Source organism: Melozone crissalis, unplaced genomic scaffold, assembly GCF_028551555.1.
Source record: "Melozone crissalis strain CALT ecotype California unplaced genomic scaffold, PUWL_Pcris_2 ptg000236l_1, whole genome shotgun sequence".
NCBI lineage: Eukaryota > Metazoa > Chordata > Aves > Passeriformes > Passerellidae > Melozone > Melozone crissalis.
Window position 1 is genome coordinate 37,035 of NW_026535997.1, and position 121,896 is coordinate 158,930.

At 48.6% G+C, this 121,896-nt stretch overlaps 1 protein-coding gene and 1 long non-coding RNA gene across 2 annotated transcripts; both read left to right on the forward strand.

The window, feature by feature from the left end:
- The first annotated feature begins 25,050 nt into the window (after nt 1-25,050).
- Nucleotides 25,051-25,455, forward strand: LOC128949459 (uncharacterized). Its single transcript, XR_008484206.1, has 3 exons — nt 25,051-25,085; nt 25,264-25,317; nt 25,417-25,455. It is a non-coding gene; the product is annotated as an uncharacterized LOC128949459 (long non-coding RNA).
- An 89-nt stretch (nt 25,456-25,544) lies between these two features.
- LOC128949460 (collagen alpha-2(IX) chain-like) lies at nt 25,545-112,588 on the forward strand. The gene is made up of 14 exons (XM_054294319.1): nt 25,545-25,562; nt 26,074-26,132; nt 26,281-26,334; nt 26,572-26,625; nt 26,696-26,749; nt 28,115-28,186; nt 28,268-28,286; nt 108,793-108,837; nt 108,970-109,002; nt 109,975-110,121; nt 110,528-110,582; nt 111,301-111,489; nt 111,614-111,691; nt 112,383-112,588. Exons 1-14 carry the CDS (start codon nt 25,545-25,547, stop codon nt 112,586-112,588), a joined length of 1,083 nt encoding a protein of 360 aa, XP_054150294.1.
- The last annotated feature ends 9,308 nt before the right edge of the window (nt 112,589-121,896 follow it).

Below are 121,896 nucleotides of genomic sequence, written 5' to 3' on the forward strand. Positions count from 1 at the left end.
AAAATAATGGGAAAAAAGGGAAAACATGGGAATAAATGGGAAAAAATGGGAAAAAACTGGGAAAAAATTGGAAAAAATGTGAAAAAAATGGGAAAAGAATAGGGAAAATAATGGGAAAAAAGGGAAAAAATGGGGGAAAAATGGGAAAAAATGGGAAAAAACTGGGAAAAATTGGAAAAATGGGAAAAAATGGGAAAAAATGGGGAAAATGGGGAAAAAATGTGGAAAAATGGGGGAAAAATGGGAAAAAAGGGAAAACATGGGAAAAAATGGGAAAAAATTGGGGACAATAATGGGAAAATAATGGGAAAAAAATGGGAAAACATGGAAAAAATGGGAAAAACTGGGAAAAAATTGGAAAAAATGGGAAAAAAATGGGAAAAAATGAAAAAAATTGGGGAAAATAATGGGAAAACATGGGGAAAATGGGAAAACATGGGAAAAAATGGGAAAAAATGGGAAAAAACTGGGAAAAAATGGGAAAAATGGGAAAAAATGGGGAGAAATGGGAAAAAATGGGAAAAACTGGGAAAAAATGGGAAAAAATGGGGAAAAATGGGAAAAAATGGGAAAAAAATGGGAAAATAATGGGAAAAAAAGGGAAAACATGGGAAAAAATGGTGGAAAAATGGGAAAAAACTGGGAAAAAATTGGAAAAATGGGAAAAAATGGGGAAAAAATGGGAAAAAAAGGGGAAAATGGGGAAAATGGGGAAAAAATGTGGTAAAATGGGGGAAAAATGGGGGAAAATGGGAAAAAAGGGAAAACATGGGAAAAAATGGGAAAAAACTGGGAAAAAATTGGAAAAAATGGGAAAAAAATGGGAAAAAATGAAAAAAATTGGGGAAAATAATGGGAAAACATGGGGAAAATGGGAAAACATGGGAAAAAACTGGGAAAAAATGGGAAAAATGGGAAAAAATGGGGAAAAATGGGAAAAAATGGGAAAAACTGGGAAAAAATGGGAAAAAATGGGGAAAAATGGGAAAAAATGGGAAAAAAATGGGAAAATAATGGGAAAAAAAGGGAAAACATGGGAAAAAATGGTGGAAAAATGGAAAAAATGGGAAAAAACTGGGAAAAAATTGGAAAAATGGGAAAAAATGGGGAAAAAATGGGAAAAAAGGGGAAAATGGGGAAAATGGGGAAAAAATGTTGTAAAATGGGGGAAAATGGGATAAAAGGGAAAACATGGGAAAAAATGGGAAAAAACTGGGAAAAAATTGGAAAAAATGGGAAAAAAATGGGAAAAAATGGAAAAAATTGGGGAAAATAATGGGAAAACATGGGGAAAATGGGAAAACATGGGAAAAAATGGGAAAAAATGGGAAAAAATTAGAAAAAAATGGGGAAAAATTGGAAAAAATGGGAAAAAACTGGGAAAAAATTGGAAAAAATGGGAAAAAAATGGGAAAAAACTGGGAAAAAATGGGAAAAATGGGGAAAAATGGGAAAATAATGGGAAAAAATTAGAAAAAAATGGGGAAAAATTGGAAAAAATGGGAAAAAACTGGGAAAAAATTGGAAAAAATGGGAAAAAAATGGGAAAAAACTGGGAAAAAATGGGAAAAATGGGAAAATAATGGGAAAAAATTAGAAAAAAATGGGAAAAAAATGGGAAAAAATTAGAAAAAATGGGGAAAAATGGGGAAAAATGGGAAAATAATGGAAAAAAATGGGAAAAAATGGGAAAATAATGGGAAAAAAGGGAAAACATGGGAAAAAATTAGAAAAAATGGGAAAAAAAAGGGAAAAAAGGGAAAAAATGGGAAAAATGGGGGAAAAATGGGAAAATAATGGGAAAAAAGGGAAAACATGGGAATAAATGGGAAAAAATGGGAAAAAACTGGGAAAAAATTGGAAAAAATGTGAAAAAAATGGGAAAAGAATAGGGAAAATAATGGGAAAAAAGGGAAAAAATGGGGGAAAAATGGGAAAAAATGGGAAAAAACTGGGAAAAATTGGAAAAATGGGAAAAAATGGGAAAAAATGGGGAAAATGGGGAAAAAATGTGGAAAAATGGGGGAAAAAATGGGAAAAAAGGGAAAACATGGGAAAAAATGGGAAAAAATGGGGAAAAATTGGGGACAATAATGGGAAAAAAATGGGAAAACATGGAAAAAATGGGAAAACATGGGAAAAAATGGGAAAAACTGGGAAAAAATTGGAAAAAATGGGAAAAATGGGAAAAAAAAGGGAAAAAAGGGAAAATAATGGGAAAAATGGGAAAAAAATGGGAAAAAATGGGGAAAATAATGGGGAAAAAAAGGGAAAATAATGGGAAAAAAGGGAAAAAATGGGAAAATAATGGGAAAAATGGGGGAAAATGGGAAAAAAGGGAAAAAATGGGAAAAAAATGGGAAAAAAATGGGAAAAAAATGGGAAAAATGGGAAAAAAATGGGGAAAAATGGGAAAATAATGGGAAAAAATTGGAAAAAATGGGAAAAAACTGGGAAAAAATTGGAAAAAATGGGAAAAAACTGGGAAAAAACTGGGAAAAAATGGGAAAAATGGGGAAAAAATGGGGAAAAATCGGGAAAAAATGGGAAAATATTGGGAAAATATTGGGATAAAAGGGAAAACATGGGAAAAAATGGGGAAAAATTGGGAAGAAATGGGAAAAAACTGGGAAAAAATTGGAAAAAATGGGGAAAAATGGGGAAAAATGGGAAGAAATGGGGAAAAATGGGAAAAATGGGAAAAAATGGGAAAAAACTGGGAAAAAATTGGAAAAATGGGAAAAAAATGGGAAAAAAATGGGAAAAAATGGGGAAAAAATGGGAAAAAAAGGGGAAAATGGGGAAAATGGGGAAAAAATGTGGTAAAATGGGGGAAAAATGGGGGAAAATGGGAAAAAAGGGAAAACATGGGAAAAAATGGGAAAAAACTGGGAAAAAATTGGAAAAAATGGGAAAAAAATGGGAAAAAATGGAAAAAATTGGGGAAAATAATGGGAAAACATGGGGAAAATGGGAAAACATGGGAAAAAATGGGAAAAAATGGGAAAAAACTGGGAAAAAATGGGAAAAAATGGGAAAAAATGGGGAAAAATGGGAAAAAAATGGGAAAATAATGGGAAAAAAAGGGAAAACATGGGAAAAAATGGTGGAAAAATGGGAAAAATGGGAAAAAACTGGGAAAAAATGGGAAAAAAAGGGAAAATAATGGGAAAATAATGGGAAAAAAGGGAAAACATGGGAAAAAATGGGGAAAAATGGGAAAAATGGGAAAAAATGGGAAAAAATGGGGAAAAAAGGGAATTTAGGAAGGAAATCTGGGAATTGTGGGGTTGATGGGAACGGATGCCAGAATTCCCAAAATTTCCATTTTTTTCCAAAAGTTGGGAATTTTTACTCCCAGAGAATTTTTCCCATTTTTCTCTCTTTTTTATTTCCTTTTTCCCCCCATTTTTTCCATATTTTTCCCATTTTTTTCCACTTTATTCCCAAATTCTTCCCCATTTTTTCCCTATATTTTCCCCATTTCTGCCACATTTTTTCCCATTAATTCCCAGATCTTTTCCCATTTATTCCCAGATTTCTTTTCATTTCTTCCCGGATTTTTTTCTGGGAATAAACAGGGGAAAAATGGGAATTATTTCCCTGTATTTTTTCCCATTTATTCCCAGATTTTTTCCCATTTTTTCCCTGCACTTTTCCCATTTATTCCCAGATTTTTTTCCATTTCTTCTCAGATTTTTTCTGGGAATAAAGGGGAAAAAATTCGGAATTTTTTCCCTGGATTTTTCCCCTTTATTCCCTCATTTATTCTCAGATTTATTCCCAGATTTTTCCATTTATCCCCATTTTTTCCCATTTATTCCCAGATTTATTCCCACTTATTCCCAGATTTTTTCTCATTTATTCCCAGATTTATTCCCATTTATTCCCTGCATTTTTCCCATTTATTCCCAGATGTATTCCCATTTTTTCCCTGTACTTTTCCCATTCATTCCCAATTTGTTTTCCATTTTTTTTCCATTTTTTCCCATTTATTCCCAGATTTTTTCTGGGAATAAATGAGAATAAATAGGGAAAAAATGGGAATTTTTTTCCCCATTTTTTCCCTTTTTTTCTATTTTATTCCCAGATTTTTCTGCTGATTTTTCCCATTTTTTCAGGATTTTAGGAACATTCAGTCCCACACGTTGAGCTGCCGGACGAAGCCGATTCCCAGAAATTCCCATTTTTTCACTGATTTTTTCCCATTTATTCCCAGATTTATTCCCATTTTTTCCCTGCACTTTTCCCATTTATTCCCAGATTTTTTCCCATTTATTCCTGGATTTTTTCTGGGAATAAATGGGAAAGAAAGGGAATTTTTTCCTGTATTTTTCTCATTTACTCCCAGATTTCCCCCATTTTTCCTGGATTTTTTCCCATTTTTTCCTGGATTTTCTCCCATTTATTTCCATATTTTTCCTCATTTATTCCCAGGTTTTCTCCCTGATTTTTTCCCATTTATTCCCAAATTCTTGCCCCTTTTTTCCTGCATTTTTCCCATTTTTACACTGATTTTTCCCGGATTTTTTGCATTTTTCCCTCCCAAATTTTTCCCTACCTGCCAAAATTAATTCCCAAATTCCCATTTTTTAGGATTTTAGGAATTTTGACTCACACATGTTGAGCTGCCGTACGAAGCTGGCCATGTTGTTGTGCTTGAAGTACTTGGGCAGAACCTCCTTGGAGAACTGGCCCTGGTCAAAGACGTGGAAGCTGCTGCCGCTCTGGGGGGAAAATCAGAAATTTGGGGAAAAATTAGGAAAAATATCGGAATTTTTGGGAAAAATTAGGAAAAAAATCGGAATTTTTGGAAAAAATTAGGAAAATCAGGAAAAATCAGAATCCATGGGATCCTGGAGAGGGATCCTGGGATTGGGATCCTGGGCTTGGGATCCTGGAGAGGGATCCTGGAGAGGGATCCTGTCCATGGAATCCTGACTGAGGGATCGTGTCCATGGAATTCTGTCCATGGGATCCTGTCCATGGGATCCTGGAGAGGGATCCTGTCCATGGAATCCTGACTGAGGGATCGTGTCCATGGAATTCTGTCCATGGGATCCTGTCCATGGGATCCTGGAGAGGGATCCTGTCCATGGAATCCTGACTGAGGGATCCTGGCCATGGAATTCTGTCCATGGGATCCTGTCCATGGGATCCTGGAGAGGGATCCTGTCCATGCAATCCTGACTGAGGGATCGTGTCCATGGAATTCTGTCCATGGGATCCTGTCCATGGGATCCTGGAGAGGGATCCTGTCCATGGAATCCTGACTGAGGGATCCTGGCCATGGAATTCTGCCCATGGGATCCTGTCCATGGGATCCTGGAGAGGGATCCTGTCCATGCAATCCTGACTGAGGGATCGTGTCCATGGAATTCTGTCCATGGGATCCTGTCCATGGGATCCTGGAGAGGGATCCTGTCCATGGAATCCTGACTGAGGGATCCTGGCCATGGAATTCTGTCCATGGGATCCTGCCCATGGGATCCTGGAGAGGGATCCTGTCCATGGAATCCTGACTGAGGGATCGTGTCCATGGAATTCTGCCCATGGGATCCTGTCCATGGGATCCTGGAGAGGGATCCTGTCCATGGAATCCTGACTGAGGGATCCTGGCCATGGAATTCTGCCCATGGGATCCTGCCCATGGGATCCTGGAGAGGGATCCTGTCCATGGAATCCTGACTGAGGGATCCTGGCCATGGAATTCTGTCCATGGGATCCTGCCCATGGGATCCTGGAGAGGGATCCTGTCCATGGAATCCTGACTGAGGGATCGTGTCCATGGAATTCTGTCCATGGGATCCTGCCCATGGGATCCTGGAGAGGGATCCTGTCCATGGAATCCTGACTGAGGGATCCTGGCCATGGAATTCTGCCCATGGGATCCTGCCCATGGGATCCTGGCCTTGGAATCCTGACTGAGGGATCCTGGAGAGGGATCGTGTCCATGGAATTCTGCCCATGGGATCCTGGCCTTGGAATCCTGACTGAGGACCCAGCCCTGTCCTGGTTCTGAGGGGACACCCCGATAATTGGGGGGGGTCTGGCCTTGTCCTGAGTGGGGGGCCCAGCATTTGGGGAGGGTCCAATGTGGTTTTTAGGGGGAACCCAGTAACTGGGGGGGTCAGTTTGGGTCTGAGAGGGGACCCAGTAACTGGGGGGGTCAGTTTGGGTCTGAGAGGGGACCCAGTAACTGGGGGGGTCAGTTTGGGTCTAAAGGGGACCCAGTAACTGGGGGGGTCAGTTTGGGTCTGAGATGGGACCCAGTAACTGGGGGGGTCAGTTTGGGTCTGAGAGGGGACCCAGTAACTGGGGGGGTCAGTTTGGGTCTAAAGGGGACCCAGTAACTGGGGGGGTCAGTTTGGGTCTAAAGGGGACCCAGTAACTGGGGGGGTCAGTTTGGGTCTAAAGGGGACCCAGTAACTGGGGGGGTCAGTTTGGTTCTGAGAGGGGACCCAGTAACTGGGGGGGTCAGTTCGGGTCTAAAGGGGACCCAGTAACTGGGGGGGTCAGTTTGGGTCTGAGATGGGACCCAGTAACTGGGGGGGTCAGTTTGGGTCTAAAGGGGACCCAGTAACTGGGGGGGTCAGTTTGGGTCTGAGAGGGGACCCAGTAACTGGGGGGGTCAGTTTGGGTCTGAGAGGGGACCCAGTAACTGGGGGGGTCAGTTTGGGTCTGAGAGGGGACCCAGTAACTGGGGGGGTCAGTTTGGGTCTAAAGGGGACCCAGTAACTGGGGGGGTCAGTTTGGGTCTAAAGGGGACCCAGTAACTGGGGGGGTCAGTTTGGGTCTAAAGGGGACCCAGTAACTGGGGGGGTCAGTTTGGGTCTAAAGGGGACCCAGTAACTGGGGGGGTCAGTTTGGGTCTGAGAGGGGACCCAGTAACTGGGGGGGTCAGTTTGGGTCTGAGATGGGACCCAGTAACTGGGGGGGTCAGTTTGGGTCTAAAGGGGACCCAGTAACTGGGGGGGTCAGTTTGGTTCTGAGAGGGGACCCAGTAACTGGGGGGGTCAGTTTGGGTCTGAGAGGGGACCCAGTAACTGGGGGGGTCAGTTTGGGTCTGAGATGGGACCCAGTAACTGGGGGGGTCAGTTTGGTTCTGAGAGGGGACCCAGTAACTGGGGGGGTCAGTTTGGGTCTAAAGGGGACCCAGTAACTGGGGGGGTCAGTTTGGGTCTAAAGGGGACCCAGTAACTGGGGGGGTCAGTTTGGTTCTGAGATGGGACCCAGTAACTGGGGGGGTCAGTTTGGGTCTAAAGGGGACCCAGTAACTGGGGGGGTCAGTTTGGGTCTAAAGGGGACCCAGTAACTGGGGGGGTCAGTTTGGGTCTGAGAGGGGACCCAGTAACTGGGGGGGTCAGTTTGGGTCTGAGAGGGGACCCAGTAACTGGGGGGGTCAGTTTGGGTCTGAGAGGGGACCCAGTAACTGGGGGGGTCAGTTTGGGTGTGAGAGGGGACCCAGTAACTGGGGGGGTCAGTTTGGGTCTAAAGGGGACCCAGTAACTGGGGGGGTCAGTTTGGGTCTAAAGGGGACCCAGTAACTGGGGGGGTCAGTTTGGGTCTAAAGGGGACCCAGTAACTGGGGGGGTCAGTTTGGGTCTGAGAGGGGACCCAGTAACTGGGGGGGTCAGTTTGGGTCTGAGAGGGGACCCAGTAACTGGGGGGGTCAGTTTGGGTCTAAAGGGGACCCAGTAACTGGGGGGGTCAGTTTGGGTCTGAGATGGGACCCAGTAACTGGGGGGGTCAGTTTGGGTCTGAGAGGGGACCCAGTAACTGGGGGGGTCAGTTTGGGTCTAAAGGGGACCCAGTAACTGGGGGGGTCAGTTTGGGTCTAAAGGGGACCCAGTAACTGGGGGGGTCAGTATGGGTCTGAGAGGGGACCCAGTAACTGGGGGGGTCAGTTTGGGTCTGAGATGGGACCCAGTAACTGGGGGGGTCAGTTTGGGTCTGAGAGGGGACCCAGTAACTGGGGGGGTCAGTTTGGGTCTAAAGGGGACCCAGTAACTGGGGGGGTCAGTTTGGGTCTAAAGGGGACCCAGTAACTGGGGGGGTCAGTTTGGGTCTGAGAGGGGACCCAGTAACTGGGGGGGTCAGTTTGGGTCTGAGAGGGGACCCAGTAACTGGGGGGGGTCAGTTTGGGTGTGAGATGGGACCCAGTAACTGGGGGGGTCAGTTTGGGTCTGAGAGGGGACCCAGTAACTGGGGGGGTCAGTTTGGGTCTAAAGGGGACCCAGTAACTGGGGGGGTCAGTTTGGGTCTAAAGGGGACCCAGTAACTGGGGGGGTCAGTTTGGGTCTGAGAGGGGACCCAGTAACTGGGGGGGTCAGTTTGGGTCTGAGAGGGGACCCAGTAACTGGGGGGGTCAGTTTGGGTCTAAAGGGGACCCAGTAACTGGGGGGGGTCAGTTTGGGTCTGAGAGGGGACCCAGTAACTGGGGGGGTCAGTTTGGGTCTGAGAGGGGACCCAGTAACTGGGGGGGTCAGTTTGGGTGTGAGAGGGGACCCAGTAACTGGGGGGGTCAGTTTGGGTCTAAAGGGGACCCAGTAACTGGGGGGGTCAGTTTGGGTCTAAAGGGGACCCAGTAACTGGGGGGGTCAGTTTGGGTCTAAAGGGGACCCAGTAACTGGGGGGGGTCAGTTTGGGTCTGAGAGGGGACCCAGTAACTGGGGGGGGTCAGTTTGGGTCTGAGAGGGGACCCAGTAACTGGGGGGGGTCAGTTTGAGTCTGAGAGGGGACCCAGTAACTGGGGGGGTCAGTTTGGGTCTGAGAGGGGACCCAGTAACTGGGGGGGTCAGTTTGGGTCTAAAGGGGACCCAGTAACTGGGGGGGTCAGTTTGGGTCTAAAGGGGACCCAGTAACTGGGGGGGTCAGTTTGGGTCTGAGAGGGGACCCAGTAACTGGGGGGGGTCAGTTTGGGTCTGAGAGGGGACCCAGTAACTGGGGGGGTCAGTTTGGGTCTAAAGGGGACCCAGTAACTGGGGGGGTCAGTTTGGGTCTAAAGGGGACCCAGTAACTGGGGGGGGTCAGTTTGGGTCTAAAGGGGACCCAGTAACTGGGGGGGTCAGTTTGGGTCTGAGAGGGGGACCCAGTAACTGGGGGGGTCAGTTTGGGTCTAAAGGGGACCCAGTAACTGGGGGGGTCAGTTTGGGTCTGAGAGGGGACCCAGTAACTGGGGGGGGTCAGTTTGGGTCTAAAGGGGACCCAGTAACTGGGGGGGTCAGTATGGGTCTGAGAGGGGACCCAGTAACTGGGGGGGTCAGTTTGGGTCTAAAGGGGACCCAGTAACTGGGGGGGGTCAGTTTGGGTCTGAGAGGGGACCCAGTAACTGGGGGGGTCAGTTTGGGTCTGAGAGGGGACCCAGTAACTGGGGGGGTCAGTTTGGGTCTGAGAGGGGACCCAGTAACTGGGGGGGGTCAGTTTGGGTCTAAAGGGGACCCAGTAACTGGGGGGGTCAGTTTGGGTCTAAAGGGGACCCAGTAACTGGGGGGGTCAGTTTGGGTCTGAGATGGGACCCAGTAACTGGGGGGGTCAGTTTGGGTCTGAGAGGGGACCCAGTAACTGGGGGGGTCAGTTTGGGTCTAAAGGGGACCCAGTAACTGGGGGGGGGCTATGACCCATTCCTGAGTGGGACACAGGAATTTTGGGGGCTCTGATTTTATCCTGAGGGGGGATCCAGTAACTGGGGGGGGGTCTGACCCATTCCTGAGGGTGACACAGGAATTTGGGGGGCTCCGATTTTGTCCTGAAGCGCGACCCCACAACTGGTGGAGTCCGGGCTGGTGCTGAGGGGCCCCCCAAAAACTGGGGAGGGAGTTATCCAGCAGTGTGGGGGTGTCCCCCTGTGTCCCCGTTGTGACCCTGCCCTGCTGTCCCTTGCAGCCCAGCCCCTCTGGAGGCAGCGAGGAGCTGTCAGAGAGCGAGGAGAGCGTTTATTCTGGCCTCGAGGATTCGGGAAGCGACAGCGAATCCTCCGGGAATGAGGAGGAGGAGCAGGGGGAGGAGGAGGAGGAGGAGGATGAGGAAGAAGCTCCTGGAGGCCCCTCAGCTCCTCAGACACAGGTAAGGGCTTGACTGTGATCCTGCCCTGGATTTGGGGGGCTCCAATCCCATTCTTGAACATTCCTGGGGTGCTCTGCTTCCCAAAATCTGGGAATGGATTGGTCCTGATCCATTTTTCCAGGGGAAATTGGAATCAGTGTGATGAAGGATTCATGGCTAGGGATGAGGTTGTCCTGGAGAAAACTGTGGGGAAAAGGGAAATTAAATCCCCAGAGTTTTTTATAGGGGTTTTTCTGGGAGAGCTGCTGAGGGGTTTGGGATGGGAAACAGGGAATGGCTGCCCATGGAAAATTGGGATTTGGGGATGCAATTCCCAGGGAATCCGTGGCTGCCGCAGGATCCCTGGAACATCCCAGGATAGTGGAGCTGTCCCTTCCATCCCAAACCATTCCAGAATTCCAGGATATTCCCATTCCATGTCCTGTCTCCAGCTCAATCCCAGTTTTCACCTTTCCTGCAGCTTCTCCCAGCCCATCCCTCTGAGCCCAGCTGGGTTTTCCAGGGATCTTCCCAGAGCTCCCAAACTTCTCCAGGGTCATTCCCAGAGCTCCCAAACTTCTCCAGGTTATTCCCATAACTCCCAAACTTCTCCAGGGTTATTTCCATAACTCCCAAACTTCTCCAGGGTTATTCCCAGAGCTCCCAAACTTCTCCAGGTTATTCCCATAACTCCCAAACTTCTCCAGGGTTATTTCCATAACTCCCAAACTTCTCCAGGGTTATTCCATAACTCCCAAACTTCTCCAGGGTTATTTCCATAACTCCCAAACTTCTCCAGGTTATTCCCATAACTCCCAAACTTCTCCAGGGTTATTTCCATAACTCCCAAACTTCTCCAGGGTTATTCCATAACTCCCAAACTTCTCCACGGTTATTCCCAGAGCTCCCAAACTTCTCCAGGGTTATTCCCAGAGCTCCCAAACTTCTCCAGGGTTATTCCATAACTCCCAAACTTCTCCAGGGTTATTTCCATAACTCCCAAACTTCTCCAGGGTTATTCCATAACTCCCAGACTTCTCCAGGGTTATTCCCAGAGCTCCCAAACTTCTCCAGGGTTATTCCATAACTCCCAAACTTCTCCAGGGTTATTCCCAGAGCTCCCAAACTTCTCCAGGGTTATTCCATAACTCCCAAACTTCTCCAGGGTTATTCCCAGAGCTCCCAAACTTCTCCAGGGTTATTCCATAACTCCCAAACTTCTCCAGGGTTATTTCCATAACTCCCAAACTTCTCCAGGGTTATTCCATAACTCCCAAACTTCTCCAGGGTTATTCCCAGAGCTCCCAAACTTCTCCAGGGTTATTCCATAACTCCCAAACTTCTCCAGGGTTATTCCCAGAGCTCCCAAACTTCTCCAGGGTTATTCCATAATTCCCAAACTTCTCCAGGGTTATTCCCAGAATTCTCAAACTTTTCCAGGTTATTCCATAACTCCCAAACTTCTCCAGGGTTATTCCCAGAGCTCCCAAACTTCTCCAGGGTTATTCCCAGAATTCTCAAACTTCTCCAGGGTTATTCCATAACTCCCAGACTTCTCCAGGGTTATTTCCATAATTCCCAAACTTCTCCAGGGTCATTCCCAGAGCTCCCAAACTTCTCCAGGGTTATTCCATAATTCCCAAACTTCTCCAGGGTTATTTCCATAATTCCCAAACTTCTCCAGGGTTATTCCATAACTCCCAGACTTCTCCAGGGTTATTTCCATAATTCCCAAACTTCTCCAGGGTCATTCCCAGAGCTCCCAAACTTCTCCAGGGTTATTCCATAATTCCCAAACTTCTCCAGGGTTATTTCCATAATTCCCAAACTTCTCCACGGTTATTCCCAGAATTCTCAAACTTTTCCAGGTTATTCCATAACTCCCAAACTTCTCCAGGGTTATTCCATAATTCCCAAACTTCTCCAGGGTTATTTCCATAATTCCCAAACTTCTCCACGGTTATTCCCAGAATTCTCAAACTTTTCCAGGTTATTCCATAACTCCCAGATTTCTCCAGGGTTATTCCATAATTGCCAAACTTCTCCAGGGTTATTCCATAACTCCCAAACTTCTCCTGGGTCATTCCCAGAATTCTCAAACTTTTCCAGGGTTATTCCATAACTCCCAAACTTCTCCAGGGTCATTCCCAGAGCTCCCAAACCTCTCCAGGCCCTTCCCAAACCACTCCAGGGCTCTTCCTACAGCTCCCACTTTTATCCAGGGTTTCTCCCAAAGCTCCCAAACCTTTCCAGGGTTGCTCCCAGAGCTCCCAAACTTTTCCAGGGCTCTTCCTACTCCACTCAAACGTTTTCCCTTAATCCCAAACTGCTCCAGGGCTCTTCCCAAAGCTCCCAAACCTTTCCAGGGATGTTCCTAAACCACTCCAGGGCTCTTCCCAGAGCTCCCACTTTTCTCCAGGGCTCTTCCCAGAGCTCCCACACTGCTCCAGGATTTTTCCTAATGATTCCAAATTGCTTCAGCTGCTTTCCACAGCTCCCAAACCTCTCCAGGCTCTTCCCAGAGCTCCCAAACCTTTCCAGGGTTGCTCTCAGAGCTCCCAAACCTTTCCAGCGCTCTTCCTACTCCACTCCAAGGTTTTCCCTTAATCCCAAATTGCTCCCAGAGCTCCCAAACCTTTTCAGGATGTTCCTAAAACCACTCCAGGGTTTTTCCCAGAGCTCCCAAACCACTCCAGGGCTGTTCCTACTGCACTCCAAGACTTTTTCTTAATCCCAAATTAAGGAGCTTTTCCCAGAGCTCGCAAACCTTTCCAGGGATGTTCCCAAACCCCTCCAGAGTTTTTCCCAAAGCTCCCAAACCACTCCAGGGTTATTTCCAGAGTTCCCAAATTGCTCCAGGGCTCTTCCCAGACCTCCCAGACTTTTCCAGGCTGTTCCCAAACCACTCCAGGGCTCTTCCCAGAGTTCCCATTTTTATCCAGGGCTCTTCCCAAAGCTCCCAAACCTTTCCAGGGTTGCTCCCAGAGCTCCCAAACTTTTCCAGGGCTGCTCCCACAGTGCTCCAGCGCTGTTCAGGTTTTTAATGGAAAAGCAGGGGGACTTTGTGGAGAAGTGGGGTTTTTATGGAATTTGGGAAACACTGGGATGAACTGGGACAGACTGGGAGGCACTGGGACAGACCAGGACAGTCTGGGATTGAGATTGGGGCTGACTGGAACAGACTGGGACGGACTGGGAGGCACCGGGACAGACCAGGACAGACCGGGATGGACTGGGACAGACCGGGACAGACAGGGACAGACCAGGACAGACCGGGACAGACAGGGACAGACCGGGACAGACTGGGACAGACTGGGATGGACTGGGATGGACTGAGACAGACTGGGACAGACTGGGACAGACCAGGACAGACCGGGACAGACTGGGATGGACTGGGATGGACTGAGACAGACCGGGACAGACAGGGACAGACCGGGACAGACTGGGACAGACTGGGACAGACTGGGATGGACTGGGACAGACCGGGACAGACTGGGACAGACCAGGACAGACTGGGACAGACAGGGACAGACCGGGACAGACTGGGACAGACTGGGATGGACTGGGATGGACTGAGACAGACTGGGACAGACTGGGACAGACCAGGACAGACCGGGACAGACTGGGATGGACTGGGATGGACTGAGACAGACCGGGACAGACTGGGACAGACCAGGACAGACCGGGACAGACAGGGACAGACCGGGACAGACTGGGACAGACTGGGACAGACTGGGATGGACTGGGACAGACCGGGACAGACTGGGACAGACCAGGACAGACCGGGACAGACTGGGATGGACTGGGATGGACTGAGACAGACCGGGACAGACAGGGACAGACCGGGACAGACTGGGACAGACTGGGACAGACTGGGATGGACTGGGACAGACCGGGACAGACTGGGACAGACCAGGACAGACCGGGACAGACTGGGATGGACTGGGACAGACCGGGACAGACTGGGACAGACTGGGATGGACTGGGACAGACCGGGACAGACTGGGACAGACCAGGACAGACTGGGACAGACTGGGATGGACCGAGACAGACTGGGACAGAGCAGGACAGACTGGGACAGACTGGGATGGACCGAGACAGACTGGGACAGAGCAGGACACACTGGGATTGACTGGGACAGACTGGGATGGACTGGGACAGACGAGTAGGGACTGGGACAGACCAAGGCAGACAGGGACAGACTGGGATGAACGGGGACAGACAGCGACGGACTGGGATGAACTGGGACAGAGCAGGACAGACTGGGACAGACTGGGATGGACTGAGACAGACTGGGACGGACTGGGATGGACTGGGACAGACGAGGAGGGACTGGGACAGACCAGGACGGACCGGGACAGACTGGGATGGACTGGGACGGACCAGGACGGACCGGGACAGACTGGGATGAACTGGGACAGCCCGGGCCAGGCCGGTCACACCGGGGTTTTCCGGGATTTTCCGTCTCCGGCTGCAGGCGAGGTGGGTGGGGGCAGCCGGGGAAGGTGAAACCCAACTCCAGCCCCATCCCAGCGCCAAAAACCTGGGAAAAGCGTTATCCCGGCTCCCCGCGGGGCTCCTGCGGCCCTTAAAGCCGCCTTTGTTTTCCCGGTAATCCCATCCCTGCTCCGGCCGTGCCCCCGGATCCGCCCGGGACAGCGCGGGTTTTACAGCTCCCGCCGGGAGCGCCCCGGGGCTGCTTTAGCCCTCGGCCTGGTTCTCCAGCAATTCCCTGGATCATGATCCTGATTTTCCAACCAGTCCCTGAATCCTGACCCTGCTTTTCCAGTTGTTCCCTGGATCCTGACCCCGATTTTCCAACCATTCCCTGGATCCCGACACAAATCCTGGTTTTCCAGCCATTCCCTGGATCCTGACCCCAATTTTCCAATCATTCCCTGAATCCTGATCCTGACCCTGCTTTTCCAATCATTCCTGGAATCCTGACCCTGCTTTTCCAATCATTCCCTGAATCCCAAATCCCAACCCCAATTTTCCAACCATTCCCTGAATCCTGACCTTGCTTTTCCAACCATTCTCTGAATCCCGATCCTGCTTTTCCAATCATTCCCTGAATCCTGACCCTGCTTTTCCAATCATCACTGAATCCTGACCCCGATTTTCCAATTATTCCCTGGATCCCGACACAAATCCTGCTTTTCCAACCGTTCCCTGAATCCTGATCCTGCTTTTGCAATCATTGTCTTAATCCTGACCTCAGTCTTCAAGTAATTTCCTGAATCCCAATCCCACTTTTCCAGTCATTCCCTGAATCCCAACACAAATCCTGCTTTTCCAATCATTCCGTCAATGCCTGAATGCCTGAATCCTGACACAAATCCCGCTTTTCCAACCATTCCCTGAATCCTGATCCCGCTTTTCCAATCATTCCCTGAATCCTGACCCCAATCCCACTTTTCCAATCATTCCCTGAATCCCAATCCCCCTTAGGCAGCCCCGGATTCTCTGGGAATTCCATCCCCAAATCCCAATTTTCCATGGGCAGCCATTCCCTGCTTCCCATCCCAATCCCCTCTGCAGCTCTCCCAGCAATCCCCTGGAAAAGGCTCTGGAATTCTCCTCTGGAATTTCCCTTTTCTTCCCAGAAATTGGGGCAAAACGAGGGGATTTGGGCAAGTTTGGGCTCCCAGGAATGGGGAGGATTCTCCTCAATCCCAAGCCTTGGGAATGCCGGGATGAGAGGGGAAAATCCGGGATAAGGGGGGTGGGAATGGGGTGGGATTCCCTGGGAATTCCCTCCTGCAAAGGGCAGGAATCTTGGGAATGGGGTGGGAATGGAGGGGATTTCAGGGGTGATCCCATTCCCTGCTATTCCAGGGCTGGAGCAACCCCAGATTCTCTGGGAATTCCATCCCCAAATCCCACTATTCCATGGGCAGCCATTCCCTGTTTCCCACCCCAAACCCCTCTGCAGCTCTCCCAGCAATCCCCTGGAAAAGGCTCTGGAATTCTCCTGCAATTCCCAGCTCCCCCTGCACATTCCCAGCTCATTCCCAAACTGAGTGGGACAGAATTCCCACTTTTCCCTGGCATTCCACAGCCCCTTTTCCATGGATCCATGCCTGGTCTGTTTCCTGGCTCCTCATCCCGAGGAATTTCCCATTCCCATCCCAATCCCTTCCAGGCTGGGATTAACAAGCTCCTTTCCTTCTCTGGCACAAAAAATTCCAGGAATTTCGTGTTGGGATTTCACAGAGCTGCTTTTTCCCAGTTTTCCAGGCCAAAGGGGCTCCTGGGAAGAGGAAAGCCTTGGAAGACGATTCCCCCTTGGAAGGGAAGCAGGATTTGGTTGTCCACGATGAGTACGAGGAGGACAGCTCGGATGAGGAGGTAGGACCCCAAAAATTCATGGAATTTGTGGAATTTTATCTTGGATCTGAGATGGAACTGATGGATTTGGGGTGTGATGGAAGTGATGGATTCGGTGTCTGGGAGAATGATGGATTTGGGGAAAAGTCTGGAGCAGCTGTTGGAGCTCATCCCAGAGAACAGTGGGATTGGAGGGATCCAGGGTGGGATCTGCTCCCAGGGAATGGGACAGGACCCAGGGAACGGCCTCAGGTTGGGATTTTAGGGAATATTCCAAAAATATTCCAGCCTTCCTGGGATCCCCATTCCCATCTGGAATTCCCATCCCTGTGGGTGTGGGATGTGGCCAGGCTGGAATTGCCATTCCCAGCTGGAATTCCTGGCTGGAATCCCATTCCCAGGATTTCCCATCCCTGTGGATGTGCGATGGGGACATGGCAGGGCTGGGATCCCCATTCCCAGCTGGAATTCTGGGCTGGGATCCCCATTCCCAGCTGGAATTCTGGGTTGGAATCCTCATTCCCAGCTGGAATTCTGGGTTGGAATCCTCATTCCCAGCTGGAATTCGGGGCTGGGATCCCCATTCCCAGCTGGAATTCTGGGTTGGAATCCTCATTCCCAGCTGGAATTCTGGGTTGGGATCCTCATTCCCAGCTGGAATTCTGGGTTGGGATCCCCATTCCCAGCTGGAATTCGGGGGTGGGATCCCCATTCCCAGCTGGAATTCTGGGTTGGAATCCTCATTCCCAGCTGGAATTCGGGGCTGGGATCCTCATTCCCAGCTGGAATTCTGGGTTGGAATCCTCATTCCCAGCTGGAATTCTGGGCTGGGATCCTCATTCCCAGCTGGAATTCTGGGTTGGAATCCTCATTCCCAGCTGGAATTCGGGGCTGGGATCCCCATTCCCAGCTGGAATTCTGGGTTGGAATCCTCATTCCCAGCTGGAATTCTGGGCTGGGATCCTCATTCCCAGCTGGAATTCTGGGTTGGAATCCTCATTCCCAGCTGGAATTCGGGGCTGGGATCCCCATTCCCAGCTGGAATTCTGGGTTGGAATCCTCATTCCCAGCTGGAATTCGGGGCTGGGATCCCCATTCCCAGCTGGAATTCGGGGCTGGGATCCCCATTCCCAGCTGGAATTCTGGGTTGGAATCCTCATTCCCAGCTGGAATTCTGGGCTGGGATCCCCATTCCCAGCTGGAATTCTGGGTTGGAATCCTCATTCCCAGCTGGAATTCTGGGCTGGGATCCTCATTCCCAGCTGGAATTCTGGGTTGGAATCCTCATTCCCAGCTGGAATTCTGGGTTGGAATCCTCATTCCCAGCTGGAATTCTGGGCTGGGATCCTCATTCCCAGCTGGAATTCTGGGTTGGAATCCTCATTCCCAGCTGGAATTCGGGGCTGGGATCCCCATTCCCAGCTGGAATTCTGGGCTGGGATCCTCATTCCCAGCTGGAATTCTGGGTTGGAATCCTCATTCCCAGCTGGAATTCGGGGCTGGGATCCCCATTCCCAGCTGGAATTCTGGGTTGGAATCCTCATTCCCAGCTGGAATTCGGGGCTGGGATCCCCATTCCCAGCTGGAATTCTGGGTTGGAATCCTCATTCCCAGCTGGAATTCTGGGCTGGGATCCTCATTCCCAGCTGGAATTCTGGGTTGGAATCCTCATTCCCAGCTGGAATTCGGGGCTGGGATCCCCATTCCCAGCTGGAATTCTGGGTTGGAATCCTCATTCCCAGCTGGAATTCGGGGCTGGGATCCACATTCCCAGCTGGAATTCTGGGCTGGGATCCCCATTCCCAGCTGGAATTCTGGGTTGGAATCCTCATTCCCAGCTGGAATTCTGGGTTGGAATCCTCATTCCCAGCTGGAATTCTGGGCTGGGATCCACATTCCCAGCTGGAATTCTGGGTTGGGATCCCCATTCCCAGCTGGAATTCGGGGCTGGGATCCCCATTCCCAGCTGGAATTCTGGGTTGGAATCCTCATTCCCAGCTGGAATTCTGGGCTGGGATCCTCATTCCAGCTGGAATTCTGGGTTGGAATCCTCATTCCCAGCTGGAATTCGGGGCTGGGATCCTCATTCCCAGCTGGAATTCTGGGTTGGAATCCTCATTCCCAGCTGGAATTCGGGGCTGGGATCCCCATTCCCAGCTGGAATTCTGGGTTGGAATCCTCATTCCCAGCTGGAATTCTGGGTTGGAATCCTCATTCCCAGCTGGAATTCGGGGCTGGGATCCACATTCCCAGCTGGAATTCTGGGCTGGGATCCCCATTCCCAGCTGGAATTCTGGGTTGGAATCCTCATTCCCAGCTGGAATTCGGGGCTGGGATCCCCATTCCCAGCTGGAATTCGGGGCTGGGATCCCCATTCCCAGCTGGAATTCTGGGTTGGAATCCTCATTCCCAGCTGGAATTCTGGGCTGGGATCCTCATTCCCAGCTGGAATTCTGGGTTGGAATCCTCATTCCCAGCTGGAATTCGGGGCTGGGATCCTCATTCCCAGCTGGAATTCTGGGCTGGGATCCTCATTCCCAGCTGGAATTCTGGGCTGGGATCCCCATTCCCAGCTGGAATTCTGGGCTGGGATCCTCATTCCCAGCTGGAATTCGGGGCTGGGATCCCCATTCCCAGCTGGAATTCGGGGCTGGGATCCCCATTCCCAGCTGGAATTCTGGGTTGGAATCCTCATTCCCAGCTGGAATTCGGGGCTGGGATCCCCATTCCCAGCTGGAATTCGGGGCTGGGATCCCCATTCCCAGCTGGAATTCTGGGTTGGAATCCTCATTCCCAGCTGGAATTCTGGGCTGGGATCCCCATTCCCAGCTGGAATTCTGGGTTGGAATCCCCATTCCCAGCTGGAATTCTGGGCTGGGATCCTCATTCCCAGCTGGAATTCTGGGTTGGAATCCTCATTCCCAGCTGGAATTCGGGGCTGGGATCCCCATTCCCAGCTGGAATTCTGGGTTGGAATCCTCATTCCCAGCTGGAATTCGGGGCTGGGATCCCCATTCCCAGCTGGAATTCTGGGTTGGAATCCTCATTCCCAGCTGGAATTCTGGGCTGGGATCCTCATTCCCAGCTGGAATTCTGGGTTGGAATCCTCATTCCCAGCTGGAATTCGGGGCTGGGATCCCCATTCCCAGCTGGAATTCCCATCCCTTTCGATGTGGGATGGAGACAAGACCGAGGTTGGCCTTTTCCAATCTCTTAATTCCCTGATTTCCGTCTCCATGTGGGCTCTGGGAGGGGAGAGAATTTCGGGAACGCTGCGAATTCCATGTGGGATCACTCCCGGCGCTCCTGCTCTGGAATTCCAGAGCTCCCTGAGCTTTTCCGGCCTCGGAGAAACCTCAGGAAGAGCTCTGGAATGTCCGCAGGGCTGGGCCCGTCCCCGATCCCTGCTCAATCCATTACCGGCCCTGGCAATTCCCGGCGCTCCGGGGGCGGCCGGAGCCCGGAATTCTCCTGGAAAAGGCCCCGAGAGCCGCAGCCCTGAGCGGGACAGAACCTCGGAGAGGGGGAGAAATCCGGAATTACGGCTGGAAAAACGGCCTGGGAAGGGCTGGGGTACACCGGGAATGGGATAATGGGGTCGGGAATGGGATAATGGGGCTGGGGATGGGATAATGGGGTCGGGGATGGGATAATGGGATCAGGAATGGGATCAGGATGGCACCGCCAAATTCCAGGGAGATCCCAAAACCCCCCAGGGAAATCCTGGAGATTTTTCCAGGAGCTCCTCCTGAGCCAAGGCTGCCTCCGGAGCGGGGTTCAATGGGATTTCTCTGGAATAACAATTTTGGGAATGTGAGGAAGAGCTCGGGAACGCATCCCCGGAGCTGCCAGAGGGGGGAGCGCTGATCCTGGCCCTGAGCCGTTCCAGAGCCTTTGTTCCCAAAAAAACCCTGGAAAAACTCGGGAAAACTCCGGGGTTCGGGTTTGGTGCTCCTTGTCCTGGAATTTTGGGAATGGCTCCATCGTATCCCCATCCTAATTAATTCCCGACCCTGCCCTAAGGAAAGTTTTCCCTGGATTTCACCTTGTGAACACAGGGATTAACCAAGGGAGGGAATTTTGGGAATTGTGCTCAGATAAAGTTTTTTATACAGGAAAATCAGAGAAATTAGGAAAATGTGAGCGTTTTTTTCTGGATTTCAGTAAAATTGTGGAAATTTTGGGATATCAGAATCCTCACAATCTTTTGGAACTGAGGGAATGGCCTCAGGCAGTGCCTTGGAGGGGGGGTTATGTGGGATTTTTGGGAATATTCCCCCTGGAAAGGTCTGTCAAGGGTTTTGGGATTCCATGGTTTATAGGATTCCATGGTTTGGGATTCCATGGTTTATGGGATTCCATGGTTTATAGGATTCCGTGGTTTTGGGATTCCATGGTTTATACCATTCCATGGTTTGGGATTCCATGGTTTGGGATTCCATGCTTTATAGGATTCCATGGTTTATATGATTCCATGTTTTGGGATTCCATGGTTTATAGGATTCCATGGTTTTAGGATTCCAGTTAAATCCCAATTCCCAATCCATCCGTGTTCGCTCCGTCAGATTTTCCAGGTCTGGATTTGGGATCAGTCCCGGAGCCCTTGGGGCACGCAGGGATCAGCAGCAGGAGCTGGGATTGCTGGAAAATGTGAATTCCAGGAGATCCCAGAACCTTCTCCAGGGGTTTTTCTGGGAGAGCTGGGGAGGCATTTGGTGTAAAAGCTGAAGGGATGAAAAACAGGGAATGGCTTCCTATGGAATATTGGGATTTTTGGGGTGGAATTCTCAGAGAATCTGGGGCTGCTCCATGCCTGGAGCATCCCGGGATAGCAGGAGCTGCCCCACAGGAATGGGATCATCCCTAAAATCCCTTCCATCCTAAACCCTCTTCCATGATTCCATGGCTTTGGGATTCCATGGTTTTGGGATTCCATGGTTTTGGGATTCCTTGGTTTGGGATTCCATGGTTTATAGGATTCCATGGATTTGGGATTCCATGTGGGAGGAATGACATCACCCAAAACATTGGAAATGACCCGGAGCGAGCGGAAACTTTCCCTGATTTTTTTATATTCTTACTTTTTTGTTGGTTTTTTTTTTATATATATTCCACCTTTTTTTAATATTCCTGCTTTTTTATACTCCATTTTTTTTTGTATTCCTGCTTTTAGTTATATTCCACCTTTTTTTAATTCCCGCTTTTCGTTGTATTCTTGATTTTTTTTGAAATATTCCTGGTTTTTTTTTATATTTCACCTTACTTTATATTCCTGCTCTTTTGTGTTCCTTTTTGTTATAGTCCTGCTTTTTTAATATTCCTGCTCTTTTAATGTTCCTGCTATCTTTGTATTCCTGCTTTGTTATATTTTTGCTTTTTTAATATTCCAACTTTTTCTTTTTATTCCTGCTTTTTTTTTTTATTCCGCCTTTTTTTAATTCCTGATTTTTTGGTATATACCTGCTTATTTTAATATTACTGGTTTTTTAAAATATTCCTTTTTTTAATATTCCCACTTCTTTTAATTCCACCTTTTTTTAATTCCTGATTTTTTTGTTATATACCTGCTTATTTTAATATTACTGTTTTTTAAAAATATTCCTTTTTTTAATATTCCCACTTCTTTTTATTCCAACATTTTTATTTCTGCTGTTTTGTGTTCTTTCTTTTTTGTTCTATCCTGCTTTTTTATTATATTTCTGCTTTTTGTTACAGTCCTGCTTTTTTTGTTCTATTCCGGCTTTTCTTTATTCCTGCTTCTTTTATATATTCTACCTTTTTTTAAATTTTCCACCTGTTTTTAATTCCTGCTTTTTGTTATATTTCTGCTTCTTTTCCTATTCCTCTGGTCTTTTTTATTCCTGTTTTTTAATATTCCTGCTTTTTTCATATTATTTCCTTTTTCGTGTTCCTGCTTTTTTTCATACTTTTGGGGTTTTTTAAATATTCCTGCTCTTTTCCCCTGGTTTTTTTTTTTTTTATATTCCTACTTTTTAAATATTTCTGGTTATTCTACTATTCCTGATTTTTTTTATATTCATGCTTCTTGTCATATTCCTGCTTTTATTTCATTTTCCTAGGGTTTTTTTTTTTAATATTCCTGCTTTTTTTGTATATTCCTGCTTTTTCCTATTTCTGCAGTTTTCTATATTCCTGCTTTTTTTTTTTTATTCATGCGTTTTTTGACATTCTTATTTTTTGTTCTATTCCTGCTTTTTTTTATATTCCTGCTTTTTTCTCTCCCTCCTGGGGATTTTTCCGCTCGGTGCTGCCGGCCGGGTTTGGAATGTCTTCCCAAAAATCCCGGGGTGAGGGAGGACAATTATCAGAAATCCTGCATCTGAAATTCGGGAATAAAGAGCTGGAGTTTGGGAAAAAATGGGCTGAAGGTTGGGAAAACCAAGGCTGAAAAGTGGGATAAAAGGCTGGAATTTGGGAAAAATGGGGCTGAAATTTGGGGGAAAAGATGGGAAAACTGAGGCTGAAAGTTGGGAAAGCTGGGGCTGAAATTCCCCATTCCCCATTCCCATTCCCCATTCCCATTATCCCATTCCCCATTCCCATCCCCCATTCCCCATTCCCCATTCCCATTCCCCATTCCCATTCCATTCCCATTATCCCATTCCCCATTCCCATCCCCCATTCCCCATTCCCCATCCCCATTCCCATCCCCATTCCCATTCCATTCCCATTATCCCATTCCCATTCCCCATTCCCCATCCCCCATTCCCATCCCCATTCCCATTATCCCATTCCCATTCCCATCCCCATTCCCCCATCCCCATTCCCATCCCCCATTCCCCCATTCCCATTCCCCCATTCCCCATTCCCCATCCCCATTCCCCATTATCCCATTCCCCATTCCCATTCCCCATTCCCATTCCCCATTATCCCATTCCCCATCCCCCATCCCCATCCCCATTCTCCATTCTCCATTCCCCATCCCCCATCCCCCATCCCCATTCCCATTCCCCATTCCCATTCCCATTCCCACCCCATCCCAAACTCCACGCTCCCAGGATTTTCACCCCATTCCCACCCCAATTTAAGGGGAAAATTCTTGGGATTTTCATCCCATTCCCACCCCATCCCGAACTCCCCATTCCCAGGATTTTCACCCCATCCCAAACTCCCCATATCCCACCCCAATCCGGGGGGCCCTGGAGCCACTCCCGGCCGGAATCCCTGGCTGCTTTTCCAAGCTCCCACCTCATCAGGCTCCGGATTCTGGGAATGTGCGGGGGCAGCCGGAGCCTGTTCCGCTCCTCGGGATCGTTCCCCACAAACTCCGGGATTTGCTGCCCCGATTCCCGAGAATATTCCCAGCCAGAAAACTTTGGGGGAAATCTCTTTTCCACTCCTGGATCCCGAATTTCCTCCTGCTGCCCGGCAGGGAGCATCCAGAGGGGAAACTTTGGGATGGCTTTGGCTCGGATGATCCCGCAGATATTTTGAGAAGGTTCCTGGTTTTGCTGTGGCGACGGCCGAGGCCGGATTTAGACTTTGGGAAGGAGGGGCAGGGGGGGTTCCTCTGTTTGGGTGGATTTTTATGGATTTTTTTTTAATGGATTTTGATGGAATTTTTTAGCGCTGCCTTGACTGGAATCCATGTGGAGAGCTCCTGGCCAGGGGTATTCCGGTGCCAGGCCCGGAGTGACACCAGCCTGTCCCTGCTGAAGCAAAGCCTCCATCCCATCCCTGTCCCAGCCATGGATGCCACCAGTTCTCCTTCTGCAGAGCTCCATGGGCACCTGGGCTGTTCCCAGGGATAATTTGGGATAAATCCCTGCTGTCCCCTGAGTCCCCCTTGCCCCGGGGGGAATTAAAGCCACAGGAATTCTCAGAGCACTTTGAAGATGAAAAACAATTACTGGGCTGAGCCCTGCAGGCCAGGAAAGGGCAAAACTGCTTTGAAGCCAAGAGCTGTGGCCCGGAGAAGTGGCTGCAGTTTGGAGTTATGGAATTGACAGCTGGAAAAGCACCTGCTGGGGGCTCTGGAATTAGGAGGGACTGGAATTCCTCGTGTTTGGATTCCCGGTGTTGGGTTTTGCTGTAATTGCTGCTCCCCCCTGGGTTGGTTTTTTTTCCCGGCTGAATTTGCTTTGTTTCCTTCCCTGCAGGGACCTCAGGGCCTCAGGGGGTACCCTGGCATGGCAGGACTCAAAGGGGAGACGGTGAGTGCGAGTGGCATCCCCTGGCTCAGATGCCACTGAGATCATTCCCAGCATCATCATCATCATCATCATCATCATCCTCCCTCCATGGTGGGCCATCTCAGGGGTGCAGGGATGGGTTGGGATGGGAATTGACCTTTCCTTGCTCTCTTTCCAGGGTGCTGCTGGATACAAGGGCATGGTTGGGAGCATTGGAGCCGCTGGGAGGCCGGTGGGTGTCCCCTCCTCGGCCCTGCCTGCTCTGGGGTCCCACTTTGCCGTGCTCAATCCTTGTGTTCCTCTCTCCTCCAGGGCAGGGAAGGCCCCAAGGGACCGCCTGGGAGCCCTGGTGACAAGGGAGAGCTGGTACGTGACACCCCCAGTGGCAGTGTCCCCTTTTCCCCAGCTTGGCACTGTTCCCTCGGTGCCCTCGAGGGCATCTCCAGCTCCCAGCTCTGTCCCCTGCACCAGCAGGACACTGACACTTGTCCCCTCCTGCTCTAGGGTGGCCGTGGCATTAGGGGACCCCAGGGTGACATCGGCCCCAAGGGGGAGAATGTGAGTACAGCTGGTGGCACCTGTGCCCTGCCCGTCCCTGGCTGTGCCATCGTGTGTCCTTGTCCCCTCCAGCACACACACCTGGAATGTTCCTTTCCCTCCTCATGTTTTTTTGTCCCCACCGTGAGCCTTTGAGTCCCTTTGAGGTGTCCCACGTGTGGCTCTTGTCCCTTTTCAGGGCCTCCCTGGCATCGATGGCAAGGATGGCACCCCAGGGATCCCAGGAGTGAAGGTGAGGGAATGCCACCCATGGGAAAAACGGGAATGGCAAAGGGAACAATGTCCCTTGTGGGCACCCCAATCCTGGTGACACCCCCTCTGTCCCTCGCAGGGTGGCACAGGACAGGCCGGACGGCCGGGAACGCCGGGAAACCGGGGACAAGCTGTGAGTGAGGGACCCGCCAGGCTGTGCCCTGAGGGGTGACAGCCCTCTGCCAGGGGTGCCAGGGACAGCACGCCATGGGGACACTGAGCTGTGCCAGGGGTGACACCCTGAGGGGACACTGAGCTGTGCCAGGGGTGACAGCCCGAGGGGACACTGAGCTGTGCCAGGGGTGACACCCTGAGGGGACACTGAGCTGTGCCAGGGGTGACAGCCCGAGGGGACACTGAGCTGTGCCAGGGGTGACACCCTGAGGGGACACTGAGCTGTGCCCAGGGGTGACACCCTGAGGGGACACTGAGCTGTGCCAGGGGTGACAGCCCGAGGGGACACTGAGCTGTGCCAGGGGTGACACCCTGAGGGGACACTGAGCTGTGCCAGAGGTGACACCCTGAGGGGACACTGAGCTGTGCCCAGGGGTGACACCCTGAGGGGACACTGAGCTGTGCCAGGGGTGACACCCTGAGGGGACACTGAGCTGTGCCAGGGGTGACACCCTGAGGGGACACTGAGCTGTGCCAGGGGTGACAGCCCGAGGGGACACTGAGCTGTGCCAGAGGTGACACCCTGAGGGGACACTGAGCTGTGCCCAGGGGTTGATCCCAGATTTGTTCCCTTAGGGATTGCCAGGCCAGCCAGGAAGCAAAGGTGGCCCAGGTGACAAGGTAGGTGACACCTCTGAGCATCCACCCCGTGGCTCTTGTCCCCTCCCTGTCCCCACTGTCCCTTCCAGTCCCCATTGTCCCTCTCTGTCCCTGCTGTTCCCACTGTCCCCCCCTGTCCCCTCTGACTCCCGTCGCTCTCCCTTCACAGGGTTAATCGGGTCCTCGGGGCCACCCCGGTGCCACCGGTGCCCCAGGGCAGCTTGTAAGTACCGAGATGTCGCCGTGTCCCTCCCGGGGACAGCCTCGGGGCTCAGCTCTCTCTTTTTCCCTTTTTTCCTCGTTTCCTGCGAGCTCAAAGCGGAATCGGGCACTTCATTGCCACCCTGCTCCTGTCACTACCCCGGTGACGAGGACAGGGCCACCCCTGCCTGGGGGAAGGACAAGGAGCACACCCCGCCCGTCAATCCCATTTCTGTGGGATTTTCTCCCCCGTTTTTAGGGCGAGCCCGGACCTCGGGGTGAGCAGGGCCCGCAGGGTGTCCCCGGGCCGAAGGTGAGTTGGGGACACCGCGGGGGTGTGGCAGTGCCAGGAGGGGTGGCCCTGACTCCGCTCCTTCCCGCAGGGTGACAGGGGCGAGCGTGGCCTCGTGGGACCTCCGGGAGAGCAGGGCAGAGCGGTGAGTTGTCCCCAAAGCCGGTGAGTTGTCCCCAAAGCTGGGCTGGGACACAGGGAATGCTCTGAGTTGTCCCCAGGGGTGGTGAATTGTCCCCAGAGCCGGATTGGGACACAGGGAATGCTCTGAGTTGTCCTCAAAGCCGGTAAATTGTCCCCAAAGTTGGACTGGGACATGGGGGATGCTCTGAATTGTCCCAAAAGCCGGTGAATTGTCCCCAAAGCAAGGCTGGGGCATGGGAGATGCTCTGAGATGTCCCCGTGGAGGAGCTGGAGTTGTGGGACAGGCTCTGAGTTGTCCCCAAAGCCACTCTGGGACACGAGGGATGCTCTGAGTTGTCCCCAAATCCAGTGAATTGTCCCCAAAGCCAATCTGGGACATGGGAGATGCTCTGAATTTTTCCCAAAGCCACTCTGGGACACAGGGAATGCTCTGAGATGTCCCCAAATCCAGTGAATTGTCCCCAAAGCCAATCTGGGACATGGGAGATGCTCTGAAATTTTCCCAAAGCCACTCTGGGACACAGGGAATGCTCTGAGATGTCCCCAGAGAGGGGCTGGGACATGGGACGGGCTCTCAGTTGTCCCCAAATCCAGGCTGGCACACAGGACATGCTCTGAATTGTCCCCAAAGCCACTCTGGGACACGGGGAATGCTCTGAATTGTCCCCAAAGCTGAGCTGGGACACAGGGAATGCTCTAAATTGTCCCCAAAGCCACTCTTGGACACGAGGGATGCTCTGAGATGTCCCCAGAGAGGGGCTGGGACATGGGACAGGTTCTCAGTTGTCCCCAAAGCCACTCTGGGACACGGGGAATGCTCTGAATTGTCCTCAAATCCACTCTGGGACACGAGGGAATGCTCTGAGTTGTCCCCAAATCCAGGCTGGCACACGGGGACACTCAGCCTGGGATGTGGGATTCCAAGCCTGGCTTTGGGATCAGTGGGGCACAGCCAGACCTCCCCCTTTGATCTGGGGTCAGTCCCATGCCTGCCCTGCTGCTGGGGGATTAGGGAATAGCTCAGGGATTAATGGCACCCCAGCTGGGACAGGAATTTCCTCCCATCCCAGGAGAGCCCAGCCCCTCTCCAGAGCTTTCCTGCACTGGAACAACAGCCAAAACTCTGATTTTTAGTGCTTTTCCTGTGGACAGGAATCCATCCATGGAAAAATCACTGCTCTGGGCATGGATTCTCCACGGTTTTGTGCCCTGTGTACCCTCAGAGCTGGGATTTAGGGAAGGTTGGGAGGCTGGGATCAGCTGGAGGATGGGGAGCTGCACCTCAATGCCTTGGGGATGATTCCCTGATAGGTAAGCTTTCAATTTTCTCCTCTCAATCATTTCCCCATATTCCTTGGATTTCCAGGGCCCAAAGGGTGAGCAGGGCCCACCTGGCATCCCAGGACCACAAGGCTTGCCTGGAGTCAAAGGAGACAAGGTGACAGCTCTGGGGACAGCAGGGTGGCTTTGAGGGGACACTGCTCTGAGCTGGGCTGATCCCACTTTTTCCTTTTCCCAGGGCTCTCCAGAGAAAAACGGCCCCAAAGGCAGCACTGTGAGTTCATCCCAGCTGGGATTAACAGAGCTGGGTTTAGCAGAGCTGGGTTAACAGAGCTGGGATTAACAGAGCTGGGATTAACAGCTGGGATTAACAGAGTTGGGATTAACAGGGCTGGGATTGACAGAGCTGGAATTTATAAAGCTGGGATTAACAGAGCTGGGATTAACAAAGCTGGGATTAACAGAGCTGGGATTAACAGAGCTGGGATTAACAGCTGGGATTAACAGAGCTGGGCTTAACAGAGCTGGAATTCATAAAGCTGGGATTAACAGAGCTGGGATTAACAGAGCTGGGATTGACAAAGCTGGGCTTAACAGAGCTGGGATTAACAGAGCTGGGATTGACAGAGCTGGGATTGACAAAGCTGGGATTAACAGAGCTGGGATTGACAAAGCTGGGATTAACAAAGCTGGGATTAACAGAGCTAGGATTAACAGAGCTGGGATTAACAGAGCTGGGATTGACAAAGCTGGGATTAACAAAGCTTGGATTAACAGAGCTGGGATTAACAGAGCTGGGATTAACAGCTGGGATTAACAGAGCTGGGATTAACAGGGCTGGGATTAACAGAGCTGGGATTAACAGAGCTGGGATTAACGGGGCTGGGATTGACAGAGCCGGGATTAACAGAGCCGGGATTGACAGAGCCGGGATTGACAGAGCTGGGATTGACAGAGCTGGGATTAACAGGGCTGGGATTGACAGAGCTGGGATTGACAGAGCTGGGATTAACAGAGCTGGGATTAACAGAGCTGGGATTAACAGAGCTGGGATTGACAGAGCTGGGATTAACGGAGCTGGGATTGACAAAGCTGGGATTAACAGAGCTGGGATTAACAGAGCTGGGATTAACAGAGCTGGGATTAACAGCTGGGATTAACAGAGCTGGGCTTAACAGAGCTGGAATTTATAAAGCTGGGATTAACAGAGCTGGGATTAACAGAGCTGGGATTAACAGAGCTGGGATTGACAGAGCTGGGATTAACAGAGCTGGGATTAACAGAGCTTGGATTGACAGAGCTGGGATTAACAGAGCTGGGATTGACAGAGCTGGGATTGACAGAGCTGGGATTAACAGAGCTGGGGTTAACAGAGCTGGGATTGACAGAGCTGGGATTAACAGAGCTGGGATTGACAGAGCTGGGATTAACAGAGCTGGGATTAACAGAGCTGGGATTGACAGAGCTGGGATTGACAGAGCTGGGATTAACAGAGCTGGGATTGACAGAGCTGGGATTGACAGAGCTGGGATTAACAGAGCTGGGATTGACAAAGCTGGGATTAACAGAGCTGGGATTAACAGAGCTGGGATTAACAGGGCTGGGATTGACAGCTGGGATTAACAGAGCTGGGCTTAACAGAGCTGGAATTTATAAAGCTGGGATTAACAGAGCTGGGATTAACAGAGCTGGGATTAACAGGGCTGGGATTAACAGAGCTGGGATTAACAGAGCTGGGATTGACAGAGCTGGGATTAACAGAGCTGGGATTAACAGAGCTGGGATTAACAGAGCTGGGATTGACAAAGCTGGGATTAACAGAGCTGGGATTAACAGAGCTGGGATTGACAAAGCTGGGATTAACAGAGCTGGGATTGACAGAGCTGGGATTAACAGAGCTGGGATTAACAGAGCTGGGATTGACAGAGCTGGGATTAACAGAGCTGGGATTGACAGACCCGGGGTTAACAGAGCTGGGATTAACAGAGCTGGGATTGACAGAGCCGGGATTAACAGAGCTGGGATTAACAGAGCTGGGATTGACAGAGCTTGGATTGACAGAGCTGGGATTAACGGAGCTGGGACTGACAAAGCTGGGATTAACAGAGCTGGGATTAACAGAGCTGGGATTAACAGAGCTGGAATTTATAAAGCTGGGATTAACAGAGCTGGGATTAACAGCTGGGATTAACAGAGCTGGGATTGACAGAGCTGGGATTAACAGAGCTGGGATTAACAGAGCTGGGATTAACAGAGCTGGGATTAAGGGAGCTGGGATTGACAGAGCTGGGCTTAACAGAGCTGGAATTTATAAAGCTGGGATTAACAGATCTGGGATTAACAGAGCTGGGATTAACAGGGCTGGGATTGACAGCTGGGATTAACAGAGCTGGGCTTAACAGAGCTGGAATTTATAAAGCTGGGAATAACAGAGCTGGGATTAACAGAGCTGGGATTGACAGAGCTGGGATTAACAGAGCTGGGATTAACAAAGCTGGGATTAACAGAGCTAGGATTAACAGAGCTGGGATTAACAGAGCTGGGATTGACAGAGCTGGGATTAACAGAGCTGGGCTTAACAGAGCTGGAATTTATAAAGCTGGGATTAACAGAGCTAGGATTAACAGAGCTGGGATTAACAGAACTGGGATTAAGAGAGCTGGGATTAACAGAGCTGGGATTAACAGGGCTGGGATTAACAGAGCTGGGATTGACAAAGCTGGGATTAACAGAGCTGGGATTAACAGAGCTGGGATTGACAAAGCTGGGATTAACAGAGCTGGGATTAACAGGGCTGGGATTAACAGCTGGGATTAACAGAGTTGGGATTAACAGAGCTGGAATTTATAAAGCTGGGATTAACAGAGCTGGGATTAACAGAGCTGGGATTAACAGCTGAGATTGACAAAGCTGGGATTAACAGAGCTGGGATTAACAGGGCTGGGATTAACAGCTGGGATTAACAGAGTTGGGATTAACAGAGCTGGAATTTATAAAGCTGGGATTAACAGAGCTGGGATTAACAGAGCTGGGATTAACAGAGCTGGGATTGACAGAGCTGGGATTAACAAAGCTTGGATTAACAGAGCTGGGATTAACAGAGCTGGGATTAACAGAGCTGGGATTAACAGAGCTGGGATTAACAGAGCTGGGATTGACAGAGCTGGGATTAACAGAGCTGGGATTGACAAAGCTGGGATTAACAGAGCTGGGATTAACAGAGCTGGGATTAACAGAGCTGGGATTAACAAAGCTGGGATTAACAGAGCTGGGATTGACAAAGCTGGGATTAACAGAGCTGGGATTAACAGAGCTGGGATTGACAAAGCTGGGATTAACAGAGCTGGGATTAACAGAGCTGGATTTTATAAAGCTGGGATTAACAGATCTGGGATTGACAGAGCTGGGATTAACAAAGCTGAGATTAACAGAGCTGGGATTGACAAAGCTGGGATTAACAGAGCTGGGATTAACAGAGCTGGGATTAACAGAGCTGGGATTGACAGAGCTGGGATTAACAGAGCTGGGATTGACAAAGCTGGGATTAACAGAGCTGGGATTGACAGAGCTGGGATTAACAGAGCTGGGATTGACAAAGCTGGGATTGACAGAGCTGGGATTAACAGAGCTGGGATTGACAGAGCTGGGATTGACAGGGCTGGGATTAACAGAGCCGTGATTAACAGAGCCGGGATTAACAGAGCTGGGATTAACAGAGCTGGGATTGACAGAGCCGGGATTAACAGAGCTGGGATTAACAGAGCTGGGATTAACAAAGCTGGGATTAACAGAGCTGGGATTGACAGAGCTGGGATTAACAGAGCTGGGATTGACAGAGCTGGGATTGACAGAGCTGGGATTAACGGAGCTGGGATTTACAAAGCTGGGATTAACAGAGCTGGGATTAACAGAGCTGGGATTAACAGCTGGGATTAACAGAGCTGGGCTTAACAGAGCTGGAATTTATAAAGCTGGGATTAACAGAGCTGGGATTAACAGAGCTGGGATTAACAGAGCTGGGATTGACAGAGCTGGGATTAACAGGGCTGGGATTAACAGAGCTGGGATTAACAGAGCTGGGATTAACAGCTGGGATTAATAGAGCTGGGATTAACGGGGCTGGGATTGACAGAGCTGGGATTAACAGCTGGGATTGACAGAGCTGGGATTGACAGGGCTGGGATTAACAGAGCTGGGATTAACAGAGCCGGGATTAACAGGGCTGGGATTGACAGAGCTGGGATTAACAGGGCTGGGATTGACAGAGCTGGGATTAACAGGGCTGGGATTGACAGAGGTGGGATTGACAGAGCTGGTATTGACAGAGCTGGGATTGACAGAGCTGGGATTGACAGAGCTGGGATTAACGGAGCTGGGATTGACAAAGCTGGGATTAACAGAGCTGGGATTAACAGAGCTGGGATTAACAGAGCTGGGATTGACAGAGCTGGGATTAACAGAGCTGGGATTGACAGAGCTGGGATTGACAAAGCTGGGATTGACAGAGCTGGGATTAACAGAGCTGGGATTAACAGAGCTGGGCTTAACAGAGCTGGAATTTATAAAGCTGGGATTAACAGATCTGGGATTAACAGAGCTGGGATTAACAGAGCTGGGATTGACAGCTGGGATTAACAGAGCTGGGATTAACAAAGCTTGGATTAACAGAGCTGGGATTAACAGCTGTGATTAACAGGGCTGGGCTTAACAGAGCTGGATTTTATAAAGCTGGGATTAACAGATCTGGGATTGACAGAGCTGTGATTAAGGGAGCTGGGATTGACAGAGCTGGGATTAACAGAGCTGGGATTAACAGAGCTGGGATTGACAAAGCTGGGATTAACAGAGCTGGGATTAACAGAGCTGGGATTAACAGAGCTGGGATTGACAGAGCTGGGATTAACAGAGCTGGGATTAACAAAGCTTGGATTAACAGAGCTGGGATTAACAGCTGTGATTAACAGGGCTGGGCTTAACAGAGCTGGATTTTATAAAGCTGGGATTAACAGAGCTGGGATTAACAGAGCTGGGATTAACGGGGCTGGGATTGACAGAGCTGGGATTAACAGAGCTGGGATTGACAGAGCTGGGATTAACAGAGCTGGGATTGACAGAGCTGGGATTAACAGAGCTGGGATTGACAGGGCTGGGATTAACAGAGCCGTGATTAACAGAGCCGGGATTAACAGAGCTGGGATTAACAGAGCTGGGATTGACAGAGCCGGGATTAACAGAGCTGGGATTGACAGAGCTGGGATTGACAGAGCTGGGATTGACAGAGCTGGGATTAACGGAGCTGGGATTTACAAAGCTGGGATTAACAGAGCTGGGATTAACAGAGCTGGGCTTAACAGAGCTGGAATTTATAAAGCTGGGATTAACAGAGCTGGGCTTAACAGAGCTGGGATTAACAGAGCTGGGATTGACAGAGCTGGGATTAACAGATCTGGGATTAACAGAGCTGGGATTAACAGAGCTGGGATTGACAGAGCTGGGATTAACAGATCTGGGATTAACAGAGCTGGGATTAACAGAGCTGGGATTAACAGCTGGGCTTAACAGGGCTGGGATTAACAGAGCTGGGATTGACAGAGCTGGGATTGACAGAGCTGGGATTAACAGAGCTGGGATTAACAGAGCTGGGATTAACAGCTGGGATTAACAGAGCTGGGATTAACAGAGCTGGGATTAACAGAGCTGGGATTAACAGCTGGGATTAACAGAGCTTGGCTTAACAGAGCTGGAATTTATAACGCTGGGATTAACAGAGCTGGGATTAACAGAGCTGGGATTGACAGAGCTGGGATTGACAGAGCTGGGATTGACAGAGCTGGGATTAACAGAGCTGGGATTAACAGAGCTCGGATTGACAGAGCTGGGCTTAACAGAGCTGGGATTAACAGAGCTGGGATTAACAGAGCTGGGATTGACAGAGCTGGGATTAACAGAGCTGGGATTAACAGAGCTGGGATTGACAGAGCTGGGATTAACAGAGCTGGGATTAACTGAGCTGGGATTAACAGAGCTGGGATTGACAGAGCTGGGATTAACAGAGCTGGGATTAACAGAGCTGGGATTGACAAAGCTGGGATTGACAGAGCTGGGATTGACAAAGCTGGGATTAACAGAGCTGGGATTGACAGAGCTGGGATTAACAGAGCTGGGATTGACAAAGCTGGGATTAACAAAGCTGGGATTAACAGAGCTGGGATTAACAGAGCTGGGATTAACAGCTGGGATTAACAGAGCTGGGATTAACAGGGCTGGGATTAACAGAGCTGGGATTGACAGAGCTGGGATTAACAGAGCTGGGATTAACAGAGCTGGGATTAACAGAGCTGGGATTAACAGAGCTGGGATTGACAAAGCTGGGATTAACAGAGCTGGGATTGACAAAGCTGGGATTAACAGAGCTGGGATTAACAGAGCTGGGATTGACAGAGCTGGGATTAACAGAGCTGGGATTGACAAAGCTGGGATTAACAGAGCTGGGATTAACAGAGCTGGGATTGACAAAGCTGGGATTAACAGAGCTGGGATTCACAGAGCTGGGATTGACAAAGCTGGGATTAACAGAGCTGGGATTGACAGAACTGGGATTAACAGCTGGGATTAACAGAGCTGGGATTAACAGGGCTGGGATTAACAGAGCTGGGATTGACAGAGCTGGGATTAACAAAGCTTGGATTAACAGAGCTGGGATTAACAGCTGGGATTAACAGAGCTGGGATTAACGGGGCTGGGATTGACAGAGCTGGGATTGACAGAGCTGGGATTAACGGCGCTGGGATTGACAAAGCTGGGATTAACAGAGCTGGGATTAACAGAGCTGGGATTAACAGAGCTGGGATTAACAGCTGGGATTAACAGAGCTGGGCTTAACAGAGCTGGAATTTATAAAGCTGGGATTAACAGAGCTGGGATTAACAGAGCTGGGATTAACAGAGCTCGGATTGACAGAGCTGGGCTTAACAGAGCTGGGATTAACAGAGCCTGGATTAACAGAGCTGGGATTAACAGAGCTGGGATTAACAGAGCTGGGATTAACAGGGCTGGGATTGACAGCTGGGATTAACAGAGCTGGGCTTAACAGAGCTGGAATTTATAAAGCTGGGATTAACAGATCTGGGATTAACAGAGCTGGGATTAACAGGGCTGGGATTGACAGCTGGGATTAACAGAGCTGGGCTTAACAGAGCTGGAATTTATAAAGCTGGGATTAACAGAGCTGGGCTTAACAGAGCTGGGATTGACAGAGCTGGGATTGACAGAGCTGGAATTTATAAAGCTGGGATTAACAGAGCTGGGCTTAACAGAGCTGGAATTTATAAAGCTGGGATTAACAGAGCTGGGATTAACAGAGCTGGGATTAACAGAGCTGGGATTAACAGGGCTGGGATTAACAGGGCTGGGATTGACAGAGCTGGGATTAACAGAGCTGGGATTAACAGAGCTGGGATTGACAGAGCTGGGATTAACAGGGCTGGGATTAACAGAGCTGGGATTGACAAAGCTGGGATTAACAGAGCTGGGATTAACAGAGCTGGGATTGACAAAGCTGGGATTAACAGCTGGGATTAACAGAGCTGGGCTTAACAGAGCTGGAATTTATAAAGCTGGGATTAACAGAGCTGGGATTAACAGAGCTGGGATTGACAAAGCTGGGCTTAACAGAGCTGGGATTAACAGAGCTGGGATTGATAGAGCTGGGATTAACAGAGCTGGGATTGACAAAGCTGGGATTGACAGAGCTGGGATTAACAGAGCTGGGATTAACAGAGCTGGGATTAACAGCTGGGATTAACAGAGCTGGGATTAACAGGGCTGGGATTAACAGAGCTGGGATTGACAGAGCTGGGATTAACAAAGCTTGGATTAACAGAGCTGGGATTGACAAAGCTGGGCTTAACAGAGCTGGGATTAACAGAGCTGGGATTGATAGAGCTGGGATTAACAGAGCTGGGATTGACAAAGCTGGGATTGACAGAGCTGGGATTGACAGAGCTGGGATTAACAGAGCTGGGATTGACAGGGCTGGGATTAACAGAGCTGGGATTAACAGAGCCGGGATTAACAGAGCTGGGATTGACAGAGCCGGGATTGACAGAGCCGGGATTAACAGAGCTGGGATTGACAGAGCTGGGATTAACAGAGCTGGGATTAACAGAGCCGGGATTAACAGAGCTGGGATTGACAGAGCCGGGATTAACAAAGCTGGGATTAACAGAGCTGGGATTGACAGAGCTGGGATTAACGGAGCTGGGATTTAAAAAGCTGGGATTAACAGAGCTGGGATTGACAGAGCTGGGATTAACAGAGCTGGGATTAACAGAGCTGGGATTGACAAAGCTGGGATTAACAAAGCTTGGATTAACAGAGCTGGGATTAACAGAGCTGGGATTAACAGCTGGGATTAACAGAGCTGGGATTAACAGGGCTGGGATTAACAGAGCTGGGATTAACAGAGCCGGGATTAACAGAGCTGGGATTAACAGAGCTGGGATTGACAGAGCCGGGATTAACAGAGCTGGGATTAACAGAGCTGGGATTAACAGAGCTGGGATTGACAGAGCTGGGATTAACAGAGCTGGGATTGACAAAGCTGGGATTGACAGAGCTGGGATTAACAGAGCTGGGATTGACAGAGCTGAGATTAACAGAGCTAGGATTAACAGAGCTCGGATTGACAGAGCTGGGATTAACAGGGCTGGGATTGACAGCTGGGATTAACAGAGCTGGGATTAACAGAGCTGGGATTCACAGAGCTGGGATTGACAAAGCTGGGATTGACAGAGCTGGGATTAACAGAGCTGGGATTAACAGAGCTGGGATTAACAGCTGGGATTAACAGGGCTGGGCTTAACAGAGCTGGATTTTATAAAGCTGGGATTAACAGATCTGGGATTGACAGAGCTGGGATTAACAGAGCTGGGATTAACAGAGCTGGGATTAACTGAGCTGGGATTAACAGATCTGAGATTAACAAAGCTGGGATTGACAGAGCTGGGATTAACAGAGCTGGGATTGACAAAGCTGGGATTAACAGAGCTGGGATTGACAAAGCTGGGATTAACAGAGCTGGGATTAACAGAGCTGGGATTGACAAAGCTGGGATTAACAGAGCTGGGATTGACAAAGCTGGGATTAACAGAGCTGGGATTAACAGAGCTGGGATTGACAGAGCTGGGATTGACAAAGCTGGGATTAACAAAGCTTGGATTAACAGCTGGGATTAACAGAGCTGGGATTAACAGACCCGGGATTAACAGAGCTGGGATTAACAGAGCTGGGATTAACAGCTGGGATTAACAGAGCTGGGATTAACAGAGCTGGGATTAACAGAGCTGGGATTAACAGAGCTGGGATTAACAGCTGGGATTAACAGAGCTGGGCTTAACAGAGCTGGGATTAACAGAGCTGGGATTAACAGGGCTGGGATTAACAGAGCTGGGATTGACAAAGCTGGGATTAACAGAGCTGGGATTAACAGAGCTGGGATTAAGAGAGCTGGGATTGACAGAGCTGGGATTAACAGAGCTGGGATTAACAGAGCTGGGATTAACAGCTGGGATTAACAGAGCTGGGCTTAACAGAGCTGGGATTAACAGAGCTGGGATTGACAGAGCTGGGATTAACAGAGCTGGGATTAACAGGGCTGGGATTAACAGAGCTGGGATTAATAGAGCTGGGATTGACAGAGCTGGGATTAACAGAGCTGGGATTGACAAAGCTGGGATTAACAGAGCTGGGATTAACAGAGCTGGGATTAACAGAGCTGGGATTAACAGAGCTGGGATTAACAGGGCTGGGATTAACAGAGCTGGGATTAATAGAGCTGGGATTGACAGAGCTGGGATTAACAGAGCTGGGATTGACAAAGCTGGGATTAACAGAGCTGGGATTAACAGAGCTGGGATTAACAGAGCTGGGATTGACAAAGCTGGGATTAACAGAGCTGGGATTAACAGAGCTGGGATTGACAAAGCTGGGATTAACAGAGCTGGGATTAACAGAGCTGGGATTAACAGAGCTGGGATTAACAAAGCTTGGATTAACAGAGCTGGGATTTACAGAGCTGGGATTAACAGAGCTGGGATTGACAGAGCTGGGATTAACAGAGCTGGGATTGACAAAGCTGGGATTAACAAAGCTTGGATTAACAGAGCTGGGATTAACAGAGCTGGGATTAACAGAGCTGGGATTGACAGAGCTGGGATTAACAGAGCTGGGATTAACAGAGCTGGGATTGACAGAGCTGGGATTAACAGAGCTGGGATTAACAGAGCTGGGATTGACAGAGCTGGGATTAACAGAGCTGGGATTAACAGAGCTGGGATTGACAAAGCTGGGATTTACAGGGCTCGGATTAACAGGGCTGGGATTAACAGAGCTGGGATTGACAAAGCTGGGATTAACAGAGCTGGAATTGACAAAGCTGGGATTAACAGAGCTGGGATTAACAGAGCTGGGATTGACAAAGCTGGGATTAACAGAGCTGGGATTGACAAAGCTGGGATTAACAAAGCTTGGATTAACAGAGCTGGGATTAAGAGAGCTGGGATTAACAGAGCTGGGATTGACAGAGCTGGGATTAACAGAGCTGGGATTAACAGCTGGGATTAACAGAGCTGGGATTAACAGAGCTGGGCTTAACAGAGCTGGGATTGACAGAGCTGGGATTGACAGAGCTGGGATTGACAAAGCTGGGATTAACAGAGCTGGGATTAACAGAGCTGGGATTAACAGAGCTGGGATTGACAAAGCTGGGATTAACAAAGCTTGGATTAACAGAGCTGGGATTAACAGAGCTGGGATTAACAGAGCTGGGATTGACAGAGCTGGGATTAACAGAGCTGGGATTGACAGAGCTGGGATTGACAAAGCTGGGATTAACAGAGCTGGGCTTAACAGAGCTGGGATTAACAGCTGGGATTAACAGAGCTGGGATTGACAGAGCTGGGATTAACAGAGCTGGGATTAACAGAGCTGGGATTAACAGCTGGGATTAACAGAGCTGGGCTTAACAGAGCTTGGATTAACAGAGCTGGGATTAACAGAGCTGGGATTGACAAAGCTGGGATTTACAGGGCTCGGATTAACAGGGCTGGGATTAACAGAGCTGGGATTGACAAAGCTGGGATTAACAGAGCTGGGATTGACAAAGCTGGGATTAACAGAGCTGGGATTGACAAAGCTGGGATTAACAGAGCTGGGATTAACAGAGCTGGGATTAACAGAGCTGGGATTGACAAAGCTGGGATTAACAGAGCTGGGATTAACAGGGCTGGGATTAACAGAGCTGGGATTAACAGAGCTGGGATTGACAGAGCTGGGATTAACAGAGCTGGGATTAACAGAGCTGGGATTGACAGAGCTGGATTAACAGAGCTGGGATTAACAGAGCTGGGATTGACAGAGCTGGGATTAACAGAGCTGGGATTAACAGAGCTGGGATTGACAAAGCTGAGATTAACAGAGCTGGGATTGACAAAGCTGGGATTAACAGAGCTGGGATTAACAGAGCTGGGATTGACAAAGCTGGGATTAACAGAGCTGGGATTGACAGAGCTGGGATTGACAAAGCTGGGATTTACAGGGCTCGGATTAACAGGGCTGGGATTAACAGAGCTGGGATTGACAAAGCTGGGATTAACAGAGCTGGGATTAACAGCTGGGATTAACAGAGCTGGGCTTAACAGAGCTGGGATTAACAGAGCTGGGATTGACAGAGCTGGGATTGACAAAGCTGGGATTAACAGAGCTGGGATTAACAGAGCTGGGATTAACAGAGCTGGGATTAACAGAGCTGGGATTAACAGGGCTGGGCTTAACAGAGCTGGGATTAATAGAGCTGGGATTAACAGAGCTGGGATTGACAAAGCTGGGATTAACAGAGCTGGGATTAACAGAGCTGGGATTAACAGAGCTGGGATTGACAAAGCTGGGATTAACAGAGCTGGGATTAACAGAGCTGGGATTGACAAAGCTGGGATTAACAGAGCTGGGATTAACAGAGCTGGGATTAACAGAGCTGGGATTGACAGAGCTGGGATTAACAGAGCTGGGATTAACAGAGCTGGGATTGACAAAGCTGGGATTTACAGGGCTCGGATTAACAGGGCTGGGATTAACAGAGCTGGGATTGACAGAGCTGGGATTAACAGAGCTGGGATTAACAGAGCTGGGATTAACAGCTGGGATTAACAGAGCTGGGCTTAACAGAGCTTGGATTAACAGAGCTGGGATTAACAGAGCTGGGATTGACAAAGCTGGGATTTACAGGGCTCGGATTAACAGAGCTGGGATTAACAGAGCTGGGATTGACAAAGCTGAGATTAACAGAGCTGGGATTGACAAAGCTGGGATTAACAAAGCTTGGATTAACAGAGCTGGGATTAAGAGAGCTGGGATTAACAGAGCTGGGATTAACAGAGCTGGGATTGACAAAGCTGGGATTAACAGAGCTGGGATTGACAGAGCTGGGATTAACAGAGCTGGGATTGACAGAGCTGGGATTAACAGAGCTGGGATTGACAAAGCTGGGATTAACAAAGCTTGGATTAACAGAGCTGGGATTAACAGAGCTGGGATTAACAGAGCTGGGCTTAACAGAGCTGGGATTAACAGCTGGGATTAACAGAGCTGGGATTAACAGGGCTGGGATTAACAGAGCTGGGATTGACAGAGCTGGGATTAACAGAGCTGGGATTAACAGAGCTGGGCTTAACAGAGCTGGGATTAACAGCTGGGATTAACAGAGCTGGGCTTAACAGAGCTGGGATAAACAGAGCTGGGATTAACAGAGCTGGGATTAACAGAGCTGGGATTGACAAAGCTGGGATTAACAGAGCTGGGATTAACAGAGCTGGGATTCACAGAGCTGGGATTGACAAAGCTGGGATTAACAGAGCTGGGATTGACAGAGCTGGGATTAACAGAGCTGGGATTGACAAAGCTGGGATTAACAAAGCTTGGATTAACAGAGCTGGGATTAACAGAGCTGGGATTAACAGAGCTGGGATTGACAAAGCTGGGATTGACAAAGCTTGGATTAACAGAGCTGGGATTAACAGAGCTGGGATTAACAGGGCTGGGATTAACAGAGCTGGGATTGCGAGAGCTGGGATTAACAGGGCTGGGATTAACAGAGCTGGGATTGACAGGGCTGGGATTAACAGAGCTGGGATTAACAGAGCTGGGATTGACAGAGCTGGGATTGACAGAGCTGGGATTGACAGAGCTGGGATTAACAGAGCTGGGATTAACAGAGCCGGGATTAACAGAGCTGGGATTAACAGAGCTGGGATTGACAGAGCTGGGATTTGGAGAGCTGGGATTAACAGAGCTGGGATTGACAGAGCTGGGATTAACAGAGCTGGGATTGACAGAGCTGGGATTAACAGAGCTGGGATTAACAGCTGGGATTAACAGAGCTGGGCTTAACAGAGCTGGGATTAACAGAGCTGGGATTAACAGAGCTGGGATTAACAGAGCTGGGATTAACAAAGCTTGGATTAACAGAGCTGGGATTAACAGAGCTGGGATTAACAGAGCTGGGATTGACAGAGCTGGGATTAACAAAGCTTGGATTAACAGAGCTGGGATTAACAGAGCTGGGATTAACAGAGCTGGGATTGACAGAGCTGGGATTAACAGAGCTGGGATTGACAAAGCTGGGATTAACAAAGCTTGGATTAACAGAGCTGGGATTAACAGAGCTGGGATTAACAGAGCTGGGATTGACAGAGCTGGGATTAACAGAGCTGGGATTGACAGAGCTGGGATTAACAGAGCTGGGATTAACAAAGCTGGGATTTACAGGGCTCGGATTAACAGGGCTGGGATTAACAGAGCTGGGATTGACAGAGCTGGGATTGACAGAGCTGGGATTGACAGAGCTGGGATTAACAGAGCTGGGATTGACAGAGCTGGGATTGACAGAGCTGGGATTAACAGAGCTGGGATTAACAGAGCTGGGATTGACAGAGCTGGGATTAACAGAGCTGGGATTGACAAAGCTGGGATTAACAAAGCTTGGATTAACAGAGCTGGGATTAACAGAGCTGGGATTGACAGAGCTGGGATTGACAGAGCTGGGATTAACAGAGCTGGTTTAACAGAGCTGGGATTAACAGAGCTGGGATTAACAGAGCTGGGATTGACAGAGCTGGGATTAACAGAGCTGGGATTAACAGAGCTGGGATTAACAGAGCTGGGATTAACAGCTGGGATTAACAGAGCTGGGCTTAACAGAGCTGGGATTAACAGAGCTGGGATTGACAAAGCTGGGATTTACAGGGCTCGGATTAACAGGGCTGGGATTAACAGAGCTGGGATTGACAAAGCTGGGATTAACAGAGCTGGGATTGACAGAGCTGGGATTAACAGAGCTGGGATTAACAGAGCTGGGATTAACAGAGCTGGGATTGACAGAGCTGGGATTAACAGAGCTGGGATTAACAGAGCTGGGATTGACAGAGCTGGGATTAACAGAGCTGGGATTAACAGAGCTGGGATTAACAGCTGGGATTAACAGAGCTGGGCTTAACAGAGCTGGGATTAACAGAGCTGGGATTAACAGAGCTGGGATTAACAGAGCTGGGATTTACAGGGCTGGGATTAACAGAGCTGGGATTAACAGAGCTGGGATTAACAGGGCTGGGATTAACAGAGCTGGGATTGACAAAGCTGGGATTAACAGAGCTGGGATTGACAGAGCTGGGATTAACAGAGCTGGGATTAACAGAGCTGGGATTGACAAAGCTGGGATTAACAGAGCTGGGATTGACAAAGCTGGGATTAACAGAGCTGGGCTTAACAGAGCTGGGATAAACAGAGCTGGGATTAACAGAGCTGGGATTAACAGAGCTGGGATTGACAAAGCTGGGATTTACAGGGCTCGGATTAACAGGGCTGGGATTAACAGAGCTGGGATTGACAAAGCTGGGATTAACAGAGCTGGGATTGACAGAGCTGGGATTAACAGAGCTGGGATTGACAAAGCTGGGATTAACAGAGCTGGGATTGACAGAGCTGGGATTAACAGAGCTGGGATTGACAAAGCTGGGATTAACAAAGCTTGGATTAACAGAGCTGGGATTAACAGAGCTGGGATTAACAGAGCTGGGATTGACAGAGCTGGGATTAACAGAGCTGGGATTGACAAAGCTGGGATTAACAAAGCTTGGATTAACAGAGCTGGGATTAACAGAGCTGGGATTAACAGCTGGGATTAACAGAGCTGGGATTAACAGGGCTGGGATTAACAGAGCTGGGATTGACAGAGCTGGGATTAACAAAGCTTGGATTAACAGAGCTGGGATTAACAGAGCTGGGATTAACAGCTGGGATTAACAGAGCTGGGATTGACAGGGCTGGGATTAACAGAGCTGGGATTAACAGAGCCGGGATTAACAGAGCTGGGATTGACAGAGCCGGGATTAACAGAGCTGGGATTGACAGAGCTGGGATTGACAGAGCTGGGATTGACAGAGCTGGGATTAACAGAGCTGGAATTTATAAAGCTGGGATTAACAGATCTGGGATTAACAGAGCTGGGATTAACAGAGCTGGGATTGACAGAGCTGGGATTAACAGAGCTGGGATTAACAGAGCTGGGATTAACAGAGCTGGGATTGACAAAGCTGGGATTAACAGAGCTGGGATTAACAGAGCTGGGATTAACAAAGCTGGGATTAACAGAGCTGGGATTAACAGAGCTGGGATTGACAGAGCTGGGATTGACAGAGCTGGGATTAACAGAGCTGGGATTAACAGAGCTGGGATTAACAGAGCTGGGATTGACAGAGCTGGGATTGACAGAGCTGGGATTAACAGAGCTGGGATTAACAGAGCTGGGATTGACAAAGCTGGGATTGACAGAGCTGGGATTGACAGAGCTGGGATTAACAGAGCTGGGCTTAACAGAGCTGGAATTTATAAAGCTGGGATTAACAGATCTGGGATTAACAGAGCTGGGATTAACAGGGCTGGGATTGACAGCTGGGATTAACAGAGCTGGGATTAACAGAGCTGGAATTTATAAAGCTGGGATTAACAGAGCTGGGATTAACAGAGCTGGGATTAACAGAGCTGGGATTGACAGAGCTGGGCTTAACAGAGCTGGGATTAACAGAGCTGGGATTAACAGCTGGGATTAACAGAGCTGGGATTAACAGGGCTGGGATTAACAGAGCTGGGATTGACAGAGCTGGGATTGACAGAGCTGGGATTAACAGAGCTGGGATTAACAGAGCTCGGATTGACAGAGCTGGGCTTAACAGAGCTGGGATTAACAGAGCTGGGATTGACAGAGCTGGGATTAACAGAGCTGGGATTGACAGGGCTGGGATTAACAGAGCTGGGATTAACAGAGCTGGGATTAACAGAGCTGGGATTAACAGAGCTGGGATTAACAGAGCTTGGATTGACAGAGCTGGGATTAACAGAGCTGGGATTGACAGAGCTGGGATTGACAGAGCTGGGATTGACAGAGCTGGGATTAACAGAGCTGGGATTGACAGAGCTGGGATTAACAGAGCTGGGATTAACAGAGCTGGGATTAACAGCTGGGATTAACAGAGCTGGGCTTAACAGAGCTGGGATAAACAGAGCTGGGATTAACAGAGCTGGGATTAACAGAGCTGGGATTGACAAAGCTGGGATTAACAGAGCTGGGATTGACAAAGCTGGGATTAACAGAGCTGGGATTGACAGAGCTGGGATTAACAGAGCTGGGATTGACAAAGCTGGGATTAACAAAGCTTGGATTAACAGAGCTGGGATTAACAGAGCTGGGATTAACAGAGCTGGGATTGACAGAGCTGGGATTAACAGAGCTGGGATTAACACCTGGGATTAACAGAGCTGGGCTTAACAGAGCTGGTATTTATAAAGCTGGGATTAACAGAGCTGGGATTAACAGAGCTGGGATTAACAGAGCTGGGATTAACAGAGCTGGAATTTATAAAGCTGGGATTAACAGATCTGGGATTAACAGAGCTGGGATTAACAGAGCTGGGATTGACAGCTGGGATTAACAGAGCTGGGCTTAACAGAGCTGGGATTAACAGAGCTGGGATTAACAGAGCTGGGATTAACAGCTGTGATTAACAGGGCTGGGCTTAACAGAGCTGGATTTTATAAAGCTGGCATTAACAGATCTGGGATTGACAGAGCTGGGATTGACAGAGCTGGGATTGACAGAGCTGGGATTAACAGAGCTGGGCTTAACAGAGCTGGAATTTATAAAGCTGGGATTAACAGATCTGGGATTAACAGAGCTGGGATTAACAGGGCTGGGATTGACAGCTGGGATTAACAGAGCTGGGCTTAACAGAGCTGGGATTAACAGAGCTGGGATTAACAGCTGGGATTAACAGAGCTGGGATTAACAGGGCTGGGATTAACAGAGCTGGGATTAACAGGGCTCGGATTAACAGAGCTGGGATTGACAGGGCTGGGATTGACAGAGCTGGAATTGACAGAGCTGGGATTAACAGAGCTGGGATTAACAGAGCTGGGATTAACAGAGCTGGGATTAACAGAGCTGGGATTGACAGAGCTGGGATTAACAGAGCTGGGATTGACAGGGCTGGGATTAACAGAGCTGGGATTAACAGAGCTTGGATTGACAGAGCTGGGATTAACAGAGCTGGGATTGACAGGGCTGGGATTGACAGAGCTGGGATTGACAGAGCTGGGATTGACAGAGCTGGGATTGACAGAGCTGGGATTAACAGAGCTGGGATTGACAGAGCTGGGATTAACAGGGCTGGGATTGACAGCTGGGATTAACAGAGCTGGGCTTAACAGAGCTGGAATTTATAAAGCTGGGATTAACAGAGCTGGAATTTATAAAGCTGGGATTAACAGAGCTGGGATTAACAGAGCTGGGATTAACAGAGCTGGGATTGACAGAGCTGGGATTGACAGAGCTGGGATTGACAGAGCTGGGATTAACAGAGCTCGGATTGACAGAGCTGGGCTTAACAGAGCTGGGATTAACAGAGCTGGGATTGACAGAGCTGGGATTAACAGAGCTGGGATTGACAGGGCTGGGATTGACAGAGCTGGGATTAACACAGCTTGGATTGACAGAGCTGGGATTAACAGAGCTGGGATTAACAGAGCTGGGATTAACAGAGCTGGAATTTATAAAGCTGGGATTAACAGAGCTGGGATTAACAGAGCTGGGATTAACAGAGCTGGGATTAACAGAGCTGGGATTGACAGCTGGGATTAACAGAGCTGGGCTTAACAGAGCTGGAATTTATAAAGCTGGGATTAACAGAGCTGGGATTGACAGAGCTGGGATTGACAAAGCTGGGATTGACAGAGCTGGGATTAACAGAGCTGGGATTAACAGAGCTGGGATTGACAAAGCTGGGATTAACAGAGCTGGGATTAACAGAGCTGGGATTAACAGAGCTGGGATTGACAGAGCTGGGATTAACAGAGCTGGGATTGACAAAGCTGGGATTAACAAAGCTTGGATTAACAGAGCTGGGATTGACAGAGCTGGGATTAACAGGGCTGGGCTTAACAGAGCTGGATTTTATAAAGCTGGGATTAACAGATCTGGGATTAACAGAGCTGGGATTAACAGGGCTGGGATTAACAGGGCTGGGATTGACAGAGCTGGGATTGACAGAGCTGGGATTGACAGAGCTGGGATTAACAGAGCTGGGATTAACAGAGCTGGGATTAACAGAGCTGGGATTAACAGAGCAAGAATTTATAAAGCTGGGATTAACAGATCTGGGATTAACAGAGCTGGGATTGACAGAGCTGGGATTGACAGAGCTGGGATTGACAGAGCTGGGATTAACAGAGCTGGGATTAACAGAGCTGGGATTAACAGAGCTGGGATTAACAAAGCTGGGATTAACAGAGCTGGGATTAACAGAGCTGGGATTAACAGGGCTGGGATTAACAGAGCTGGGATTGACAGAGCTGGGATTAACAGAGCTGGGATTGACAGAGCTGGGATTAACAGAGCTGGGATTAACAGAGCTGGGATTAACAGGGCTGGGATTGACAAAGCTGGGATTAACAGAGCTGGGATTGACAGAGCTGGGATTGACAGAGCTGGGATTAACAGAGCTGGGATTGACAAAGCTGGGATTAACAAAGCTTGGATTAACAGAGCTGGGATTAACAGAGCTGGGATTAACAGAGCTGGGATTAACAGAGCTGGGATTAACAGAGCTGGGATTAACAGAGCTGGGATTGACGGAGCTGGGATTGACAGAGCTGGGATTAACAGAGCTGGGATTGACAAAGCTGGGATTAACAGATGGGATTAACAGAGCTGGGATTAACAGAGCTGGGATTAACAGAGCTGGGATTAACAGAGCTGGGATTGACAAAGCTGGGATTAACAGAGCTGGGATTAACAGAGCTGGGATTGACAAAGCTGGGATTAACAGAGCTGGGATTGACAGAGCTGGGATTAACAGAGCTGGGATTAACAGAGCTGGGATTGACAGCTGGGATTAACAGAGCTGGGATAAACAGAGCCGGGATTAACAGAGCCGGGATTAACAGAGCTGGGATTAACAGAGCTGGGATTGACAGAGCCGGGATTAACAGAGCTGGGATTAACAGAGCTGGGATTAACAGAGCTGGGATTGACAGAGCTGGGATTAACGGCGCTGGGATTGACAAAGCTGGGATTAACAGAGCTGGGATTAACAGAGCTGGGATTAACAGAGCTGGGATTAACAGCTGGGATTAACAGAGCTGGGCTTAACAGAGCTGGAATTTATAAAGCTGGGATTAACAGAGCTGGGATTAACAGAGCTGGGATTAACAGAGCTCGGATTGACAGAGCTGGGCTTAACAGAGCTGGGATTAACAGAGCTGGGTTTAACAGAGCTGGGATTAACAGAGCTGGGATTAACAGAGCTGGGATTGACAGAGCTGGGATTAACAGAGCTGGGATTAACAGAGCTGGGATTAAGGGAGCTGGGATTGACAGAGCTGGGATTAACAGAGCTGGGCTTAACAGAGCTGGAATTTATAAAGCTGGGATTAACAGATCTGGGATTAACAGAGCTGGGATTAACAGGGCTGGGATTGACAGCTGGGATTAACAGAGCTGGGCTTAACAGAGCTGGGATTGACAGAGCTGGGATTAACAGAGCTGGGCTTAACAGAGCTGGAATTTATAAAGCTGGGATTAACAGAGCTGGGATTAACAGAGCTGGGATTAACAGAACTGGGATTAACAGAGCTGGGATTAACAGGGCTGGGATTAACAGAGCTGGGATTGACAGAGCTGGGATTAACAGAGCTGGGATTAACAGAGCTGGGATTGACAGAGCTGGGATTGACAGAGCTGGGATTAACAGAGCTGGGATTAACAGGGCTGGGATTAACAGCTGGGATTAACAGAGTTGGGATTAACAGGGCTGGGATTGACAGAGCTGGGATTAACAGCTGGGATTAACAGAGCTGGGCTTAACAGAGCTGGGATTGACAAAGCTGGGCTTAACAGAGCTGGGATTAACAGAGCTGGGATTGATAGAGCTGGGATTAACAGAGCTGGGATTGACAAAGCTGGGATTGACAAAGCTGGGATTAACAGAGCTGGGATTAACAGAGCTGGGATTGACAGAGCTGGGATTAACAGAGCTGGGATTAACAGAGCTGGGATTGACAAAGCTGGGATTGACAGAGCTGGGATTAACAGAGCTGGGATTAACAGAGCTGGGATTAACAGATCTGGGATTGACAGAGCTGGGATTAACAGAGCTGGGATTGACAGAGCTGGGATTGACAAAGCTGGGATTAACAGAGCTGGGATTAACAGAACTGGGATTAACAAAGCTGGGATTAACAGAGCTGGGATTAACAGAGCTGGGATTAACAGAGCTGGGATTGACAGAGCTGGGATTAACAGAGCTGGGATTAACAGAGCTGGGATTGACAGAGCTGGGATTGACAGAGCTGGGATTAAGAGAGCTGGGATTGACAGAGCTGGGATTAACAGAGCTGGGATTGACAAAGCTGGGATTAACAAAGCTTGGATTAACAGAGCTGGGATTAACAGCTGGGATTAACAGAGCTGGGATTAACAGGGCTGGGATTAACAGAGCTGGGATTGACAGAGCTGGGATTAACAGAGCTGGGATTAACAGAGCTGGGATTGACAAAGCTGGGATTTACAGGGCTCGGATTAACAGGGCTGGGATTAACAGAGCTGGGATTGACAAAGCTGGGATTAACAGAGCTGGGATTGACAAAGCTGGGATTGACAAAGCTGGGATTAACAGAGCTGGGATTGACAAAGCTGGGATTAACAGAGCTGGGATTAACAGAGCTGGGATTGACAAAGCTGGGATTAACAGAGCTGGGATTAACAGAGCTGGGATTAACAGAGCTGGGATTGACAGAGCTGGGATTAACAGAGCTGGGATTGACAAAGCTGGGATTAACAAAGCTTGGATTAACAGAGCTGGGATTAACAGCTGGGATTAACAGAGCTGGGATTGACAGAGCTGGGATTAACAGAGCTGGGATTAACAGAGCTGGGATTAACAGAGCTGGGATTGACAGAGCTGGGATTGACAGAGCTGGGATTAACAGAGCTGGGATTGACAAAGCTGAGATTAACAGAGCTGGGATTGACAAAGCTGGGATTGACAGAGCTGGGATTGACAGAGCTGGGATTAACAGAGCTGGGATTAACAGAGCTGGGATTGACAAAGCTGGGATTAACAAAGCTTGGATTAACAGAGCTGGGATTAAGAGAGCTGGGATTAACAGAGCTGGGATTGACAGAGCTGGGATTAACAGAGCTGGGATTAACAGAGCTGGGATTAACAGCTGGGATTAACAGAGCTGGGCTTAACAGAGCTGGGATTAACAGAGCTGGGATTGACAGAGCTGGGATTGACAGAGCTGGGATTGACAGAGCTGGGATTAACAGAGCTGGGATTAACAGGGCTGGGATTAACAGCTGGGATTAACAGAGTTGGGATTAACAGGGCTGGGATTAACAGAGCTGGGATTGACAGAGCTGGGATTAACAGCTGGGATTAACAGAGCTGGGCTTAACAGAGCTGGGATTGACAAAGCTGGGCTTAACAGAGCTGGGATTAACAGGGCTGGGATTAACAGAGCTGGGATTAACAGGGCTGGGATTAACAGAGCTGGGATTAACAGAGCTGGGATTAACAGAGCTGGGATTGACAAAGCTGGGATTGACAGAGCTGGGATAACCAGAGCTGGGATTAACAGAGCTGGGATTAACAGCTGGGATTAACAGGGCTGGGCTTAACAGAGCTGGATTTTATAAAGCTGGGATTAACAGATCTGGGATTGACAGAGCTGGGATTAACAGAGCTGGGATTGACAGAGCTGGGATTGACAAAGCTGGGATTAACAGAGCTGGGATTAACAGAACTGGGATTAACAAAGCTGGGATTAACAGAGCTGGGATTAACAGAGCTGGGATTAACAGAGCTGGGATTGACAGAGCTGGGATTAACAGAGCTGGGATTAACAGAGCTGGGATTGACAGAGCTGGGATTGACAGAGCTGGGATTGACAAAGCTGGGATTAACAAAGCTTGGATTAACAGAGCTGGGATTAACAGAGCTGGGATTAACAGCTGGGATTAACAGAGCTGGGATTAACAGGGCTGGGATTAACAGAGCTGGGATTGACAGAGCTGGGATTAACAGAGCTGGGATTGACAGAGCTGGGATTAACAGAGCTGGGATTGACAAAGCTGGGATTTACAGGGCTCGGATTAACAGGGCTGGGATTAACAGAGCTGGGATTGACAAAGCTGGGATTAACAGAGCTGGGATTGACAAAGCTGGGATTGACAAAGCTGGGATTAACAGAGCTGGGATTGACAAAGCTGGGATTAACAGAGCTGGGATTAACAGAGCTGGGATTGACAAAGCTGGGATTAACAGAGCTGGGATTAACAGAGCTGGGATTAACAGAGCTGGGATTGACAGAGCTGGGATTAACAGAGCTGGGATTGACAGAGCTGGGATTGACAAAGCTGGGATTAACAGAGCTGGGATTGACAAAGCTGGGATTAACAGAGCTGGGATTAACAGAGCTGGGATTGACAAAGCTGGGATTAACAAAGCTTGGATTAACAGAGCTGGGATTAACAGCTGGGATTAACAGAGCTGAGATTGACAGAGCTGGGATTAACAGAGCTGGGATTAACAGAGCTGGGATTAACAGAGCTGGGATTAACAGAGCTGGGATTGACAAAGCTGGGATTAACAAAGCTTGGATTAACAGAGCTGGGATTAACAGAGCTGGGATTGACAGAGCTGGGATTGACAGAGCTGGGATTAACAGAGCTGGGATTGACAAAGCTGAGATTAACAGAGCTGGGATTGACAAAGCTGGGATTGACAGAGCTGGGATTGACAGAGCTGGGATTAACAGAGCTGGGATTAACAGAGCTGGGATTGACAAAGCTGGGATTAACAAAGCTTGGATTAACAGAGCTGGGATTAAGAGAGCTGGGATTAACAGAGCTGGGATTGACAGAGCTGGGATTAACAGAGCTGGGATTAACAGAGCTGGGATTAACAGCTGGGATTAACAGAGCTGGGCTTAACAGAGCTGGGATTAACAGAGCTGGGATTGACAGAGCTGGGATTGACAAAGCTGGGATTAACAGAGCTGGGATTAACAGAGCTGGGATTAACAGAGCTGGGATTAACAGAGCTGGGATTGACAAAGCTGGGATTTACAGGGCTCGGATTAACAGGGCTGGGATTAACAGAGCTGGGATTGACAAAGCTGGGATTAACAGAGCTGGGATTAACAGAGCTGGGATTGACAAAGCTGGGATTAAAAGAGCTGGGATTAACAGAGCTGGGATTAACAGAGCTGGGATTAACAAAGCTTGGATTAACAGAGCTGGGATTAACAGAGCTGGGATTAACAGAGCTGGGATTGACAGAGCTGGGATTAACACAGCTGGGATTGACAAAGCTGGGATTAACAAAGCTTGGATTAACAGAGCTGGGATTAACAGAGCTGGGATTGACAAAGCTGGGATTAACAGAGCTGGGATTGACAAAGCTGGGATTAACAGAGCTGGGATTAACAGAGCTGGGATTGACAAAGCTGGGATTAACAGAGCTGGGATTGACAAAGCTGGGATTAACAGAGCTGGGCTTAACAGAGCTGGGATTAACAGAGCTGGGATTAACAGAGCTGGGATTGACAAAGCTGGGATTTACAGGGCTCGGATTAACAGGGCTGGGATTAACAGAGCTGGGATTGACAAAGCTGGGATTAACAGAGCTGGGATTGACAAAGCTGGGATTAACAGAGCTGGGATTAACAGAGCTGGGATTAACAGAGCTGGGATTAACAGGGCTGGGCTTAACAGAGCTGGGATTAACAGAGCTGGGATTAACAGAGCTGGGATTGACAAAGCTGGGATTTACAGGGCTCGGATTAACAGGGCTGGGATTAACAGAGCTGGGATTAACAGCTGGGATTAACAGAGCTGGGATTAACAGAGCTGGGATTAACAGAGCTGGGATTGACAAAGCTGGGATTAACAGAGCTGGGATTGACAAAGCTGGGATTAACAGAGCTGGGATTGACAGAGCTGGGATTAACAGAGCTGGGATTGACAGAGCTGGGATTAACAGAGCTGGGATTGACAAAGCTGGGATTAACAAAGCTTGGATTAACAGAGCTGGGATTAACAGCTGGGATTAACAAAACTGGGATTAACAGGGCTGGGATTAACAGAGCTGGGATTGACAGAGCTGGGATTAACAGAGCTGGGATTAACAGAGCTGGGATTAACAGAGCTGGGATTAACAGCTGGGATTAACAGAGCTGGGATTAACAGGGCTGGGATAAACAGAGCTGGGATTGACAGAGCTGGGATTAACAGAGCTGGGATTGACAAAGCTGGGATTTACAGGGCTCGGATTAACAGGGCTGGGATTAACAGAGCTGGGATTGACAAAGCTGGGATTAACAGAGCTGGGATTGACAGAGCTGGGATTAACAGAGCTGGGATTGACAAAGCTGGGATTAACAAAGCTTGGATTAACAGAGCTGGGATTAACAGAGCTGGGATTAACAGAGCTGGGATTGACAGAGCTGGGATTAACAAAGCTTGGATTAACAGAGCTGGGATTAACAGAGCTGGGATTAACAGCTGGGATTAACAGAGCTGGGATTAACAGGGCTGGGATTAACAGAGCTGGGATTGACAGAGCTGGGATTAACAAAGCTTGGATTAACAGAGCTGGGATTAACAGCTGGGATTAACAGAGCTGGGATTAACGGGGCTGGGATTGACAGAGCTGGGATTAACAGAGCCGGGATTGACAGAGCTGGGATTGACAGAGCTGGGATTGACAGAGCTGGGATTTGGAGAACTGGGATTAACAGAGCTGGGATTGACAGAGCTGGGATTAACAGGGCTGGGATTAACAGAGCTGGGATTGACAGGGCTGGGATTAACAGAGCTGGGATTAACAGAGCCGGGATTAACAGAGCTGGGATTAACAGAGCTGGGATTAACAGAGCTGGGATTGACAGAGCTGGGATTGACAGAGCTGGGATTGACAAAGCTGGGATTGACAGAGCTGGGATTAACGGAGCTGGGATTGACAAAGCTGGGATTAACAGAGCTGGGATTAACAGAGCTGGGATTAACAGAGCTGGGATTAACAGCTGGGATTAACAGAGCTGGGCTTAACAGAGCTGGAATTTATAAAGCTGGGATTAACAGAGCTGGGATTAACAGAGCTGGGATTAACAGAGCTGGGATTAACAGAGCTGGGATTGACAGAGCTGGGATTGACAGAGCTGGGATTAACAGACCTGGGATTAACAGAGCTGGGATTAACAGAGCTGGGATTGACAAAGCTGGGATTAACAGAGCTGGGATTAACAGAGCTGGGATTGACAGAGCTGGGATTGACAGAGCTGGGATTAACAGAGCTGGGATTGACAAAGCTGGGATTAACAGAGCTGGGATTAACAGAGCTGGGATTAACAGGGCTGGGATTAACAGAGCTGGGATTGACAGAGCTGGGATTAACAGAGCTGGGATTGACAGAGCTGGGATTGACAGAGCTGGGATTAACAGAGCTGGGCTTAACAGAGCTGGAATTTATAAAGCTGGGATTAACAGATCTGGGATTAACAGAGCTGGGATTAACAGAGCTGGGATTGACAGCTGGGATTAACAGAGCTGGGATTAAAAAAGCTTGGATTAACAGAGCTGGGATTAACAGCTGTGATTAACAGGGCTGGGCTTAACAGAGCTGGATTTTATAAAGCTGGGATTAACAGATCTGGGATTGACAGAGCTGGGATTAACAGAGCTGGGATTGACAAAGCTGGGATTAACAGAGCTGGGATTAACAGAGCTGTGATTAAGGGAGCTGGGATTGACAGAGCTGGGATTAACAGAGCTGGGATTGACAGAGCTGGGATTAACAGAGCTGGGATTGACAAAGCTGGGATGACAGAGCTGGGATTAACAGAGCTGGGATTAACAGAGCTGGGATTAACAAAGCTGGGATTAACAGAGCTGGGATTGACAAAGCTGGGATTAACAGAGCTGGGATTAACAGAGCTGGGATTGACAAAGCTGGGATTAACAGAGCTGGGATTAACAGAGCTGGGCTTAACAGAGCTGGAATTAACAGAGCTGGGATTGACAGAGCTGGGATTAACAGAGCTGGGATTAACAAAGCTTGGATTAACAGAGCTGGGATTAACAGCTGTGATTAACAGGGCTGGGCTTAACAGAGCTGGATTTTATAAAGCTGGGATTAACAGATCTGGGATTGACAGAGCTGGGATTAACAGAGCTGGGATTAACAAAGCTGAGATTAACAGAGCTGGGATTGACAAAGCTGGGATTAACAGAGCTGGGATTAACAGAGCTGGGATTAACAAAGCTGGGATTAACAGAGCTGGGATTGACAGAGCTGGGATTGACAGAGCTGGGATTGACAGAGCTGGGATTAACAGAGCTGGGATTGACAGGGCTGGGATTAACAGAGCTGGGATTAACAGAGCCGGGATTAACAGAGCTGGGATTAACAGAGCTGGGATTGACAGAGCCGGGATTAACAGAGCTGGGATTAACAGAGCTGGGATTGACAAAGCTGGGATTGACAGAGCTGGGATTAACGGAGCTGGGATTAACAGAGCTGGGCTTAACAGAGCTGGAATTTATAAAGCTGGGATTAACAGAGCTGGGATTAACAGAGCTGGGATTAACAGAGCTGGGATTGACAGAGCTGGGATTAACAGAGCTGGGATTAACAGAGCTGGGATTAACAGAGCTGGGATTGACAAAGCTGGGATTGACAGAGCTGGGATTAACAGAGATGGGATTAACAGAGCTGGGATTAACAGGGCTGGGATTGACAGAGCTGGGATTGACAGAGCTGGGATTGACAGAGCTGGGATTAACAGAGCTGGGATTAACAGCTGGGATTGACAGAGCTGGGATTAACAGAGCTGGGATTAACAGAGCTGGGATTGACAAAGCTGGGATTAACAGAGCTGGGATTGACAAAGCTGGGATTAACAGAGCTGGGATTAACAGAGCTGGGATTGACAAAGCTGGGATTGACAGAGCTGGGATTGACAGAGCTGGGATTAACAGAGCTGGGCTTAACAGAGCTGGAATTTATAAAGCTGGGATTAACAGATCTGGGATTAACAGAGCTGGGATTAACAGGGCTGGGATTGACAGCTGGGATTAACAGAGCTGGGATTAACAGAGCTGGAATTTATAAAGCTGGGATTAACAGAGCTGGGATTAACAGAGCTGAGATTAACAGAGCTGGGATTGACAGAGCTGGGCTTAACAGAGCTGGGATTAACAGAGCTGGGATTAACAGCTGGGATTAACAGAGCTGGGATTAACAGAGCTGGGATTGACAGAGCTGGGATTAACAGAGCTGGGATTGACAGAGCTGGGATTAACAGGGCTGGGATTAACAGAGCTGGGATTGACAGAGCTGGGATTAACAGAGCTGGGATTGACAGGGCTGGGATTAACAGAGCTGGGATTAACAGAGCTTGGATTGACAGAGCTGGGATTAACAGAGCTGGGCTTAACAGAGCTGGAATTTATAAAGCTGGGATTAACAGAGCTGGAATTTATAAAGCTGGGATTAACAGAGCTGGGATTAACAGAGCTGGGATTAACAGAGCTGGGATTAACAGAGCTGGGATTGACAGAGGTGGGATTAACAGAGCTGGGATTAACAGAGCTGGGATTGACAAAGCTGGGATTAACAGAGCTGGGATTAACAGAGCTGGGATTGACAAAGCTGGGATTAACAGAGCTGGGATTAACAGAGCTGGGATTAACAGAGCTGGGCTTAACAGAGCTGGAATTAACAGAGCTGGGATTGACAGAGCTGGGATTAACAGAGCTGGGATTAACAAAGCTTGGATTAACAGAGCTGGGATTAACAGCTGTGATTAACAGGGCTGGGCTTAACAGAGCTGGATTTTATAAAGCTGGGATTAACAGATCTGGGATTGACAGAGCTGGGATTAACAAAGCTGAGATTAACAGAGCTGGGATTGACAAAGCTGGGATTAACAGAGCTGGGATTAACAGAGCTGGGATTAACAAAGCTGGGATTAACAGAGCTGGGATTAACAGAGCTGGGATTGACAGAGCTGGGATTAACAGAGCTGGGATTGACAGAGCTGGGATTAACAGAGCTGGGATTGACAAAGCTGGGATTAACAGGGCTGGGATTGACAAAGCTGGGATTAACAGAGCCGGGATTGACAGGGCTGGGATTAACAGAGCTGGGATTGACAGAGCTGGGATTAACAGAGCTGGGATTAACAGAGCTGGGATTAACAGCTGGGATTAACAGAGCTGGGCTTAACAGAGCTGGGATTAACAGAGCTGGGATTGACAGAGCTGGGATTGACAAAGCTGGGATTAACAGAGCTGGGATTAACAGAGCTGGGATTAACAGAGCTGGGATTGACAGAGCTGGGATTAACAGAGCTGGGATTGACAAAGCTGGGATTAACAGAGCTGGGATTAACAGAGCTGGGATTGACAGAGCTGGGATTAACAGAGCTGGGATTAACAGAGCTGGGATTGACAAAGCTGGGATTAACAGAGCTGGGATTGACAAAGCTGGGATTAACAGAGCTGGGATTAACAGAGCTGGGATTAACAGAGCTGGGATTAACAGAGCTGGGATTGACAAAGCTGGGATTTACAGGGCTCGGATTAACAGGGCTGGGATTAACAGAGCTGGGATTGACAAAGCTGGGATTAACAGAGCTGGGATTGACAGAGCTGGGATTAACAGAGCTGGGATTGACAAAGCTGGGATTAACAGAGCTGGGATTAACAGAGCTGGGATTGACAAAGCTGAGATTAACAGAGCTGGGATTGACAAAGCTGGGATTAACAGAGCTGGGATTGACAAAGCTGGGATTAACAGAGCTGGGATTGACAGAGCTGGGATTAACAGAGCTGGGATTGACAGAGCTGGGATTAACAGAGCTGGGATTGACAAAGCTGGGATTAACAAAGCTTGGATTAACAGAGCTGGGATTAACAGCTGGGATTAACAGAGCTGGGATTAACAGGGCTGGGATTAACAGAGCTGGGATTGACAGAGCTGGGATTAACAGAGCTGGGATTAACAGAGCTGGGATTAACAGCTGGGATTAACAGAGCTGGGCTTAACAGAGCTGGGATAAACAGAGCTGGGATTAACAGAGCTGGGATTAACAGAGCTGGGATTGACAAAGCTGGGATTTACAGGGCTCGGATTAACAGGGCTGGGATTAACAGAGCTGGGATTGACAAAGCTGGGATTAACAGAGCTGGGATTCACAGAGCTGGGATTGACAAAGCTGGGATTAACAGAGCTGGGATTGACAGAGCTGGGATTAACAGAGCTGGGATTGACAAAGCTGGGATTAACAAAGCTTGGATTAACAGAGCTGGGATTAACAGAGCTGGGATTAACAGAGCTGGGATTGACAGAGCTGGGATTAACAGAGCTGGGATTGACAAAGCTGGGATTAACAGAGCTGGGATTAACAGGGCTGGGCTTAACAGAGCTGGATTTTATAAAGCTGGCATTAACAGATCTGGGATTGACAGACCTGGGATTGACAGAGCTGGGATTAACAGAGCTGGGATTGACAGAGCTGGGATTGACAAAGCTGGGATTGACAGAGCTGGGATTAACAGAGCTGGGCTTAACAGAGCTGGAATTTATAAAGCTGGGATTAACAGATCTGGGATTAACAGAGCTGGGATTAACAGGGCTGGGATTGACAGCTGGGATTAACAGAGCTGGGATTAACAGAGCTGGAATTTATAAAGCTGGGATTAACAGAACTGGGATTAACAGAGCTGGGATTAACAGAGCTGGGATTGACAGAGCTGGGCTTAACAGAGCTGGGATTAACAGACCTGGGATTAACAGCTGGGATTAACAGAGCTGGGATTAACAGAGCTCGGATTGACAGAGCTGGGCTTAACAGAGCTGGGATTAACAGAGCTGGGATTGACAGAGCTGGGATTAACAGAGCTGGGATTGACAGAGCTGGGATTGACAGCTGGGATTAACAGAGCTGGGATTAACAGAGCTGGAATTTATAAAGCTGGGATTAACAGAGCTGGGATTAACAGAGCTGAGATTAACAGAGCTGGGATTGACAGAGCTGGGCTTAACAGAGCTGGGATTAACAGAGCTGGGATTAACAGCTGGGATTAACAGAGCTGGGATTAACAGAGCTGGGATTGACAGAGCTGGGATTAACAGAGCTGGGATTGACAGAGCTGGGATTAACAGGGCTGGGATTAACAGAGCTGGGATTGACAGAGCTGGGATTAACAGAGCTGGGATTGACAGGGCTGGGATTAACAGAGCTGGGATTAACAGAGCTTGGATTGACAGAGCTGGGATTAACAGAGCTGGGCTTAACAGAGCTGGAATTTATAAAGCTGGGATTAACAGAGCTGGAATTTATAAAGCTGGGATTAACAGAGCTGGGATTAACAGAGCTGGGATTAACAGAGCTGGGATTAACAGAGCTGGGATTGACAGAGGTGGGATTAACAGAGCTGGGATTAACAGAGCTGGGATTGACAAAGCTGGGATTAACAGAGCTGGGATTAACAGAGCTGGGATTGACAAAGCTGGGATTAACAGAGCTGGGATTAACAGAGCTGGGATTAACAGAGCTGGGCTTAACAGAGCTGGAATTAACAGAGCTGGGATTGACAGAGCTGGGATTAACAGAGCTGGGATTAACAAAGCTTGGATTAACAGAGCTGGGATTAACAGCTGTGATTAACAGGGCTGGGCTTAACAGAGCTGGATTTTATAAAGCTGGGATTAACAGATCTGGGATTGACAGAGCTGGGATTAACAAAGCTGAGATTAACAGAGCTGGGATTGACAAAGCTGGGATTAACAGAGCTGGGATTAACAGAGCTGGGATTAACAAAGCTGGGATTAACAGAGCTGGGATTAACAGAGCTGGGATTGACAGAGCTGGGATTAACAGAGCTGGGATTGACAGAGCTGGGATTAACAGAGCTGGGATTGACAAAGCTGGGATTAACAGGGCTGGGATTGACAAAGCTGGGATTAACAGAGCCGGGATTGACAGGGCTGGGATTAACAGAGCTGGGATTGACAGAGCTGGGATTAACAGAGCTGGGATTAACAGAGCTGGGATTAACAGCTGGGATTAACAGAGCTGGGCTTAACAGAGCTGGGATTAACAGAGCTGGGATTGACAGAGCTGGGATTGACAAAGCTGGGATTAACAGAGCTGGGATTAACAGAGCTGGGATTAACAGAGCTGGGATTGACAGAGCTGGGATTAACAGAGCTGGGATTGACAAAGCTGGGATTAACAGAGCTGGGATTAACAGAGCTGGGATTGACAGAGCTGGGATTAACAGAGCTGGGATTAACAGAGCTGGGATTGACAAAGCTGGGATTAACAGAGCTGGGATTGACAAAGCTGGGATTAACAGAGCTGGGATTAACAGAGCTGGGATTAACAGAGCTGGGATTAACAGAGCTGGGATTGACAAAGCTGGGATTTACAGGGCTCGGATTAACAGGGCTGGGATTAACAGAGCTGGGATTGACAAAGCTGGGATTAACAGAGCTGGGATTGACAGAGCTGGGATTAACAGAGCTGGGATTGACAAAGCTGGGATTAACAGAGCTGGGATTAACAGAGCTGGGATTGACAAAGCTGAGATTAACAGAGCTGGGATTGACAAAGCTGGGATTAACAGAGCTGGGATTGACAAAGCTGGGATTAACAGAGCTGGGATTGACAGAGCTGGGATTAACAGAGCTGGGATTGACAGAGCTGGGATTAACAGAGCTGGGATTGACAAAGCTGGGATTAACAAAGCTTGGATTAACAGAGCTGGGATTAACAGCTGGGATTAACAGAGCTGGGATTAACAGAGCTGGGATTAACAGAGCTGGGATTGACAGAGCTGGGATTAACAGAGCTGGGATTAACAGAGCTGGGATTAACAGCTGGGATTAACAGAGCTGGGCTTAACAGAGCTGGGATAAACAGAGCTGGGATTAACAGAGCTGGGATTAACAGAGCTGGGATTGACAAAGCTGGGATTTACAGGGCTCGGATTAACAGGGCTGGGATTAACAGAGCTGGGATTGACAAAGCTGGGATTAACAGAGCTGGGATTCACAGAGCTGGGATTGACAAAGCTGGGATTAACAGAGCTGGGATTGACAGAGCTGGGATTAACAGAGCTGGGATTGACAAAGCTGGGATTAACAAAGCTTGGATTAACAGAGCTGGGATTAACAGAGCTGGGATTAACAGAGCTGGGATTGACAGAGCTGGGATTAACAGAGCTGGGATTGACAAAGCTGGGATTAACAGAGCTGGGATTAACAGGGCTGGGCTTAACAGAGCTGGATTTTATAAAGCTGGCATTAACAGATCTGGGATTGACAGACCTGGGATTGACAGAGCTGGGATTAACAGAGCTGGGATTGACAGAGCTGGGATTGACAAAGCTGGGATTGACAGAGCTGGGATTAACAGAGCTGGGCTTAACAGAGCTGGAATTTATAAAGCTGGGATTAACAGATCTGGGATTAACAGAGCTGGGATTAACAGGGCTGGGATTGACAGCTGGGATTAACAGAGCTGGGATTAACAGAGCTGGAATTTATAAAGCTGGGATTAACAGAACTGGGATTAACAGAGCTGGGATTAACAGAGCTGGGATTGACAGAGCTGGGCTTAACAGAGCTGGGATTAACAGACCTGGGATTAACAGCTGGGATTAACAGAGCTGGGATTAACAGAGCTCGGATTGACAGAGCTGGGCTTAACAGAGCTGGGATTAACAGAGCTGGGATTGACAGAGCTGGGATTAACAGAGCTGGGATTGACAGAGCTGGGATTAACAGGGCTGGGATTGACAGCTGGGATTAACAGAGCTGGGCTTAACAGAGCTGGAATTTATAAAGCTGGGATTAACAGAGCTGGAATTTATAAAGCTGGGATTAACAGAGCTGGGATTAACAGAGCTGGGATTAACAGAGCTGGGATTGACAGAGCTGGGATTGACAGAGCTGGGATTGACAGAGCTGGGATTAACAGAGCTCGGATTGACAGGGCTGGGATTGACAGAGCTGGGATTAACACAGCTTGGATTGACAGAGCTGGGATTAACAGAGCTGGGATTGACAGAGCTGGGATTAAGGGAGCTGGGATTGACAGAGCTGGGATTGACAGAGCTGGGATTAACAGATCTGGGATTAACAGAGCTGGGATTGACAGAGCTGGGATTAACAGAGCTGGGATTGACAGCTGGGATTAACAGAGCTGGGCTTAACAGAGCTGGAATTTATAAAGCTGGGATTAACAGAGCTGGGATTGACAGAGCTGGGATTGACAAAGCTGGGATTAACAGAGCTGGGATTAACAGAGCTGGGATTAACAGAGCTGGGATTGACAGAGCTGGGATTAACAGAGCTGGGATTGACAAAGCTGGGATTAACAAAGCTTGGATTAACAGAGCTGGGATTGACAGACCTGGGATTAACAGGGCTGGGCTTAACAGAGCTGGATTTTATAAAGCTGGGATTAACAGATCTGGGATTAACAGAGCTGGGATTAACAGGGCTGGGATTAACAGGGCTGGGATTGACAGAGCTGGGATTAACAGAGCTGGGATTAACAGGGCTGGGATTAACAGAGCTGGGATTAACAGAGCTGGGATTAACAGAGCTGGGATTAACAGAGCAAGAATTTATAAAGCTGGGATTAACAGATCTGGGATTAACAGAGCTGGGATTGACAGAGCTGGGATTAACAGAGCTGGGATTAACAGAGCTGGGATTAACAAAGCTGGGATTAACAGAGCTGGGATTAACAGAGCTGGGATTGACAGAGCTGGGATTAACAGAGCTGGAATTTATAAAGCTGGGATTAACAGAGCTGGGATTAACAGAGCTGGGATTAACAGCTGGGATTGACAGAGCTGGGATTGACAGAGCTGGGATTAACAGAGCTGGGATTGACAGAGCTGGGATTAACAGAGCTGGGATTAACAGAGCTGGGATTAACAGGGCTGGGATTGACAAAGCTGGGATTAACAGAGCTGGGATTGACAGAGCTGGGATTGACAGAGCTGGGATTAACAGAGCTGGGATTGACAAAGCTGGGATTAACAAAGCTTGGATTAACAGAGCTGGGATTAACAGAGCTGGGATTAACAGCTGGGATTAACAGAGCTGGGATTAACAAAGCTGGGATTAACAGAGCTGGGATTAACAGAGCTGGGATTAACAGAGCTGGGATTGACGGAGCTGGGATTGACAGAGCTGGGATTAACAGAGCTGGGATTGACAAAGCTGGGATTAACAGCTGGGATTAACAGAGCTGGGATTAACAGAGCTGGGATTAACAGAGCTGGGATTAACAGAGCTGGGATTGACAAAGCTGGGATTAACAGGGCTCGGATTAACAGGGCTGGGATTAACAGAGCTGGGATTGACAAAGCTGGGATTAACAGAGCTGGGATTGACAGAGCTGGGATTAACAGAGCTGGGATTAACAGAGCTGGGATTGACAGCTGGGATTAACAGAGCTGGGATAAACAGAGCCGGGATTAACAGAGCCGGGATTAACAGAGCCGGGATTAACAGAGCTGGGATTAACAGAGCTGGGATTGACAGAGCCGGGATTAACAGAGCTGGGATTGACAGAGCCGGGATTAACAGAGCTGGGATTAACAGAGCTGGGATTGACAGAGCTGGGATTGACAGAGCTGGGATTAACGGCGCTGGGATTGACAAAGCTGGGATTAACAGAGCTGGGATTAACAGAGCTGGGATTAACAGAGCTGGGATTAACAGCTGGGATTAACAGAGCTGGGCTTAACAGAGCTGGAATTTATAAAGCTGGGATTAACAGAGCTGGGATTAACAGAGCTGGGATTAACAGAGCTCGGATTGACAGAGCTGGGCTTAACAGAGCTGGGATTAACAGAGCTGGGTTTAACAGAGCTGGGATTAACAGAGCTGGGATTAACAGAGCTGGGATTGACAGAGCTGGGATTAACAGAGCTGGGATTAACAGAGCTGGGATTAAGGGAGCTGGGATTGACAGAGCTGGGATTAACAGAGCTGGGCTTAACAGAGCTGGAATTTATAAAGCTGGGATTAACAGATCTGGGATTAACAGAGCTGGGATTAACAGGGCTGGGATTGACAGCTGGGATTAACAGAGCTGGGCTTAACAGAGCTGGAATTTATAAAGCTGGGATTAACAGAGCTGGGATTGACAGAGCTGGGATTGACAAAGCTGAGATTAACAGAGCTGGGATTGACAAAGCTGGGATTAACAGAGCTGGGATTAACAGAGCTGGGATTAACAGAGCTGGGATTGACAGAGCTGGGATTAACAGAGCTGGGATTGACAGAGCTGGGATTAACAGAGCTGGGATTAACAGAGCTGGGATTGACAGAGCTGGGATTAACAAAGCTTGGATTAACAGAGCTGGGATTAACAGAGCTGGGATTAACAGCTGGGATTAACAGAGCTGGGATTAACAGGGCTGGGATTAACAGAGCTGGGATTGACAAAGCTGGGATTAACAGAGCTGGGATTGACAAAGCTGGGATTGACAAAGCTGGGATTAACAGAGCTGGGATTGACAAAGCTGGGATTAACAGAGCTGGGATTGACAAAGCTGGGATTAACAGAGCTGGGATTAACAGAGCTGGGATTAACAGAGCTGGGATTGACAGAGCTGGGATTAACAGAGCTGGGATTAACAGAGCTGGGATTGACAAAGCTGAGATTAACAGAGCTGGGATTGACAAAGCTGGGATTAACAGAGCTGGGATTAACAGAGCTGGGATTAACAGAGCTGGGATTGACAGAGCTGGGATTAACAGAGCTGGGATTAACAGAGCTGGGATTGACAAAGCTGGGATTAACAAAGCTTGGATTAACAGAGCTGGGATTAACAGAGCTGGGATTAACAGAGCTGGGATTGACAGAGCTGGGATTAACAGAGCTGGGATTGACAGAGCTGGGATTGACAGAGCTGGGATTAACAGAGCTGGGATTGACAAAGCTGAGATTAACAGAGCTGGGATTGACAGAGCTGGGATTGACAGAGCTGGGATTAACAGAGCTGGGATTGACAAAGCTGAGATTAACAGAGCTGGGATTGACAAAGCTGGGATTGACAGAGCTGGGATTGACAGAGCTGGGATTAACAGAGCTGGGATTAACAGAGCTGGGATTGACAAAGCTGGGATTAACAAAGCTTGGATTAACAGAGCTGGGATTAACAGGGCTGGGATTAACAGAGCTGGGATTAACAGAGCTGGGATTAACAGAGCTGGGATTGACAGAGCTGGGATTAACAGAGCTGGGATTAACAGAGCTGGGATTAACAGAGCTGGGATTGACAGAGCTGGGATTAACAGAGCTGGGATTAACAGAGCTGGGATTGACAAAGCTGGGATTTACAGGGCTCGGATTAACAGGGCTGGGATTAACAGAGCTGGGATTGACAAAGCTGGGATTAACAGAGCTGGGATTGACAGAGCTGGGATTAACAGCTGGGATTAACAGAGCTGGGCTTAACAGAGCTGGGATTAACAGAGCTGGGATTGACAGAGCTGGGATTGACAAAGCTGGGATTAACAGAGCTGGGATTAACAGAGCTGGGATTAACAGAGCTGGGATTAACAGGGCTGGGATTGACAAAGCTGGGATTAACAGAGCTGGGATTAACAGAGCTGGGATTGACAAAGCTGGGATTTACAGGGCTCGGATTAACAGGGCTGGGATTAACAGAGCTGGGATTGACAAAGCTGGGATTAACAGAGCTGGGATTAACAGAGCTGGGATTAACAGAGCTGGGATTGACAAAGCTGGGATTAACAGAGCTGGGATTAACAGAGCTGGGATTGACAAAGCTGGGATTAAAAGAGCTGGGATTAACAGAGCTGGGATTAACAGAGCTGGGATTAACAAAGCTTGGATTAACAGAGCTGGGATTAACAGAGCTGGGATTGACAGAGCTGGGATTAACAGAGCTGGGATTAACAGAGCTGGGATTGACAGAGCTGGGATTAACAGAGCTGGGCTTAACAGAGCTGGGATTAACAGAGCTGGGATTAACAGAGCTGGGATTGACAGAGCTGGGATTAACAGAGCTGGGATTAACAGCTGGGATTAACAGAGCTGGGCTTAACAGAGCTGGGATTAACAGAGCTGGGATTGACAGAGCTGGGATTGACAAAGCTGGGATTAACAGAGCTGGGATTAACAGAGCTGGGATTAACAGAGCTGGGATTAACAGAGCTGGGATTAACAGGGCTGGGCTTAACAGAGCTGGGATTAACAGAGCTGGGATTAACAGAGCTGGGATTGACAAAGCTGGGATTTACACGGCTCGGATTAACAGGGCTGGGATTAACAGAGCTGGGATTGACAAAGCTGGGATTAACAGAGCTGGGATTAACAGAGCTGGGATTAACAGAGCTGGGATTGACAAAGCTGGGATTAACAGAGCTGGGATTAACAGAGCTGGGATTGACAAAGCTGGGATTAAAAGAGCTGGGATTAACAGAGCTGGGATTAACAGAGCTGGGATTGACAGAGCTGGGATTAACAGAGCTGGGCTTAACAGAGCTGGGATTAACAGAGCTGGGATTAACAGAGCTGGGATTGACAGAGCTGGGATTAACAGAGCTGGGATTAACAGAGCTGGGATTGACAAAGCTGGGATTTACAGGGCTCGGATTTACAGGGCTGGGATTAACAGAGCTGGGATTGACAAAGCTGGGATTAACAGAGCTGGGATTGACAAAGCTGGGATTAACAGAGCTGGGATTAACAGAGCTGGGATTGACAAAGCTGGGATTAACAGAGCTGGGATTGACAAAGCTGGGATTAACAAAGCTTGGATTAACAGAGCTGGGATTAAGAGAGCTGGGATTAACAGAGCTGGGATTGACAGAGCTGGGATTAAGAGAGCTGGGATTAACAGAGCTGGGATTGACAGAGCTGGGATTAACAGAGCTGGGATTAACAGAGCTGGGATTAACAGCTGGGATTAACAGAGCTGGGATTAACAGGGCTGGGATTAACAGAGCTGGGATTAACAGAGCCGGGATTAACAGAGCTGGGATTAACAGAGCTGGGATTAACAGCTGGGATTAACAGAGCTGGGATTGACAGAGCTGGGATTAACAGAGCTGGGATTAACAGAGCTGGGATTAACAGAGCTGGGATTGACAGAGCTGGGATTAACAGAGCTGGGATTAACAGAGCTGGGATTAACAGCTGGGATTAACAGAGCTGGGCTTAACAGAGCTGGGATTAACAGAGCTGGGATTGACAGAGCTGGGATTGACAAAGCTGGGATTAACAGAGCTGGGATTAACAGAGCTGGGATTAACAGAGCTGGGATTAACAGGGCTGGGCTTAACAGAGCTGGGATTAACAGAGCTGGGATTAACAGAGCTGGGATTGACAAAGCTGGGATTTACAGGGCTCGGATTAACAGGGCTGGGATTAACAGAGCTGGGATTGACAAATCTGGGATTAACAGAGCTGGGATTAACAGAGCTGGGATTAACAGAGCTGGGATTAACAGAGCTGGGATTAACAGAGCTGGGATTAACAAAGCTTGGATTAACAGAGCTGGGATTAACAAAGCTTGGATTAACAGAGCTGGGATTAACAGAGCTGGGATTAACAGAGCTGGGATTGACAGAGCTGGGATTAACAGAGCTGGGATTGACAAAGCTGGGATTAACAAAGCTTGGATTAACAGAGCTGGGATTAACAGAGCTGGGATTGACAGAGCTGGGATTAACAGAGCTGGGATTAACAGAGCTGGGATTAACAGAGCTGGGATTAACAGAGCTGGGATTAACAGAGCTGGGATTAACAGAGCTGGGATTAACAGCTGGGATTAACAGAGCTGGGATTAACAGAGCTGGGATTAACAGAGCTGGGATTGACAAAGCTGGGATTTACAGGGCTCGGATTAACAGGGCTGGGATTAACAGAGCTGGGATTGACAAAGCTGGGATTAACAGAGCTGGGATTAACAGAGCTGGGATTGACAAAGCTGGGATTAACAGAGCTGGGATTGACAAAGCTGGGATTAACAGAGCTGGGATTAACAGAGCTGGGATTGACAAAGCTGGGATTAACAGAGCTGGGATTGACAGAGCTGGGATTAACAGAGCTGGGATTGACAGAGCTGGGATTAACAGAGCTGGGATTGACAAAGCTGGGATTAACAAAGCTTGGATTAACAGAGCTGGGATTAACAGCTGGGATTAACAGAGCTGGGATTAACAGGGCTGGGATTAACAGAGCTGGGATTGACAGAGCTGGGATTAACAGAGCTGGGATTAACAGAGCTGGGATTAACAGAGCTGGGATTAACAGCTGGGATTAACAGAGCTGGGATTGACAGAGCTGGGATTAACAGAGCTGGGATTAACAGGGCTGGGATAAACAGAGCTGGGATTGACAGAGCTGGGATTAACAGAGCTGGGATTGACAAAGCTGGGATTTACAGGGCTCGGATTAACAGGGCTGGGATTAACAGAGCTGGGATTGACAAAGCTGGGATTAACAGAGCTGGGATTCACAGAGCTGGGATTGACAAAGCTGGGATTAACAGAGCTGGGATTGACAGAGCTGGGATTAACAGAGCTGGGATTGACAAAGCTGGGATTAACAAAGCTTGGATTAACAGAGCTGGGATTAACAGAGCTGGGATTGACAGAGCTGGGATTAACAAAGCTTGGATTAACAGAGCTGGGATTAACAGAGCTGGGATTAACAGCTGGGATTAACAGAGCTGGGATTAACAGGGCTGGGATTAACAGAGCTGGGATTGACAGAGCTGGGATTAACAAAGCTTGGATTAACAGAGCTGGGATTAACAGCTGGGATTAACAGAGCTGGGATTAACGGGGCTGGGATTGACAGAGCTGGGATTAACAGAGCCGGGATTGACAGAGCTGGGATTGACAGAGCTGGGATTAACAGCTGGGATTGACAGAGCTGGGATTAACAGAGCTGGGATTAACAGAGCCGGGATTAACAGAGCTGGGATTGACAGGGCTGGGATTAACAGAGCTGGGATTAACAGAGCCGGGATTGAAAGGGCTGGGATTAACAGAGCTGGGATTAACAGAGCCGGGATTAACAGAGCTGGGATTAACAGAGCTGGGATTAACAGAGCTGGGATTAACAGAGCTGGGATTAACAGAGCTGGGATTGACAGGGCTGGGATTAACAGAGCTGGGATTAACAGAGCCGGGATTAACAGAGCTGGGATTAACAGAGCTGGGATTAACAGAGCTGGGATTGACAGAGCTGGGATTGACAGAGCTGGGATTGACAGAGCTGGGATTAACGGAGCTGGGATTGACAAAGCTGGGATTAACAGAGCTGGGATTAACAGAGCTGGGATTAACAGCTGGGATTAACAGAGCTGGGCTTAACAGAGCTGGAATTTATAAAGCTGGGATTAACAGAGCTGGGATTAACAGAGCTGGGATTAACAGAGCTGGGATTGACAGAGCTGGGATTAACAGAGCTGGGATTAACAGAGCTGGGATTAACAGCTGGGATTAACAGAGCTGGGATTAACAGGGCTGGGATTAACAGAGCTGGGATTAACAGAGCCGGGATTAACAGAGCCGGGATTAACAGAGCTGGGATTAACAGCTGGGATTAACAGAGCTGGGATTGACAGAGCTGGGATTAACAGAGCTGGGATTAACAGAGCTGGGATTAACAGAGCTGGGATTAACAGAGCTGGGATTGACAGAGCTGGGATTAACAGAGCTGGGATTAACAGAGCTGGGATTAACAGCTGGGATTAACAGAGCTGGGCTTAACAGAGCTGGGATTAACAGAGCTGGGATTGACAGAGCTGGGATTGACAAAGCTGGGATTAACAGAGCTGGGATTAACAGAGCTGGGATTAACAGAGCTGGGATTAACAGGGCTGGGCTTAACAGAGCTGGGATTAACAGAGCTGGGATTAACAGAGCTGGGATTGACAAAGCTGGGATTTACAGGGCTCGGATTAACAGGGCTGGGATTAACAGAGCTGGGATTGACAAATCTGGGATTAACAGAGCTGGGATTAACAGAGCTGGGATTGACAAAGCTGGGATTAACAGAGCTGGGATTAACAGAGCTGGGATTAACAGAGCTGGGATTAACAAAGCTTGGATTAACAGAGCTGGGATTAACAGAGCTGGGATTAACAGAGCTGGGATTGACAGAGCTGGGATTAACAGAGCTGGGATTGACAAAGCTGGGATTAACAAAGCTTGGATTAACAGAGCTGGGATTAACAGAGCTGGGATTGACAGAGCTGGGATTAACAGAGCTGGGATTAACAGAGCTGGGATTGACAGAGCTGGGATTAACAGAGCTGGGATTAACAGAGCTGGGATTAACAGAGCTGGGATTAACAGAGCTGGGATTAACAGCTGGGATTAACAGAGCTGGGATTAACAGAGCTGGGATTAACAGAGCTGGGATTAACAGAGCTGGGATTGACAAAGCTGGGATTTACAGGGCTCGGATTAACAGGGCTGGGATTAACAGAGCTGGGATTGACAAAGCTGGGATTAACAGAGCTGGGATTAACAGAGCTGGGATTGACAAAGCTGGGATTAACAGAGCTGGGATTGACAAAGCTGGGATTAACAGAGCTGGGATTAACAGAGCTGGGATTGACAAAGCTGGGATTAACAGAGCTGGGATTGACAGAGCTGGGATTAACAGAGCTGGGATTGACAGAGCTGGGATTAACAGAGCTGGGATTGACAAAGCTGGGATTAACAAAGCTTGGATTAACAGAGCTGGGATTAACAGCTGGGATTAACAGAGCTGGGATTAACAGGGCTGGGATTAACAGAGCTGGGATTGACAGAGCTGGGATTAACAGAGCTGGGATTAACAGAGCTGGGATTAACAGAGCTGGGATTAACAGCTGGGATTAACAGAGCTGGGATTGACAGAGCTGGGATTAACAGAGCTGGGATTAACAGGGCTGGGATAAACAGAGCTGGGATTGACAGAGCTGGGATTGACAAAGCTGGGATTAACAGAGCTGGGATTCACAGAGCTGGGATTGACAAAGCTGGGATTAACAGAGCTGGGATTGACAGAGCTGGGATTAACAGAGCTGGGATTGACAAAGCTGGGATTAACAAAGCTTGGATTAACAGAGCTGGGATTAACAGAGCTGGGATTAACAGAGCTGGGATTGACAGAGCTGGGATTAACAAAGCTTGGATTAACAGAGCTGGGATTAACAGAGCTGGGATTAACAGCTGGGATTAACAGAGCTGGGATTAACAGGGCTGGGATTAACAGAGCTGGGATTGACAGAGCTGGGATTAACAAAGCTTGGATTAACAGAGCTGGGATTAACAGCTGGGATTAACAGAGCTGGGATTAACGGGGCTGGGATTGACAGAGCTGGGATTAACAGAGCCGGGATTGACAGAGCTGGGATTGACAGAGCTGGGATTAACAGCTGGGATTGACAGAGCTGGGATTAACAGAGCTGGGATTAACAGAGCCGGGATTAACAGAGCTGGGATTGACAGGGCTGGGATTAACAGAGCTGGGATTAACAGAGCCGGGATTGAAAGGGCTGGGATTAACAGAGCTGGGATTAACAGAGCCGGGATTAACAGAGCTGGGATTAACAGAGCTGGGATTAACAGAGCTGGGATTAACAGAGCTGGGATTAACAGAGCTGGGATTGACAGGGCTGGGATTAACAGAGCTGGGATTAACAGAGCCGGGATTAACAGAGCTGGGATTAACAGAGCTGGGATTGACAGAGCTGGGATTGACAGAGCTGGGATTGACAGAGCTGGGATTGACAGAGCTGGGATTAACGGAGCTGGGATTGACAAAGCTGGGATTAACAGAGCTGGGATTAACAGAGCTGGGATTAACAGCTGGGATTAACAGAGCTGGGCTTAACAGAGCTGGAATTTATAAAGCTGGGATTAACAGAGCTGGGATTAACAGAGCTGGGATTAACAGAGCTGGGATTAACAGAGCTGGGATTGACAGAGCTGGGATTGACAGAGCTGGGATTAACAGAGCTGGGATTAACAGAGCTGGGATTGACAGAGCTGGGATTGACAGAGCTGGGATTAACGGAGCTGGGATTGACAAAGCTGGGATTAACAGAGCTGGGATTGACAGAGCTGGGATTGACAGAGCTGGGATTAACAGAGCTGGGATTAACAGAGCTGGGATTAACAGAGCTGGGATTGACAAAGCTGGGATTAACAGAGCTGGGATTAACAGAGCTGGGATTGACAGAGCTGGGATTGACAGAGCTGGGATTAACAGAGCTGGGATTGACAAAGCTGGGATTAACAGAGCTGGGATTAACAGAGCTGGGATTAACAGGGCTGGGATTAACAGAGCTGGGATTGACAGAGCTGGGATTAACAGAGCTGGGATTGACAGAGCTGGGATTGACAGAGCTGGGATTAACAGAGCTGGGCTTAACAGAGCTGGAATTTATAAAGCTGGGATTAACAGATCTGGGATTAACAGAGCTGGGATTAACAGAGCTGGGATTGACAGCTGGGATTAACAGAGCTGGGATTAAAAAAGCTTGGATTAACAGAGCTGGGATTAACAGCTGTGATTAACAGGGCTGGGCTTAACAGAGCTGGATTTTATAAAGCTGGGATTAACAGATCTGGGATTAACAGAGCTGGGATTAACAGGGCTGGGATTAACAGGGCTGGGATTGACAGAGCTGGGATTAACAGAGCTGGGATTGACAGAGCTGGGATTGACAGAGCTGGGATTAACAGAGCTGGGATTGACAGCTGGGATTAACAGAGCTGGGATTAACAGGGCTGGGATTAACAGAGCTGGGATTAACAGAGCTGGGATTAACAGAGCTGGGATTAACAGAGCTGGGATTAACAGCTGGGATTGACAGAGCTGGGATTGACAGAGCTGGGATTAACAGAGCTGGGATTAACAGGGCTGGGATTGACAAAGCTGGGATTAACAGAGCTGGGATTGACAGAGCTGGGATTGACAGAGCTGGGATTAACAGAGCTGGGATTGACAAAGCTGGGATTAACAAAGCTTGGATTAACAGAGCTGGGATTAACAGAGCTGGGATTAACAGCTGGGATTAACAGAGCTGGGATTAACAAAGCTGGGATTAACAGAGCTTGGATTAACAGAGCTGGGATTAACAGAGCTGGGATTAACAGAGCTGGGATTGACGGAGCTGGGATTGACAGAGCTGGGATTAACAGAGCTGGGATTGACAAAGCTGGGATTAACAGAGCTGGGATTGACAGAGCTGGGATTAACAGAGCTGGGATTAACAGAGCTGGGATTGACAGAGCTTGGATTGACAGAGCTGGGATTAACGGCGCTGGGATTGACAAAGCTGGGATTAACAGAGCTGGGATTAACAGAGCTGGGATTAACAGAGCTGGGATTAACAGCTGGGATTAACAGAGCTGGGCTTAACAGAGCTGGAATTTATAAAGCTGGGATTAACAGAGCTGGGATTAACAGAGCTGGGATTAACAGAGCTCGGATTGACAGAGCTGGGCTTAACAGAGCTGGGATTAACAGAGCTGGGTTTAACAGAGCTGGGATTAACAGAGCTGGGATTAACAGAGCTGGGATTGACAGAGCTGGGATTAACAGAGCTGGGATTAACAGAGCTGGGATTAAGGGAGCTGGGATTGACAGAGCTGGGATTAACAGAGCTGGGCTTAACAGAGCTGGAATTTATAAAGCTGGGATTAACAGATCTGGGATTAACAGAGCTGGGATTAACAGGGCTGGGATTGACAGCTGGGATTAACAGAGCTGGGATTGACAGAGCTGGGATTGACAGAGCTGGGATTAACAAAGCTGGGATTAACAGAGCTAGGATTAACAGAGCTGGGATTAACAGAGCTGGGATTGACAGAGCTGGGATTAACAGAGCTGGGCTTAACAGAGCTGGAATTTATAAAGCTGGGATTAACAGAGCTGGGATTGACAGAGCTGGGATTGACAGAGCTGGGATTAACAGAGCTGGGATTAACAAAGCTGGGATTAACAGAGCTAGGATTAACAGAGCTGGGATTAACAGAGCTGGGATTGACAGAGCTGGGATTAACAGAGCTGGGATTGACAGAGCTGGGATTGACAGAGCTGGGATTAACAGAGCTGGGATTGACAGCTGGGATTAACAGAGCTGGGATTAACAGAGCTGGGATTAACAGAGCAAGAATTTATAAAGCTGGGATTAACAGATCTGGGATTAACAGAGCTGGGATTGACAGAGCTGGGATTAACAGAGCTGGGATTAACAGAGCTGGGATTAACAAAGCTGGGATTAACAGAGCTGGGATTAACAGAGCTGGGATTGACAGAGCTGGGATTAACAGAGCTGGAATTTATAAAGCTGGGATTAACAGAGCTGGGATTAACAGAGCTGGGATTAACAGCTGGGATTGACAGAGCTGGGATTGACAGAGCTGGGATTAACAGAGCTGGGATTAACAGAGCTGGGATTAACAGGGCTGGGATTGACAAAGCTGGGATTAACAGAGCTGGGATTGACAGAGCTGGGATTGACAGAGCTGGGATTAACAGAGCTGGGATTGACAAAGCTGGGATTAACAAAGCTTGGATTAACAGAGCTGGGATTAACAGAGCTGGGATTAACAGCTGGGATTAACAGAGCTGGGATTAACAAAGCTGGGATTAACAGAGCTGGGATTAACAGAGCTGGGATTAACAGAGCTGGGATTAACAGAGCTGGGATTGACGGAGCTGGGATTGACAGAGCTGGGATTAACAGAGCTGGGATTGACAAAGCTGGGATTAACAGGGCTCGGATTAACAGGGCTGGGATTAACAGAGCTGGGATTGACAAAGCTGGGATTAACAGAGCTGGGATTGACAGAGCTGGGATTAACAGAGCTGGGATTAACAGAGCTGGGATTGACAGCTGGGATTAACAGAGCTGGGATAAACAGAGCCGGGATTAACAGAGCCGGGATTAACAGAGCTGGGATTAACAGAGCTGGGATTGACAGAGCCGGGATTAACAGAGCTGGGATTAACAGAGCTGGGATTAACAGAGCTGGGATTGACAGAGCTGGGATTGACAGAGCTGGGATTAACGGCGCTGGGATTGACAAAGCTGGGATTAACAGAGCTGGGATTAACAGACCTGGGATTAACAGAGCTGGGATTAACAGCTGGGATTAACAGAGCTGGGCTTAACAGAGCTGGAATTTATAAAGCTGGGATTAACAGAGCTGGGATTAACAGAGCTGGGATTAACAGAGCTCGGATTGACAGAGCTGGGCTTAACAGAGCTGGGATTAACAGAGCTGGGTTTAACAGAGCTGGGATTAACAGAGCTGGGATTAACAGAGCTGGGATTGACAGAGCTGGGATTAACAGAGCTGGGATTAACAGAGCTGGGATTAAGGGAGCTGGGATTGACAGAGCTGGGATTAACAGAGCTGGGCTTAACAGAGCTGGAATTTATAAAGCTGGGATTAACAGATCTGGGATTAACAGAGCTGGGATTAACAGGGCTGGGATTGACAGCTGGGATTAACAGAGCTGGGATTGACAGAGCTGGGATTGACAGAGCTGGGATTAACAAAGCTGGGATTAACAGAGCTAGGATTAACAGAGCTGGGATTAACAGAGCTGGGATTGACAGAGCTGGGATTAACAGAGCTGGGCTTAACAGAGCTGGAATTTATAAAGCTGGGATTAACAGAGCTGGGATTGACAGAGCTGGGATTGACAGAGCTGGGATTAACAGAGCTGGGATTAACAAAGCTGGGATTAACAGAGCTAGGATTAACAGAGCTGGGATTAACAGAGCTGGGATTGACAGAGCTGGGATTAACAGAGCTGGGCTTAACAGAGCTGGAATTTATATAACTTGGATTAACAGAGCTGGGATTAACAGAGCTGGGATTAACAGAACTGGGATTAACAGAGCTGGGATTAACAGGGCTGGGATTAACAGGGCTGGGATTGACAGAGCTGGGATTAACAGAGCTGGGATTAACAAAGCTTGGATTAACAGAGCTGGGCTTAACAGAGCTGGAATTTATAAAGCTGGGATTAACAGAGCTGGGATTAACAGAGCTGGGATTGACAAAGCTGGGCTTAACAGAGCTGGGATTAACAGGGCTGGGCTTAACAGAGCTGGATTTTATAAAGCTGGGATTAACAGATCTGGGATTGACAGAGCTGGGATTAACAGAGCTGGGATTGACAGAGCTGGGATTGACAAAGCTGGGATTAACAGAGCTGGGATTAACAGAACTGGGATTAACAGAGCTGGGATTAACAGAGCTGGGATTAACAGAGCTGGGATTGACAGAGCTGGGATTAACAGAGCTGGGATTAACAGAGCTGGGATTGACAGAGCTGGGATTAACAGAGCTGGGATTGACAGAGCTGGGATTGACAAAGCTGGGATTAACAAAGCTTGGATTAACAGAGCTGGGATTAACAGAGCTGGGATTAACAGCTGGGATTAACAGAGCTGGGATTAACAGGGCTGGGATTAACAGAGCTGGGATTGACAGAGCTGGGATTAACAGAGCTGGGATTAACAGAGCTGGGATTGACAGAGCTGGGATTAACAGAGCTGGGATTAACAGAGCTGGGATTGACAAAGCTGAGATTAACAGAGCTGGGATTGACAAAGCTGGGATTAACAGAGCTGGGATTGACAGAGCTGGGATTAACAGAGCTGGGATTAACAGAGCTGGGATTGACAAAGCTGGGATTAACAAAGCTTGGATTAACAGAGCTGGGATTAACAGAGCTGGGATTAACAGAGCTGGGATTGACAGAGCTGGGATTAACAGAGCTGGGATTGACAAAGCTGGGATTAACAAAGCTTGGATTAACAGAGCTGGGATTAACAGCTGGGATTAACAGAGCTGGGATTGACAGAGCTGGGATTAACAGAGCTGGGATTAACAGAGCTGGGATTAACAGAGCTGGGATTGACAGAGCTGGGATTGACAGAGCTGGGATTAACAGAGCTGGGATTGACAAAGCTGGGATTGACAGAGCTGGGATTGACAGAGCTGGGATTAACAGAGCTGGGATTAACAGAGCTGGGATTGACAAAGCTGGGATTAACAAAGCTTGGATTAACAGAGCTGGGATTAACAGGGCTGGGATTAACAGAGCTGGGATTAACAGAGCTGGGATTAACAGAGCTGGGATTGACAGAGCTGGGATTAACAGAGCTGGGATTAACAGAGCTGGGATTAACAGAGCTGGGATTAACAGCTGGGATTAACAGAGCTGGGATTAACAGAGCTGGGATTGACAAAGCTGGGATTTACAGGGCTCGGATTAACAGGGCTGGGATTAACAGAGCTGGGATTGACAAAGCTGGGATTAACAAAGCTTGGATTAACAGAGCTGGGATTAAGAGAGCTGGGATTAACAGAGCTGGGATTGACAGAGCTGGGATTGACAAAGCTGGGATTAACAGAGCTGGGATTAACAGAGCTGGGATTAACAGAGCTGGGATTAACAGAGCTGGGATTAACAGGGCTGGGATTAACAGAGCTGGGATTAACAGAGCTGGGATTGACAGAGCTGGGATTAACAGAGCTGGGATTAACAGAGCTGGGATTGACAAAGCTGGGATTTACAGGGCTCGGATTTACAGGGCTGGGATTAACAGAGCTGGGATTGACAGAGCTGGGATTAACAGAGCTGGGATTAACAGAGCTGGGATTAACAGGGCTGGGCTTAACAGAGCTGGGATTAACAGAGCTGGGATTGACAAAGCTGGGATTAACAGAGCTGGGATTAACAGAGCTGGGATTAACAGAGCTGGGATTGACAGAGCTGGGATTGACAAAGCTGGGATTAACAGAGCTGGGATTAACAGAGCTGGGATTAACAGAGCTGGGATTAACAGAGCTGGGATTAACAGGGCTGGGCTTAACAGAGCTGGGATTAACAGAGCTGGGATTGACAAAGCTGGGATTAACAAAGCTTGGATTAACAGAGCTGGGATTAACAGAGCTGGGATTGACAGAGCTGGGATTAACAGAGCTGGGATTGACAGAGCTGGGATTAACAGAGCTGGGATTAACAGAGCTGGGATTGACAGCTGGGATTAACAGAGCTGGGATAAACAGAGCCGGGATTAACAGAGCCGGGATTAACAGAGCTGGGATTAACAGAGCTGGGATTGACAGAGCCGGGATTAACAGAGCTGGGATTAACAGAGCTGGGATTAACAGAGCTGGGATTGACAGAGCTGGGATTAACGGCGCTGGGATTGACAAAGCTGGGATTAACAGAGCTGGGATTAACAGAGCTGGGATTAACAGAGCTGGGATTAACAGCTGGGATTAACAGAGCTGGGCTTAACAGAGCTGGAATTTATAAAGCTGGGATTAACAGAGCTGGGATTAACAGAGCTGGGATTAACAGAGCTCGGATTGACAGAGCTGGGCTTAACAGAGCTGGGATTAACAGAGCTGGGTTTAACAGAGCTGGGATTAACAGAGCTGGGATTAACAGAGCTGGGATTGACAGAGCTGGGATTAACAGAGCTGGGATTAACAGAGCTGGGATTAAGGGAGCTGGGATTGACAGAGCTGGGATTAACAGAGCTGGGCTTAACAGAGCTGGAATTTATAAAGCTGGGATTAACAGATCTGGGATTAACAGAGCTGGGATTAACAGGGCTGGGATTGACAGCTGGGATTAACAGAGCTGGGCTTAACAGAGCTGGGATTGACAGAGCTGGGATTAACAGAGCTGGGATTAACAGAGCTGGGATTGACAGAGCTGGGATTAACAGAGCTGGGATTAACAGAGCTGGGATTGACAAAGCTGGGATTTACAGGGCTCGGATTTACAGGGCTGGGATTAACAGAGCTGGGATTGACAGAGCTGGGATTAACAGAGCTGGGATTAACAGAGCTGGGATTAACAGGGCTGGGCTTAACAGAGCTGGGATTAACAGAGCTGGGATTGACAAAGCTGGGATTAACAGAGCTGGGATTAACATAGCTGGGATTAACAGAGCTGGGCTTAACAGAGCTGGGATTAACAGAGCTGGGATTGACAGAGCTGGGATTGACAAAGCTGGGATTAACAGAGCTGGGATTAACAGAGCTGGGATTAACAGAGCTGGGATTAACAGAGCTGGGATTAACAGGGCTGGGCTTAACAGAGCTGGGATTAACAGAGCTGGGATTGACAAAGCTGGGATTAACAAAGCTTGGATTAACAGAGCTGGGATTAACAGAGCTGGGATTGACAGAGCTGGGATTAACAGAGCTGGGATTGACAGAGCTGGGATTAACAGAGCTGGGATTGACAGCTGGGATTAACAGAGCTGGGATAAACAGAGCCGGGATTAACAGAGCCGGGATTAACAGAGCTGGGATTAACAGAGCTGGGATTGACAGAGCCGGGATTAACAGAGCTGGGATTAACAGAGCTGGGATTAACAGAGCTGGGATTGACAGAGCTGGGATTAACGGCGCTGGGATTGACAAAGCTGGGATTAACAGAGCTGGGATTAACAGAGCTGGGATTAACAGAGCTGGGATTAACAGCTGGGATTAACAGAGCTGGGCTTAACAGAGCTGGAATTTATAAAGCTGGGATTAACAGAGCTGGGATTAACAGAGCTGGGATTAACAGAGCTCGGATTGACAGAGCTGGGCTTAACAGAGCTGGGATTAACAGAGCTGGGTTTAACAGAGCTGGGATTAACAGAGCTGGGATTAACAGAGCTGGGATTGACAGAGCTGGGATTAACAGAGCTGGGATTAACAGAGCTGGGATTAAGGGAGCTGGGATTGACAGAGCTGGGATTAACAGAGCTGGGATTAACAGAGCTGGGATTGACAGAGCTGGGATTGACAGAGCTGGGATTAACAGAGCTGGGATTAACAGGGCTGGGATTAACAGCTGGGATTAACAGAGTTGGGATTAACAGGGCTGGGATTGACAGAGCTGGGATTAACAGCTGGGATTAACAGAGCTGGGCTTAACAGAGCTGGGATTGACAAAGCTGGGCTTAACAGAGCTGGGATTAACAGAGCTGGGATTGATAGAGCTGGGATTAACAGAGCTGGGATTGACAAAGCTGGGATTGACAAAGCTGGGATTAACAGAGCTGGGATTAACAGAGCTGGGATTGACAGAGCTGGGATTAACAGAGCTGGGATTAACAGAGCTGGGATTAACAGAGCTGGGATTGACAAAGCTGGGATTGACAGAGCTGGGATTAACAGAGCTGGGATTAACAGAGCTGGGATTAACAGATCTGGGATTGACAGAGCTGGGATTAACAGAGCTGGGATTGACAGAGCTGGGATTGACAAAGCTGGGATTAACAGAGCTGGGATTAACAGAACTGGGATTAACAAAGCTGGGATTAACAGAGCTGGGATTAACAGAGCTGGGATTAACAGAGCTGGGATTGACAGAGCTGGGATTAACAGAGCTGGGATTAACAGAGCTGGGATTGACAGAGCTGGGATTGACAGAGCTGGGATTAAGAGAGCTGGGATTGACAGAGCTGGGATTAACAGAGCTGGGATTGACAAAGCTGGGATTAACAAAGCTTGGATTAACAGAGCTGGGATTAACAGCTGGGATTAACAGAGCTGGGATTAACAGGGCTGGGATTAACAGAGCTGGGATTGACAGAGCTGGGATTAACAGAGCTGGGATTAACAGAGCTGGGATTGACAAAGCTGGGATTTACAGGGCTCGGATTAACAGGGCTGGGATTAACAGAGCTGGGATTGACAAAGCTGGGATTAACAGAGCTGGGATTGACAAAGCTGGGATTGACAAAGCTGGGATTAACAGAGCTGGGATTGACAAAGCTGGGATTAACAGAGCTGGGATTAACAGAGCTGGGATTGACAAAGCTGGGATTAACAGAGCTGGGATTAACAGAGCTGGGATTAACAGAGCTGGGATTGACAGAGCTGGGATTAACAGAGCTGGGATTGACAGAGCTGGGATTAACAAAGCTTGGATTAACAGAGCTGGGATTAACAGAGCTGGGATTGACAGAGCTGGGATTGACAAAGCTGGGATTAACAGAGCTGGGATTGACAAAGCTGGGATTAACAGAGCTGGGATTAACAGAGCTGGGATTGACAAAGCTGGGATTAACAAAGCTTGGATTAACAGAGCTGGGATTAACAGAGCTGGGATTAACAGAGCTGGGATTGACAGAGCTGGGATTAACAGAGCTGGGATTGACAAAGCTGGGATTAACAAAGCTTGGATTAACAGAGCTGGGATTAACAGCTGGGATTAACAGAGCTGGGATTAACAGAGCTGGGATTAACAGAGCTGGGATTAACAGAGCTGGGATTAACAGAGCTGGGATTGACAGAGCTGGGATTGACAGAGCTGGGATTAACAGAGCTGGGATTGACAAAGCTGAGATTAACAGAGCTGGGATTGACAAAGCTGGGATTGACAGAGCTGGGATTGACAGAGCTGGGATTAACAGAGCTGGGATTAACAGAGCTGGGATTGACAAAGCTGGGATTAACAAAGCTTGGATTAACAGAGCTGGGATTAAGAGAGCTGGGATTAACAGAGCTGGGATTGACAGAGCTGGGATTAACAGAGCTGGGATTAACAGAGCTGGGATTAACAGCTGGGATTAACAGAGCTGGGCTTAACAGAGCTGGGATTAACAGAGCTGGGATTGACAGAGCTGGGATTGACAGAGCTGGGATTGACAGAGCTGGGATTAACAGAGCTGGGATTAACAGGGCTGGGATTAACAGCTGGGATTAACAGAGTTGGGATTAACAGGGCTGGGATTAACAGAGCTGGGATTGACAGAGCTGGGATTAACAGCTGGGATTAACAGAGCTGGGCTTAACAGAGCTGGGATTGACAAAGCTGGGCTTAACAGAGCTGGGATTAACAGAGCTGGGATTGATAGAGCTGGGATTAACAGAGCTGGGATTGACAAAGCTGGGATTGACAAAGCTGGGATTAGCAGAGCTGGGATTAACAGAGCTGGGATTAACAGCTGGGATTAACAGAGCTGGGATTAACAGGGCTGGGATTAACAGAGCTGGGATTAACAGGGCTGGGATTAACAGAGCTGGGATTAACAGAGCTGGGATTAACAGAGCTGGGATTGACAAAGCTGGGATTGACAGAGCTGGGATTAACAGAGCTGGGATTAACAGAGCTGGGATTAACAGCTGGGATTAACAGGGCTGGGCTTAACAGAGCTGGATTTTATAAAGCTGGGATTAACAGATCTGGGATTGACAGAGCTGGGATTAACAGAGCTGGGATTGACAGAGCTGGGATTGACAAAGCTGGGATTAACAGAGCTGGGATTAACAGAACTGGGATTAACAAAGCTGGGATTAACAGAGCTGGGATTAACAGAGCTGGGATTAACAGAGCTGGGATTGACAGAGCTGGGATTAACAGAGCTGGGATTAACAGAGCTGGGATTGACAGAGCTGGGATTGACAGAGCTGGGATTGACAAAGCTGGGATTAACAAAGCTTGGATTAACAGAGCTGGGATTAACAGAGCTGGGATTAACAGCTGGGATTAACAGAGCTGGGATTAACAGGGCTGGGATTAACAGAGCTGGGATTAACAGAGCTGGGATTAACAGAGCTGGGATTGACAGAGCTGGGATTAACAGAGCTGGGATTGACAAAGCTGGGATTTACAGGGCTCGGATTAACAGGGCTGGGATTAACAGAGCTGGGATTGACAAAGCTGGGATTAACAGAGCTGGGATTGACAAAGCTGGGATTGACAAAGCTGGGATTAACAGAGCTGGGATTGACAAAGCTGGGATTAACAGAGCTGGGATTAACAGAGCTGGGATTGACAAAGCTGGGATTAACAGAGCTGGGATTAACAGAGCTGGGATTAACAGAGCTGGGATTGACAGAGCTGGGATTAACAGAGCTGGGATTGACAGAGCTGGGATTGACAAAGCTGGGATTAACAGAGCTGGGTTTGACAAAGCTGGGATTAACAGAGCTGGGATTAACAGAGCTGGGATTGACAAAGCTGGGATTAACAAAGCTTGGATTAACAGAGCTGGGATTAACAGAGCTGGGATTAACAGAGCTGGGATTGACAGAGCTGGGATTAACAGAGCTGGGATTGACAAAGCTGGGATTAACAAAGCTTGGATTAACAGAGCTGGGATTAACAGCTGGGATTAACAGAGCTGAGATTGACAGAGCTGGGATTAACAGAGCTGGGATTAACAGAGCTGGGATTAACAGAGCTGGGATTAACAGAGCTGGGATTGACAAAGCTGGGATTAACAAAGCTTGGATTAACAGAGCTGGGATTAACAGAGCTGGGATTGACAGAGCTGGGATTGACAGAGCTGGGATTAACAGAGCTGGGATTGACAAAGCTGAGATTAACAGAGCTGGGATTGACAAAGCTGGGATTGACAGAGCTGGGATTGACAGAGCTGGGATTAACAGAGCTGGGATTAACAGAGCTGGGATTGACAAAGCTGGGATTAACAAAGCTTGGATTAACAGAGCTGGGATTAAGAGAGCTGGGATTAACAGAGCTGGGATTGACAGAGCTGGGATTAACAGAGCTGGGATTAACAGAGCTGGGATTAACAGCTGGGATTAACAGAGCTGGGCTTAACAGAGCTGGGATTAACAGAGCTGGGATTGACAGAGCTGGGATTGACAAAGCTGGGATTAACAGAGCTGGGATTAACAGAGCTGGGATTAACAGAGCTGGGATTAACAGAGCTGGGATTGACAAAGCTGGGATTAACAGAGCTGGGATTAACAGAGCTGGGATTGACAAAGCTGGGATTAAAAGAGCTGGGATTAACAGAGCTGGGATTAACAGAGCTGGGATTAACAAAGCTTGGATTAACAGAGCTGGGATTAACAGAGCTGGGATTAACAGAGCTGGGATTGACAGAGCTGGGATTAACACAGCTGGGATTGACAAAGCTGGGATTAACAAAGCTTGGATTGACAGAGCTGGGATTAACAGAGCTGGGATTGACAAAGCTGGGATTAACAGAGCTGGGATTAACAGAGCTGGGATTGACAAAGCTGGGATTAACAGAGCTGGGATTGACAAAGCTGGGATTAACAGAGCTGGGCTTAACAGAGCTGGGATTAACAGAGCTGGGATTAACAGAGCTGGGATTGACAAAGCTGGGATTTACAGGGCTCGGATTAACAGGGCTGGGATTAACAGAGCTGGGATTGACAAAGCTGGGATTAACAGAGCTGGGATTGACAAAGCTGGGATTAACAAAGCTTGGATTAACAGAGCTGGGATTAAGAGAGCTGGGATTAACAGAGCTGGGATTGACAGAGCTGGGATTAACAGAGCTGGGATTAACAGAGCTGGGATTAACAGAGCTGGGATTGACAGAGCTGGGATTGACAAAGCTGGGATTAACAGAGCTGGGATTAACAGAGCTGGGATTAACAGAGCTGGGATTAACAGGGCTGGGCTTAACAGAGCTGGGATTAACAGAGCTGGGATTAACAGAGCTGGGATTGACAAAGCTGGGATTTACAGGGCTCGGATTAACAGGGCTGGGATTAACAGAGCTGGGATTAACAGCTGGGATTAACAGAGCTGGGATTAACAGAGCTGGGATTAACAGAGCTGGGATTGACAAAGCTGGGATTAACAGAGCTGGGATTGACAAAGCTGGGATTAACAGAGCTGGGATTGACAGAGCTGGGATTAACAGAGCTGGGATTGACAGATCTGGGATTAACAGAGCTGGGATTGACAAAGCTGGGATTAACAAAGCTTGGATTAACAGAGCTGGGATTAACAGCTGGGATTAACAGAGCTGGGATTAACAGGGCTGGGATTAACAGAGCTGGGATTGACAGAGCTGGGATTAACAGAGCTGGGATTAACAGAGCTGGGATTAACAGAGCTGGGATTAACAGCTGGGATTAACAGAGCTGGGATTAACAGGGCTGGGATAAACAGAGCTGGGATTGACAGAGCTGGGATTAACAGAGCTGGGATTGACAAAGCTGGGATTTACAGGGCTCGGATTAACAGGGCTGGGATTAACAGAGCTGGGATTGACAAAGCTGGGATTAACAGAGCTGGGATTGACAGAGCTGGGATTAACAGAGCTGGGATTGACAAAGCTGGGATTAACAAAGCTTGGATTAACAGAGCTGGGATTAACAGAGCTGGGATTAACAGAGCTGGGATTGACAGAGCTGGGATTAACAAAGCTTGGATTAACAGAGCTGGGATTAACAGAGCTGGGATTAACAGCTGGGATTAACAGAGCTGGGATTAACAGGGCTGGGATTAACAGAGCTGGGATTGACAGAGCTGGGATTAACAAAGCTTGGATTAACAGAGCTGGGATTAACAGCTGGGATTAACAGAGCTGGGATTAACGGGGCTGGGATTGACAGAGCTGGGATTAACAGAGCCGGGATTGACAGAGCTGGGATTGACAGAGCTGGGATTGACAGAGCTGGGATTTGGAGAACTGGGATTAACAGAGCTGGGATTGACAGAGCTGGGATTAACAGGGCTGGGATTAACAGAGCTGGGATTGACAGGGCTGGGATTAACAGAGCTGGGATTAACAGAGCCGGGATTAACAGAGCTGGGATTAACAGAGCTGGGATTAACAGAGCTGGGATTGACAGAGCTGGGATTGACAGAGCTGGGATTGACAGAGCTGGGATTGACAGAGCTGGGATTAACGGAGCTGGGATTGACAAAGCTGGGATTAACAGAGCTGGGATTAACAGAGCTGGGATTAACAGAGCTGGGATTAACAGCTGGGATTAACAGAGCTGGGCTTAACAGAGCTGGAATTTATAAAGCTGGGATTAACAGAGCTGGGATTAACAGAGCTGGGATTAACAGAGCTGGGATTAACAGAGCTGGGATTGACAGAGCTGGGATTGACAGAGCTGGGATTAACAGACCTGGGATTAACAGAGCTGGGATTAACAGAGCTGGGATTGACAAAGCTGGGATTAACAGAGCTGGGATTAACAGAGCTGGGATTGACAGAGCTGGGATTGACAGAGCTGGGATTAACAGAGCTGGGATTGACAAAGCTGGGATTAACAGAGCTGGGATTAACAGAGCTGGGATTAACAGGGCTGGGATTAACAGAGCTGGGATTGACAGAGCTGGGATTAACAGAGCTGGGATTGACAGAGCTGGGATTGACAGAGCTGGGATTAACAGAGCTGGGCTTAACAGAGCTGGAATTTATAAAGCTGGGATTAACAGATCTGGGATTAACAGAGCTGGGATTAACAGAGCTGGGATTGACAGCTGGGATTAACAGAGCTGGGATTAAAAAAGCTTGGATTAACAGAGCTGGGATTAACAGCTGTGATTAACAGGGCTGGGCTTAACAGAGCTGGATTTTATAAAGCTGGGATTAACAGATCTGGGATTGACAGAGCTGGGATTAACAGAGCTGGGATTGACAAAGCTGGGATTAACAGAGCTGGGATTAACAGAGCTGTGATTAAGGGAGCTGGGATTGACAGAGCTGGGATTAACAGAGCTGGGATTGACAGAGCTGGGATTAACAGAGCTGGGATTGACAAAGCTGGGATGACAGAGCTGGGATTAACAGAGCTGGGATTAACAGAGCTGGGATTAACAAAGCTGGGATTAACAGAGCTGGGATTGACAAAGCTGGGATTAACAGAGCTGGGATTAACAGAGCTGGGATTGACAAAGCTGGGATTAACAGAGCTGGGATTAACAGAGCTGGGCTTAACAGAGCTGGAATTAACAGAGCTGGGATTGACAGAGCTGGGATTAACAGAGCTGGGATTAACAAAGCTTGGATTAACAGAGCTGGGATTAACAGCTGTGATTAACAGGGCTGGGCTTAACAGAGCTGGATTTTATAAAGCTGGGATTAACAGATCTGGGATTGACAGAGCTGGGATTAACAGAGCTGGGATTAACAAAGCTGAGATTAACAGAGCTGGGATTGACAAAGCTGGGATTAACAGAGCTGGGATTAACAGAGCTGGGATTAACAAAGCTGGGATTAACAGAGCTGGGATTGACAGAGCTGGGATTGACAGAGCTGGGATTGACAGAGCTGGGATTAACAGAGCTGGGATTGACAGGGCTGGGATTAACAGAGCTGGGATTAACAGAGCCGGGATTAACAGAGCTGGGATTAACAGAGCTGGGATTGACAGAGCCGGGATTAACAGAGCTGGGATTAACAGAGCTGGGATTGACAAAGCTGGGATTGACAGAGCTGGGATTAACGGAGCTGGGATTAACAGAGCTGGGCTTAACAGAGCTGGAATTTATAAAGCTGGGATTAACAGAGCTGGGATTAACAGAGCTGGGATTAACAGAGCTGGGATTGACAGAGCTGGGATTAACAGAGCTGGGATTAACAGAGCTGGGATTAACAGAGCTGGGATTGACAAAGCTGGGATTGACAGAGCTGGGATTAACAGAGATGGGATTAACTGAGCTGGGATTGACAAAGCTGGGATTAACAGAGCTGGGATTGACAAAGCTGGGATTAACAGAGCTGGGATTAACAGAGCTGGGATTGACAAAGCTGGGATTGACAGAGCTGGGATTGACAGAGCTGGGATTAACAGAGCTGGGCTTAACAGAGCTGGAATTTATAAAGCTGGGATTAACAGATCTGGGATTAACAGAGCTGGGATTAACAGGGCTGGGATTGACAGCTGGGATTAACAGAGCTGGGATTAACAGAGCTGGAATTTATAAAGCTGGGATTAACAGAGCTGGGATTAACAGAGCTGAGATTAACAGAGCTGGGATTGACAGAGCTGGGCTTAACAGAGCTGGGATTAACAGAGCTGGGATTAACAGCTGGGATTAACAGAGCTGGGATTGACAGAGCTGGGATTAACAGAGCTGGGATTGACAGAGCTGGGATTAACAGGGCTGGGATTAACAGAGCTGGGATTGACAGAGCTGGGATTAACAGAGCTGGGATTGACAGGGCTGGGATTAACAGAGCTGGGATTAACAGAGCTTGGATTGACAGAGCTGGGATTGACAGAGCTGGGATTAACAGAGCTGGGATTGACAGGGCTGGGATTAACAGAGCTGGGATTAACAGAGCTTGGATTGACAGAGCTGGGATTAACAGAGCTGGGCTTAACAGAGCTGGAATTTATAAAGCTGGGATTAACAGAGCTGGAATTTATAAAGCTGGGATTAACAGAGCTGGGATTAACAGAGCTGGGATTAACAGAGCTGGGATTAACAGAGCTGGGATTGACAGAGGTGGGATTAACAGAGCTGGGATTAACAGAGCTGGGATTGACAAAGCTGGGATTAACAGAGCTGGGATTAACAGAGCTGGGATTGACAAAGCTGGGATTAACAGAGCTGGGATTAACAGAGCTGGGATTAACAGAGCTGGGCTTAACAGAGCTGGAATTAACAGAGCTGGGATTGACAGAGCTGGGATTAACAGAGCTGGGATTAACAAAGCTTGGATTAACAGAGCTGGGATTAACAGCTGTGATTAACAGGGCTGGGCTTAACAGAGCTGGATTTTATAAAGCTGGGATTAACAGATCTGGGATTGACAGAGCTGGGATTAACAAAGCTGAGATTAACAGAGCTGGGATTGACAAAGCTGGGATTAACAGAGCTGGGATTAACAGAGCTGGGATTAACAAAGCTGGGATTAACAGAGCTGGGATTAACAGAGCTGGGATTGACAGAGCTGGGATTAACAGAGCTGGGATTGACAGAGCTGGGATTAACAGAGCTGGGATTGACAAAGCTGGGATTAACAGGGCTGGGATTGACAAAGCTGGGATTAACAGAGCCGGGATTGACAGGGCTGGGATTAACAGAGCTGGGATTGACAGAGCTGGGATTAACAGAGCTGGGATTAACAGAGCTGGGATTAACAGCTGGGATTAACAGAGCTGGGCTTAACAGAGCTGGGATTAACAGAGCTGGGATTGACAGAGCTGGGATTGACAAAGCTGGGATTAACAGAGCTGGGATTAACAGAGCTGGGATTAACAGAGCTGGGATTGACAGAGCTGGGATTAACAGAGCTGGGATTGACAAAGCTGGGATTAACAGAGCTGGGATTAACAGAGCTGGGATTGACAGAGCTGGGATTAACAGAGCTGGGATTAACAGAGCTGGGATTGACAAAGCTGGGATTAACAGAGCTGGGATTGACAAAGCTGGGATTAACAGAGCTGGGATTAACAGAGCTGGGATTAACAGAGCTGGGATTAACAGAGCTGGGATTGACAAAGCTGGGATTTACAGGGCTCGGATTAACAGGGCTGGGATTAACAGAGCTGGGATTGACAAAGCTGGGATTAACAGAGCTGGGATTGACAGAGCTGGGATTAACAGAGCTGGGATTGACAAAGCTGGGATTAACAGAGCTGGGATTGACAAAGCTGGGATTAACAGAGCTGGGATTGACAGAGCTGGGATTAACAGAGCTGGGATTGACAGAGCTGGGATTAACAGAGCTGGGATTGACAAAGCTGGGATTAACAAAGCTTGGATTAACAGAGCTGGGATTAACAGCTGGGATTAACAGAGCTGGGATTAACAGGGCTGGGATTAACAGAGCTGGGATTGACAGAGCTGGGATTAACAGAGCTGGGATTAACAGAGCTGGGATTAACAGCTGGGATTAACAGAGCTGGGCTTAACAGAGCTGGGATAAACAGAGCTGGGATTAACAGAGCTGGGATTAACAGAGCTGGGATTGACAAAGCTGGGATTTACAGGGCTCGGATTAACAGGGCTGGGATTAACAGAGCTGGGATTGACAAAGCTGGGATTAACAGAGCTGGGATTCACAGAGCTGGGATTGACAAAGCTGGGATTAACAGAGCTGGGATTGACAGAGCTGGGATTAACAGAGCTGGGATTGACAAAGCTGGGATTAACAAAGCTTGGATTAACAGAGCTGGGATTAACAGAGCTGGGATTAACAGAGCTGGGATTGACAGAGCTGGGATTAACAGAGCTGGGATTGACAAAGCTGGGATTAACAGAGCTGGGATTAACAGGGCTGGGCTTAACAGAGCTGGATTTTATAAAGCTGGCATTAACAGATCTGGGATTGACAGACCTGGGATTGACAGAGCTGGGATTAACAGAGCTGGGATTGACAGAGCTGGGATTGACAAAGCTGGGATTGACAGAGCTGGGATTAACAGAGCTGGGCTTAACAGAGCTGGAATTTATAAAGCTGGGATTAACAGATCTGGGATTAACAGAGCTGGGATTAACAGGGCTGGGATTGACAGCTGGGATTAACAGAGCTGGGATTAACAGAGCTGGAATTTATAAAGCTGGGATTAACAGAACTGGGATTAACAGAGCTGGGATTAACAGAGCTGGGATTGACAGAGCTGGGCTTAACAGAGCTGGGATTAACAGACCTGGGATTAACAGCTGGGATTAACAGAGCTGGGATTAACAGAGCTCGGATTGACAGAGCTGGGCTTAACAGAGCTGGGATTAACAGAGCTGGGATTGACAGAGCTGGGATTAACAGAGCTGGGATTGACAGAGCTGGGATTAACAGGGCTGGGATTGACAGCTGGGATTAACAGAGCTGGGCTTAACAGAGCTGGAATTTATAAAGCTGGGATTAACAGAGCTGGAATTTATAAAGCTGGGATTAACAGAGCTGGGATTAACAGAGCTGGGATTAACAGAGCTGGGATTGACAGAGCTGGGATTGACAGAGCTGGGATTGACAGAGCTGGGATTAACAGAGCTCGGATTGACAGGGCTGGGATTGACAGAGCTGGGATTAACACAGCTTGGATTGACAGAGCTGGGATTAACAGAGCTGGGATTGACAGAGCTGGGATTAAGGGAGCTGGGATTGACAGAGCTGGGATTGACAGAGCTGGGATTAACAGATCTGGGATTAACAGAGCTGGGATTGACAGAGCTGGGATTAACAGAGCTGGGATTGACAGCTGGGATTAACAGAGCTGGGCTTAACAGAGCTGGAATTTATAAAGCTGGGATTAACAGAGCTGGGATTGACAGAGCTGGGATTGACAAAGCTGGGATTAACAGAGCTGGGATTAACAGAGCTGGGATTAACAGAGCTGGGATTGACAGAGCTGGGATTAACAGAGCTGGGATTGACAAAGCTGGGATTAACAAAGCTTGGATTAACAGAGCTGGGATTGACAGACCTGGGATTAACAGGGCTGGGCTTAACAGAGCTGGATTTTATAAAGCTGGGATTAACAGATCTGGGATTAACAGAGCTGGGATTAACAGGGCTGGGATTAACAGGGCTGGGATTGACAGAGCTGGGATTAACAGAGCTGGGATTAACAGGGCTGGGATTAACAGAGCTGGGATTAACAGAGCTGGGATTAACAGAGCTGGGATTAACAGAGCAAGAATTTATAAAGCTGGGATTAACAGATCTGGGATTAACAGAGCTGGGATTGACAGAGCTGGGATTAACAGAGCTGGGATTAACAGAGCTGGGATTAACAAAGCTGGGATTAACAGAGCTGGGATTAACAGAGCTGGGATTGACAGAGCTGGGATTAACAGAGCTGGAATTTATAAAGCTGGGATTAACAGAGCTGGGATTAACAGAGCTGGGATTAACAGCTGGGATTGACAGAGCTGGGATTGACAGAGCTGGGATTAACAGAGCTGGGATTGACAGAGCTGGGATTAACAGAGCTGGGATTAACAGAGCTGGGATTAACAGGGCTGGGATTGACAAAGCTGGGATTAACAGAGCTGGGATTGACAGAGCTGGGATTGACAGAGCTGGGATTAACAGAGCTGGGATTGACAAAGCTGGGATTAACAAAGCTTGGATTAACAGAGCTGGGATTAACAGAGCTGGGATTAACAGCTGGGATTAACAGAGCTGGGATTAACAAAGCTGGGATTAACAGAGCTGGGATTAACAGAGCTGGGATTAACAGAGCTGGGATTAACAGAGCTGGGATTGACGGAGCTGGGATTGACAGAGCTGGGATTAACAGAGCTGGGATTGACAAAGCTGGGATTAACAGCTGGGATTAACAGAGCTGGGATTAACAGAGCTGGGATTAACAGAGCTGGGATTAACAGAGCTGGGATTGACAAAGCTGGGATTAACAGGGCTCGGATTAACAGGGCTGGGATTAACAGAGCTGGGATTGACAAAGCTGGGATTAACAGAGCTGGGATTGACAGAGCTGGGATTAACAGAGCTGGGATTAACAGAGCTGGGATTGACAGCTGGGATTAACAGAGCTGGGATAAACAGAGCCGGGATTAACAGAGCTGGGATTAACAGAGCTGGGATTGACAGAGCCGGGATTAACAGAGCTGGGATTGACAGAGCCGGGATTAACAGAGCTGGGATTAACAGAGCTGGGATTGACAGAGCTGGGATTGACAGAGCTGGGATTAACGGCGCTGGGATTGACAAAGCTGGGATTAACAGAGCTGGGATTAACAGAGCTGGGATTAACAGAGCTGGGATTAACAGCTGGGATTAACAGAGCTGGGCTTAACAGAGCTGGAATTTATAAAGCTGGGATTAACAGAGCTGGGATTAACAGAGCTGGGATTAACAGAGCTCGGATTGACAGAGCTGGGCTTAACAGAGCTGGGATTAACAGAGCTGGGTTTAACAGAGCTGGGATTAACAGAGCTGGGATTAACAGAGCTGGGATTGACAGAGCTGGGATTAACAGAGCTGGGATTAACAGAGCTGGGATTAAGGGAGCTGGGATTGACAGAGCTGGGATTAACAGAGCTGGGCTTAACAGAGCTGGAATTTATAAAGCTGGGATTAACAGAGCTGGGATTAACAGAGCTGGGATTAACAGGGCTGGGATTGACAGCTGGGATTAACAGAGCTGGGCTTAACAGAGCTGAAATTTATAAAGCTGGGATTAACAGAGCTGGGATTGACAGAGCTGGGATTGACAAAGCTGAGATTAACAGAGCTGGGATTGACAAAGCTGGGATTAACAGAGCTGGGATTAACAGAGCTGGGATTAACAGAGCTGGGATTGACAGAGCTGGGATTAACAGAGCTGGGATTAACAGAGCTGGGATTGACAAAGCTGGGATTAACAAAGCTTGGATTAACAGAGCTGGGATTAACAGAGCTGGGATTAACAGAGCTGGGATTAACAGGGCTGGGATTAACAGAGCTGGGATTGACAAAGCTGGGATTAACAAAGCTTGGATTAACAGAGCTGGGATTAACAGCTGGGATTAACAGAGCTGGGATTGACAGAGCTGGGATTAACAGAGCTGGGATTAACAGAGCTGGGATTAACAGAGCTGGGATTGACAGAGCTGGGATTAACAGAGCTGGGATTAACAGAGCTGGGATTGACAGAGCTGGGATTGACAAAGCTGGGATTAACAAAGCTTGGATTAACAGAGCTGGGATTAACAGAGCTGGGATTAACAGCTGGGATTAACAGAGCTGGGATTAACAGGGCTGGGATTAACAGAGCTGGGATTGACAAAGCTGGGATTAACAGAGCTGGGATTGACAAAGCTGGGATTGACAAAGCTGGGATTAACAGAGCTGGGATTGACAAAGCTGGGATTAACAGAGCTGGGATTGACAAAGCTGGGATTAACAGAGCTGGGATTAACAGAGCTGGGATTAACAGAGCTGGGATTGACAGAGCTGGGATTAACAGAGCTGGGATTAACAGAGCTGGGATTGACAAAGCTGAGATTAACAGAGCTGGGATTGACAAAGCTGGGATTAACAGAGCTGGGATTAACAGAGCTGGGATTAACAGAGCTGGGATTGACAGAGCTGGGATTAACAGAGCTGGGATTAACAGAGCTGGGATTGACAAAGCTGGGATTAACAAAGCTTGGATTAACAGAGCTGGGATTAACAGAGCTGGGATTAACAGAGCTGGGATTGACAGAGCTGGGATTAACAGAGCTGGGATTGACAAAGCTGGGATTAACAAAGCTTGGATTAACAGAGCTGGGATTAACAGCTGGGATTAACAGAGCTGGGATTGACAGAGCTGGGATTAACAGAGCTGGGATTAACAGAGCTGGGATTAACAGAGCTGGGATTGACAGAGCTGGGATTGACAGAGCTGGGATTAACAGAGCTGGGATTGACAAAGCTGAGATTAACAGAGCTGGGATTGACAAAGCTGGGATTGACAGAGCTGGGATTGACAGAGCTGGGATTAACAGAGCTGGGATTAACAGAGCTGGGATTGACAAAGCTGGGATTAACAAAGCTTGGATTAACAGAGCTGGGATTAACAGGGCTGGGATTAACAGAGCTGGGATTAACAGAGCTGGGATTAACAGAGCTGGGATTGACAGAGCTGGGATTAACAGAGCTGGGATTAACAGAGCTGGGATTAACAGAGCTGGGATTAACAGCTGGGATTAACAGAGCTGGGCTTAACAGAGCTGGGATTGACAAAGCTGGGATTTACAGGGCTCGGATTAACAGGGCTGGGATTAACAGAGCTGGGATTGACAAAGCTGGGATTAACAAAGCTTGGATTAACAGAGCTGGGATTAAGAGAGCTGGGATTAACAGAGCTGGGATTGACAGAGCTGGGATTAACAGAGCTGGGATTAACAGAGCTGGGATTAACAGCTGGGATTAACAGAGCTGGGCTTAACAGAGCTGGGATTAACAGAGCTGGGATTGACAGAGCTGGGATTGACAAAGCTGGGATTAACAGAGCTGGGATTAACAGAGCTGGGATTAACAGAGCTGGGATTAACAGGGCTGGGATTGACAAAGCTGGGATTAACAGAGCTGGGATTAACAGAGCTGGGATTGACAAAGCTGGGATTTACAGGGCTCGGATTAACAGGGCTGGGATTAACAGAGCTGGGATTGACAAAGCTGGGATTAACAGAGCTGGGATTAACAGAGCTGGGATTAACAGAGCTGGGATTGACAAAGCTGGGATTAACAGAGCTGGGATTAACAGAGCTGGGATTGACAAAGCTGGGATTAAAAGAGCTGGGATTAACAGAGCTGGGATTAACAGAGCTGGGATTAACAAAGCTTGGATTAACAGAGCTGGGATTAACAGAGCTGGGATTGACAGAGCTGGGATTAACAGAGCTGGGATTAACAGAGCTGGGATTGACAGAGCTGGGATTAACAGAGCTGGGCTTAACAGAGCTGGGATTAACAGAGCTGGGATTAACAGAGCTGGGATTGACAGAGCTGGGATTAACAGAGCTGGGATTAACAGCTGGGATTAACAGAGCTGGGCTTAACAGAGCTGGGATTAACAGAGCTGGGATTGACAGAGCTGGGATTGACAAAGCTGGGATTAACAGAGCTGGGATTAACAGAGCTGGGATTAACAGAGCTGGGATTAACAGAGCTGGGATTAACAGGGCTGGGCTTAACAGAGCTGGGATTAACAGAGCTGGGATTAACAGAGCTGGGATTGACAAAGCTGGGATTTACACGGCTCGGATTAACAGGGCTGGGATTAACAGAGCTGGGATTGACAAAGCTGGGATTAACAGAGCTGGGATTAACAGAGCTGGGATTAACAGAGCTGGGATTGACAAAGCTGGGATTAACAGAGCTGGGATTAACAGAGCTGGGATTGACAAAGCTGGGATTAAAAGAGCTGGGATTAACAGAGCTGGGATTAACAGAGCTGGGATTGACAGAGCTGGGATTAACAGAGCTGGGCTTAACAGAGCTGGGATTAACAGAGCTGGGATTAACAGAGCTGGGATTGACAGAGCTGGGATTAACAGAGCTGGGATTAACAGAGCTGGGATTGACAAAGCTGGGATTTTCAGGGCTCGGATTTACAGGGCTGGGATTAACAGAGCTGGGATTGACAAAGCTGGGATTAACAGAGCTGGGATTGACAAAGCTGGGATTAACAGAGCTGGGATTAACAGAGCTGGGATTGACAAAGCTGGGATTAACAGAGCTGGGATTGACAAAGCTGGGATTAACAAAGCTTGGATTAACAGAGCTGGGATTAAGAGAGCTGGGATTAACAGAGCTGGGATTGACAGAGCTGGGATTAAGAGAGCTGGGATTAACAGAGCTGGGATTGACAGAGCTGGGATTAACAGAGCTGGGATTAACAGAGCTGGGATTAACAGCTGGGATTAACAGAGCTGGGATTAACAGGGCTGGGATTAACAGAGCTGGGATTAACAGAGCCGGGATTAACAGAGCTGGGATTAACAGAGCTGGGATTAACAGCTGGGATTAACAGAGCTGGGATTGACAGAGCTGGGATTAACAGAGCTGGGATTAACAGAGCTGGGATTAACAGAGCTGGGATTGACAGAGCTGGGATTAACAGAGCTGGGATTAACAGAGCTGGGATTAACAGCTGGGATTAACAGAGCTGGGCTTAACAGAGCTGGGATTAACAGAGCTGGGATTGACAGAGCTGGGATTGACAAAGCTGGGATTAACAGAGCTGGGATTAACAGAGCTGGGATTAACAGAGCTGGGATTAACAGGGCTGGGCTTAACAGAGCTGGGATTAACAGAGCTGGGATTAACAGAGCTGGGATTAACAGAGCTGGGATTAACAGAGCTGGGATTAACAAAGCTTGGATTAACAGAGCTGGGATTAACAAAGCTTGGATTAACAGAGCTGGGATTAACAGAGCTGGGATTAACAGAGCTGGGATTGACAGAGCTGGGATTAACAGAGCTGGGATTGACAAAGCTGGGATTAACAAAGCTTGGATTAACAGAGCTGGGATTAACAGAGCTGGGATTGACAGAGCTGGGATTAACAGAGCTGGGATTAACAGAGCTGGGATTAACAGAGCTGGGATTTACAGAGCTGGGATTAACAGAGCTGGGATTAACAGAGCTGGGATTAACAGCTGGGATTAACAGAGCTGGGATTAACAGAGCTGGGATTAACAGAGCTGGGATTGACAAAGCTGGGATTTACAGGGCTCGGATTAACAGGGCTGGGATTAACAGAGCTGGGATTGACAAAGCTGGGATTAACAGAGCTGGGATTAACAGAGCTGGGATTGACAAAGCTGGGATTAACAGAGCTGGGATTGACAAAGCTGGGATTAACAGAGCTGGGATTAACAGAGCTGGGATTGACAAAGCTGGGATTAACAGAGCTGGGATTGACAGAGCTGGGATTAACAGAGCTGGGATTGACAGAGCTGGGATTAACAGAGCTGGGATTGACAAAGCTGGGATTAACAAAGCTTGGATTAACAGAGCTGGGATTAACAGCTGGGATTAACAGAGCTGGGATTAACAGGGCTGGGATTAACAGAGCTGGGATTGACAGAGCTGGGATTAACAGAGCTGGGATTAACAGAGCTGGGATTAACAGAGCTGGGATTAACAGCTGGGATTAACAGAGCTGGGATTGACAGAGCTGGGATTAACAGAGCTGGGATTAACAGGGCTGGGATAAACAGAGCTGGGATTGACAGAGCTGGGATTAACAGAGCTGGGATTGACAAAGCTGGGATTTACAGGGCTCGGATTAACAGGGCTGGGATTAACAGAGCTGGGATTGACAAAGCTGGGATTAACAGAGCTGGGATTCACAGAGCTGGGATTGACAAAGCTGGGATTAACAGAGCTGGGATTGACAGAGCTGGGATTAACAGAGCTGGGATTGACAAAGCTGGGATTAACAAAGCTTGGATTAACAGAGCTGGGATTAACAGAGCTGGGATTAACAGAGCTGGGATTGACAGAGCTGGGATTAACAAAGCTTGGATTAACAGAGCTGGGATTAACAGCTGGGATTAACAGAGCTGGGATTAACGGGGCTGGGATTGACAGAGCTGGGATTAACAGAGCCGGGATTGACAGAGCTGGGATTGACAGAGCTGGGATTGACAGAGCTGGGATTGACAGAGCTGGGATTAACAGAGCTGGGATTAACAGGGCTGGGATTAACAGAGCTGGGATTGACAGGGCTGGGATTAACAGAGCTGGGATTAACAGAGCCGGGATTGAAAGGGCTGGGATTAACAGAGCTGGGATTAACAGAGCCGGGATTAACAGAGCTGGGATTAACAGAGCTGGGATTAACAGAGCTGGGATTAACAGAGCTGGGATTAACAGAGCTGGGATTGACAGAGCTGGGATTGACAGAGCTGGGATTGACAGAGCTGGGATTAACGGAGCTGGGATTGACAAAGCTGGGATTAACAGAGCTGGGATTAACAGAGCTGGGATTAACAGCTGGGATTAACAGAGCTGGGCTTAACAGAGCTGGAATTTATAAAGCTGGGATTAACAGAGCTGGGATTAACAGAGCTGGGATTAACAGAGCTGGGATTAACAGAGCTGGGATTGACAGAGCTGGGATTAACAGAGCTGGGATTAACAGAGCTGGGATTAACAGCTGGGATTAACAGAGCTGGGATTAACAGGGCTGGGATTAACAGAGCTGGGATTAACAGAGCCGGGATTAACAGAGCTGGGATTAACAGAGCTGGGATTAACAGCTGGGATTAACAGAGCTGGGATTGACAGAGCTGGGATTAACAGAGCTGGGATTAACAGAGCTGGGATTAACAGAGCTGGGATTAACAGAGCTGGGATTGACAGAGCTGGGATTAACAGAGCTGGGATTAACAGAGCTGGGATTAACAGCTGGGATTAACAGAGCTGGGCTTAACAGAGCTGGGATTGACAGAGCTGGGATTGACAAAGCTGGGATTAACAGAGCTGGGATTAACAGAGCTGGGATTAACAGAGCTGGGATTAACAGGGCTGGGCTTAACAGAGCTGGGATTAACAGAGCTGGGATTAACAGAGCTGGGATTGACAAAGCTGGGATTTACAGGGCTCGGATTAACAGGGCTGGGATTAACAGAGCTGGGATTGACAAATCTGGGATTAACAGAGCTGGGATTAACAGAGCTGGGATTAACAGAGCTGGGATTGACAAAGCTGGGATTAACAGAGCTGGGATTAACAGAGCTGGGATTGACAAAGCTGGGATTAACAGAGCTGGGATTAACAGAGCTGGGATTAACAGAGCTGGGATTAACAAAGCTTGGATTAACAGAGCTGGGATTAACAGAGCTGGGATTAACAGAGCTGGGATTGACAGAGCTGGGATTAACAGAGCTGGGATTGACAAAGCTGGGATTAACAAAGCTTGGATTAACAGAGCTGGGATTAACAGAGCTGGGATTGACAGAGCTGGGATTAACAGAGCTGGGATTAACAGAGCTGGGATTGACAGAGCTGGGATTAACAGAGCTGGGATTAACAGAGCTGGGATTAACAGAGCTGGGATTAACAGAGCTGGGATTAACAGCTGGGATTAACAGAGCTGGGATTAACAGAGCTGGGATTAACAGAGCTGGGATTAACAGAGCTGGGATTGACAAAGCTGGGATTTACAGGGCTCGGATTAACAGGGCTGGGATTAACAGAGCTGGGATTGACAAAGCTGGGATTAACAGAGCTGGGATTAACAGAGCTGGGATTGACAAAGCTGGGATTAACAGAGCTGGGATTGACAAAGCTGGGATTAACAGAGCTGGGATTAACAGAGCTGGGATTGACAAAGCTGGGATTAACAGAGCTGGGATTGACAGAGCTGGGATTAACAGAGCTGGGATTGACAGAGCTGGGATTAACAGAGCTGGGATTGACAAAGCTGGGATTAACAAAGCTTGGATTAACAGAGCTGGGATTAACAGCTGGGATTAACAGAGCTGGGATTAACAGGGCTGGGATTAACAGAGCTGGGATTGACAGAGCTGGGATTAACAGAGCTGGGATTAACAGAGCTGGGATTAACAGAGCTGGGATTAACAGCTGGGATTAACAGAGCTGGGATTGACAGAGCTGGGATTAACAGAGCTGGGATTAACAGGGCTGGGATAAACAGAGCTGGGATTGACAGAGCTGGGATTGACAAAGCTGGGATTAACAGAGCTGGGATTCACAGAGCTGGGATTGACAAAGCTGGGATTAACAGAGCTGGGATTGACAGAGCTGGGATTAACAGAGCTGGGATTGACAAAGCTGGGATTAACAAAGCTTGGATTAACAGAGCTGGGATTAACAGAGCTGGGATTAACAGAGCTGGGATTGACAGAGCTGGGATTAACAAAGCTTGGATTAACAGAGCTGGGATTAACAGAGCTGGGATTAACAGCTGGGATTAACAGAGCTGGGATTAACAGGGCTGGGATTAACAGAGCTGGGATTGACAGAGCTGGGATTAACAAAGCTTGGATTAACAGAGCTGGGATTAACAGCTGGGATTAACAGAGCTGGGATTAACGGGGCTGGGATTGACAGAGCTGGGATTAACAGAGCCGGGATTGACAGAGCTGGGATTGACAGAGCTGGGATTAACAGCTGGGATTGACAGAGCTGGGATTAACAGAGCTGGGATTAACAGAGCCGGGATTAACAGAGCTGGGATTGACAGGGCTGGGATTAACAGAGCTGGGATTAACAGAGCCGGGATTGAAAGGGCTGGGATTAACAGAGCTGGGATTAACAGAGCCGGGATTAACAGAGCTGGGATTAACAGAGCTGGGATTAACAGAGCTGGGATTAACAGAGCTGGGATTAACAGAGCTGGGATTGACAGGGCTGGGATTAACAGAGCTGGGATTAACAGAGCCGGGATTAACAGAGCTGGGATTAACAGAGCTGGGATTGACAGAGCTGGGATTGACAGAGCTGGGATTGACAGAGCTGGGATTGACAGAGCTGGGATTAACGGAGCTGGGATTGACAAAGCTGGGATTAACAGAGCTGGGATTAACAGAGCTGGGATTAACAGCTGGGATTAACAGAGCTGGGCTTAACAGAGCTGGAATTTATAAAGCTGGGATTAACAGAGCTGGGATTAACAGAGCTGGGATTAACAGAGCTGGGATTAACAGAGCTGGGATTGACAGAGCTGGGATTGACAGAGCTGGGATTAACAGAGCTGGGATTAACAGAGCTGGGATTGACAGAGCTGGGATTGACAGAGCTGGGATTAACGGAGCTGGGATTGACAAAGCTGGGATTAACAGAGCTGGGATTGACAGAGCTGGGATTGACAGAGCTGGGATTAACAGAGCTGGGATTAACAGAGCTGGGATTAACAGAGCTGGGATTGACAAAGCTGGGATTAACAGAGCTGGGATTAACAGAGCTGGGATTGACAGAGCTGGGATTGACAGAGCTGGGATTAACAGAGCTGGGATTGACAAAGCTGGGATTAACAGAGCTGGGATTAACAGAGCTGGGATTAACAGGGCTGGGATTAACAGAGCTGGGATTGACAGAGCTGGGATTAACAGAGCTGGGATTGACAGAGCTGGGATTGACAGAGCTGGGATTAACAGAGCTGGGCTTAACAGAGCTGGAATTTATAAAGCTGGGATTAACAGATCTGGGATTAACAGAGCTGGGATTAACAGAGCTGGGATTGACAGCTGGGATTAACAGAGCTGGGATTAAAAAAGCTTGGATTAACAGAGCTGGGATTAACAGCTGTGATTAACAGGGCTGGGCTTAACAGAGCTGGATTTTATAAAGCTGGGATTAACAGATCTGGGATTAACAGAGCTGGGATTAACAGGGCTGGGATTAACAGGGCTGGGATTGACAGAGCTGGGATTAACAGAGCTGGGATTGACAGAGCTGGGATTGACAGAGCTGGGATTAACAGAGCTGGGATTGACAGCTGGGATTAACAGAGCTGGGATTAACAGGGCTGGGATTAACAGAGCTGGGATTAACAGAGCTGGGATTAACAGAGCTGGGATTAACAGAGCTAGAATTTATAAAGCTGGGATTAACAGAGCTGGGATTAACAGAGCTGGGATTAACAGCTGGGATTGACAGAGCTGGGATTGACAGAGCTGGGATTAACAGAGCTGGGATTAACAGGGCTGGGATTGACAAAGCTGGGATTAACAGAGCTGGGATTGACAGAGCTGGGATTGACAGAGCTGGGATTAACAGAGCTGGGATTGACAAAGCTGGGATTAACAAAGCTTGGATTAACAGAGCTGGGATTAACAGAGCTGGGATTAACAGCTGGGATTAACAGAGCTGGGATTAACAAAGCTGGGATTAACAGAGCTGGGATTAACAGAGCTGGGATTAACAGAGCTGGGATTAACAGAGCTGGGATTGACGGAGCTGGGATTGACAGAGCTGGGATTAACAGAGCTGGGATTGACAAAGCTGGGATTAACAGAGCTGGGATTGACAGAGCTGGGATTAACAGAGCTGGGATTAACAGAGCTGGGATTGACAGCTGGGATTAACAGAGCTGGGATAAACAGAGCCGGGATTAACAGAGCCGGGATTAACAGAGCTGGGATTAACAGAGCTGGGATTGACAGAGCCGGGATTAACAGAGCTGGGATTAACAGAGCTGGGATTAACAGAGCTGGGATTGACAGAGCTTGGATTGACAGAGCTGGGATTAACGGCGCTGGGATTGACAAAGCTGGGATTAACAGAGCTGGGATTAACAGAGCTGGGATTAACAGAGCTGGGATTAACAGCTGGGATTAACAGAGCTGGGCTTAACAGAGCTGGAATTTATAAAGCTGGGATTAACAGAGCTGGGATTAACAGAGCTGGGATTAACAGAGCTCGGATTGACAGAGCTGGGCTTAACAGAGCTGGGATTAACAGAGCTGGGTTTAACAGAGCTGGGATTAACAGAGCTGGGATTAACAGAGCTGGGATTAACAGAGCTGGGATTAACAGAGCTGGGATTAAGGGAGCTGGGATTGACAGAGCTGGGATTAACAGAGCTGGGCTTAACAGAGCTGGAATTTATAAAGCTGGGATTAACAGATCTGGGATTAACAGAGCTGGGATTAACAGGGCTGGGATTGACAGCTGGGATTAACAGAGCTGGGATTGACAGAGCTGGGATTGACAGAGCTGGGATTAACAAAGCTGGGATTAACAGAGCTAGGATTAACAGAGCTGGGATTAACAGAGCTGGGATTGACAGAGCTGGGATTAACAGAGCTGGGCTTAACAGAGCTGGAATTTATAAAGCTGGGATTAACAGAGCTGGGATTGACAGAGCTGGGATTGACAGAGCTGGGATTAACAGAGCTGGGATTAACAAAGCTGGGATTAACAGAGCTAGGATTAACAGAGCTGGGATTAACAGAGCTGGGATTGACAGAGCTGGGATTAACAGAGCTGGGATTGACAGAGCTGGGATTGACAGAGCTGGGATTAACAGAGCTGGGATTGACAGCTGGGATTAACAGAGCTGGGATTAACAGGGCTGGGATTAACAGAGCTGGGATTAACAGAGCTGGGATTAACAGAGCTGGGATTAACAGAGCAAGAATTTATAAAGCTGGGATTAACAGATCTGGGATTAACAGAGCTGGGATTGACAGAGCTGGGATTAACAGAGCTGGGATTAACAGAGCTGGGATTAACAAAGCTGGGATTAACAGAGCTGGGATTAACAGAGCTGGGATTGACAGAGCTGGGATTAACAGAGCTGGAATTTATAAAGCTGGGATTAACAGAGCTGGGATTAACAGAGCTGGGATTAACAGCTGGGATTGACAGAGCTGGGATTGACAGAGCTGGGATTAACAGAGCTGGGATTAACAGAGCTGGGATTAACAGGGCTGGGATTGACAAAGCTGGGATTAACAGAGCTGGGATTGACAGAGCTGGGATTGACAGAGCTGGGATTAACAGAGCTGGGATTGACAAAGCTGGGATTAACAAAGCTTGGATTAACAGAGCTGGGATTAACAGAGCTGGGATTAACAGCTGGGATTAACAGAGCTGGGATTAACAAAGCTGGGATTAACAGAGCTGGGATTAACAGAGCTGGGATTAACAGAGCTGGGATTAACAGAGCTGGGATTGACGGAGCTGGGATTGACAGAGCTGGGATTAACAGAGCTGGGATTGACAAAGCTGGGATTAACAGGGCTCGGATTAACAGGGCTGGGATTAACAGAGCTGGGATTGACAAAGCTGGGATTAACAGAGCTGGGATTGACAGAGCTGGGATTAACAGAGCTGGGATTAACAGAGCTGGGATTGACAGCTGGGATTAACAGAGCTGGGATAAACAGAGCCGGGATTAACAGAGCCGGGATTAACAGAGCTGGGATTAACAGAGCTGGGATTGACAGAGCCGGGATTAACAGAGCTGGGATTAACAGAGCTGGGATTAACAGAGCTGGGATTGACAGAGCTGGGATTGACAGAGCTGGGATTAACGGCGCTGGGATTGACAAAGCTGGGATTAACAGAGCTGGGATTAACAGAGCTGGGATTAACAGAGCTGGGATTAACAGCTGGGATTAACAGAGCTGGGCTTAACAGAGCTGGAATTTATAAAGCTGGGATTAACAGAGCTGGGATTAACAGAGCTGGGATTAACAGAGCTCGGATTGACAGAGCTGGGCTTAACAGAGCTGGGATTAACAGAGCTGGGTTTAACAGAGCTGGGATTAACAGAGCTGGGATTAACAGAGCTGGGATTGACAGAGCTGGGATTAACAGAGCTGGGATTAACAGAGCTGGGATTAAGGGAGCTGGGATTGACAGAGCTGGGATTAACAGAGCTGGGCTTAACAGAGCTGGAATTTATAAAGCTGGGATTAACAGATCTGGGATTAACAGAGCTGGGATTAACAGGGCTGGGATTGACAGCTGGGATTAACAGAGCTGGGATTGACAGAGCTGGGATTGACAGAGCTGGGATTAACAAAGCTGGGATTAACAGAGCTAGGATTAACAGAGCTGGGATTAACAGAGCTGGGATTGACAGAGCTGGGATTAACAGAGCTGGGCTTAACAGAGCTGGAATTTATAAAGCTGGGATTAACAGAGCTGGGATTGACAGAGCTGGGATTGACAGAGCTGGGATTAACAGAGCTGGGATTAACAAAGCTGGGATTAACAGAGCTAGGATTAACAGAGCTGGGATTAACAGAGCTGGGATTGACAGAGCTGGGATTAACAGAGCTGGGCTTAACAGAGCTGGAATTTATATAACTTGGATTAACAGAGCTGGGATTAACAGAGCTGGGATTAACAGAACTGGGATTAACAGAGCTGGGATTAACAGGGCTGGGATTAACAGGGCTGGGATTGACAGAGCTGGGATTAACAGAGCTGGGATTAACAAAGCTTGGATTAACAGAGCTGGGCTTAACAGAGCTGGAATTTATAAAGCTGGGATTAACAGAGCTGGGATTAACAGAGCTGGGATTGACAAAGCTGGGATTAACAGAGCTGGGATTAACAAAGCTTGGATTAACAGGGCTGGGCTTAACAGAGCTGGATTTTATAAAGCTGGGATTAACAGATCTGGGATTGACAGAGCTGGGATTAACAGAGCTGGGATTGACAGAGCTGGGATTGACAAAGCTGGGATTAACAGAGCTGGGATTAACAGAACTGGGATTAACAGAGCTGGGATTAACAGAGCTGGGATTAACAGCTGGGATTAACAGAGCTGGGATTAACAGGGCTGGGATTAACAGAGCTGGGATTGACAGAGCTGGGATTAACAGAGCTGGGATTAACAGAGCTGGGATTGACAGAGCTGGGATTAACAGAGCTGGGATTAACAGAGCTGGGATTGACAAAGCTGAGATTAACAGAGCTGGGATTGACAAAGCTGGGATTAACAGAGCTGGGATTGACAGAGCTGGGATTAACAGAGCTGGGATTAACAGAGCTGGGATTGACAAAGCTGGGATTAACAAAGCTTGGATTAACAGAGCTGGGATTAACAGAGCTGGGATTAACAGAGCTGGGATTGACAGAGCTGGGATTAACAGAGCTGGGATTGACAAAGCTGGGATTAACAAAGCTTGGATTAACAGAGCTGGGATTAACAGCTGGGATTAACAGAGCTGGGATTGACAGAGCTGGGATTAACAGAGCTGGGATTAACAGAGCTGGGATTAACAGAGCTGGGATTGACAGAGCTGGGATTGACAGAGCTGGGATTAACAGAGCTGGGATTGACAAAGCTGGGATTGACAGAGCTGGGATTGACAGAGCTGGGATTAACAGAGCTGGGATTAACAGAGCTGGGATTGACAAAGCTGGGATTAACAAAGCTTGGATTAACAGAGCTGGGATTAACAGGGCTGGGATTAACAGAGCTGGGATTAACAGAGCTGGGATTAACAGAGCTGGGATTAACAGCTGGGATTAACAGAGCTGGGATTAACAGAGCTGGGATTGACAAAGCTGGGATTTACAGGGCTCGGATTAACAGGGCTGGGATTAACAGAGCTGGGATTGACAAAGCTGGGATTAACAAAGCTTGGATTAACAGAGCTGGGATTAAGAGAGCTGGGATTAACAGAGCTGGGATTGACAGAGCTGGGATTGACAAAGCTGGGATTAACAGAGCTGGGATTAACAGAGCTGGGATTAACAGAGCTGGGATTAACAGAGCTGGGATTAACAGGGCTGGGATTAACAGAGCTGGGATTAACAGAGCTGGGATTGACAGAGCTGGGATTAACAGAGCTGGGATTAACAGAGCTGGGATTGACAAAGCTGGGATTTACAGGGCTCGGATTTACAGGGCTGGGATTAACAGAGCTGGGATTGACAGAGCTGGGATTAACAGAGCTGGGATTAACAGAGCTGGGATTAACAGGGCTGGGCTTAACAGAGCTGGGATTAACAGAGCTGGGATTGACAAAGCTGGGATTAACAGAGCTGGGATTAACAGAGCTGGGATTGACAGAGCTGGGCTTAACAGAGCTGGGATTAACAGAGCTGGGATTGACAAAGCTGGGATTAACAGAGCTGGGATTAACAGAGCTGGGATTAACAGAGCTGGGATTGACAGAGCTGGGATTGACAAAGCTGGGATTAAAAGAGCTGGGATTAACAGAGCTGGGATTAACAGAGCTGGGATTAACAAAGCTTGGATTAACAGAGCTGGGATTAACAGAGCTGGGATTGACAGAGCTGGGATTAACAGAGCTGGGATTAACAGAGCTGGGATTGACAGAGCTGGGATTAACAGAGCTGGGCTTAACAGAGCTGGGATTAACAGAGCTGGGATTAACAGAGCTGGGATTGACAGAGCTGGGATTAACAGAGCTGGGATTAACAGAGCTGGGATTGACAAAGCTGGGATTTACAGGGCTCGGATTTACAGGGCTGGGATTAACAGAGCTGGGATTGACAAAGCTGGGATTAACAGAGCTGGGATTGACAAAGCTGGGATTAACAGAGCTGGGATTGACAAAGCTGGGATTAACAAAGCTTGGATTAACAGAGCTGGGATTAAGAGAGCTGGGATTAACAGAGCTGGGATTGACAGAGCTGGGATTAAGAGAGCTGGGATTAACAGAGCTGGGATTGACAGAGCTGGGATTAACAGAGCTGGGATTAACAGAGCTGGGATTAACAGAGCCGGGATTAACAGAGCTGGGATTAACAGAGCTGGGATTAACAGCTGGGATTAACAGAGCTGGGATTGACAGAGCTGGGATTAACAGAGCTGGGATTAACAGAGCTGGGATTAACAGAGCTGGGATTAACAGCTGGGATTAACAGAGCTGGGCTTAACAGAGCTGGGATTAACAGAGCTGGGATTGACAAAGCTGGGATTAACAGAGCTGGGATTGACAAAGCTGGGATTAACAAAGCTTGGATTAACAGAGCTGGGATTAAGAGAGCTGGGATTAACAGAGCTGGGATTGACAGAGCTGGGATTAACAGAGCTGGGATTAACAGAGCTGGGATTAACAGCTGGGATTAACAGAGCTGGGCTTAACAGAGCTGGGATTAACAGAGCTGGGATTGACAGAGCTGGGATTGACAAAGCTGGGATTAACAGAGCTGGGATTAACAGAGCTGGGATTAACAGAGCTGGGATTAACAGGGCTGGGCTTAACAGAGCTGGGATTAACAGAGCTGGGATTAACAGAGCTGGGATTGACAAAGCTGGGATTTACAGGGCTCGGATTAACAGGGCTGGGATTAACAGAGCTGGGATTGACAAATCTGGGATTAACAGAGCTGGGATTAACAGAGCTGGGATTAACAGAGCTGGGATTGACAAAGCTGGGATTAACAGAGCTGGGATTAACAGAGCTGGGATTGACAAAGCTGGGATTAACAGAGCTGGGATTAACAGAGCTGGGATTAACAGAGCTGGGATTAACAAAGCTTGGATTAACAGAGCTGGGATTAACAGAGCTGGGATTAACAGAGCTGGGATTGACAGAGCTGGGATTAACAGAGCTGGGATTGACAAAGCTGGGATTAACAAAGCTTGGATTAACAGAGCTGGGATTAACAGAGCTGGGATTGACAGAGCTGGGATTAACAGAGCTGGGATTAACAGAGCTGGGATTGACAGAGCTGGGATTAACAGAGCTGGGATTAACAGAGCTGGGATTAACAGAGCTGGGATTAACAGCTGGGATTAACAGAGCTGGGATTAACAGAGCTGGGATTAACAGAGCTGGGATTAACAGAGCTGGGATTAACAGAGCTGGGATTAACAGCTGGGATTAACAGAGCTGGGATTGACAGAGCTGGGATTAACAGAGCTGGGATTAACAGGGCTGGGATAAACAGAGCTGGGATTGACAGAGCTGGGATTAACAGCTGGGATTAACAGGGCTGGGCTTAACAGAGCTGGATTTTATAAAGCTGGGATTAACAGATCTGGGATTGACAGAGCTGGGATTGACAAAGCTGGGATTAACAGAGCTGGGATTGACAAAGCTGGGATTAACAGAGCTGGGATTAACAGAGCTGGGATTAACAAAGCTGGGATAACAGAGCTGGGATTAACAGGGCTGGGATTAACAGAGCTGGGATTAACAGAGCTGGGATTGACAGAGCTGGGATTAACAGAGCTGGGGTTATCAGAGCTGGGATTAACAGGGCTGGGATTAACAGAGCTGGCTTTAACAGAGCTGGGATTGACAGAGCTGGGATTGACAGTTGGGATTGACAGAGCTGGGATTGACAGAGCTGGGATTGACAGAGCTGGGATTAACAGAGCTGGGATTGACAGAGCTGGCTTTAACACTGGCTCCGAACACTTTCTCCATGAATTCCCCCTTTGGGAACGTTTCCTTTGGGAATGTTCCCGTCTCTCCTTGCCTTTCCTTTAGGGAGATCCACGTGTCCACGGCCTGGCAGCGCTCGAGGGAGAGAAGGTGAGTGCTTCCAGAAGATTCTTGGAATGCTGGGGGATCCCTTGCTAAGCTGGGGGATCCTGCCTGGCATTAAATCCCAACCCTAAATCCCTGCTGTGTCCTCATTGCCTTTCCTGGGTCCTCTGTCCCCAGGGGGAGTCAGGAGAGCCAGGACCCAAGGGACAGGTGAGTGATGGGGATTTGGGACCGAGGACACCCCAAAACTTGGGTGGATTTGTGGGATCCTGAGCTGGATCTTCCCTGCTGAGGTGCTGGGGGAATATTTTCCCTGGAAATGGGGCCCAGTGATCATGATCAGCCCTGGATTCAGGCTCAGCTCCTCCTTGGGGTTAAACCCTGGATTCAGGCTCGGTTCTGGGCTCAGCACCAGGTTCAGGCTCAGGCTTCCTGTTTTGGGATCCAGTGCTGGATTCAGTCTCAGCCCCATTTTGGGATCCAGCCCTTGATTCAAGTTCAGCCCCAATTTTTGGGATCCAACCCTGGATTCAGCCCCAGCCCCAATTTCTGGGATCCAGGCCTTGATTCAGCTCCAGCCCCATATGGAATCCAGCCCCAATTTTTGGGATCCAGCCCCAATTTTTGGGATCCAGCCCCAATTTTTGGGATCCAATGCTGGATTCAGCCCCAGCCCCAATTTTTGAGATCCAGCCCTAGGTTCAGCCCTAGCCCAAATTTTTGGGATCCAACCCTGGATTCAGCTCCAGCCCATTTGGGATCCAGCCCCAGTTTTTGGGATCCAGCCCGTTTTTGGGATCCAGCCCTGGATTCAGCTCCAGCCCCATTTGGGATCCAGCCCACATTTTTGGGATCCAGCCCCAATTTTGGGATCCAGCCCGTTTTTGGGATCCAATGCTGGATTCAGCCCCAGCCCCAATTTTTGTGATTCAGCCCTGGATTCAGCTCCAGCCCCATTTGGGATCCAGCCCCAGTTTTTGAGATTCAGCCCTGGGTTCAGCCCCAGACCCAATTTTTGGGATCCAGCCCCAGTTTTTGGGATCCAGCCTGGGTTCACCCCCAGCCCGGTTTGGGACCCAGCCCTGCCCATGTTTTTTGGGACATTTTGGGCTCTCGGGGTGCAGCCCCCATGCTCAGCACAGCCTGAGCCCCTCATGCCCCTCTCTCTCCATCCCTCCTCAGCAAGGCATCCAGGGAGAGCTCAGCTTTCCCGGCCCCTCGGGGGATGCAGGAGCGCCGGGAATTCGGGGCTATCCCGGCCCGCCCGGCCCGCGGGGGCTGGTGGGGGAGCGCGGAGTGGCGGGAATGCCGGGCCCGAGGGGCACAGCCGTGAGTACCCTGATCCTACAAACCTCCTCATCCTCCCTGCTCGGCAGGAATTGCCTCTGCTTCCCACCCAGCTCCTCGGGGAACACGCTGCTGTTCCACTCAGGAGCTGGGATCCTGCTTTCCTGGGGAGGAATTCTGCCTTTCCCACTGTGTATGGCATCCAAAAACTGTCCCTGTATAAACCAGCCAGCAGCAGGGATTTAAAGGGTTGGGATTTTTCCCTAAAATCCTCATTTTGGACTCTAATGCCATGAGCACAGAGCAAGCTGAGCGCTTGCCCTGGGACAGAACAGGGAAGAGCAGGGTGGGAAGGTGACCTGGGATGCAGGGAGGGGATGGAGATTGGGATTTGGGCTGGGAAGGGCTCTGGGAGGGGACAAAAGGAGTGAAATTCCCTTCCTGGCAGGGCCGGGACGCTGGGGACCAGCACATCGTGGACGTGGTGCTGAAGATGCTGCAAGGTGAGGGCGGAGCGGGGCCACCAGATCCCACGGATCCCATGGATCTCTTCCCATGGATCCCACCTCATCGATCCAGTGGATCCCATCCCGTGGATCCCATGTGGATCTCTTCCTATAGATCCCACCCTATGGATCCCATTGTTCCCATCCCATGGATCTCTTCCTATGGATCCCATCCCATGGATCCCACCCCATGGATCCTGTGGAGTCCCCTCCCCATGGATCTCACCCTATGGATCCCATCCCATGGATCCCATGAATCCCATGGGTCCTGTCCCATGGATCTCTTCCTATGGATCCCATCCCATGGACACCACCCCATGGATCCGGTGGAATCCCCTCCCCATGGATCTCATCCTATGGATCCCATGCCATGGATTCCATGGTTCCCATCCCATGGATCCCACCCCATGGATCCCATCCCATGGATCTCTTCCTATGGATCCCATCCCATGGTTCCCACTCCATGGATCCCACCCAGTGGATCCCATCCCATGGATCCTGTGGATCCTACCCCATGGTTCCCATCTTGTGGATCCCATCCCATGAATCCCATCCCATGGATTCCATGAATCCCACCCCATGAATCCCATGGTTCCCACCCCATGGATCCCACCCCATGGATCCCTTCCCATGGATCCCATCCTGTGGATCTCATGGTTCCCACCCCATGGATCCCACCCCGTGGATCCCATCCCGGCCCCTCTCTGCCCCACAGAGCAGCTGACAGAGGTGGCCGTGAGCGCCAAGAGAGCTGCCCTGGGTGGGGTTGGGGCCATGGGACCTCTCGGTGCCCCTGGCCCCCCAGGGCCACCCGGTGATCAGGGACCCCACGGCCCCATGGGACCCCGAGGTGTCCCCGGAATCCTGGGAGCTGCCGGGCAGATCGGCAATGTCGGACCCAAAGGTGGGTGGTGGTGACATGGTGCCAGGTGCAAACCCTCCTGGGGTGGCACTGCCATGTTTGTCCCCATCCCTGATCACCCATCCAGGGTTGCCATGGAGTCCTTCCCCCCTTTTTGTACCCACAGGGAAGAGAGGAGAGAAGGGCGAGCGGGGAGAGGTTGGCCGTGGCCACCCGGGAATGCCAGGTCCTCCAGGGATCCCAGGTGAGACCAGGTGTCCCCAGGTGGCCTTTGTCACCTTGGGGTGATGAGCCCAGCGGTGGCCGGGGACCTTCTGATCCATCCCACAAAACCTGCACAGGTTCATCCCACAAAACCAGCCCAGGCTCATCCTGTAAATCTGCTCAGGTTTATTCCACAAAAATTGCCCAGGTTCATCCCGCAAAACCTTCTCAGGTTTATCCCACAAAATTTACACAGGTTCATCCCACAAAAACTGCCTAGGCTCATCCTGTAAATCTGCTCAAGTTTATTCCATAAAACCTGCCTGGGATCCTCCCACAAAATGGGCCCAAGTTCATCCCATAAAACCTGCACAAGCTCATCCCACAAAACCTCAATTCATCCCTATTTCTGAGAAAAATCCCTATTATTTCTGAGGAGAAAAATCTCTATTTTCCAGGGGAAAATCCCTATATCTGAGGGAAAAACCCTATTTCTGAGGGAAAAATCCCTATTATTTCTCAGGAAAAAAAAAAAAAATCCCTATTATTTCTGAGGGGAAATCCATGATTCTGAGGGAAAAAAAATCCCTATTATTTCTCAGAGGAAAATCCCTATTATTTCTGAGGGAAAAACTCCTATTTCTGAGGGGAAAACCCCTATTTCTCAGATAAAACCCATCTCTCAGCTTGATTCTCAGCACCCCACCCATCCCACCCCGTTGCCTTTCCAGGTCTCCCGGGCATCCCCGGCCACGCTGTGGACGGCAAGGCGGGCGAGCGGGGCCTGCCGGGCTCCCCGGGCGAGGCGGGCCGGCCGGGGCTGCCGGGGCCCGCGGGCCTGCCCGGCTTCTGCGAGCCCGCCGCCTGCCTGGCAGCCTCGGCCTACGCGGCCGCCCGCCTCCCGGAGCCGGGCAGCGTCAAGGGCCCCTCGTTCTGAGCGATTCCCCGTGAAAATCCCTTCCCAAAGTGACCACAACACTGCACTCCCACAGGGAGAAGTTTCCGCGCTTTCCCGCTTCTGGTGTGAGGGTGGAGGCGGGGGAAAACGCAGCCTTAAATTGTTAATTTTGGGACCTGATTTTCTTTTACACAGTTCTGGCAGCATAAAAAAATCTTAGAGTGGGTATAAATTTTATTTAAATACGCTTTAGGGTTGCTCCGTTCTGAGCAATTTCCTAAGGAAAATCCCTTCCCAAAGTGACCACAACACTGCAATCCCACAAGGAGAAGCTGCCGCACTTTCCCGGTTCTGGTATGAGGGTGGACAGCAGAGAAAACACAGTCTTAAACTGTTAATTTTGGGACTTGATTTGTTTTACTCAGTTCTGGCAGCATAAATTCTATTTAACTATACTTTAGGGTTCCTCTGTGCTGCCCCTCATTCTGAGTAATTCCCTCATGAAAATCCCTTCCAAAAGTGACCAGAACACTGCGAGAAGTGGCCTCGCATTCCCGGTTCTGGCGTGAGGGTGGACAGAGGGAAAACACAGCCCTAAAATGTTAATTTTGGGAATAACCCCAAATTTGGGACCTAATTTTCTTTTACAGAGGTCTGGCAGCATAAAAAAAATCTTAGAGTGGGCATAAATTTTAGTTCATGGAGAGAAGCTTCCGCGCTTTCCCAGGAGAAGCGGCCGCGCTTTCCTGGTTCCTGTGGTGAGGGTGGACGCAGGGAAAACACGGCCCTAAAATGTTAATTTTGGGACCTGTTTTTTTTTTTTTTTTTTTACAGAGTTTTGGCAGCATACATTTTACTTAAATATACTTTAGGGTTCCTCTGTGCTGCCAGAATCTGTAAAGAGATCTTTATGTGAACCAGAATCAGGGCCTCTAATCCTGTTTCCATCCATGGGGTTTCAAATCTGCTCCCTGCAGCCTTTCCCCCCACCGCCAAAAAAAAAAAAGGAATAAATTTTATAATTCCCTGTGATGTTTGAAGGAGCTGATAAAAATTCCCTTTTTAGCCTTCCCTTTTCTTTTTTAAATTGGAATTTTTCAAGCCCCACCCCCAAAACCAAAATCATGGTTTGATTATTTAAGAGAATTCCCAGCTCCAACTTGGTCACTCCCAGAGCTGTAAATCTTTGTAAAATAGGGATATTTTATAATTGTGATGAGGATAACACTAACTTTTGGAAAAATGGACAATAAAACCGAGCTGGATTCTTAATAAGTGGAATGATTTGTGGATTTCTTTGGATTTAAGCAAGGCCGTGGTGCGGTGCAAAATTTTGAGGGTAGAAGTTGACATAAAATAACAGGATGGCTTCTGAGGTAGTATTGGAAACAGAAAAGTTTAAATAAAAGGTAAAATAACAAAGCTTTTTCAGAGAAAAACTGAGTTGGGGTAAGAGGTTTTTAGTCTTACTAAAACACTCCATAAAAGCAATTTTTTTCTTTGTTCTCTTCTTTATCTAGTGAATTATTTAGGTTAGGCTTTTTAGTCTCTGTCTAATTAGACAGCCCTAAGTTTAAAGTCTCAAAAGTTCTATAAAGTGTCTTTATTCCCATTGGAAAAAAATTCCCATTTTCCGACCCCTCTGAGAAATCCCGCTCCAGCTGTGCCACACATCTGGGCCACATCCCAGCTCTTCCTGCCTTTTCTCCCCACGAGAGGGAGCTGCCAACCCGTGGAATTGGCTCTTCCAGCCTGGGATATTCCCGAAAAACGCGGATTTCCTTCAGGAAGGGGCTGGAGCATCCCCCGGCACCGGGCTGAGGGGGGAAAAGGGGGAATTCCCTTCCTTTGACCCCTTCCCGCTTTTGGGACGGACATGGAAGGGATGGAAGGGGCTGGGAGCTGGATTTTGGTCCTGGAGCAGGGAAAACCACTTCCAGGTGGGATCAGGGCTGAGTTTATGTTCTGGAGCAGGAAAAAGCCACTTCCAGGAAGGATCAGGGGCTGGGTTTTGGTCCTGGAGCAGGGAAAAGTCACTTCCAGGTGGGATCAGGGGCTGAATTTGGGTCCTGGAGCAGGGAAGAGCAACTTCCAGTGGGATCAGGGCTGAATTCGGTTCCTGGAGCAGGAAAAAGCCACTTAAGGAGGGATCAGGGCCAAGTTTTGGTCCTGGGACTGGGAAAAGTCACTTCCAGGAAGGATCACGGGCTGAATTTTTGTCTTGGAACAGGGAAAAGCCACTTCCAGGTGGGATTCGGGCTGGGTTTTGGTCCCGGAGCAGGGAAAAAACCACTTCAGGAGGGATCAGGGCCTGAGCAGGGAAAAGACACTTCCAGGTGGGAACAGGGCTGAGTTTTGGTCCTGGAACAGGGAAAAGCCACTTCCAGGTAGGATCAGGGGCTGGGTTTTGGTCCTGGAGCAGGAAAAAGCGACTTCCAGGTGGGATCAGGGCTGAGCAGGGAAAAGCCACTTCCCAGGACAGAGCAGGAAAAGCTCTGCTGTGCCTGTGGAGCATCCTGGGCATCCAGGAGTTTCCAGGAATCCTTGGGAGCTCCTCAGTCCCACACAGCACAGCCTGGGATGGGATGGGTGAGCTCCAGCACATCCAGGGACGCTGCTCCAGCTGATCCTGCACCTTCCAGAGGCAGCAGAGCTTCCCCGAAATCGCTGAGGGCAGCAGTGAGGGAGCTCTGCTTGGCAAGGAGCAGCTCTGACCTTCCTGATCCATCCTGGCAGGCGGCAGGAATCCGGAGCCTGGCAAAGCCGGCGTCTGGGAAGGCTAAAAAGCTCGGGAATTAATTAAAATTCCGGGAAGCAGCTGTCTGGAGCTCCTGCCTCTCTCTCTCCCACCTGCTCGTGCCTCATGGATTCTCCTGGGAGCCAGCCCAGTCCTTGTCACCTCAGCTGATCCCTGCTCCCAGACAGCCAAACCTCAAGATCCAAAGCCTGGCCAGGCAGGGCTTCTTTTCCAGGCAAAACCAGGTGGAATCTTTCCAAATTAATTCCAAGAGTTTTGAGAATCTGCTCCCTGGGAATAGAGGAGGAGGAGAGCAGCGTCCTGCCCGTCTTTGGTGGGATGGGAAAGGAAAAAGAGAAGAAGGGAAAGGGAATTGAGGATCATTTGGGATTGCACCAGTTCCTCCTCCAGACCTCCAGCGGGAGCTTTCTTTTGTTTCCCAGCTCCTTGGAAAGCTATGGGAAAAGAGGAAGAATTGGGATAAATGATAGCCTGGAATAATTAAATTAAATGGGCAGGGACACCTCCCACTATCCCAAGTTGTTCCAACCTGGCCTTGGACACTTCCAGGAATGTGGCAACCACAGCTCCCCTGAAATATCCATCCCAGCCCCTTCCCACCCTCCCAGCGAGGAATTTTTCCCCCAAATCCCATCCAAAGCATCCTTTTCCCCAAAAGGCACCATGTCCCCCTCGGTTATGCACCTGAAATCCCACCCCGGGACATTCCCGTGGCCATGAATAATTCAGGAATATCAGGAAAGTTTCGCGAAGCTGATGAGCCCAAATCACCTGGAGGAGGTGAAGATGAGCTAATCACCGTTTGTTCTCTCTCGATAGCTGATTAACTGCTAATTAGAATATTAAACAAGGGCTTAAATACGTAAATGAGCTTCTGAGGACAGAGTTCGTTATTGAGGGTGCCATAAAATTCCTGATTTTTATTCTTAGATTATTGTTTGATGGGTTTAATTTTTTTGCCTCCTAAAGAAAGGGTTTTGTTTTTAAAGTGTTTTGTTCTGCTGGAATGTTGTAGGATCTGGGATAAATTAATCCCAAACTCCATCAAAACACCAGGAAGGTGCTCCCAGGTCCACAAGGAGGATGCCCAAAGTTCAGGAAGCTTCTCCAAGAAAAAAGGGCAAATTTTGGATGCTCTGCCCAAAATAGCTCCAAGATTCGTGCAGGGTGAGAGGAGGGAACGAGGAGTCACAGGGAATTCACTTCCATCCATTTCCATGGAATTGGCTGCGGGAATGAGGCTGGAAAATCCTGAGAGCCCAAATTAAAGGTGGGGAAGAGCAGGATTGGCCCGGCAGTGACAGGAGGGGACAGAGGTGTCACACACAGGGGTGGCACCCAGGCAGAAAGCAGGGATGGAAAGCACCATGGAATTGTGATGGTAGGAAAAGATCTCCAGAATCATCAAATCCAACCTTCCCACATCCATCCTTCCATGGAGCCCACTGACAGGGATGCTGCTGATGGGATGAGGGCTTGGAAAATCCTTGGGGACGTGGCTGGAATGTTGGATCCCCTCCCTCTGCACCCAAACCTGACCCCAGATCCCATCCCAGGTATCCCTGCAGGACAATTCCTGCACAACCCTCCCTCTATGGGAAGCAGGGAACAGCTGCCTCCTCTCTGAAAATGAAATAATATTAATTAAGCCTCTTAATGAGGGTTTGTTGTGGCATTAATTAACCCCCAGGCCTTGGCAGAGGATGGGGGTTGGGGTTCTGCCCCAGCACTTCTGAAGAATTCCCAAAACCCCAATTCCCAAAACCCCAATTCCCAAAATCCCAATTCCCAAGATTCCTGTTGTGATTTTCCCTGCCTTGCCCTCAAATCCTGGCAGCTGTCCCTGCTCCGGTCACCTCCCCGGGCTGCCAAAATTTGGGATGTGATATCCTTAAACCTCTCTCTGCTGCCAACACCATTTTGTTCCCATCTGTTTTCCAAGGGTTTTTCCAAAGGAGCTCAGCCCAGCCCAGCCCAGCTTGGCAGCATCGTCCTGCCCTAAAACCATTCCTTGAGAGCAGCAGAGAATTCCAGAGGGGTTTGGGATGGAAGGGACCTTAAGGACCATCCTGCCATGGTTTTTCCATCCTGGCCTTGGACACTTCCCAAGTTGTGCTTGGGAATCCTTCATCCATCACGGGATCATGACATTCCTGTGAGGAATGAGCTGCTGGTTTGGGATGAAGCTGCTCCTGCTTGAAATCTCTCCATTCCCAGCAGAAGGAATGGCAGCACCAACGAGAAAATGGAGGGAAAAAAAATCCCAAATCCAGCAGGGAATGGATTTTTGGAGCCAGAACCTTCTGGCGTGGCAGTGCCAGCAGCAGGAGCTGCTTCCAGCAAGATTGGGAAATTCAGAGCTGGGATCAAGGGGCTGCATCCAGGTGCTCCAGCTCCTGACAGGTGGGAATGGTGCAGTTAATCCATGGATTTGTGTCCAATTCCAAGCGGTTTGGCTGCCCAGGGTGTGAATTCCCAAGAAGAATTGGGGTTTGGGATGGAAGGGACCGTAAGGACCATCCTGCCATGGATGCCGGGAAGTTCAGAGCTGGGATCAAGGGGCCGCATCCAGGTGCTCCAGCTCCTGGCAGGTGGGAGTGGTGCAGTTCATCCATGGATTTGTGTCCAATTCCAAGCGGTTTGGCCTTCCAGAGTGTGAATTCCCAAAAAGAATTGGGAATTTTGCTGATTGTGGCAGCTCCTCCCATCTGATCCCACATCCAGGGCAAAGCTACTCCAGGTTCAAGCAGCTCCATCAGCCTCACCCTGAGCTCTTTTTTTGTGCCTAAACACAGATTTTAAACAATTTTTCCCATTTTTTGCCAGATTTCCTGGCAGATTTCCAAAGGAACGCTCCAGGACAGCGCCTGCAATCCCAAAGCTGTCCCAAAGTGCCCAGTGCTGGCTCCAATGATGTTTTCCAGGCACTGAGAAGTGGTGAAAACAGGGAAAATCAATAGTTACAATCCCAGTGGCTCGGTTCTGCTGATGAGCCGTGTTCTCCCTGCTGAAAAACCGGGGAATTGCGAAGGAAAAGGGAAAAAATTGGGGAAAAAAAGGGAGAAAAAGGAGGAAAAAAAAGGGGGAAAAGGGGAGGGGGTAAGGGAAAAAAAGGAGAAAAAAAAGGGGGGAAAAAGAGGAAAAAAAGGGGTAAAAAAAGGGGAATAAAGGGAAAAGGAGCACAGAACTCCCCTCTGTGCCATCTCCCTTTTAACCTCTTGTGTCCTGAATTCCCTTGGGAAGATCCAACCACGCCCTTCCAGTTTGGAAGGGGATTTTATCTGAATTTAATCACCCTTTAATGGGAGAGAGGCCAAGAATTCCCAAGGCTTCCCAAGGATTTGTTCCACAATCAGCTGGAATTGCCGCTGGAAAGGGCAAATGGAGCAATAATTCCTGGATTTAGAATTATTATTATTATCCCTAACACCCCTTTATCCCTCCATCCTCAGGCTGAGTTAAAGTGATCTTTCAAGTGACATTTAATTAAAGAGATATATAATTTATAGTTTATTTTATAAATCCCACGTGGGAGAAGGCAATGATTTCATCTTTTCCATCCCTCCTGCACTTCCACTCTCCTCATGGGGAGTTTCCCACTTGTTTTTACTGGAGCTTGGAATATTCCAGGCTGGCAGATGGAAGGAATTGGGATTCATTTTCAAAGAAGAAAATCCTAATTAAAAATATCTCCTGGATTTTTTTTTTTTTTAATGAGACAACTCCTGCCATCAGGGCAAGGATCCTGCTGAGGAATCCCATGGGATATTCCTGAAGAAATCCTCAATTTCCCTGATGTTCCTTTCGTGTTTTTTCCCCCCAGAAGATTCCCAGTGGATGCTCCAGCTCCTTCCAGCTCTCCCACTTTTATTCCCCCCAAAAAATGCCCAGGGGATGCTCCAGCTCCTGTCCTGCTGCTTTCTCCATGGAATTTTTTTTCCTGGTGGAGGTTTTGCTGGTCTTTCCCTGGTTTTTCTCCCCAAAATATTCCCAAGTGGCAGCTCCAGCTCCTTCCAGTTTCTCTGCTGGTCTCTCCCTGTTTTTTCCCCCAAAAGATTCCCAGTGGCAGCTCCAGGTCTCCCATTTTCCCTGCTGGTCTCTCCCTCAATCAGCAGCCACTGGAAGATCCGGGAGATTTTTGGGATCTTTCCTTCCAGAGGGGTTGGGAAAGCTTTGGAAATCACCAAATCCCAGTTTTGGAGGAGATTCCAGGGCTGGAACTTGGTGGCAAAAGAAAAGCTTGGGAAATGAGGAATTTTCTCCTGAAGAACGCCCCCAAAAAAGCTGAGCCTGGGTTGGGGATTAAACCCCAAACACTGAGGGAAGCTTTGGGAATTGGAAGAAGGAAGAATACCCCAAATACAGAGGGAAATTTTGGGAATTGGAAGGAAGAATAATCCTGGAATGGTTTGGGTTGGAAGGAACCTTAAGGATGATCCAATTCCACCAAAATTCCATGGCCATGGACAGCTCCCAGCATCCCAGGCTGCTCCAAGCTTGAACACTCCCGGAATGGGGCAGCCCCAGCTCCTCTGGGAAGCTCCAAAAGCATTTGGATCCCCTTCCCTTCCCGTGAATCCATGGAAATCCAGCAGGATCCTTTCTGCTGCCCCAAAATCCCAAGGAACCCCATCCCAAAAAAGCTCAGCTCCCTCCTTGACCCTTGTTTTGGATAAACCGAGCCAAGGAGGGGACAAATCCAAGGATAAATCCAAGGATGAAGCGTCTGAAAAGCCAAATAAAAAGCAAGGGAGCATCAAATCCACACGGGAGCAGCCGCGGGACATCAAAGATCCTCCAGGGCCTTTTTCATCCCAAATTTCCTCGATCCCGACTTAATTCCTGCCAATCACCGGGCACGGAGAGAGAGGAGGCGTTAATTAAAACCTCATTAAGGCAAATTGGGGCTCCTTGAAAAGGAATGCGGGGGTTGGGAAGGGGGAAGGGTCCCGTTCTCCTTTCCCCTGGGATATCGCTGATAAAATCCCGCTGGAAAAGCCAAATCCATTCATCCAAATTCACCCAATCTGCTCGGATTTTCCCCTTTCCTGAAATCGTGATGTGCTGGAAAAGTCGGGAAACTCCATCCTTGCATGAATGGTGTGTGCACATCCTGAAAATCCCGGGATAAAACTTTTGGAATTCACACATACCTCAAAAAAACCCAACCAAAATCCCAAAAAAACGCTCAAAAAAAAAAACTCCACAAAAACCCCACCAAAACCCAAAAAAAACACCCCAAAAAACCCCACAAAAAACCAAACCAAACCAAACAAAACAAAAAAACCCAAAAAACAAAAAACCAAACCAAACCAAAAAACCCACACACACACAAAAAAGAAAAACCACCCAAAAAAACAAAACAAAAAACCCCAAAAGAAAGAAAAGGAAAAAAAAGCACCAGGGGGCTGTAAGAAAAAGCAATGCAAAAATCGAGATTTTTTATTATTTGGAAGTCCAAAATCGAAAATAGCTTTGAAATTCCGCAGGGAACGCTGGGAACACACGGAAAAGCCTCATATACAGAGACAGATAAATTAACTGGGAATTCTGCAGACAAGCCAGGGGCATGGAGAGATTCCATATGTACACTTTTATGGAAACCATTTATACACTTTATTACATTTACAAAAAAAAAGCTGATTTTTTTCTCACTACTTTTTTTGTTCTTTTTTCCCTACGATAATGAAAAAAAAATTACATTTTGTTTTTTTAATTTATTTTTTAGCTGTACAAACTTTTAATTAATAAAAATATATCTCTGTACAAAAGAGGGATTTGAGCTTTTTTTGTAGTTTTTTATCATTTTTCTCATTTTTTCCCTTTTTTTTCTTCATTTTTTTTTCCTTTTTTCTTCATTTTTTCCCTTTTATTTTAGTTTTTTTTCCCTTTTTCCCATATTTTTTTTTTACCATATGCAAGTCCTCTGGGCACAAGGATGGAGAATGGCATGGAGCAGATCTCAGCCAGCTTGCAAAAAAATGGGATAAACCCCTTTTCCCACTTCCTTGGCTCCCTGGGCAAGAGCAGGAAAAGGGAATTCATGGATCCAAAGCAGCAAATTCCATTAAAGTCGAGCTCCCCCTTCTCCCTGCCTGGGTGGTTTTAAATATTTTGGATTTATTTTGCACTCCTGATATGAATTTCTCCTGGATTTTCCATGGAATGAGTGGGAGCCAGGTGTGGGAGGATTCCCTGGGATTTGGACAAGAACCTGGATGGATCCAAGCTCTGCTTCCAGGGATTGTTGGAATTTTGGGGCCTGGAATTGGGATTGGGACGTGGCAGGGCAGGGGTTTGGGTTGGGCTCTGGGGTTTTTAGGGATAATTGAGCTTGGAAAAGATCAGGGATGGGCCAGGAGAGCCCAGTGGAGGCAGGGTGGGATCCAAGGATTCCAAGGGATTATCCCAGCCTGGTTCCAGCCCTGGGAGGATGGAAGGGGGACAAGGGAAGAAAGGAATATTCCTTTGGAGCCCCAATGGGATTGACACCATCCCAATCCATGAAATTTCATCCTGGGATCCTCCCCAAATCCATGTGGGAACATTTCCCTGACCCCTGCCCATGCTGGATCAGGGCTCAGGCTCC

Excerpts from the sequence above, each read along its gene's own strand:
- LOC128949460 (XM_054294319.1), top strand. Across the intron at positions 26,335-26,571 it reads CCGGTGCCCCAGGGCAGCTT|GGCGAGCCCGGACCTCGGGG; the intron begins GTAAGTACCGAG and ends CCCCGTTTTTAG. Across the intron at positions 110,122-110,527 it reads CGGGCCCGAGGGGCACAGCC|GGCCGGGACGCTGGGGACCA; the intron begins GTGAGTACCCTG and ends CCTTCCTGGCAG.